Source organism: Poecilia mexicana, unplaced genomic scaffold (assembly GCF_051168715.1).
Source record: "Poecilia mexicana isolate PSO_F unplaced genomic scaffold, ASM5116871v1 scaffold_22, whole genome shotgun sequence".
Taxonomy (NCBI): domain Eukaryota; kingdom Metazoa; phylum Chordata; class Actinopteri; order Cyprinodontiformes; family Poeciliidae; genus Poecilia; species Poecilia mexicana.
The window spans coordinates 13,819,644-13,963,822 of NW_028263391.1; the positions used below are offsets into that span (position 1 = coordinate 13,819,644).

A 144,179-nucleotide genomic window follows, 5' to 3' on the forward strand; every position below is an offset into this window, starting at 1 on the left:
GAGGTCTTTAAGCGCCACCACCTCATTGTGTTCACACATTGGATCTTATAAAGTGTGCATTGTCAGCTGGTGGTACTTTTAGTGAGCCTTGAAAATGTTAGCTCTTATTCCGCTGAATTTGAAGCAGCGAATTGATGAACGAAATTCGTCCTCATTTTCTGGGAGAGTTACACCATTAGGAATTAGAGTTACAGTATGTCGTCTGTTCCGTGACATTTAGTCTGTTGTTGATGCAGTGTAGAGAGTTAAAGGTTGATGTTGCCAAGTAAAGCTTGACTTCCTGTCAGCACCATGTAGTTTTGCTTGGGATCAGGTCTGAGACAATATTTTTGCAAGCTTGGTGTAAGTTAGACTTTTGCCAGCTACTTTGAAATGAGCGTTCAAGTTTGAGGTCTGTTCATACCCAAACCCCTTGGAGAAAACAGGTGAAAATACTTTTTCATACTTTGAAACTTCCACAGAGATGTCAGCTGAAAATAAAAAGTGGAAAACAATAACTTAAGATTTCAACTTTGATTTGAGCTCTAAAATTTCTCACTTGACTTAGTCTGGCTTTCCGAGGCTCCGATTTCATTAACATTTTTTTGGCATGTAATCAGAAGTAGAAGCAGTTTTCTACATGAGCACCAATTCTGCGTAAAGCATAAAGTGTAAAACACGTTCTTCATAAAACAGATCTAAGGATTTTCCATTTATAGCAGGGGTCCCCAAACTACGGCCCGCGGGCCGGATCTGGCCCGCCACGTCATTTGGTCTGGCCCCCTGAACAATGCCGGATCCGGCCCGCCTGCTCATACCAGAGAGCATTCAGTGTTTTTTTTCATATATTGTATTTTCTGGTTTATATGTGGATTTTTCTTCAACCACCAGGGGGCTTGAGCAGATGTGAAACTAACATTCCCTCAATGGAATATATACTACTCAGTCCCAGTCACCGTTTCACTCACGGTTTTTTCCATTTGCATTCTGGGTAAAAATATATCTAATAGCGCGAATATGTGTCGTCGCGCTCCCCCCCCCCTGTAGCTCGACAGTTTCAAAGACAGAACAGCCCTTCTCACCCCCCCGTCGGCAAGAATTTTCTAAGGTTTCTTTCTCCAAAGACTAAGACCGGCCCCCGACCAGAGAAAGGAACAGCTATGTGGCCCTCGCAGGAAAAAGTTTGGGGACCCCTGATTTATAGGGTGCTTTGGACTAACTCCAAAATTGTCACTGCCCCCCGACATAGGTTCAAAATTAGAATAGTTTTGCGGAATGTCAGGCCATGATGGGAAAATAATTTACTTTTAAGCAGGAAAAAGTTAAATGATACCTTACTGGAAGACAACACTCTGTCAGTCAGTTTCTTCGGTAACTTACAGCAACAACTAAACTGCTTTATAAATACTAAAACAGTAAGAAAAACCCAGACCGGATAGAATTTGCAAAAATGATCTCTCGCTGAGCTCCCTTTTCAGCACGTAATCATGAATGACACTGTAGGTGCTGGAAATAATACCCAGCAATCAAGTCAAACCACCAAAGTTTTGAAAATCCATCATTAATTCACCATGGGTTGACTGTTCGTGGACCTCTGAGCTGTGGCGCTCTGGCTAAATTGGTTTTAATGGGTTGCGTGGGGCGCTGTTCGTGGGCTGTTGATTGACAAAGATTGACGTGTTCACCAGCGGCAGGTTAGTCTGCCGGTCAGAATTTACTACCATGAGCTCAATGGACCTTTTTCCACCAACTCTCAGAAACATGAGCGAAAGCACCTCAGAGCTTGAAAAAGACAAGTCACTAAAACTTTTATTTCTAAATAAATGTACTATGTGGAGCAATTTATAATATTAAGTAATGGGTAATGAAATTAAATAGTTACATTTTAAAATACCCTGCTTGTTTCTAAATTTCATCAGGCAGCTCCAGACAATTCTCTGAAAAGAGAGATTTCTAATTAGTATCCCGCTGTATGTACGGGTAAAGATCTGCTTATTGTTCGGTGGACATTTTTGAGTAAACCAAACATTTGCTGCCTCTGTAACAGATGAGGAGCAAACCAAAACTACATATATAGTATGTGTTAGGAAATTAATCCTTATAATGTATCAAATACAAAGGCACACACACACACACGCAGTGTGTTTTTCTATCTTTGCGAGGACTTTGCATTGACTTCCATTCATTTTTATAGCCTAACTCTGACCTTTATCTCAAGATGAACTATTACCAGTGCATACCTAAACTAAAACCAGACTTTCTTGCTATGGCGCCCGGACTTCGGGCCCCATAAGAAGCAGTCGGTCCCCACAATGTACTATGTGCTAGAAAAATGGTCTTTACATTGTCTCAAATACAACACACACACACATGGACACACACACACATACACACACATCCCTAAGGGGAATTTTAAGAGTATTCAATAAACCGATCAGTCAAGTTTTAAGACTGTGGGAGGAGGCCAGAGAAATCAGAGAGAACTCATGCATGCAAGCGCCATACACAAAGACCTCAGGGCGTATTTTGAACCCAGGACCTGCTTCCTTTTTGCTGCGAGGTGACAGTGCTACTCACTGCTCCTCCGTGCTCCCCCGGATCTGAGTTCAGAGTTTGCAAATTGCTGCTGTAAAGTAAGAAAAACTTTTATTTATCATATTTCACTGCACTTTTTTTTTTTTTTTTTTTGGTTAAGATTTATAATACAGTTTGACTTTCAGCTTAGGAGCTGCTGATTTGACTACAGAGACACAAACATCAAATTATATTGTAATCAAATCCATTGTTTTGAGACAAAAGTGCTGCTGAGAAACAAATTTCAAGCTTAAATGGCGTCTTCTTTCTTTGTCAGCAGATTAGTAAAAAGTATTCGCAGGAATAAAACCCCCTCTGGCGTTTTAGTAGTCTTAATTTCCAATCCCTTTATAGACTTGATCGTTTTCAGTCTGTGTTTCAGTTCTTCAGGTTTAATATTGGTGAGCTAAGGAATAGCGTGTATCTCCCCTGGATCAAAGTTGTGGGAGAGAACCACCTGAAAATTAAGTCACTCCCTAGTTTTCAGAGCTGAGAAGCAACCACCTCAATTCCTGCTCACTTGACAGGCTAATTCAGAGTGGAGATGTGTGTGTGTGTGTGTGTGTGTGTGTGTGTGCGTGTGTGTGTGTGTGTGTGTGTGTGTGTGTGTGTGCGTGTGTGTGTGTGTGTGTGTGTGTGTGTGTGTGTGCGTTGTGTTCAGGGGTTCACTAGGGCAATATCACGGCAAAGGTTCACTGCTTCTCCTTGTCACCTGGGCTCCTCTGTCCTCACCTGATGTCTTGTCAGCGACCCAAATGTCAAGTGCATCTGTGGCTGACCGTGTGTGTGTGTGTGTGTGCGTGCGTGCGTGTGTGTGTGTGTGTGTGTGGTCAGCTGGGCAAAGGAGGAGACAGATCTGGGTCAGGCAGCTCCCATGAGTGTGTCCGAGCGCGCTGCGCCAGATGACAAGTCTGATGTGAGCGAATGAGCAAGGAGGAGAGGGGTGAAGAATCAGCGGATGAGTGAGCGAGCAGCATGACAGAAGAACAGCGAGGGGTCAGGAGAGGACAGGAAAACTGCAGGGGAACACTCACATAGAAAGCAAAAAAAAACAAAAAAAACATACAAAACACAGGTAGTTTACAGATCACTCTCCTATACTCTGGTGACTATAAAAATCAATTCACTGCCATTGCAGATTATTCATTTTAAATCACAACATTAGCTACCGTGTGTGCAGAAGAAGACTGATATTGCACATTTTTATTTTCTTGCAGACACATTAATGTTTGGTAAAACAAACAAAAAAAAGTATAAGAAATCCTACAACAATGAGTTTTTCTGTAAGAAATAAATTTGTAATTTTTTGTCACCAATAAATTGTCCTCCATTCTCTGTGTAAATGTGAAGAGAAAGAAAAAAATTTTAGACACTTAATACTTGATATGCCTACTGTCATGATAAAACTGGTACTTTGTCTTTTGATATGACATAATTTGGGAATATATAAGTTCTCTGACCATATATCTCGTCAATAATTTTGATTTTTATGGACTGATCATTAATTACAGCACAGACATTGAAAAAGGAGTAAAACGTGCAACAAGCAGCTAAACAGAAAGACCATTCATCATCCAGATTCCCTTCCTTTTCTCAGCTACGTCTTCCAGAAAATATTCCCAGGCAAGCTGTGAAATACTTTTCTTTTTGGTTTCTTTTTTTTTTTTTTTGCATTCCTTAGAAAACTCTTAGCTCCCTTCACAGACAGGACCAGCCAGTTCCCCACTTTCCAGCTGCCAACTATGCCTACAGACTTGGAGACTGTAATTCTCACCTCGTCGGTTTCAGGATTCAAAACTTCAAACTGCTTCAGTGGCTGCTGGTGGCTTCCTTCAGCTAAGGCAACTCCGAACTCTTTAAACAGGAAGTTATTCGAGATTTCAGAGAGATTGCACAATGGCATTGTATCTGAAGTTCCTCAACAATGTTGGAACCAAAAAAATGTGGTGTTTCATTATTTCTCGCAGGTTTTAGACTTTCAGGCCAGACCTTATAGCCCCTCAGATTTCTGTAAACATTTGAAAGATGCCTATTTTCTTCTTTCCTCTCTTTCTCTCACATGCTCCAATCACTCTTTGTCTAATTGTCTAAGACAATTGTGCATTGTCATTTGTTTCTGATGTGATCATATGCTTGTCCAAGTGACTAAATATTAGATTGGTGTGTTAAATGTATGTTCAGAACACCTGGAATATATTAACCAACAATTATTGCTCTCCCAATAGTCCTCTGTGATATGAATAATGTATATTGTGATGATTATATATTTGTGATACTTTGTGCAACTCTTTTAAGGAAACACATTAAATACACTGTGTCTTTTAACTATATTATGGGAAAACATCTAAAGAGACATTTGGACAACTTTAACGTTTTAGACTAATAATAACATGTTTTGTTGCAGGAGGGACTGGTGGCACTTAACAGCATTGATGGCCTTATGATAAAATTAAATATTCATATGAACAGTAACCCTATTTTATAGAGTACATAATTATCTGGTTTTTAGTTTTTTGCCTTGGAAATCTCCATTATTAACAATCAACAAAGCTGCACTTCAACAAATAAGAAACATCAAAACTACACTAAAGAAACAAAATGAGTGTAAAGGGCACATATTTCCACAAAAATAAAAAATAAAAACTGCCTCCCACAGTGAACTCTTTTTACCATATAATACTTAATGACACCTCAAACTCTAAAAAAAAATTATATATATTCAGCCAAAAACTCAAAGCTCCAAAGTTTTGAAAACCATCATTAATTTCCCATGGATTGGAGAGGAGCTCCGAGCTGTGCAGTTCTTGCTAAATTGGTTTTAATGGATTTCATGGTGAGCCGTTCGCTGGCTGGTGATTGACAAAAAGGTTTGAGAGTCGCTACGGCCCCTGCTCCTGCTCTGTCCCCCAGCCACGCACCAATGATCAAACACGTACAGTCTGTCAGTCTGCATCGTTGGGACGCCGGTGACGGGCTCAGCGGTTATTTCAGTCTCTGGCCAATCGCATTCCAAAAGCCTGACACACAAACGCTGACTTTTTCTGCAAATCGGAATATTAGATCACTCGAAATCACACGATATGTTGATCAAGCAGTTCTAAATTAGTTCTTTAAACTTGTTGTTACGTACTGCATCCCAACGAACAATCTGATCCAAAATGTCTCAAAATCGGAACTGAGAGAGTAGGAGGGCAACTGGGTGGCGGGTGTCTAAGCTGGATGTGAGAAATGAGCACAATTATGGTTTTGGAGAGGTAATTATAAGTGTGTTGTGGTAGCAAAGGCTCATAAATAACACTGATAGACTCTGTGCTTGTTCCATAATTGAGGAATAATAAGGCCAGAGGAAGAAAATAGACACACCGTGATAGAGTCTTGTTCTCCGGACCTTCTTTTCTCACTCATTCAGCGGGAAGGGAAGGTTGATTTCAGATGAATGACATCGGCTATAAATATTGAAATTTATTGATCCCTTAAACACCTTAGAAATTCAAAGAGTTGTGAGGTTTTCAGGACCAATAAAGTTGTGGCCAAAGGCTGGGTAAGAAAAAAAGGATGTAAAAAATGAGAACAATGAAAATAAAATCCAAGTCTACGCAAAAATCTTTTTTCAATTTTTTATTTCTTATTTTTAAACTGCATGCCAAATGTGAAGCACAGGGTTGTTGACCTCAGGGCTTGGGTTTATTTGACTGCTGGGCATAGTCATTGTTTCACCATTATTACTTTTTTTTTTTTTGGAGGAATTTTTTTCTTGCCATTAATCTAAAAAAAGAAAAAAAAACACCATGGAAGGTAGAGTAGACAACACAGATCACACATCATTCCAGTAAATCTACAATGAGGAAGGTCAGTTCAACGAAAACTAAGGTATTTGGAAGGAATTGGCAACTTTAACCCAAAGTTTTAATCCGTTTATGATGATGTAGAAAACTTAAAACATGCAAAATAGATGGAAACAACCCTCTCATAGAGCGCAAACAGTTGGGACAGGTGTGTCCAAAGTCATAGCTGAAGAACGGCACAGATTTTGTTCCCCAGCTCAGAAGGTTGAGGCAGATTTTTAGGGCAAGGTTTCCACTGACAAAATAAAATCCTCACAAAAAAAGGGGAAAATGTCACATGCAACACAAAGTATTCATCTTTTATTAAATATAGTTGGTGCTTTCATTTTAATTTCGTAGTAAATTGTACCCCAAACATCCAGCACTCAAAAGTTGACCTGGATCCACAAACTCATTAGACTCCTGGCCAGCATTTTTCAAGGAAGAGTGGCCCATTTCCTGTTTCTAAAAAAGGACTCTAAAAGGTTTTATAGTCTAAGAAAAAAAAAAATAAAGTTGTGTGCTTCTTGTTAAAAACAAAACTTTGTGGTGAAATATCCAAGATGTGAGCCTACAGAAAAGTCAGACTACTTTGTTTTGGTTCATTTGAATATTGCATGTTTACAGGTGAAATAGAAGGTAAAATGTAAAGACACATTATTATTTTTTGTGTTTTTATGCATGCATGAATACATAAACTAATAAAAACAAACAAATGAATAAATACGCATTGTGGTGTCGTATTTGTCTCATCCCTGTATAAATTGTAGGCAGAAAAACTTGATGTGGCTTAAGAGACGTGGAAAGAACATTTCACAGCTTTGGCAAAAGGCCGTTCAATTCCCTTCGCAAACATAACCCCAAAAACAGGCAGAGGCTCCTCCTGTAACATCAGGGATGGCTTCATGTTCTCTCCCGTTCTAAAGTAGTTTATCTCCTCGGGTAGTAAATAAGTAGCTTACGGCGCACAGAAGATTCCCCCCCGCCCCCCCTCCTCCTCCTCGACTACAGGCTGCTTGTCAGTGTTAAGTAGTCATCCTTGCAAGCGCCAAGCCAACATCAAACGTGATGGGACTGTGTTTCATCCGGGCTTCCTCTGCTCCGGAGCTAAGAGCCTGAGAAACGCTCCTCGCTCTGCGGCTCGGGTGCAACTAGGTTAACAGCTAACTGATTTTATGCCAGGCCAATTCCCCTGTACGGTAAATTCCTGCCTGTTTCACACGCTTTGTTTACTTTTAGTTTCCGGTCCTGTAAAATCTTCACGTTTGGAGTCTCCTCCAGCTCTGAAATCACCCGTATTCTCATGAAAAACTCACAGACGCTTGAGAATGGACACAGAAAACGAGGGATTTGCATGAATCTGGAAGTCATTAACTCATCATTTACCCTGTCTCTTCTCTCCTTCACTCAATCCTCAACATACATTTGCAGTTCGTCTTCTCCCACGGGAGTCTTTCTCACCACCAGCCACTTTCTCTTCTTTGTCTTTCTCCTTCCTCTTTCTGCAGGGAGCGGCGTGTTTGTGAATAATTTTCATTTCAAGGGGGTCATATAAACTCCCCTCCATGCAAATGAGGCAAATTCTCAAAGGTAATAATCACCTGAAGCCCCCCCCCACCCTCCCACACAAACATACACACACCCCAGGTGGCTCCATATTGCTTAGCCGACATGAATAAATAATTAAATGAAATCTAATTTTTTTTCTATTTCATTTCCACAGCCGCTGAATCCAATTCCGCCTCCACCCTCTGAGAACAACACCCGGGTGACCCTCAGGTGCCATTACCTCCATTCAAGATGCTACGCAGAGACTCACTTCTTAGTGATATGATTCATACGGTGGGTGTCATGTCCCAGAGTCAGTAAAAATATTTACTGAAAGACACAATGAGCAGAAGTTATATATATATATCAGAAATAAAACACCAGTTTTATGTCAATATGGCCATTTTCTATATTTAGCCCAGAATGCATAAAGATACTTTTACTTTCATCAAAAAGTGTTTGTTTTTTTTGTTTTTTTTATGGAAGTGTGTGTACATGCTCATCATTAGAGTGGGTCAAAGAACAAAGACTGCAGGACGGTTGCCTGATTTTGCATTAACCCATTGCACACAGTAAATAGATATTCTCAAGTTTTTTGGGGGGTTCTGCATTCTAGATCAGTAGCTTAACAGATGAAAATCTGAACTTCATTGGTGAACACAAACACTCACTGATTTAAACAACGTCGTAGTTGTATGGGAAACTCTACGATGTTCTATTCGTAGAGTTTTCCTCTACGCGTAACGTTTTCCATGCAGAAAGGTCTATTTTAGCCACATCTGACCAGAGCAGCTTCTTCCATCTGTTCTGTTTAACCACCCTACTCTGCTTGTTCACCAATGTCCTCTCTGAGTCCATCAGCTGTATTTATAATAATCTTGACTTTGTTTACCGCTTTGGTGACTTAAGAAACTGATGGCACTGAATCTTATTTAAGGGCTGAAAACACATGCGCTCCATACTACTTTAAATTTGTAAAAAAAAAAAAAAAAAAATGTTGAAAAAAAACATGGCTTCCCTTTCACATTACACTTATGTGGTACTTTGTGTTGATGTGTTAAATTAAAACTTAATGAATGCACAGAAATGTATAATTGTAATGTGACAAACGACAGAAAGTCTAAAGGAATAGGGATACTTTGCCAAGGCATTTTACTGATTAAAATCCTCCAGTGACATTAGGAGACTAAGCAAAAATTTCGAAATGACTAATTTAAATCCCATATGTGGATGCCAAGCTTTGGTTTCCAGCTCTATTTGTGCCCTGGAAGAATATTTAAACTGCCTTCAATAAAGTACCCAAATCTCCCCATTGACAATCGATGCATCATAGTTAATGTAATTTGTCCCGGGAAAGGCTTTCAGGCATGCTAAAGAGATGCTCTCATTGATTCAAATGCAAAAACTCGGCTGTTATTAGTAGACGGATCGACGATCGGTCACAAAGCTGAGCTCATATCAGCTGCTGGAAGTTCCTTATGATGGAAAGCTCTGACTCTCCTTCGCGCGCACCGTTTATACATGTGCAGAAAGATTCACATGCTGTTCTCTGTCGGGTTTTTTCACACTCTGGTACAGATTAAAAACAACACGACATATTGCTGCGTTTCTACTCGGATCCCTGGCTGCAGGGTAATAGCAGCTCGCTGTGAGCAGGTCCTGTGGTCAGTCGGAGAAACAGAATCAGGATTCAGCCACAGACCTGATGATAATGAAGTGTCCATGCCCCTCCCTCCCCCCTTTCTCTTGTGTGTGAGAGCATGTGAAAGTGTGATCCCTGAAGTCAAGCTGCAATTAAGAGGCCTGTCGATGATGTCCGCTATCACAGAGGCTCGGACTGTCGCTATCGACCAGCCGCAGCACCTACAGACTCGGAGGAGGCGGGCATGTGAATGGCAGGAGGGAGATGAGTGAAAATGCAGCGAGATACAGATGGTGCAAAACAGACAGAATAATAACATACCATGTTCAATTCATGAAAAGACAGAAGAAAAAAAAAAAAACCCATGGCAAATCATTTCTATCACCTGTCTGTAAACGTGCATCGTAGCTCTGTTAAGTTTGAATTTACAGCAGCATTTAAGTCTGTATTGGACAGAAGCACTCCCAGTAAAATCAATAAAACTATTTGAAAGTTAATTCAAAAATCAATAGACACAAAATCAACAGCAATTTTGAGATCTGAGTAATGAATTAAGCTGCCTCTCCCTGAAGCCTTTTAGAGTTGTGTGGCTGCATTCATTATAAAATCAGGGCCGAGACACTGGTTGGCGGTACGGTGACGGCACACTCCACACCTAACGGCAGCAATGGTGAAGACGGGTAGAAAGCCTGTCATAAATTTGTCTCATATCAAAAATCAAACCTTTCATTTGAGTACAGTAATAACGTGGAGGAGAAACATTTTAAAAAATAAAGTTCTATTTGTACCTTCAGCAATTCTCATTAGATAAAATGAGAATTTATCTGACATTGACATTCTTGAAACTTGTGCTTCACTTCTTGGGTTTACTCAACTCCAAACTTGTTTAGGATTTACATTGTGATGGTAAAATGAGACTAAAATTGATCTTTGCAGCAACAAGCTACGAGGCTCTGGTGTAGAGCGGGTCTCAACAGTTTGCACGTAGCTGTCAAAATAAAAGGTTTTTCTTCCAAAATGTAAGCCTCTGATAAATCATTTCATCTTGTTTCTCAATATGTCAAATATAAACAAAAACAAACAGCTTTTTATGCAGCTTTAAAAAAACAAATTTCCAGAGTTAAAATGGACAAATGTCACTCTGTTAAAACCGAATATCTCCTAGTTTTGTATCTATGTAATATATTTTCACACTATAAACTAGTTCATCTAAAATCTGAGGGCCTCAGACTCATTACCAAAGGCTAGCATCAATGATTTTCGTTTTGTTTTCCCATCAACCAGAAAGAGTAATTTGTCTGCATCTGTTTTACACAAGCAAACTTTCTAAATTAAAAAAAAAGAAGAAAAAAAAAGAAAACAATAAACTTAATTTCAGTGAGTCAAGGGAATATTTTTAACTTTACAATCTGTGGGTTGACAACAAGAAGTCTTCATGAAATTAGAACATCAATTTGCTGAAAATCTACAAAAACAATCACGACGGGTAAGCATGAATTAAAGATCACAGCTTATAAAACACATTTAATCCTTATTTGCTCCAGGAAACTGACAGGTTACGAGTACGGCTCATTAGGTGAGGATGCAAGAGTGCAAAACTTGTTTAAAACTGAGTGCTGGTCCAGTTTAAGCTGAGAAAATACTTTAAATACATTTCCATTTATTTAACACAAAATTCTCACTGAATATTTATTATTTAACTCATTGTTTTGATTATGTGGGAGTGAGACTGTCAACTCTATGTGGTGGAGTGAGAAGGACACAAAAGATTATTATTATTTTTTTAAATTATGCTTCTTACACATAAACTTTAACATTGTTCCATTTAGTTTTCCTATTACAAAGTGATAATTGATTGGAAAAAAAAAAAAAAAAAAAAAAAAATATATATATATATATATATATATATATATATATATAAACTTTATTGCTTTGTAGTCACTTCTAATGCGTCGTAAACATAACAATCTGCTTCTATACGTGCAAAGAGAAAAAAATAGGAAACCAAGAAACCATAGCACAAAAAGTAACACATATATAGCAATAATAATAATGTAACTGAAAAGAACATTGTAATAATTAATATGAGATGTATAACAATAATAACTCATTAGCTGTTATAAACCAAATTGCACACAGCCAAATTCAATTCCTGATCGGGTAACAGGTTAATGTTCCTCATTTATTTTATTTTAGGTGAAAAACTGACAGAAAAAAAAAAAAAAAAAAAAAAAATATATATATATATATATATATAAGTGACATTGATCAGAGTTACTTCTTGCACATTTCCTGACATTTCCTTCATGTGTGTTAAGTCTGTTCTTCATGAATAAAGCGGTCCAAAACCAGATGAGTTTCTTCTCGTTTGTTTTTGCTTTATTGTATAATTAATGTTCTCTAATGGAGGGGTTGTAAATAATTTAGGCAAACATCTATTTAGTATTCTTGATCTGTTTGTATTTTTCTATGAGGATGAGATTACTTTTTTTTTTAACCAAATAAATGCATACAAATCTAAAAAATTCTGATTTGTTTCTATGTAAGCCCAGTATAAACCAATGTGAAACTAAGAGTACTTTAATTTGCCAGATCTTTCTCATATTTCAGTACAATGAAAAACATAATGTAAAAGTGTTCCTTTTACCCTCTCATGTTTATTGCAGACAATGGGTATGACAAAATTATAACCATTATGTTTTTCTGACGTTACGCAAGTTTGAATCAACCAAATGCATTGTGGTAATTTAAGACGAGTATCAGTAGTGCTTTATGAAGGTCGTCCTCTACCAGATGGAGAAATTAAGTCTATCCCTAAACAGTTTATGGTAACTGGTATTTCTACGGTAGACTTTGAGGAATTGCATAGTATTACTTTGTTTTCATTAAACTTCTCAGGTATCTAAAAACGTGACAATGAAATAAATCAAATCTGGCAACACTTTGTTCAAATGTTGGGTCCTGTTGGACATTTTGAATCAGTTGCATTGGAACAGAAATGCATGCAAGTCTGGAATCTGTTAGCACACAGATTTGGTCAGCAGATAAAACTTTAAGAGCTCAAAAATTAGGCACACTTTGATTCAAAGACTTTACTTCAATGGTAATTGGCAAGATATTTCCTTCTTTACAATGATACAACATCCGGACTTAGATATTTACAGAACAACAGACAAAGTATTAGTCACGCTTGTGGGGTAGCTCTCTTTCTCACAGCAGGATGCGGTATTTAAGAGCTCGGGGAACCCTGTTGATGACCAGGCGTCCATCATAGCTAAGCGATGCAAACAGCCATGGGTCGGCCGACGACCACTCTGCTGCGTACACGCTGTCCTCGTGCTCCTCGTAGGTGGACACCACGCTGTCTTTTAGGGGCTCCTTACTCCTGCAGCGCAAAAACACGTTACAGAAATATCTAAGACACTGAAGAGGAGTGCTTCACGATTTGCTTTCTGTCAAAAGCAGCATTCTGCAGATTGAGTTTGTGAAAATGTCTTGAGTATTAAATGGCATTCATAAAATCAAGTCTCAACAGCCCCATTAGCAAGGGGAAGAACAGCAGATTTACTATTTTATTTTATTCACTTTATTTCCACAAAACTTTCAGGAGTTAAATTGAACTATCAAACATTAAATTTGGGTATTAAATTATGAATAATATAAAAAAAACAAAACTGCCAACCAATAACATGGTCAGTGCTTACACATTTCTGCTAGCTGCTGCTACAATACCAAGGCAATAAATAACAATTCAAGAATATGATCCAGTATCACTGCCAGCTTAAATTCCCCTCAAACCCCCCAGGCTGTAAGTGTTCCTGAGGGGGAAAACAATGATTTAAACATTTGGATTTATTTTACACATTTACGTTTTTACTCTGACAGTAGCTGCTCCCTCTGGACGGCGGCCTAAAATAAAATCGCTCTTAAATGTGTCACTTGTATACATTTAGTGGGAAAGAACAGGAAGAGAGAGCACAAGTGGGAGCTCTTGAGTGATCCTAACAAATACTGGGCTTGGTCTCAGTTACACCAGGGATCGAGAGCTTTTAGGGATAATGTGACTGCACAGTTTAACCACCGACAGACTGCCATAGATCACACGGCTGGGGCCACATATTTAGGAATCTTTAAGTGAAAACTTGTGGTTGAAAATTAATTTTGAGGAGCCATATTAAAAAAAAAAACAAAAAAAAAAACAGTCTTGGGCTAGTATATAAAATCAAAGTTTTATAATTTAAAAGGAAGTTGTTTTTTTTATCCAATGAGGAGGACTTGCCTTGATAAAACTGATGAAAATGCTTATTTTTTTAAAGATAATTCCCTGCCTATGTCCTCTTTTTCTCTCTTTCTCCCTTGCCGTGGAACCAGAGTATAAACTTCTGGTTTTCAGACTTTTTATGACTTTTATATGAGATCAAATATCCAGAACAACTATAAATGAGCAACTCCCTTCAAGTAGATTTACCTAAAATTTGCAAGAAAAAAAAAAGATACGACACTTTCTAATTATAATTGATTGTGATGAAATCTTAAACTAGCTTATCTCATTGAATCCTACAAAAGCCTACACATTATTTTATTTTCTTTCCTTTAAAAAAAATCTTCATCCCAGATGTCCTGGCTGCAGGTGGAGGATTGAACGCTGTGTTAAGGTACTGCTGAGTAGGACATATGGACGGTAGGTCAACAACAGCCACAGAGAAAGGGTTAAAAGTAAAGCTGAGTGCTGGTAATTAGGAAGAAGAGTTGATAATTGTGGATGAGAGTTGGCCATTGAGTGTAAGAGCTGGTAGTTATGGCTGAGAGGGGGACCATAATGGATGTTGGACTGCAGCAGATTTGGACAGCAGTGAACAGTAACAATTACAGAGGATTTTCCTGACTTTTTCCAAATCAACTCTGTTAACTCTACAGAGATAGAAAAAGTCTCCCGAAGTGTTTTGACAGTAACACATTTTTAATATTTTCCTTTTTATCACTGAGAGTTTCAAAGTGTTGTGAGTCAGAGGGGTTCTGGCTGTCAGCTTTAATCTTAGGAGGAAAAAAGTTCAGATATACACTGCATATTTCCTTACAGTCTTGAGTATCTCAGTTTGTTTCATTAGACCCTTTACACAACTAAAGACAGAAAAGCAGAGAATTTTTTTTTCTTGATCCTGATGAAGACTTGTGTCTGTGCAATGACTCCCCTTCTAAGCCTTTGTGAAGGATTAGAGCAGATCTGACCCTAAAGGTGAAACCTCTCGATTGTCAGCCCCAAAATGTTCACTTGTTACCCCAATGGGTGTTAGCTTAAGACAAAAAAAAAAAAAAAAAAAAAAAAAACTGAGAAAGAAACTTAGTACACTGGATGATTCAGTGGCTTGTAAAAGAAGATCTGGCAGCAACAGACAGCAGTAATTACATTTCTTCTACATTGTAGAGGAAATTGTGGGTTTCCCCAAAGTTCCAGATCAGCATTTCGATCTAATTGAAACCTGGAGACTGACCAGAGCCTTGCAACATCTGTCATACTTCTACAGCTGTGGCTACAATCTACGAGATGATTCTGGATTACGTGAGTAAGCTTTCTAATAAAACGATTAACAGGAAGATACAGGAAGACCAATTGCCTCAGGCATCAAAGAAATAATGCCAGTCAGATCCAGAGCACAAACTGCAACATCCACTAGAATACGTAGATAGTTTAAGTGGTTCAAACTACAGATTTTGTCGTGAGTAGTCTGCTGGCACTCAAACACAAAGTGCATTTAAATCACTCTGCAGGGTGCTGGTTTAAGTCTCAAAGAAACTTATTTTCACTACTTTCCTCCTACCTGGATACAATATATTTTTTTATTTTTGTTTCATAAACTTGAATTAGAGCTGGAGACTTAACTATGATTATCTTTGTCTCGGGTAACATTGTGCTATACAGTGATGCACAAATATGGCATTATTAAAATAATCTCGTATTTTTGGTAGTATTCCTCCGCTCCTTTGTGTTCTCCCTCTTCCTTTCGTCCATTTTTTACACATTTCTTGGCCTTGGAAATTCATATTAATAAAGCCATTGCGAGCTACGAGACTCAATAGAACTGAAAAAGACATGTAAAAATGATGGTATTTGCTGACTGCTTAAATATAATTTGATTTCATCAGCTTTAAATCTGATAATGGAGCCCAGCACATCAACAAGTCTACCAATAAAGGACTGGTTACGGCTTCCTTCAAAAAGGCTCATTTGGGTGTCAGGTGTTATTAATTCGTTGATGTCACTCAACTTCTTTCATTTCTGTTACTCACGTTTACTTTAATAATCTTCTTATTAAAAATAAAATCCCATGTTCCTTCCTTCTAAAAACCCACCAACCACCAGCTTAAACCAGACTGCTCAGGCTAGGTGCCGCTGCTAATAAGTTGTTAAAACTCCCAGAGTTGTTCTTACTTGTCCTCCTGGTGGTTGTCCTCCCCCTCGCTGAGCTCCTCGTCGTCCACCAAGTGTCCGAATGGCTCCGAGGAGATGGACACCATATTGGAGAGGATGAGACGGCTGTCGCTGCTGGCTGTCAGCACCAGCTGGTCGTGGCTGTGGTTGTAGCGGACGCTCCACACCCTGGGACACACATTATTCATTCAGAGTTAGACGGCGCGGCAATGTGGGGAGCACTTTTTCGTTTTTACGTTTGTGCATATGATGAAAATGATTGTGAAGAAAGCCGTGTGTGGGTGAAGAGCCCTGCAGCAAGCTCTGGATGCTGAGATAGTTTGTTGACGGTATGTATGAGCAGACTGCTCATGCACACTCTCAGCCACCCACACGCATCATGCAGAAAACGCGGTGCTCTCACGCAGGCGTTAAAATAGCTCTGTTTGAGTATTTAGATGCCAGTAATAAGGATTTGGAAGCCTGCAGTCTATATTTGAGCTTAGTTCACATGTTCTGATGATCATAATGAAAAACTCCGTAATCCTTACTTTATTTCTTTCTCAATTTCCTCATCTCCCTTCCACAACTCTCTCCATTTTGTCCCTTCGTTCCCTTAGTTGCTTCTCTTTCTTTCTCCTTTTTTTTTTTCTTGTGCACTCGATCTTTGTGTGTTTGTGTGCCTTTGTGAGCCCGAGGCGCAGCTCAGAGTGCGGTCCCAGTTCCCTCACAGGGAGGGATTGAGGGATAACTGAGGCTGTTGACAGAAAAATCAGCCTCGGCCACGCCGTTCCCTGCGCTCTGCTAATCCGCTTCCCTGCTAAAAAATAGTCCCTAATACCCCCAGCAGCCCCGAGGCCATATCCTGGCTGCGCTCCGACAAATGAGCGCGCACGACAAACACCCACACATAAACGCAGCGAACAGAAGAAGATGGGTGCTCATAGAGGCGAATACAAATGAGAATGTGCTTTATAGAAATGTGGGGAAGGCACACAAACGCATGTGGCCACACAGATAAAAAGAGAGCTCTGCAAAAACACAGATTAGATGATAGTGAACACACACACACACACACACACACGTCACCTATCTCCCATCAGAAGACATCCCATCTGCTGCAATCTACAGTTATGGATATGTTTGCCGAGCCTGCCTCTCTTTCGGAGATAACGTCTGCTCCTGTGTGTGCACGTCGGCAAAGTGTGTGGCTGCTCCACTGTTTGCGTGTGTGGGTGTGTGTGCTGCAGCTGGATCCAAGTTTGGCTCATGCTGATCATCTATTCAGCTCACAGAAGAGACGGAGCGTGTCTCCTACACCGACACATCTGCAGTCGGCTGTTCAGCTCAGAGCGACGCCTGAAGCCTCAGCAGAAGACGACCCGGGGCTGGACTCACCTCCAGTCCTCCAGAACCAAAGGAGTGGCAGTGGATTTAATTAGTAATGAGTTTATTACTGCCTTTTATTACATCAAGAGAAGTCGGGGCATTTCATTAGTTATGAGATAAAGCAATTAATGAAACAGGAAACCAATCACAAGTCCAGCAAATGAGTTATCTTATTTATTGCTATTGTGGGTGTGCTTTGCCTGAGTATCCGTCCTCCACACTGTCGATCTTACTTCTGCTTCTTATGCAGGCATGCTTTTCCCCCAATTCAAAATGTTACATTTACCTGAAGATTAATCGCTATTTACTTTAGGAATGAACACAATTTTAAAGTGAATATTTTATAAACCTTATTAAAAAAAAAAAAAAAAAAAAAAAAAAAAAAGATGGCAGAGAACAACACATAAAAAAATACTCAAAAGTTGAGCACAGGATGACGGCAGCTGGTTTCTAGAAGCTACACCTGGTGATCTGTTTGGCTGTGATACCTTCCTGGAGGGCCGCGCCGGCTGAAATAATGCCACCAACTAAGCGTCCTCTCTATTTTGCTATTAACTTTTTGCTTTTTTAATACCATATGAAGTACTCCTAAATCAGTTCTCCTGCTTCTTTTTTGTGCATTCTGCTCTGTCTTCTCAAACTCCCAGTCGGTCGTGGCAGATGGACCGCTTGTACCGAGCCAGGTTATGCTGGAGGTTTCTTCTTATTAAGGGAGGGGGTTTAGTTTTGTCTCCACTGTCACTACATGTATTCTCAAACTGTGGGATTGTTGTAAACGACACAAGCAAGAGACTGTCTGTTTTCAGTACATGTCCATCCAGGTGGAGGAAATGCTGCAAGTCAATGACTCGATGCAATCTGCTGGCTTTCCTTAGATAGAAAACGTATTAAAATAATTTGAGTAATGAACTGAACTAAGTGCACCTTTTGATAACTAGGATCATGTGTGACAGAATTGAAATGACTTGTTCATTTTCTTTATGTTGGTGCTGCAGAAATAAAATGAGTTGAACTTCATTTCTTAGCGGTAAGTAGATTGCACCTAAACCATTGTTTATTTTTCTTCGTAGTAAGGCATTATTTTGAATTATAAAGATAAACGCTTATAAAAAATGCTCAGGTTTCACATAACATTTTAATGTGTATCATTTTTAATACTGACAGTACCATATCCATTTATTTTTGTTCCAATTCAGTATGGGTCAATTTACTCTTATAAAATATGATCCAATAGGACCCACGATCAAGCCAAAACAACTAAATGAGCTCCTGCTTGTAGATATTTATTGTAGTCATAACACCCAATTTCCTTAAAATGTATAGAAATAGCAATGAAAAACTGACCTGCACCCCACTTTAAGGAATGCAGCTGAAAGTGAAATACGCCACCATTAAGGATGCAATGTTTTTGCAAGACTCTGAATCTCTTGTCAAGAGAAGACAACGGAGATGAAATACATCCATAATGACTTGTATAAGAATGCCAAAGATCAGAGCATATACAGTTAAATCCCATCTCTTCTCTTAATTTAAAAAGGTAATGAATTTGCCTGTGTGCATAGTTGACTTACAAAGCAACTTTCAACCAATATGGGAATTAATTATCTCCCGTTCAAGGACCTCCAAGGATTTCCCCCTTGTGTTCTACCCACCAGTGTGAGTGCTCCTCCAAGGTTTTTACGGGCTCCTGGACATTACGGACGTCCCAGAACTTGACCTTGCAGTCGTCTCCGCAACTGGCCAGGTAGTACTGCCGGTTGGGATTGAAGTCCAGGTCACGCACCAGCTGACCGTGGGCATTCTCTATACAGTAGATCTGACTGGATGAAAGAAGATCAAAAAAAAGAAGTGATTAGAGATGAGGCAGGAGATGCAAGGCATGAAAAAAAAAGATGAAGAAGTGAAGCACAAAGCGGAACTGGCACAGAGAGAGAAGACGATATAAGCAAACAACAAACAAGTCAGAGCATTCCTAAGGTTAATCAAAGCTTTTCTGTGTCTGTCTGTGTTCAGTGAAGGCCAGACGCAAAAACGAAGCCGACGCTGGGCAGCGGTAAATGATGGAGGCAAGACTCATAAGTGAACAGCCTTGAGTTTCAGACAGAGTGACATGATAAAGGAAAAGATGTTCTGCTTAATGGGGTTCTATTTATCTCTCTGAGTCCTACTGTTATCTCCCTGTAAGTTTCTCAGATATTCTTTCTCTGAATATTCTACTATGTATTTGGCTCTCTTTTCACCTTCCGTTGCATCTCTACGTATATTGTTCGTTTCAAGAGCTGCAACAAGTGCATATGAACACTAATCTTAAAATCTGCACTGATAAGATTACTTTTTTTTTATGAGAATCACCTCCACTCTGTGATTTAACTTCTTAAAGTTTTTGCACAAAAGCTTGACTCTCATCGAGCTCATTCCCAGACTCGGCAGGGATTTGATTTCAGCAAACAAACGTACTGAAGGTTACACCATGTAACAGACTGCAAAGAGCAAGTGAAAAAAAAAAAAAAAACTGTCATGCTTCTAAACAAAGGGAGCCTCTGGATCAATAATCAAGAAGCTATTTTAACACATTTATACGTCCATTTGAGGATTTTGGACTGCTCAGTGCTGATTTTTCCCAATTAAATGTTTCTTAGCAAATGCGTTACTTTCCTAAAGTGTTAATACACTTTAAAATGTAAAATGGTAAAATGGTTACAAGCTTGTTACAGTTTCTAAAGGCTGAATAAAAAGCCTTTGTTGTGGTTTGTCACTGCTGTGATGAATATGTTGATTTGACTGCATTTTTTATGTAGATACACACAATTATAAGTTGGCTGCCATCTCAAATCGACTTTCTTGAAACAGTGACAACTGGGACTTCCTAACACCCTTTTAAATTTAAATAGGGAAATATTCATGCATATGCAGATCGTGCAAAAAGAAACTACACTCTCGTTCTCTCTTTTTTTTTTTTTTACTCAATTCTAAAATGATTATATTCCAACCTAAAGAGTGAAAATGGCAATAGATTCAATGCAAGTGATTATTAAGCAAATACAAAGCCGGATTGGAGAAGGTGCAAATAGAGAAGCTAAGTGCACCCTTTCTGTTGGTTTTTATAGAAGAGGAGTAAGTAGCAGCAATATGCTGCTGATCAGACACGTTAATTAGTAATCAGCAACATTGTGACTACCTCCATAAAAGAAATATTGTCCATTTGCTTCTCCGAAGAGAAATGTGGACAATGTCAGTGTGTGAAGGCATCAGCAGTGACCCTGCGAATCCACCTGAGAAGGCCTTAAAAGTATTAGTCAATTTGAAACCAATCATTTTTCGGTGAGAAAGAGTATCCAGAGGAAAAAGTGCCTTAAATCTAAATACAGACCTATTAACTCGAAGATCAGGGTGCAATTCTGAATGAAATTGGAATAAACGCAGAACTTCATATTAGACTCTTTAAGTATGATTCATTTGGAATAGCTTTCTAGTTGTTTCTCTGAAAATAATATATCAGCAATATGTATTAAAATCTGAAGCTAAATTAACCACAGGGCTACTGGAGAAAACAGAAGAGACCAAAAGCGATTCTAAAGCCCATTTGAATCATAGAATTCATTTTTTATACAGAAGGTTTACAATTTTGTTTTTATGTAATAAATAATGAGGCAAAATGGTAAGTTGGATTTACAATAAATTAAGTGGATCTAATGAGGCAAAACACAATCTCCCTTGAATTTAACTTTAATAAAACTGAAAGTAACTTGGACTGTGTATTACTTTGAATTTCCAAAAAGATCCAAACTTTTTATATAATGGGATTAGAAGTTTATAAGACCTAATCCGACGGAGATGAATGGCATTAAGACGGCTGGGATCTACTGACATAATTTGTAGATTTGTGCATAAAAATCTGTTTACACCCATTTCTTTATCAACCATGTCATTTTTATGATTTCATCTGTTAATTTTCTTCTCTTTGTGAAAAAAGTCACAACAGTGTTTCTGCAAAGATGTGTACGTCTGCAGAGCACCTCCTGTCTGCATAATTAAAATCATTGCGGCTTTATAAAATGCTCTAAAGTTTTGAAGTTAGGCGACAGTAAACGGAGGTTTGGCGCTCCGTAATGGATGGCAGCAAAGTGCCATCCATAAAAAGCTGCAGAGACAAACATGGGGGCTGCTGACGAGCCAGGAATAAACAGCTTTAAGGTGTTTTCAAGCTTTTAAATGTACTCTGGTATTAGAAGTCGTCTCTCTGCTTTGCTTTTGGCTTTTGGTGTATGTTTGACTACTACGCGGCTTGCCTCTGTTAACCTGAAGACTAATCTTCCTTCTTCTTGTTTTATTCCGATTTCATGGCATAGATGTTTTAACAGCTAAAAAGATAAAATTCAGACAATAAAAATTCATAAATAAGGCATAGTAAGTACACAATAATAATAAGATGCAACATTCTAAAAACGTTATTTGTAAATGTATAAATATATTTAGATTTTAGCTTCTTTTTTTTTGTCATTTTGGACGAGGCACTTTCTACACTTTATACCTCAAAAGCGAAACTTTATCACTTTCTTTTGTGAGGTTCAAAACTGAGAAAGTTTTTTTTTTTTTTTTTTCAAAATAAAAATAAATAAATAAATAATGAAAAAACAACAAGGCAATAAATGTAACCCCCACAAAAAAGGTGTAATTAACAGCAACCCTAATGACTTGTGTTCAGACACCAATGAAATACTAAGCAGCTCAGCCACACATTGTGTTCAGAAGCATTTCTATCAAAAGAAAGGAAAAAAAAACAACAACATAAAGCTCTTTTGTCAAATGCTTATCGGTATGAATCTGATGTACAGCCTTTTGAACAGCCTAAGTCCCAGACATGATCTCTCTCTGAGCCCAAAGAACAACGTGTGCTTCCAGTTGAGTTTTCCTCGTTATCTGACGTTTTCTATCTAACAGGCAAACAGCGAAGCAATGGTCCAGGAGCACAGCCAGCATGAACACACTCATATTTAAATACACACACAGTCCCTGAAAACCCCTGAGTCTTCCTGACCTAAATGAAGCCCAGCGGTCTGCCTCAGGTCATTCTCTTATACCTCCCTTATTTTAATGAGATTTTTAATTAGCATGTTAATTGCCTAACGCAAGCAGCGGGGTGACTAGCTTGCTGGCTAGCTACTGCTGGCACCCAACTGGGCCATAACACTGAGGCTTTCCACTCTGCTGAGCAAAAACCATGCAGAGCTTTGCTTTTCAAGGCTAGCCTGCAGAGGAAATGGTGTTAAAGAAAACAAGCAGCGATTTTTCTACACACTCGCGCTGCCTTTATGGTGAAGGCAGAGTTCCAGATCTAATTAACTAGCAGTTTGTTCTTTTCTCTGACCAACAGTTTTTGCTGTTCTTGCTTTCTTCTGCTGTTCTGAGCAGAGACAGCAAAGACCATGAACCAATGTACAACTAAAGTCCCATAAGAGTTACATTATGTACAGAGCCTTGACAAAGCATTTGGCCCTACATTATTATTTGGCTTTGGTTTTCAGTTCATCTATTTTCTTTTGGACCACTGATATGTTTTTGATTTTTTTTTTTTTTTAGAACTTTTTAAGGATTTAAAAGCTTCACATATGAAAAAAGGAATTGACTTCTAAATGTAAGAACAGATTGAGATGCTTTTTGCAGCTTGATCAACTTGATCAGTTTGTATCACATACAGCAAACAATTGTGTTACACACGCCGGCCGGTTTGCATATAAAATTAGTGACATTGAGTATGCTGACAGTAGAATCTAAAGACTTTCCCTCTACTTGTCTTGAGCAATATTTTCAGGGAAAAATATTGCTCAAATTGGGAGGTATGACCTTCATCTTTCAGGCACCTTTCTACTGTGAAACAACTTCTACTTCACAAATTCAAGACTGGCTAGAATAGTTTTGTTAAACTAGCTCCACCAACTTGCCAAATCATTGTCATTTGCCATTTCTCATTACTTTCCACAGTTACAGGCTGATTGCTGCCATCCTTAATCTGCTTTAATCTGATATTTTCTAACAAAATTGACCATATTCATTTATACATATATGATCTGATGTTAATTGTACTGGTTTGTCTTGTACCGATTTCCTACTTGCTTAGCTACAGAACAGGTACACTGCATTCCTTCTCAGTTAACAGCAGACAATTGCAAAAACTGTGTCCGATGTATTTGTAAAGGAATTATTTTTTTATACATAAAGTGCTTTAAAACTGAGTGCTTTTTCACAGATTTTAAATCTGCCGTGAATGAACCTTAAAGGGTCGTGTTGAACTGGACACAACCTGCTTGTAGACTATTCCTTGCTACGGTCCTGTTTTACTTGCATGGGTCTGTATCACAAAGGGACATCAGTGCTCTCAGAAAATGAAACTAAATAAATGAATAAATTAACAGCAGTGCTTGAGTTAAATCTTTACTTTCACCTCAAAAGTAAAAAAAAATAAATCTGCCCATCATTCTAAGATTTAGTATATCAAAACATTTTGGTATTACTAACTTAACTGCAGCAAATATATTACTTTACATGTCCTTAAGGATGGGATTCTCATTGATGAGAAAAAACACGGGACATATAAATATTTCAAAGTTGCTCCTATCAAATCGCAGCATTCTGATCTGAGTCGACTTGAAACTTTTAGTGAACTTCAGTTTCACTCAAAATAGCAATTTCGTGTGTAATTTTGAGCTGGGGCCCCATGATTTATTTAAACCGAGCCCCCAACCCCCACCCCCTACTCTCTGGCGTGTGGCTCAGAGGTAAAAGGCGTGACCTCGGGCTGTAGGGTGGCTGGTGTTCAGCCTGGCCCGCTGTGGAATGGGACGCAGCCGCCGCGTGAAAAGGAAATGGAGCAGGAAATTGGGTTAGTTTCGCTAGTTCCCCCTTCTTGTGTCTCTGAGCAATCCCCCTCCAAACATGCACGCTCACACACAGTCATTCTGAAACATGCATAAACTCCCTTGGCCCTGGCTAATAGTGGAGAGACCTGGGACCTTATATATGTGTGCAAGTGTGTGTGTTTACGTTTGTTTGAGTGCAGAGGATTAGAGTTGTGGTCGGCCTAAGCCACCAAACACTCAATCTAAAGTCATCCAGCCAGCTAGAGAGTGTGTGATGGGGGACTGATGAGGGGACAGGGGACCTATTACACACACTGTTGGGCGCAAGCAGATAAAAAAAAATATATATAAAATAGAAAATAGGGAAAACACACATCCTCACATACTGTTCCTGTGTGTAAATAGAGAAGATGATAAAGGTGTGCACACAGGAAACTACAAAGGGAGACAGGGAAGCACACATTTGGCCATCACACACAACCTCCTAACTTAGTCTGGGTGATAAATCTCTCCACTGAGGGAATCGACTGGAACACAGATGCTTGTGGTAGCACACAATATCTCTCACTCTCTTTCTCTCTCTCTCTCACACACACACACTCCTCTGTTTCTATGACAACAATTTGGAGGTGGAGGGGGGGCAGGGCATGAGAAAAGAAGAATTGAAAGAGGTGGGCAATCATTTCATCGCTGATCAAAATTAAAGCCTGGCTTTGAGATGGAGCCAGCAGTGAAAGATGGATGGAAACAAGAAAAGAAAGGTGGGCAAACAGGTTGAAGGAGGGAAGGCAAGATAGGCAGAGTCTGCCCATTAAAGAGAGATATCAATATATCAAACAGAATATGCTGTGAAAAAAAGTCTAAGATTGCTACTCATTTTATTAAATTTTATAAACAAGAATCAAAACGTGGTCATCATTGGCCATGTTCTTCATGACAGATCACACGGAAAATGAACTTTTTTGTAATGTGGCTGATTTTTCTCTCATTTTCAATTAAGGTCCTGTAACCTTACTATGCAGAGAGCAATGCCTTCATTGGCTTCTTCACCAAATCACTTAATATTTTGATTTCATGAGACAGACTTACACAAGCTACAGCTACACCTCCACCATTTTAGGAAACGTTTGCCCATACAGAGACACATATTTGCCCAGTTCTAGGCTCAGCCAAATTGGATGGAGAGCATAGTAAATGTTTAAGTATTGCCTCAAATTCTCAGTTTTAGTATTAGACGTGGACATTAACTCAGCCATGCTAATACATAAATTTACCTCAAATTAACCATTCCATCATAGCAATGGCTAAATGTTTAGGGTCAAGTCATGCATGGCATATTTTGGCAACAAGACAGTTCAAAGTGCTATTTTTGATCTCATTTAATCCAGTTGTTAGCTCAGTCCTGAAAATTAAGCTTTGTACGGCTTTATTTTTAAACAATGGCTTTGTTCTTGTCACTCTGTCATAAATGCAACATTTGTTGAGTATTTGACTGATAGCTTTTCCATTAATGGAGCAGTATAATGAGTTCTTCAGCTCTTAAGTGGTTTGTATAATAGGCTCAGTAGATACACCAGGTATTTGCTAATTGCTGCTGGCTAGTCAGAGCTGATTGAGAGAGTCAGAGGCAGGGAGCTGCTCTTGGATACAGACCTGTCTGCTGTTGCATGTGGTGTCCATGATTTCCGGAATACCCACAGAATCTGATCCACTTGAGAGAGTTACAAAAACAAAGTCTGGCTGCTTCAAAGACAAAAATAAATAAATCGGGGACAGCTCAAAATCTTTGGACAGTACCTTATAAGTACTCAGAGCAAGGTTTTCTGAAAAATTAATCACCGTAAATTTCCAAGACAATCTAAACCATCTTTGCCACCATGCATGATCTTTGATTTAGAGTATCTGTATGCAAAATGCTTAGTAGGCGGTGTTTCTTTAAGCCTTTTGGATTAAGTGTAAGGTTACCTGCCGCAATCGGCAAATCTTGTGTCTGGCTAATTATTTCACAGTACTGCAGGCGCTTGTTTTCCTTTCAAGGACAACAACAGACGATCATTAACTAGTTAGATAAAAGAGAAAAAGTACAAGCTCAGTTCTGCTTGTGATTTTATTTTACTTTTTAAATTTTTTATGAAGACTAACCAGTTTGAAACTGGAACAGAGGGATGCTTTGAGGTGTGCTGTGGGCGGCTCTGCCTCTCATGTAACTTTGCGGAATCAGTATGACACGTGGTAAGGTATCCATGGAAACAGTAATCACAGTGCACATGGACATATTGAGCTTTCAATCACTATGTTTCCCTCCGTTTACACCAGTAGGTTTGAATGAAATTGGCTATATTGGACTCAAAATGGATCCAAATCCAAATTCATCAAACCACAATGTGTTAATATTTATTATTGTGCGTGCCTGGTCATATATCTCATCACTTTCAAATCAGCCACCAATAAACAACAACCACCATTTAATTTTGAGTAAATTTCTTATTAGACAAACAAAATGATAGAGTATATAATAATATTGTATCCTCTAGTGGTTTGACATTCGGGCTGCAAGAAGACATGGTGACAAACATTCCCAGTCAAATAAACTATCCCACACGGAGCATTATGGCCACTTACTGGACTGGAGTTTATGAATGTTCACAGATTAGGCAAAACGGCAGTCTTATCTAATTTCCAGGCACATAGTGCCATTTTATAGCACAATCAAATAACTATGTTACATTTAGCTGTTATAAAAATTATGCAAGTACAAAACATAACTTAAAAGAAATTTGACTTTGTAATTTGACGCCTTGTCTGACTTAAAGAGACAGAAATTGGGCCGAAGGCAGAGTGCTTTTGCCGACACTGCCTTCAGCACATCATCGCAATAATATGTTTCCCTTAGATTGTTTACAATTGTTCTTAGGAGTGTTGGACTGAAAAATAGTTTGCATGAGAAGCTCAGTAGATCGGGTGATTGTTCATTGCTGCTGCCACTAGTCTGTAGGGAGCTAAGGGGGAGTTTAGTATGAAAAAGTGTTTAGGCACCATGGGAGATTCAAGGATTTCTCAAACATGCATGAAAGAATCCAGGCAATACTCCAAGTATGTTTCTGATGAGGGAATAACATTACAATATGAAATAAAGCTAAAAATAAAAAATACAACCGCATTTATCATTTAAAATGAAGGAAAATGTTGACACAGTTGGCCCAAAAACAGCATCAAGCATGTGCACATCTTCATAGTTCAATATGCACATGGTTACCTGAATCATGTGGAAGTCCTGCCTTTCTGGCACAAAATGACATATGGCCTCTTTAAAAGATGTTTTTTTTTTTTGTTTTTGTTCTTTAAAAAAGCAAGAAAAAAAAACTGCTGTGTTTACAAAACAAATAATCCCTATTTTTCTTTTAATCAAGAATCAACCATTTTAAAATTTTCCACTTAGCCATAACAGTAGGAAAATAAGAATAGAAAATACTGACAACACAACAATGTTGTGTTGATAAATCCAAAAGTATTTCCTGTAATTTAATTTACTTATTTTAAGACACTAAATGAAGTCTTGACCACACTGCTCCGAGAGACGCAGTATGGTGCCGTGTCTTCTGACAGGGAGCAGGGACATGAAAAGGTCACAGATGATCAGCTTGACACCAGCTGGGTTCAAAAGGTCGCCCTCAAATCAACAGTGGCATATGGAAATCTACTGTTCTAAACAAAACAGCTTGTGTCTTCAGCATAATGACCCGGTTTAAATTTTGACATATGAGATTTTTAAAAGGAAGGTTGGCTGAATAACGCAAAAGAAAGGAGACGACAGCGTTTTCTGTCTGGAGTTTTAACTCCGACTCCTCGTCTTTCCACCAATAGAAAGCTGGCGTTTAACCTGGGATGTGAGAGAACAAATAGCACATCCATCAATCATTTCAGCCTCTTTTTCGCTCAATAGGCTTACTGTCTCTCTTTACACACACAAATGCGCAGCAGAGGACAGGAGTAAAATCCATACTTCTCTGCAACATTGCTCTGCTATTCAGTATGCATCTGGCTGCAGTGCATGGCAAGGCTGCAGGCTTGACAGCCATTACACAGCTCAGTGTGTCTGTGCGACCGCTTCATCCCCTCACTGCAAACTTGGAGTCTAAAAGGGAACTCAGGAAAATGCGGTGAAATAGCACGCCAGCTACAAACTTCTCTGTCTGTTGCACAAGCACAGAAAGACAAAGGGATCTATTATTAATACTTTTTGGCTCAATTTATTTTCCAACCTTCTCTCCACTGAGACAATTTAAGTTTCTGAAAAAATAAGTAAGAGAGAAAGTAGAAATTGCCCCATTTGTGGATACCCTGAGGCCTGTAGGTTAGAGAGGAGGATCCTCATCAAATCAGACAAGAGTGAATTCTACAACTATACATTTATTTACCTTTAAAAATGTTAAATTAAAAAGCTGCTGTTTCAAGATCCAAAATGCAACACCTTTTGGTCAAAACTAAAAGGCCACTATATCCATGAACAGATGAAAGCACCACTTCAGGTATTATTATTATTTTATTTTTGATAAGAGAATAACATAATAGCATGATGGAAAAGTCAATTTTACATAACACTGTCCCTTTAGTTTCTGTGCACATTTAGGATAACAAAAATGTAGTGGCAGACAAAGTTTGGATGCAGAAAGAAATTTGAAATCAAAATTATTAATTTATCATGAAGTAACCTTCATAACATTTAGTTTAATGTAAAATTTCAGTCACAAGATGGGTAGATTTTCTACATCGATTTTTCGTTTTACTTTTTAATTATTTGTTTGGTTACAAAAAATATGTAACTTATGACAATATGAACATATCAAAGGAACATTTATTAATGAAATGCCACTATAACATCTAAAAACGGCATTGAAATAAAAAACAGAAAAAAAGTCTGAACTGCAGCTCTTTACAACTGGGAGCAGTCCCCTGAATAATGTAACAGCCAGAGTACACTGAGGCATCATGCAGAAGTGAAAATGTGTCACGGCTTTCTATTAAACACCACTTTCTGTCCCCAGTATTGGAGCGGAGTAGTTCATAATTTACATAATGTTGCATATTACATCAGTACAAAGTAGAACAGGATCTATATATGTTTTATAAGAAGTGTTATCTTTGTTTTTTTTGTGTGTGACTGGGAGACAGTCTGTTCCTCTCCAGGGTGTTAGATAACTTAGATAAGGCATCTCATACTCCTGGGCTGCACTCGCTGTGCCTGTTACTGAACATGGCAGCCAGATTTGGGCTGGCAAAGTCAGTGACAAGCCACAGGTCGGAGTGTGTCCAACTGCAGAGGTGTGTGTATGTGTGTGTGTGTGTGTGTGTGTGTGTGTGTGTGTGTGTGTCTCCTATATCTGCTTTTTTGTTGCATTTGCAGGTGTGAAGGAACACCTCAAAGGTCATCTGAGGAGGCATTGGAGCGTGCTGAGAGCCTGCCATCATACAGCTGCCACGCCAACTGGGCACCAAACACACACACAAAAACACACCGACTCCCACGCTGACAACCAGGTTGCTAAAACCAAACACACACAGAGATACAGGGAGGTACCTACAGCAAAGAGCAAACACTTGTCACAAGCAGGTCACTCACTCAGACAGGCAAACGCGTCTCGCTACTCATTCACACTTGCAAGCCTTACTCTTGCAACCACTTCACACTTGTGCGCCAGTGTGCATGCGTGAACATGCACACACACACACACACACACACACGTATAATATGGTGCCCTTGGTTGCAATCTGTGTTTGTCTAAAACCTTGGACTAAGAGAGTCAAACAGCGACAGAGATTTAATCAGTTAATCTTTCTCACAAACAAATGGCAAGGAAACCATAGAAACCACAGACCTTTTATTCAGAACCCAAACATCACCTAAAGCTACTCAAATATTTGGGGATTTCATGGTTTTAGCTTTTCAAAACTTTTTTTTTTTCTTTTAGGAAATTTTCAAATATTTTCCACCAATATCAGCTAGCTTGCTTAATTTCAGGATTCATTATGAAAGAAAGTTTAGATTTTTACATTTAAAAGACTATAGCTAAATTAGTTTTGACCGGTTTTTCGACTCGTTCATGATTACATCCACCGTGTGCTTATTACTGCCGTTTCTCAGTGACACCTGATGCATTTGTTTTACTTTTTCTCTAAATGCGCTGCTGGCTACACATTCATTTCTGTCTGATTAATGGTTCATTCAAATGTAAATTTCCAAATCTAAATCATGCTCTGTTTAGAGAGAAGAGGCCATCACCTTTCTGAAGACATCATCTGTAGTTTTGTCACAAGACCACTATTGGTTGGTCCTGGTAACGTCAAGATAATGAAAATAAGCTACATTAGACAGCATCTCCAGTCAAATGTTCTCTGCTTCATTTGACTGAGACACAGAGAAAAAAAAAATCTACAACTTAATGATAATACATCTATATTATCCAGTATATACAATTAGTTTAATATTTATGTATGTCCATATGTGTTTAAATTCAGATTTTTTCATGGATCCACTTTCTTCCAATAACTGTACTGTTAGAAAAAGGTGGAAGCAGATGTTACTCCCTCTACTGGTTGAAGATGTCCCATAGGAAAATATACGTTTTCATAGTCCTTTATAATCCCAAATATGAGTCTAGGGTCTAAGCGTTACACTTCACCTATTCCTTCCCTTTGTGAAAATGGTTAAATCAGCTGGAGAAAGCAGCATAAACAGAGTGTGCAGGAACTCTTTAATTTGTTATAGGGAGTGGAGTGAAATCAATGATTCAACTATCTTATCTAGCCCTGTGATACGCATCTTGTAAATACATTCTCACTTTCCCCCCCTCCCCCCCATACTCCCTCACGAAGCTCCCCTCTCAATCTCTTTGGCACTTTGCTGTTATCACGACGATCAATAGCGAGGTGATTATTATTCTTCTAGCACAGCCCACACGTACACACACGCTGACCTCCCTCATCAAGTAGCTAAGAAACTCAGAGCACACAAACAAAGCATACACTTGCAATGCAGACACACAACGAGGGGTTGTGAGGTGTGCTGCTGATAACCTGCAGTTACAAGGTTAATGTGTGGTACTACACATGCTCCATGTCAAGCAGGAACATTACGGTTACACCACTCCCACTTCATTTGTTGTCCAAAATGATGTGTTTATTTAGTGTAATTTAAAGTAGTTATTTACTACTTGTCTTCTCCTACTTTCCAAATCTCATCTGAACAAAAATGTTTAGAGGCTGTAAAATAATACAGACATATTTACATCATGCATGTTGAACGTGATGCTAAGAAGAACAGTGAAGTACATGGCAGAGATGAGCAAAGCTAAAACTGAATGTCTGAGCAAAATGCACAAATGTGGTCTAATCAGAGATGTTTCAGTCAATCAGGCATGAAAACAGTCAAGACAGGAAGACAGAAGAACCTTTTCAAGGCAACGTACTCAGATATTTGTCTCATTTGTCTTCCAAACTCATTGAGTAATGGTTTTAAATAATAATGATTTTGGGACAAAACAAAATAATTGTGAGCATTTTTTTTTTCCATTATCGAGCAGCCATAGATCACGTCATATTTTCACACCAGGGAAATTTAAAGTTCTTAACATTTAGAAAGGCTTTCTTCCCACAGTCAATAACACTGCTAAGCATTATAACACGCAGAAAGTAAACATTTCTTTAAAACTGCTGTTTTGGTCAACAGTACTGATTTCATTTCTACCTTAATGTGTCATTTTAAATAGATTTATCAACGTCTGTTAATTCTTTATTATGCATCTTTGATAGTTTTGTTATTTTTATTTGAATATTTTTATTGAATTTTCAGAAAAAAATAAATCCCCTACCAATACATTCAACTGTATGTTGTTTTTTTTTTTAACTGAGTTGTTGATTGTAATTTTAATACTGATTGTATTTTTGGACATTTTTTTGCAATTTTTCAATAGACTTCTGGCCAACCTAAACACAGTTTCATCCTTCATTTAGAAAATATGAAGTGACAATCAAAATACCTTGACTAAAACTGAACTAGTACATAGCAAAATTATTGAAGTACTTCTTAAGTTATTACTGATTGTTGGCTTAAACTGGGACAAAAATGTCAAACAAAGCATATAGATTTAAAATTAAGCACTTTTGTTTGCATAAGAAATTCTAATTATTTGAAAAGAAAGTTGTTCTAAAACATGCTCAGCATGACGAGTATAATTAAAAACACATTTCTGTGTGCAGCACTGAAACGTCTTGTAAAGCCATGTAAATACCTTCTGAAACCATTAAGCTCTGACAATTTAACTTACACGACACTTAAATGACTCATTTCTGTCAGATTTAAAAGTATCCGACTCAAACATCCAACTGGCTTTAAGTCAGGTGATAGCGGACGGCTCCTGTGTAAGAAATCATGGCTCAACACTGAGTGGCAAGGAATTAAGAGTGTTATGCTGCGAGATTTTCAACATCAAGGTCACTAAACCAAACTTTGATGTTTCATTTGCTAAATCGAGCAAATTCCATAAACTTTATAGTGAGACAGTTGATAGAAAGAAACCGTAAGAGTCACGTGGTGTTTGCAATAAAACATTGCAACTTGTCTTTCCCTAGACAATAAATAATTGAAGTATTTGAAATAAAGTCAAACAAATACGTGTAAGGCATAAGGCTTTATAGGAGTTTTACATTTTCAGACTCGCCTCCGGTAATGGAGCTCACCTCATAGTGCGAAGATCCCAGCCTCGGATGGTCGTGTCGTTTGCCGTGGCGAGCTGGCTGCAGTTGTGGTGGGGGCTCCATTTGCCAGAGGTGAACTTCAGCTGACCTTTACCCTCGAGGGTGGCAGTGCTGGAGACCTGCAGCACACCGGAAGACCTTTATTAACTTGTCAGAGCATCCATGGAAGTTTCACTTAAATACATGTGACAAGTTCAGCAGGAACAGTGCATTCAGTCAGAATAATAAGAAGCTTTTTCTCTCCGCCTTAATCAAGATTAAAATATATTCCTAAAGGAACCATTTTAAGGTTTACTTTTGGACGCTGTATTTCATTGTTCAGCCGATGCTAATAAAAGCAAAAGATTTGTTCATGTGGTTTCAATACTGCTTTAACTGTCACACCATTTTTAGTTTAAAACTTTTCAAATCACACGCCTTAGAAACAGAAGTTTTCTGTTCTGTTTCTAAGCAACTAAAATAAATGTTGCATTTCTATTTTAAATAAAATGAGTTAGATCATATGCATTTCTGTTGAAATGTTAGTATTAAAACATAATATTGTGGTACTTTTATTCACAGATTTCATATTGTCAAAATGTCATACCAGGAGAAGTTTATTCGCCGCCTTGGTCTTTTAAAAGTTACCAGTAATAAGAGGATTTAATTAAGAACTATAGAAACCGCGCACCTTCAGTGGGCAGCAGATTTGTGATCGGTGTACTTTATTTAACTCACATAATTCACCTAATTATAGCTTCCTTTTTTCTTTTTTTTCTTTTTTTTTCAAAAAGACGTCCGCCAGCATATGTTTACTGAGGAAAAATGCTCACTAACACATAAAGTTTATTGATTTTTCATATAAAAAAAGGACTTCTATTTGAAAGAAGAGAAACTTCAGCCTTCATGATCACTTTTTCTGTTACAGAATATGTATCTTTTTTTAACTATTTTACTTCATAACTATTTTACAACTAATTTAAAGCAGAACCTCTTCAATTCTGTTTTTGCTATGGCTTATCTTTCACTCATAGCTCATCTATAAAGCTCTTCAATTTTAATAAACTTGCGGGGGATTCCTCTTCACTTTTGTAGTTCTACAACCTTGACTTTGAATAACACACATTTTGTAGCATTGACCTTTTTTAGAAGACCTCCCCTTTGAAAGCTTCCACCTTCCAGGCAGAAAACTCAACTCTGATGAACTGAATACTTGAGGACATTCAGAAAGTTTTTTTTAGTGTTTTCTTAGTGCTTTTCTTCCAGGTTTTTTCAAGGTAAGCCTGTGGAGTTTGCGAAAAGCTCTTACTCAGGCTAGGTTTTTTTTTCTCTATTCTGTGAACTATACTCCAAATTCAAGACTCAAAAATACTTTGAAAGGTTTTTGCTACTTCATTGTGAGCTAGTATTGGTTTTGAAAGAGACAAAAAGTTTAATGTTAGTAGTGAAGAGACTGATTTTATTCCTCCTGGTTTAGTAATGATTTAGTTACCTTTTATCAAACCTGCAATGGATTCCCATTGGTCTTTCAAATAAATGATGTGTGGTAGGTGGAGACCAGCGCTGCAGGAAATTTTCATTAATCAATAGTTTCCTCTAAATTTGTGTGCGTTAACGAGATTGAGGTAGTTTTTTGCTTTGCTGGAGGTGATTTACACACAAGACCATTTATTTTGGAAAAGATCTGCTGAGCTCTGAGAACGCTTAAAACTGATTAGTGTGAAGAATTGAATCAAAGCTGTGTAGGTTGGTTGAGGATCACTGGAATGTATTATGTCATTTATTTTTCAAACGTGACTTGGTGTAGAAATTAAGTAGCGCAGTGAAGGCCGATTAAACTGGAGCATTTGAGGTTTCTCAAACAGGATGACATGCTTGTCCCTGGATATTTTTTCCAGATAGATTTCAAATAAAAACAATGATGGTGAATTTAATGAAAGCCAAAATGCTTCAAACCCTCTGATTTATAAAGTAAATTGCTTCGTAGGGCTTTTCTTGAAAAACAGAATCCAATTAATGCAGCAGACTGGCTTTGGATAATATCTTTCCCTAAAACTTGTGATGCATCTAACAATTCCAAAAAGCAGAACCACACGACTCCATTTTTCTTTGCTCCCTGACTGTCTGCAGGTTTTTATTCTCATCCTTCTCCCTCTCCCAGTTCTCCAGCCCTCCCTCTTTCTCTCCCATCCCTGGCTGCTGGAGCAAAGATCATCGATCGGTCCGTCACCACACTGTTCCCTGGTACATTCTCATTATTTCAGCTAGGGAGGACAGAGGGGGGAGATGGTGAGCGGCCCATGGAGAAGGAGAGAGGAGAAAAGGAAGGGAATAAAGCAAGAGGGATTAAAGGAAGAAGAATTGTACAGGTGCAGAAAACAGGAAATGGTAGACATTTGTCAGTTGTTAAGTTGGACTGCAAGGTTTCAAGATGGAACACTAAAATTGTACACTTTTCCAGACTCAAATGTTCTGGTTTCACTGTCAAGCATAAATATCTACGTTTACCAGGTATTTATAGTAGGACGCATCGATAAATCGGCCCCAATTTCCTTAAATTTGGGAGATCGGTGATAGGCCGATACTTGCATGTGAACCCGATCTTATGCACCGATCTTATCTACCTCAGAAAAGGTCTAAAAATCAACGACTGTCCTCTTTTTCTCTGCTTTGAGAGAGGTTTGACTGTCATGTCTGTACATTTGCAGTTACTAATAGTCACCCCGCTGTTGCCAATACAGCAACTTTCTTGTTACATTTAGTACCGTTTCAGACAAAAAAAAAAAAAAAAAAAAATCAGTGTCTGTCCATTCAGAGGTTTTGCACAGCTGAAAGACTCAAATATGTATAAATGAATCAAAGAATCACTCCAGGTATGTTTGTGATGAGGTACTAACATTTTAACATTATGTAAAGCTCAAAGAAGTTGATTGCAACCCTACCAACCCAAATTCCAAAAAATTTTAGGACATTTTATTTATTTCAGGGGTCTGTATTCAAAAAATGTCCTACAAATTTCAACCGATGTAGGAAAACACGGAGGTCTGCTAAAATGTCCGTAAAACCCACTCACCAGAGACAGAGAGATGCTTTCTAACCTAAACATAAAGTGAAATTTAATCTTTAGTGAGTCATCATTTCAAGACTACTTACACAGATTTGATTCAATACTCCCCTTCTTATTTAACTTTAATTAGATTTTTTGCAACTAAGCTGTTTTTGAAGATGTTTTAACCACTTAAAATGAGGGCAATAAATGCTGGACAGCTAGTCTAGTAATTACCAAAGGGTCCATTCAAAGGATAAACCAGATTAGGTTTATCATCTATAAATATGGTTTTAAGGTGCCAAAGGACACGTGCACACACATATCTAAATGTCTTTTCACGTAACTTAAGGAAAGACACAGCCTGTATTCGACAGAGAAGTAGGAGCTCCCCTCCCCTCCTTGGAGAACATGAGCATTCTTAAGCACCAGTAAGAAAGAAAACTTCTGCAGGAATCCTGCTCCACTAATGGTTCAACAGCAAAGCTGGAGCTTCGTGCATCCCAGCTTCCCAGCTTTATTAGTCCGCTAACCAAATTAGGGGCCCTAACAAGGCAGTACACACAACACTAGGGGACGCATTCATTTAGGAGGCAAGCAGCTCTAATGCAGAGCTTTCTATCAAATCACCATGCAGTCATGCTTTCTTCACACCCCGATGGTTCAGTGTGCGCACATTAGTTTGTGTGAGAGCAGATGTGCGGGACAAGGTGTGGAGGTGTCCTCAATTCCACCAGCGAATCCAACTGATGAGTGCTGCAAACACACATCATGGGCACAAAAACAATGCACACTGGCATGCTTAAACCCACAATCCTCTCTTATAAATGCATACACACTACCACATCCAACTCATAGAGCCACTAATCCAGGCCAGGCCTGAGAGAGAGAGAGAAAAAGAGAGAGGGTGAAGAAGAGGGACAAAGAGAGAAAGAGAGACACAGAGAGAAGGAGACAGAAATCAAGAAAGAGAAAAGAGAGAGCGAGAGATCCGTGCTGTGCTGGACATGACTAGAGATGAACACATCACACTCTGACAGACTGAAGAGGAGAGGAGAGTGGGATGAAAAAAAAAGGAAGCAGGGAGGGAGGTAAGAAGATTAGCATTCTCATCAGCAGAGGAGGAATTTGTCTTGGCTGCCTAGCTCTCCCTCCTTTTTTACATTCCCCTTCTCCTCATCAGCTCCACACTCTTTCCTTATCCCGGCTCAGTCTTCCTCCGTTCTTATATTTACTTTTGCAATCAGCAGGATCCTGTATCGACACGTTTTTCCTTCCTCCTCCCTCCTTCTCATCATATTTCTCCCATTCACATTCATGCCCATGTTTACCTCAAAGCATGAATATCAATTGTTCTGTTTGGTGTCTGTTTCACAGACATGGATCACCTCTGTGATCCACTCGTTTACGTGCTGGACTGACCTACACAGTTCTGTGCAAATGATTATAACTTCCCCACATTTTGTCACACTACAGCCACACTTGACGTATTTTAGTTGGATTTCATGTGCCAAAACAACTCAAGGTCACTAATTATTGTAGAATCGAAGGAAAAATAATACACAACCTCCACTGAAAAGTGCAGTGCGCATTCGTGCCTAGCTCCCTTGGGCCAGCCCCATGTTTAAACACACTTTGTTGCAATTACAGCTCTTCAATAGCTCAATATTTGGAAGTGTGGCCAACATGGACTGAATGGCTTTGTTCACTTCCTCTGTTTTGGGACACAAACTGAAGATGAGTAGGTGATGTAAAATATCAACCTTTTGTTTCCCCCTTTCCTTTTTAATAATAAAATGACCTAGAACTCAACATAAGTAACCCTGGCAAATATTCGGACAGAGTGAGAGGTCTTAGCCTTCCATTTATCTGAACACAACAAGAAAGAGCCTAACAGACTTTTAGACTCCAAGACTGACTTGTGCTTGCACGCGAGTTTGCTGCCCTTTATGTGAATCTACATAAACTAATGAGTCATACACTTCATATTTCTCATCACATCTGGCTTCTAATGGATCCCCCCCACACACACACACACACGCACACACACACATCCACAAAAGCCGGCTGACACATCACAACTCGATTAGTTCTTCCCCAAATGCATTCACACATGACACACGCCATTATTTTGTGGCTTTGAATACACATAATGGCCTTTCTAAGTGCAAAGCTGGCAAGTTGGAGACGGTGAATTTACAGTGAAGAGCCTCTTCACCTTGCATTACGAAGGACACAACCACAGGCAAATTGACCACAAGTATTTACACTTAATTTAGTTACATTGTTTTTTCTCTGTATTAAGAGTCATTAATATGTATTTCTGCCAGCAAGGGGCGACTCTGACAGGCAGCGTTGAGCAATATTTGGGGTTTGTCCCACTCTTATTTCAATCTCATAATACTTTCATAGAGAACTTTCGACAGCCCTCAATTTAGTATTTGGCCAACATCATTTTTTTTTCTGTTCACTTTTAGACAAAACACAGTCCATTGCAAATGTATTCCCATGGCTTATCTGTACATTTTGCTTCGATGGTAAAATAAATAAGTTTCTAAATATTTTATTTGGATGTTATGTTCTTACTGATACAAAAGGGGTTTAAACTGTGAAAAGGACCAGATGGTTTTGGACTATTTTTATAAATAGAAATATGATAAGTGTGGTGTGCAATTTGAAATAACTCCTAACTTTGATACCCCAAAATAAAAGTCAACTCAATGTCTTTAAATGTCACTCAATCAGGTATTATGCCCGCCCCACAAGTGGATTTTTTTTTTCTAAGTGGAAATACAGCTTTTCCATGAAGGGCTGAGACTTTTGTAAGAGGATATACCACAATAAACTGCATGATGAAGACCAATGAACACATCAGACAGGTGTGTCTGAAAAGGCATAAAGTTGTGGAGAAGTTTATAGCTGAAGTTCTAAAACAATATCTAAAGCTTTGGTCATGTCATGAAGCACCCGTTAGTCTTTCTAACAACTGGAGGAGCTAATTACCACCAACAGAAGCAGCCATAAGGGAGTAAAGGGACACTGTAAATCTAAAGGAGGAACAGAGAACGGCAGGAGAGTCTATCGACCGGTCAGCTACTAACTATGTTAGCTGCATCTGTCTTGCCTACATGGAAAACCTGAGAATGAGCTATAGGACCATTTGTTTGCAGTTTCATTAACTCATGAAGGGAACACACAGCTAACGTGGAATAATAGCTGTGTTTTGTGCTCAGATGACATCAAAATTAAGCATTTTGACTTAAAACATATTTTGGAACAAAACCTTTCAGAAGTTAACCATCCAGCATGTGAATAGCATGCAACTGAAGCTATGTTTTTTGTTTTTTTTGTTTTTTTTCTTTTGGAGGTGGGGGTGATGTTTTTATAAAGCATATTCATATGTTAAATGGCCCAGTTAAAGTCCAGATCTAAACATAAATGTATTGTTCGCAGATTCTCTCCTTCCTGTCTGATTAATTTGCAGCTATTTTTCAAAGATTGAATATTTTAGTTTCTAAACTGGCCAAGCACTTGCAAGGACTTGCAGCTTTCATTGTAGTAAAAGATATTTCAACAAAGCACTCTGTCAAAATTTTATAAAAATCCCAAAACCTCTGTGAGGTTCTAACATGTGAAACTAGAGTGACTTCAATTTAGAGATGCTGCGGTACACTCTGGCTTCAGGTCCATTAAGATTAGTTTCATTCATGAACACCCTTTTATCACCATACAATTTGAATTATGTTCTTTTCGTAAGGTTCTTTCTTCTCACACATTTTAAACACAACATGAATACAGCTGTGCACAGGGAGAGGCAAAGTTCATAACTCGTTTTGTTCAAGCCACATGACTGTGTCCTGCTCATCCCCATGTCTTACGAGGACAATTATTTCTGCTGCACAGCATGATTTCCCCACATTATATGCAAGTCCAGATCTTGCATATAAGATCTGGACTTATATGCAAGTCCAGATCTTGCATATCTGGACAGCACATAATTCTTATAAAAATATCACAAGAAGTTTCTGTATGTTTTAAATGAGAAATAAAACATTGTAGAATGAAACGAACCACGCTGCAGGCGAATAATGCAGAGATGGACTGATTTCTCAGTTCTGACACAAGAGTCTTACAATCAGCATGGGGCAGAAGTGAGGCTGTTACAGGAGCTCTAACGTAGATCTTTGCAAATACTTTATATGAACATGTGTGAATAGTGTAAGCAGCTGTTTTGTCAGTGAAAATATGTTTCAGTTAAAACGATGAAAAAAATAAAAATAAAAACTTGGTTCTCAAATAATAAGTGTGTGTGTGAATGTGATTTTCAGTGTGTGTGCGTCTCATACCGTGGCTTGTGTGGAGCTCTCCTGGAGGTCCCAGAGCAGCGCATGGTTATCAGCCAATGAAATCACACGCTTGCCATCGCCCATGGGCTCCCACAACACGCTGTAAATGCAGAAGGACACACATGCAGCTTATAAACACTCAGAAGACCTGAGTCATGGTCAATAAGAGCACAGAGTTTGGTTATATTTACATGTAATCCACACAGTGTAACAGAAAGATGTGATCTAGTACATTAAGGTAATGGCCCACTACCCACGCAGTGGTCTACTGAATGCACCTTATTATTAGCACTTCAGAAATTTCTAAATTACACAATAGAACCATTCAAAATAAACCATAAATAGTCTGCTTTTAATTAACATTTGCAACTGGAGGTCAACAGTTTTAGCACTAATGAAAACATAGCAACAGCATAAAAAAGGAGTTTTCAGTAAAGTTTGTCTCTTTTATTAGCTGTAAATTATGTTTCAGGTAGATCATGAAAAAACCCTTAAAATCCCAGTTGAGGTGCCTTATTTGTTACCTCAAATGGGTAACAAATGGGTAGTATCTCATCAGTTCACAGAAAATCTAAAAAAAAAAAGTGTAATGCAATGTCATTCAAAAATGGTACTAGGGCAACAGCCCGATGTGTTTTTGTGTAAAAAAAATAATAAAAGTTGACAAGAAATTTAAAAATAACAAAATAATTATATGATACTGGAAGACATTATTGAAAATACTTAAGCACTAACTATAGAAGAATAGAATAATTATATGTAAACATGAAGGGTCCGCATGCAAACTGACTTTAAACCATCACCGGTTGCTACGGTTACTTGATGTTATCTTGCCGTTTTAAGATTAGCTAGCATGTTGTCAGCAAACAACTGTTTACCACAGAGTGATCAAAGAAGTTATGCTAACAGACTCATTAGTGAATGGGATACAATGACCCCAAAGTGTTACAAGCATGTGAGGGAAATGATGAGAAAAATGCCCCAAATTTCAGAGGCCAGACTTTAATTACTTAGAATATTTCAAACAATTTTGTTATGGTGAGATCATCTCCTCCTGATGAAATGCGCTGAGTCTCTCTATTTAGACAAACTAATCCATTGTGGGCAAGGACGCTGGGGGTTTTCCTAAAACTGTAAATTTTCCTAGAAAAATGGAAGTCATGTTTATTGTGAAAGGGACAAATGACATAGGATAATTTCTACCTATTTTGGTCACAATTAGAGACCATTTTGACTGCATGCAATTGCATGCTATTCTAGTGAAATTTTTATGGACGGACAAAATAAAAATGGATTCTACTTCTGAAAGACCATTGCAGTGATTGGTCACCGTTAACGAAAAATCTTGTGAATTTTACAAATGTGAACACTATGTACCACATAAAAATGAACATGTAGCTGCAGCCATCAAGGCAGGTGCTGGACTAAGCCATCAGAAATCAAAAGTGTAGCAGGCTGAACGGGAGGCAGTGCCAAGTGCAGAACTTCTGACATCTGCAACAGATGCCACAAAGCTGTAGGGAGTTGCACCAGGCAGAGGTGATCCTTCAAAACCGTCCATCTTGAGTGAAAGATGATGTGCATAATCCATGGTGAGTTACAAAAATTCAGAGATGCATGACTAGCACACAAGTCTAGTCATGTGCAGGGGAATGGACGGCGCCCACACTCTCCCACGGTTAAATGCCACAATAGGTAGCTTTTATAAAAATGTATGTTTTATATATTTGTTGATATATTGCAGCACTATAATACGAAGGTATAATATGAGAAAAAAAATATTTCCCCTGCCTTCTTCCTGTGGTCTTACTGCCATGTGTACAAATATATACCACTTGGTCACAGAAACAACCAATTGGAGCCAGGAGGAGGGTCTTAGTGGTCTCAATCAAACCCATGTATGTGCTGCTTCCACCCTCCTCATTGTTCACTGCAGGGCTACGGTTTCTTTCCCACAGCAAAGCCTAAAATGGAAGTTCAAATTAGTGAAAGGGGAATGGGGCTGACTGACCTGGAGCCTATGTATATTTTACCCATGTTCCAAGTGTAACAGTCCAGATCAGATTTGTGTTGCTGGCTGTTATGCATCTCACCTGCTGCAGTCTTCTCTGATTATACTTTTGGAAGTAAATTAATTGCCAATAAAAGTGACAGCCTTGTATAAATGAGAGAGTACTCATTGGCAAATCCTGCAGCCCAATTCTGTCAATCTAATGCCACAAGAGTGGGACACATGGTTGCTTCACCGTCGCTAAAAAAATAGCTTTTACTGCATACTTTGCTTTGATCGCTCCCTGCATACAACCGTCTGCAGAGTATTGATTCTTTATTGCATGCCTCGTGGAGCTGCAAGTCCTCACTGTGCTCTACTTAAAGCATATATTATGAGCACAGGGCCACTTGCTGAGTTTTTCATTGCTCCCTTGTTGGATACCGGATCACATCTGTACTTTTCATCATTTCTCTTAGTTCACATAGCTAAATAAAGATGGAAACAGTGACAAGACAGAAGAACCCAACAGACAAAGCAGTTCTTTAACTCCCAGTCTTGCCATGCAAGATAAAGTCAGCGACCTTCAAACGAGCCAAATATAACTATGGTCATAAAAATGCTCCCATTTTCAGTGTTGATTAAATGTTATAATTTTTATCTTAAAAGATAATTATGTTTTAATCCGGACTGAATGCAGTGTAAATTTGGATTACTTGTAGGTTTGGTCGTCTAATTCTGACACAGCTATAAAACCAGAGTCGCAAGACGCTTAGTAAATGATGCCCATTATTTAGGAAGTTCATCAATTAGACACTTCATTTTCTTGAACTCATTTGTCAACCTGGAGAAGCCACAACAATGCTTATGTCTGAGAGACGATGAGAGTGTTTGAGAGAGATAAAACAAATGACCAAGTTAGAGTTTGCTGTTGGACTGAGTCCAAGTTTCAAATATAGATAGCGCCATTAGAAGAGGCGAAGCAGAGCGCTGGAGGGATTGGGAGAAGTAGAGGAGGGGCAACGGAGCTGTGTTTATTAGGGCTGTAAATCTAAGGCTGCTGAGGGACGGCTTTTACTGCCCTCCTGAGGAGCAAACAGTCATGGACTCTGGATGCAAAAACACAGACGTAAACACACCCAGCATGCAAACTTATTCGCCTTTAGGGCTGTATCACATTTACTTTAATTCATTTTCAGAAGACAAAGGAATATTTATGCCTAGAGTCAACCACAAAAATATTTTAGTAGCAAAAACCAGTGGTTAATATTAGTTTTAAAACTAGGATTTCAGGAGCCAGAACTTAACCTGAAGCAAACTGTTGGGGTCAGACCTGCCAATTTCAAAGAAGAGGTTTGTTTGGGAAACAGGCTGGATAAAAGATGGACACAGAGACTCATTGTTAAAATAAAGTCATTAATATAGTTGTTTTTTCATTATGTTTAAAGAACAAATCCATCTATACTGAGAATAAATTACTCACAGATAGATTTACAAGTTTCAGTGACACTCAGACTGTTTATGGTTTTATTTGAAAAAAAAAGAAAAAAAAAGAAAGAAAACTTGGTTTCTTTCCATTACACATTATAGTGGTGCACCACTTTGTGGACGTCTAAAAAAAATCCAAACAGGCAGATATGGGTTGTTTATATATATGACTGGAAATAAGTACATAGAAATTTATGAGGTTTGTAAAATGGGTTCTTACTATATAACTCACTGAAGGTGAACATTGGACCAAGAATAGCACAAACCCAACACCTACAGCCCCATCTTAAAAATTGAACAGCAGGTGCCAAACACGTGAGGAATGAGCCTAAGTGCAAACAACTGCTAACACAGAAACCTTAAAAAAAGACAACAGATTGCTACCTTCTCCCTGACACTGATGCAAAAACACACATTCATCAGGACACCATAGGGCCAATTAAAACATACTCACCACTTTGGGATTTGCACTTCACATTTTTCCCCAAAGTATCAATTATCTTATGCAACAGCAGAGAGTCGGAGACAGTTACTGAGCGGTGTCTAATATCGGCTTTCTTTCTTATTAAACACTGTAAGTTACATGCATTTGACCTTGAGTTTTGCAACAAGCTAGCATCTGAAGCAGTATGTAAATACTGTCAAGGAGAGCTGTGGGGGTTTCACAGCCCCATACATCTAAGTCGAGGGAAGGGATGCAGTTTTCTCTCTCTCTTTGTCTTTCTATACGTCTCTTGCTCTACAGATTGTTCTCCTGTTATGCTGTGCTTTGCATGTATACAAGTTAAATCCCAGTATGTACAAGATAAACACATCGGGTGTGGCCCTCCTCCTTCTGGACAGGATTTCACAGGCATACCAAGTAAAAAAGTGCCAAACTAAGTGACACCTTTTGCAAGTATGTAGATGAAATTCATGAAAACTACTATGTGTGACTCTTATTTTCTTAATTTGCCTTTCTCAAGATTTTGTGAATTAAGTTCCTGAAATATGAAATTGCATTATTGTAGCAGAGTTTGAAGGTTATCAGACAGAACATTTTCTATCTCATGAGAAGTGAGATGAGAAGGTTAAATCCAAACACAAAAACGAGCTCATTGTGTCAATGTAAAAGCCCATTCAGGAACACTGAAGGATGGAAATTTTAGCAGCACTATTGAGCTCTTTGTATGGTGGAAAAGTCAGAATTATTGCAAGAATTTTATACTTTATGAAATAAATTATTTAGCTTATTTAAACAGTTATGGCTCCTATTAACAGAGCTTGGATGATAATTTACTCAGAGACAATTCCAGTGTTGCCTAAGGAGGTCAACACCTTATATCAAGGTGTTCATAATTATTAAGCAGATTCTTTCCTTAAGGCAAAATAGGACTAAACAAAGGTTTAATCGAGTCTGAAAATAATTTTTTTTTAAATTTACCAAATGTCAGAAGAGCTATCAGGAACCCATAATAGTCCAATTCTGCCAACTACAACATATCTGCAGTACATATAACAAGAAGATGCTCTGAACTCAGAGAAATGGCAAAGGCAAGGAAAGCTGAAACCCGACCACCGCTAAGCAAGGCACACTGACACACACAAGAAATATGTGAAGACAGGTTTTTCACGGGTTTTGTGGATTGATGAGAGTAACTCTTGACGGACCAGGTGGATGGGCCCATCGCTGGATCAGTAGCACAAAGCTCCACTTCATGTCAGACGCCAGTAAGATGGGGCACTAGTACAGGATGGTATTATTCAAGATGAGATGGTTGGATCGTTCTGTGTTGGAGATGGGCTCAAAGTCAACTTCCACACCTACTGCCAGTTTTTAGAAGACACTTTCTTCAAGCAGTGGTGCAGGAAGAAGTCTGCATCTTTCTAAAGGAAAGTGATTCTTTTGCAGGACAATGCTCCATCACATCCATCCAAGTGGCTGCGTAGCCAGTGAATGCGTTAAAGATGGAAAAACATATGACATGGCCTCCTTCCTCATCTGACCTGAACCCAGTTGAGAAATTGAGGGCAGTTCTTAAATGGGAGATATGGTGGAGGAAAACAGTATACCTTTCTTAACAGTGTCTGGGAGGCTGTGGTTGCTGCTGCACAAAAAGCTGATCGTCAACAGATCAAGAAACTGGCAGAATCCATGAACAGACGGCTTATCACTGTTATTGAAAAGGAGGATGGATTTACTGGTCATTGATTTTGATCAGAAATATTTTTTGGAAAGGTTTGAGTTGTTTGTTTATAATTCTCACTTAAACAGATGAAAATATTGGAGTAAGATGCACAAGCGTGTGTTTTTCCATTTAGTTCTATAATGATTTTGCCCAATAATTGTGTGTCTATAGATATTCTCCAAAAAAAGCACAAACGTCACTTTTTACTTTCTTTACTTTACATTAATGTTTGAGGTTTATTAGCATTTTGGATTAACCAAGAACACTTTAGTTGGTGATTGATAAAAATAATCCTAAAAAAAAAACAAAAAAACAACAACAACAACAAAAAAAAAAACACTTGGCTAATAATTGTGCACTTAATGTATTTTCTATGCAAAACCAATGTTACAAATGAGGTAAACAAATTAATAGAGTTGGTGACTCTGAACTCTGGAACTTCAAGAGCGTGTGCAAAAGCAAAAAACACTCCACAACATGCTCATCATGGTGGACTGTAAAGTACAGACGATCCTTCCTCTACTCTACTGCAGTGAGAACAGATGCAGGAGATTATTTTTATCCAACAGAGTAGTCTCCTTACATGGAAAACACAATCAGTCTTTTTGTCTTTTTTTTTTTTTTTGTCTTATTAAAAAACTTCTCTTTGCAATAAAGTAAATTATCAAACAATGTTAGCTCTGAAAAAGATTCCCTTAAAAGTGTTATTCAAAAAATAATGGTCAGGAAACTATACTTTAAACCGATTTAAACTCTTTAAGAACTGGTGAAAAAATATATATTTCCACTTCAATGAACCCGACGTGGCCAGCTTTTGAACCTTGCAGCCAGATAAATTTATAGAGAAATTAAAAAAAGAAAATTCTTAAATTTACTCAATGAAAAAAAAAAAACAAACAAAAAAAACAACAACAACAAAAGTTTGGAGGCTTCTTAAAAGGCACACACAGACTTTGATTAAAACTGGACTGTTTCACCTGTGATATTTGGGACCTTCACCAGAGGGGACAAGGCTATATAATTTGCTAGTAAGGTTTAAAGAAAACACAATCTTTGTAAAATAAACAGAAGTCTCAAAAACGTATATTAAGCAATTGCACACTTAATATTATAGGGTTACAGGTGTATGTCTACTAAATCAGAGCAATCATCTACATGCAACACTTCTCCAACTGTACAAAACAAAACATTTTTCTGGCATCAAGTATAACAGGAAATCAAAAGATTGAGGAGTTAGTGAGTTTTGCCCTATTTTACATGAAAACTCATAATAAGGAGTCCAATAACCTCAACAGCCTCAGAATTCAGTAGTTTTAGCCTCATCTTTGTGAGTCATGTCATTAAAACGCATGCAAGATATGATTTTAGACTGCATTCTTTAAACATGCCTGGGTATTAATTATGGAAAAGATGTGGTCTTAAAAGCACCAAATACTAGGGCTGCACAATATATCGCAAAAGTGTCGTCATTGTCATAACAATGTGTGTTATATTCATATCGCAAAGAACTATTTAGACGGAAAAACTTGTTGGTCAATATATTCCGAGTGTGATAAACTTTAATTTTTCACGTTAATGTAATATTTAGACAATTGGACATAGTCTCAAGGTAGCAGATGCTGACACCATACACTGCTCTAAAACTTCAACTGGCTCTCAGAGCTTCTTACAAAACTATAAAGCTTAGTGGAAAAGTAAAATAGTATTTGTCCCAATTTAACTTTAGTCGTTTACAAAGTTCAAGATAAGTCAAAAAATAGTAGGATTTAAAAAAAAATGAAGACAAGATGAATATGTTGTAAATAACCTGGTTAAAACAACATGTTCTCTAAACAGCAGCACTAATTTGATATTGCTAAGAAAAATCTGGTTTTGTTAACACAATAATGCATCCTACTTTATGCAATACACTCTTTTGCATGACAAGGAATAAAAACAGACCAAAACTTGTGATCTTTTTGCAAAAAAAGTAAAAGAATTCCAAGACAGGTACTATTAAAGAGAAATAACTTTTGCTCAAAAACGAGAACATGTTTCTACGATCAAACACACAGTTGTACCATAGCCATCTTCTTCCATCTTTAGAATTTTTTTTTTTTTTTTTTTTGCGCTCTGCCATTCCCTCCTAGCGTGCCGATTGGCTCAAATGGCTCCACATGAATCAATTTGGTCAACTGGCAAGGCTCCCAATCGAAACTAAGTGCACAAGGAGGAATAAGAGGGCAAAAATCGCCATGGAGAACGCATAAACACACACACAAAAATTTTGCCTGCATTTTTATTCAGTGCACGCTTCACAACGGAGCACAGGCTCAAATGTTTGCCCGCCCAAACAATGAGGGGATTTTTTGAGGAAGGAGAAAGGGTTATTGTTAGCGGGAGTGAAGGGACAGCACGCGTGAGCTAAACAGGCAGACACGCTACAGTGGATGCAAGCACACATGGAGCAGGTGGACAAACACGCACGCAAAAATAAAGTAAAAACAAAAACCCCTAAAACACAAACTCTTTGTCTTTTCACACACACAAGCATGCACAGATTGGTGCAAGCTGCCAGTATTATCAGAACAAGAGAGGATGTGTGCATGTTGTAGAGAAATGGAGGAGGCGGGCGGCACACCAGAGCCATCCGTCTAGGGAAGCCAATAGTGCACAGCATAGGGTGCAGGCTTCACAGCATCCAATTCACAGCCCAACAAAACAGAAACACACACGTATAGACCGCATGTGCACAGTGTGATGCCCTTGTGAGGGTTATAGCTCTCAGGGCGCTGAGACAGTGGTGCCCACAACCATCAATCTTTACCCCCACAGCATCGTCTGACCTGGTCTCTCACACATATACACACAGATAATTAACTTTTTTGATCCCTAGCAAAAGTTAAATATTTGTAACTTTAATTTTAACCCTAAAAAAAACAAAAGTCTTTACCCTGAAATAGAACTTTAGAGGGAATGATAACGAAACAAGCTCAACAAAACAAGCAAAAAGCAAAAACATTTAACATCTCTGCATTTTTCTCTTGGCTTTTCCTCCCTCCCTCCCAATCTTTATCTCTACCTCACAGACACCTGCTACAGTACGCCAACTGATTGGCGCGTCTAAAAATGATAGCAATCATGAGGCAGACGATGAACGGCGGAGTAAAAAGCGGAATGACCATCGATTTTCATTCTCATAGGCAGTGAGTTATGGCGAACAGCTCTGACTGTAAGACAAAAAGATCGAGCCGTGACTAAAATCCAAGATGTGGGCCAGTCAATAGTCAGATCCAGAGAAAAATAATAACACGCGCGCACAAAAGCACCCGAGATGAAGACGAGATGCATTTCAGAGTATAACGGAGTATGTGGCTGGTTCACTTTCTGAGGAACTAAAGGCTTGTCAATCTGTCTTCTAAGTTCTTCTAAACTTAAAAGCCAAATGTCATATTTTAGAGCCTAAAAATCTAAAAGGTTTAAAACATAAATATGTCAAAATTGGCCTTTTCTTTGTTTATGTGGGTTTTTTTTATTTTAAAAAGACACCTTTCTTAAAGTCCCTCCTTCAGAATCAGACATGAACTTCCACATTGTATATGATGTAATAACAGCAGAAAAATACGTCCAGATGATTGCCAAATGGATTGATTTCTTGATAGAAGATAACTTTTTAGTGGTAAAATTTCAAATAGATGTGTAGAAAATTATTAGTGACAAAAAAGAAGTGGAGTGATCCATTTTGGAACAAAGATTAATTACGCTGCAAGCATGGGCCTACGAGCTCAAAGTGAACAAACTAAGAAAACATATTTATTCTAACATGAACTCAAACTGCAAAGAGACAATGTCTTTGTTGGAAACACCTTTGGCCTCTGGATTTTGAAACAAGTTTGATCTAGGACTTAAGAGTAATATAAAAAAAATATGTTAAAAAGCAAAAAATACACACTCAAATGATTTATGCTCAATAGTTTTGTCATTACTTGAGTCAAGGAATCATCTTTATGTCTAATATGTTTCTGCACTTGATGCAGTTAACCATCATTTTGCTCCTGCTCAGAAGCTCTGTTCCATCCAACGAACGGGGGTCAGCTGCTTCCTGCACATTAGTTATGATTAGAGCTCAGTGATGACTTTGCTTTGAGATTTATTCAATGAGGACAGCTCAACACATAACTGACACTCACAGAATAAGAGAAGATTGTGGTTAAAAATGGACTTGTGAACCATTCATGCCCAAACAGCAAATGAGAAAAATGTATTTAAGAATGTTGAATGTTTTCCTAATAAACCAATGAGCTTGTTTTACTGTGTGAGCCATCAGCCATAGAGGTTAAACATTGACCATTTCTTCCAGTACATTGGTGACACATCCATGCTGACTTTGATTAATAGGGACCAAATTTGGAAAGGTACACCCTTGACATTGGAAAAGTCACCCTTCCCTTGGAGGAAACTTTAGATCGAAGGCACAAAAATATCTGATGTGTACATGAATGTTGTGAAACAATTCTTTTTGCGACAGTGAAGAAGAGCATAACATCTGGCTCCTCAACATTCAGTGACACTTAACTTTGGTGCAGGACATCTCAAACCCGAATCTCAATGAAAACAAGGCTGTCTCGGTGTTTGCCTATTGGATAAGTCTATTTATATACTTTACAGATTGACATAGTTCGAAAATATCCTCCGGGATTGTGTTTCAACGAATAATACACGAGTTTCACTGCATCTGATAACAGCAGTACTGGATGTGTTGCACCATTGCTGCAGAGGGCTCTGCAATGCATTGTATATGTTTTATAGTGAGTGAGACAGTTGGAGCTTCGTTATAACAAACAAAAAGCTGGTTCAGAGTAATTTGACTTTTTTTTTTTTTTTCCACTGCAGTAAACTATTCGACCGATGGTATTGCGTTGAAATGAGCCAATTTCTCTTTATGAATCAGACTGTGGCAGACACAATGAGAACCAACCAATTCTGAAGTAGATGAAAAACAGACTAAATTTAACACTTATTTCTAATATTTATATTTACTTGCTAGTTAAAAAAAAACATATAGAGAAGGACCCAAAGCTTTTTCAATCTGACTCACTGTAGGCAGTGATCACATGTTTGAGGGGAAAGCTTTTTTAGTTTTATTTGTGGATTTTTGTTTTGCAAATTTTCCAATATGTCCATGACCCGTCATCCACAAGGGGGTGCTGCAACGCACTCAGCACTAATGCTTCATAATTTTACATGACTTTTGGTTGTAAATTGTATGTGCAATATATAAGAAAAAAAAAGACAAACCGTGTTGAAGAGAAGGAATGACTCTCTAACTACATAACTAAAAGAATAAATTAGCTCTGTTGACAGTAAAGAACAATAATTGACACCAATACTTTTTAGAAATGTACACTTTTTAGAAAGACTAAGGAATGTCTGCCAAATTGTGGTAGAAAAAAAAAAACCTTTAAAAAAACAGATAATCTTTACAATCAGTTTACATTTGACAATCTATATTTGTCCTATGATTTCAATACATTGATTTGTAATATTTATATATTTATTTCTATATAAAAAGGTTTAAGAAGGACATATTTGTGCTTGATAGGAAAAAGTCTATCTGTCTTCAGTGTTGGGCAAGCTACTTTAAAAAATAATTAGTTACAGTTATTAGTTACTTCACCAAAAACGCAAAGAATGAGTAAGATAGTCACTGTATTGTATAACTGCAAAGGAAAGTAGCTATTATGTTACTTAAAAACATGTTTAAATTGGTAAAAGCATTTTGGAAATCCTCTTTACGAAACTTTAAAATATATGTTCAAATGTTCATCATAAAGCTGAATATGTGATTATATAAATGGGCACTAGACAGACAGTTACAAAGAAAAAATGTTTAAGATGTTCTCTTTCAATATTCTGCTCATTTTGGATTGTTACCACAAAGTTTTTTTTAGGCGCAATAATAAAAACAAGTGATGTTAAGCACTGACTGAAGATCAACAAACTTCTTTAATTGAAAAACGTACAAAATAACATTATACTTACCAGACTGGCACATACTAAGACATACAGTATTTAAAAAAAAAAGCCATTAAGTAATGAATGAGAGCCTATATAGTTTACCTTTCAATCACAAGAATTTGATTTAAAGGACTTTCTCTGTTTCAAGGTGAGACCTACCAGGCAGCATTTCTATGGGCACTATCGTCCAGATGACAGAGCAGCTCCAGAGTTTGAGGGTTGTGGGCAGAGTCATCAGGTGACTCGTGGTTTCCCGAGTCCCAGTCGGAGGGCATCCGCCATACTGCAGCACAGGACACCACCCTGCTGTCACTGGCTATAGGAAGACAACACGGAGACACAGATCTGAACCCGATATAAAAGCTCATGTGACAAAAACACACCTGAATGAAAAGGTCAGAAAGGGAGACAGACTGCTGCTAATATGCTGTGATGTGGACATGTTTTCCTGCTAATCACACATCTGAAATGAGTTATTTTGGCACATCCTTGCCAGTGCTGGAGCTGCTAATTGGAAGCAGAAGAGTAAATGTAGAACTGGTGTAGTAATTGGAGTAAAAGTTTCAAGCTGGAGTGTAAAAACCAATCACAAGCACAGACAGAGAGCGAACCAGCCTAATTTCTTTTTGGTGTAGATATTGACAGTGTGTAGGCGGCTTCTGGGCTAAAAAACACTGGCATTAAGCCTATTTGTCAAATTAAAAAGAAACACGTGGCTGATGCTCTTGAGTGGTTTTAGACAACCTTGCTTTTGGAGTAATGGGCCAAGCAATCATTATAGAGAAAAGCCTGCTCACACGTTTTTGGTTGCCGCTGAAAGGCTGTATGGAAATGGTACAGTGACGCTCATGTGTATGCGCGCTCATGATTAAATAAATTTTATGTGAGTGGGTGGTGTGTGCAGCAGCGCGTGTTTGGCTGTCCAGAGCGGCTGTCACCCTGTGAGCTGAAGCGTGCCGAACTCGGCTGACACAGAGTGAAAGACGACTCTCCTTCCCAGAGGTACCCACCCCGTGTCCCACCTTCTTTTACCCCATGTCCCTGCTTGACATGGCTGTCGTCTTCAGTATGATGCTTGCACAGAGACTCTGTGTTTAGACTTGAAAAGGCAGTAATTGACATATTTATTTTCTGAATCTAAAAATATTAGCTAGGCATTACTCTTTAAAAAAAAAAAAAAAAGGATACATGTCATCATGATGTTTAAACTATAATTACTGATGATGGAAACTACATTTGTACCACTGTTCTGCTTGAATGAATTAAGTAAAAATTGCTTAAATAAGCTGTGAATTGACAGTCTTAAAACTCGTATTTAATTATGAACATTTACATTGTCCCCAGTCATTTTAAAAGCAATCTTAAGGTATAAACACAAGGAATAGTATCAGATATCCTTGGTCTGGGTCACTTTTAGATCCATGTTGTTTTCAAAATGCCACACATGGAAAGACAAGAAACATTGCAACAGCAGCTTTAAGAAAAAAGTTTAGGTTTACAGTCATGGAACATCTCCTGCTCTTGAACAGGCCCCGTTTATTGTAGAGTTGTTGCTAGCTCGACTCCTAACACAGCTGAAAGAGCAACTTGGCTACAACACACATGCACATTACAGATAACTGAGGTCATGCAATATAAGATTAACACAATACGAAGAGCATGGATGAAGCAAAAAGCAACAGATTGAAACTGTAGAACTCACTTTTGTTATAGCAGGTGGAAAGTACAGCCTTATCAGCAGGACTAGCAGCAATGTGCCATATCTCTCCAGCTTGGTGCAGGAGGACATTCTTATTGATGATGTTGTTCTCATCATCAAAGTCAATGATGTGGATCTGAAACAGAGGCAGAGGCAGAGGTGAGAGATGGGCTCAGAGTGACCAAAAAACATTGGCTTCACACACAACCCACTAAATGTCATTCACCTTCTATAATTCTAAAAAATGTCCTGTTTTATGCAATGGATGTCGCTTTATTAGTTTTCTTCCCCCTTATACATTTTAGAAAAGATTGAGACAGTAATATGCATGCTTTTGATGTTACAGAATCAAGGTGCACCAAAAAGAAATGTGCAAAAAAACTCATTAGTTGTTGGTTTTATTCCATAATATGTCATTTAAATGGGCTGTTATAATTCAAAACAACTTCCCTATGAGGTCTTTAAATGTACACTTGGATTAGGACATGTATTGTAATTAAACCTCAAGAGCAGATGATGATTTAGCTTTAATGGCACCATAATTTTATACGTCTAATTTGCTCCGTTTTGTACCAAAGCTTGTATTTATCTGGTCACTTATGTCATTAAGAAAACCATTTTATGGTTATTTCCTTTTATCATTTCAGACACAGAGCCCACACTCCCAACCTGACTCAGAAGCGCAAAGGCAGGCAACAACAAAACACGACTGTGCGTATTGTAGCCGGTTCAGGGTCTCCAAGAGGGCAGTTTCTAAACTGGCACCAGTGAAACACTGACAGCCACAGCATTCAGTTGAACAAATATAGATTAATTATTGGTTGAGTAAGTCATCTAATATCTTTTCATCTTTTGATTTACAAAAAGTGCAAATTTGAACTTGGTATTTTAAGGTGCTGTTTAATAAATGTAACGCTGCTTGGTAACACCATGAAAATATGATAAAATAAGATAATTTTGAAGTTTTGATATAAATGATCAAACATTTCACGTTTCTTGGAATGCAGTTCCCGCCTCCTAAACCATCTTCTTTATTGGGTGTGTGCAACTGTGGCATTGTATTTGTACTCATGCTGTTCTGCTAACATCAGAAAATCCAAATAGTAGTTTTTATATTAAAGCTCTTCATAAACTCTTCAATCGCATGAGTATCTCTGATTTAAAAGGATAAACTATTTTTTTAATGTCTCTGAAATCACCGTCTACTCCATCAATATAAGATAGCTTCTCCTTCAAAAGACCCTCCAAGTCAGTTAATGACATCACCAAAATTACGTTATTTTTTCTCACTTGACACAACTGCTGCAAATTAATCAAACTTGATAAATTTCTCAAAATGTATTGTTTCCCAATTTTTCTGCTTAACTACTGTCCTTAAAGGCAAGTGATATGATGATTTTTGGCTTCATGATTCACTGCAATGCCAAATTCTGTTCAATTCAGCATATTTACATATGGACAATTCACAACATCTCATCTTTATGCAACTAATTTCCAGCTATGCACAGAAACATGCTATAAGTCAAAATCATGTCAACATAATTAAACCACATAAGCAGGTTACATTCAATGAAACAGTGAAATTAAAATCTAAATATAAAATAATTGAATCCAGTTCATAATGCCTGTTGGACAGAAGTGACCAAGCTAACTGCACCAAACCACTGAGTTTGATATTGATATGAACTGTGTTTAAAGACCAACTTCTGTGTGATTTCACTAAAACCAAACGAGGACCAAATAGTTTATATAAAAGTTTGACCAAATATCTTTGGAGTCAATTTTTAAATCAGAAAGGATGTGTAACTATTACACATTTTAAAGGAATGCAAATATCTTCCAGTTAATTTGTTATCATTAAAAGACTACTTGCATTATTTAACAAATATGGCTAAGACAATGACAAGATATTTCTATAAAAAAGTGTTTCCTAAAATCCCACAGGTTTAGAGGGAGATCTGGGAGCGTATAACTTGTTGCTTCTCTATTGTCTTAATGTATTAACGTTTTAATAACTTGGTAACAATAATTTCTGGGTAGTTTGAGTTTGAGAACTTCTGTTTTTTTTCCCCCTTCTGACCATAACAACATATTTACATATATTTCCAAAACCTAAAGCAGACAAAATAATTAGAACATTTTACAAACTTCCTGTAAACATCCTAATTAAGAACTTCTGACCTCAGATCTCTCCTTGAAGAGAGAGAGATTAGAATGTTCCTTGTATAATTACCCTGGAGAAGCATCCTGAAACATCCCACAAAATCCTCTCCACCAAAGCTTTGACCAATATAAAACTCAGCTCCACTTCAGAGGGTTTAACAGATCAAGCCATTCTGAATGGGACACTTCACTCCATCTTTTATGAGCCCTGCAATGTTACTTGCATGGAAGAACTCCCATAAACTCATCCAGTCATGAGAAAAGCTAATGACTCAGTAGCTAGTAGAACAACCTTTGGCAGCAATAACTTTTAAGTAATCCTTTTCGGTGTGACTTTTTCAGTCTCCAACGTCATTGTAGAGGAAATTTTGGTCCACTTTTATGTACTGCGTTGCTTCAGTTCATTGAAGTTTGCAGAGATTTGTTCCTGTCAAAAATATCTTAAAGTCCCACAACATCATTTCAGTGTGGACTGCAAACTTTTCCAAGCCATGGCCCCCTCAATACAGAATTAGCTTTAGGCCGTGTACCTGTTTTGCAAACACAAAGACAATTCCACAAAATATTTAAAGAAAGACGAGTATCTCAATAAGTTATTTTAACTAGTAAAACACTGAAAAACATTACATTTTAAGATAAAAATTACAATACAATGTCCATACTACATCTCATTTTTAATTAATTCAAAAAAGTACAGCTGATGTGAAGGGTGAATAAAATCTCTCGAATAAATCGTCATCACAGTATCAGTGTTGGAATTTGTTTTTTAACCACAGTATAGAACAATTTGGAGTGAAACATTGTCAGCTAATATATGCCAAGTCTTATGAACTTTACTTTTCCATGCTAATCTAATATTTAGCCATTTGGACAGAGTTTCTTGGAAGCAGATATTCAGCCTGGACAGAAATTACATTGCCCATAACGCTAAAGGTCACAAAGTGTTGGAAGCACAGATGAGACAGAGAGGATAAAAGAAGATAGGAACATGTCTGCAACTGACATTGTCACTATTATGTTTACTAATAACATGCAAGAGTTTTCAATCTCATTCAGCCCTAGTTGATGTTGACAAAGACATGGAAAGTCTTAGTTTGGATGCATTTATTGAAAATATTGGAAAATATAAATTCAAATCTTTCAGCTTTGCCAATACGCAATCAAAGATGATCAAGGGGAAATACACTTCGCTGCGCTATTCTTTTCTTTTTCAGCCATTTTGTTGTAGATTTTGGCCTGGAAATACAGACGAGTTCATGTTCAACGCGGAGACGGCAAGCTGTGGCTACATATCAAGGACATGTCAGCAGCCCTTTGTCATCATGCTTAGCAGTCATATTGATTTTACACTGGGCTGTCCTAGACAAGCCATATTTGTTCAGTCTTTCTAATAACTGAGACTTATACAGTCTACGATCAAATTATTGGGTTTTGTTAAGAGTTTCTCTGACGATGCAATTAAACACACAACCAAAATACATCATACCACTCCTGGGTAACTGGCAGCTGTCTTAAATGCTTCGTGAATAACATCACTCTGTAGGATGGAGGACTTAAAAATATTCGAATGTGGTCTGGTAACCGTTCAGATGTTGATGAACAGCAAAAGCAGTTTCTTAGAGATCTTCATGAGCATTGCATCAAAGCAAGACCACTCAGTTTGATCACCACCAGCCTCTAACTGCAACTATGCCTCTTAAGAATCTAAGGAAGCACCAAGAGTATACTTAGATCAATGTTTTAATTTTGTTCTAATGATTGTAAAAAATGAGATTTTCCAAAGTTTTTGTTATAAATTCTCAACTTTTTTGATTCTACTGAAGTTCTACTCGTATTTAGTTGTGACATTGTGCTTTCTTCTTTTTGCCCATCTCGCTATCCTAGCAAGTTTTTTTTATTCTTATTATATAAATATGACTATTGTGGCTAGCATGCAGGACTACTTTAGTTCTAACACGCAATTTTTTTCAGCTTTAGTTTATATGCCTAAGTCACTCTAACTGTATATCAAAAAAATCAAAAAAGCAGTACTGGAAGAATTGCAAATTAATAATTTTCTACCTAATAATCCAAAACAGTATACATGAACTGAGGTCTCTCCTTGATCAAGAGTTTCCTTGACCTGAGGGGTTTAGCTGCACAAGCTCCACAAACTAAACTTTTATTCATAAGCAGTTAATGGGAACTCTTCTTTACTGAGCTGTTTTCATTAGATGCAAATCTATTCTGTGAGGTCCCTCAAGATTGTATACGGTTCAGGGCCCAAAATGCAGTAAAAACAGTGAGGGTCTCAAGGTTTGATCAGAGACTTAATGACAGTCTCGCCTATGAGAATGACACTTACAACACTTTGGGGGACCATTAATAGGGTTGCAGTGGACAATAACTCCTTGCAGGCACTTCCACTCCCCAATGTCTGCGCTACTTTTACGGGCTAAACAAGAGGAGGTAGATGGGGAGTAAGAGGGGAGGACAAGAGCACTGGAGCACCGGCATCCTTCAGCCTCCTCAAAGTCAGCTAGGCAGCTATTAACCTTGGATTGGACTGCATCAAGCAAGAAATTATTACGGCAAGTTATAATTTTATGGTGGTGGGGGAGAAGCACAAATAAATTCAGGCCGGTGGGACAGGGTAATTGGAGGGCCTGGTAATAGGGTCCCCCCCAAATGAACCTAGGTGTAAGAGGAGAGAAGTTCCAGTCCTCCTCCCCCAGGTGATTTATCCTTCATTCTTCCAAGCCTGGGGAGTGACTCATAGCCTTCAGCCACTTGGGCACTGAGCCCAGCACTTTTTAATTATGTGCCAGTGGTGGGAGGAATTAAAGCAAGGAGAAGGAGAGAAGGGAGATTTGTAAGAGGAGGGGGCAATGGAGGGATGAAGCCAAGTCGGCTTGTGGCTCCCACTTCACGGGCTTCACCACTAAAGCTCTTTAGCCGCACAGATGACAGTAAGCAGGACAGAGGAGTAGCGAGCGGGTGAGAGGTGCCAAGCTCGGCCGCTTTATCTCGTTAGCAGCCTTAAATGCCATGCCGAGGCGCCCTCCGATCTGTCATTTTCGACTATTGGTCTCTGAGGGATTTGAGAGGTGCTCAGCGAGTTAAGAGAGACATTTCCACCCTGCATTACGCTTAATGGGAGGTGGAGAGGCCAGCAGGCTTATGGATGCAGCAGAAGCTATCAGGGCTGAAATGCCAATTGAAAAAACATTTTTCATGCGAGTTCAAACTCACCTAAGTGAGCTAACCAGTGTTGGCCAGAAAACTTATGCAGAATGGAAAAGAAAATGAGCTTCATGAATAAAACAAGCCACACAGACTGGGCCCACGATTCAGCTGTAGGGTCATCTGAAAGAAGATGACCTCAAGGATGAATAATGATCCCCTTTAGCTTTTCAAGCTCAGGATGCCCTTTGACATCAGACACATTTAAATACATATTAACGACTGGTGGGTTTCTGCAAAACAACACGTTGTAGATGGGAGAAAATAGAGCATCAAGTAACTTCACTCTTTAAAATTCCTTCATTAGATTTAATGAAATGTTGACTGTTGTTTGCATGAGACTACCGGTGCCTTAGTTATAGCCGGTGGCAAATTTGAGGAATGTCACAGACTATATGTTGGCTTGTTAATATAACAAAGGAATCATGAATGTTAAAGTAAGGACATTACTGTACTCTACTTACTGTAGTCCAAAATAAGCAGGAACTTTAAGTTGTAACGCATTTAATGAAAATAAATATAATGTATATGCATGTTTTTAGGAACTAATCTAACAATCACTGCAGAGCAAACAAAAATAGTCAGAATGCTGCCTCTCTAGTCATTATTTATTTCTTAGAAGTCTTCTTAAAAGTAGTTCTCAGTTCCAAGACGTCTTCCCGTGACCAATGCTAACTCAAAACAGAGACAGATATTAACAGCTTTTATTTTCTCATTAATTCCTGTTCTTTACTATTGTTGCATGCTAATATGCTTTTGTTAATCAGTTAAATCCTTAGTTGTGTCACACTTGTTGAATAGTTTGCAGGATTTTGGCTAAGAAGAACAACTTACCGATTTAAGCTTAAAAGACACAGAGGAAATATATGAAGCTACCAACAATGTGAAACAGGAAATCACTCAGAGAGACTAGGACACATTGTCACCATTCCCGAAAGGCTCCGTATTAGCGTCGCTACACAGAACTTGGACTGAACCATGAAGGGATTCAGTGCCAGACTGTTTTCACACTGAAGTCGGCCAGAAAATAGGCTCCCTCTTTTTAAGGCACACATAACGCTTCTTCTTACTCAGAGAGCTAATTATTTCTTCTCCTGTTTAGAGCCAACTGTTACTGTCATCTGTCTCCGTAATGACCTCTGCAAGATGTGCATGTACGCACATGCAGCCTTTCATTCTGTTTCCTTTACACACTTTTAGACACACCAACGGGTTTACAGCCCCAACAATCAGACAGAAACAGAAAAAAAAAAACAGATGAATGAACACAAAGGATCCTTTAGATCGTCTTTTACTGTAGACAGCACATCTGAAAAAGTGGGTGCACATATGAAGACAAACTGAAATAAATGATTTAAATAAATGGCATCAATTTCAATCAGTACAGGAAAAATGTATTAATTAACTATGTAGATGGGCATCCATTTAAAATCAAATTGCTTCCCAAAAAGATCATCATAATTGTAGAAGTTCTAAATATTTGGTTTTCTTATCAGTTGTACTTTCCTTCTGTTTTGTTCCTGTACAGAAATTATTTATACACAGTTTGACATAAACTGGATTTCAACAATGTAATTTTGTGCTATTTTAAGAGTGAAATTAGGCTAAAAGTCACATCTGCTGTCTTAGTTTCTCCTTTTTAAGAAATGTTAAATTTCTTAAATTTAACATGAATCTTTGCAAATTATCATTTCAGGCTGTGCATCTACACCACAAAAAAAAAAAAAAAACACAGCTACAGTTCCACTGCAACAGAATTTCTTCCATTATACCCTTCCTACCCTTCCAAGCAGTCTGTTTTCACTGGCTGCTTGGAACACTGCGTCATGTAGCAATACCTGTCCCCTACATAGTGTTGCAAGCTGCTGGTCAGCTGCCTGACTGAAAACCTGCAAGCTGCCGGTCAGCTGCCTGTCTGAAAACCAGCATACAAGAAATATGTCTGTTTAGAAATACTCACTGTTGTGAAAAATGCAGAATATGGTAATGTGTAAACTACGAGAGTACCGCTTATTCTCATTCTACGTGGAAACGGGCCATTAAAGTGGTGCAGGACAGGTACGAGAACTCTGAGACACCAGTGAGGTGTGCTTTAGGAGTGACAGAGGTGGGACTTTATCAAGGACCTGCTCTATGTTCGTTCTTGTTTACTTATGTGATGGACAGACTAACAGATGTCTCGATGATTATTATGTTTACAGATGACATTGTGATCTACAAAAAAAGAGGACACATGTAGAAGAACAGATAGAAAAGTGATGGTATGTATTGGAAAAAAAGAGGAGTAAAGATTATATCTATATATAATTAATATCAAAATTAATAAAAGCTTCACAGATATATATTTTTTTAATTTAAACAAAACCATGCAACAACCCTGTCTTGTATGAATGGGCAAGGTTGACAGTGGCAGTTAATAGTGTGGAAAATATGCTTTTCTCATTGTTAGGGTTCCTTAGATGCTTACTGACTTACAAAGACAGGCCATTTTCTGATGGCCATGTTAACCAAAATAATGCCTCTTGACAGAGCTCAAACCATCTCAAACTGGTTTCTTGAACATGCTTCAATGGTCACTAGCTCTTAATCAAAAATCACCTTTGGATATGCAGCTGACAAATATGTAATAATGGGATACTCCGAGAAATGTTTCAAACATCTTGTTGACTTTCTCACAAAGAAGTAAAGCAGCGTTATGGGAGTAAGAATTAAAAGGAAATGAGTGTTCAACCTTTTAAAACAGGTGTATAAACTAGGACAATATCTCCGAGAAACAGACAGAAGAGAAAAATCATTCCATAAGTATAAGAACGATTTATGGGGCCAAACACAAGGAATACGACTCAACTTTAAAACCTAAGATGACACCAAATTATTTTTACTTTGTCCAAATTCATAAAGCAGTGTATAACTCTTATAACTGCTGCGTGTATCAGCAATACCTTTAGTTTCCAATGGAGAAAATTTACTTTATGCCAAGCTTTCCATAAAAATGTAAAATTATATTCTTACTTGATTGTCAAATTTTAGAGACTGTGTACCCACGAGGAAGCGAATAGCATCAGTCTCAGCTGTTTGGGCCGTAAGTGCACGAGCCTGCAAAACAATAATAATATGTCAGTGAATAGGCGACTAGTAGAATTAGGCGACAGAAATCAGGTACTACCTACCTGAAACTCGAGACCATATATAACAGGGGCGTCGTCTTCCATCTTTCACCTTGTCGCCAATCGTTTCTTATCCTTTGAAAACCGATTCAATGAATAATTACCTTAAAAATAACTGCATTTGAACCGTGCAGCTAAAAACAAACGACAGTAGCATCACTTCCGTGATTTAAGACAAGCGTATAGTTACATTTCGTAAAAACAGCCTGACAACGTTGCTCCGCGCTTTTCATTTTACGTATAACAATTTCAAGAATAGTACTGTGTCATCTATGACGATGCTTTTTTGCGCGGCACATGCGCATTACGTTTTCATCCGTCAGTTGCAGTGAGGTAAGAATATAGCAATGTGTTTTAGCTTTCGGTTTATTTTCTGTATTTTAGTCTTGTCGGACTACAAATGCAATTTGTTGCGTTTATTGAAAAAGCGTCGGCGGCCGTCAGCTAGGGACCAAATAGCGGTTAAGTGAGGGTAAAATATGGTGAATAGCCGGCTAATGTAGCATTAGCCCAATTGCTATGTCAAGAGAGAAACACTTTGAATCATACCCGCATAACAACATAAAACAACGTACACTAAATTTACTTCTTTATCTGTATGTCAGTGATAATTATATGTTTTGTAGCTATTAGAGTTTGTATTGACAGGAAGTCAAGGTTTTCAACTTCCTAAAAGGAAAATAGGGAACATAAGACAAGGGAGCTTTAGGTTTCCTACCCACATCATTAATAATCTAGAAACTAGGCATATAGAGTTCTATGTAAACGTACTTCTCGTTAAATTCAAAGATTGTCAGAAAGCATATTTACGTAAAATTGGAAAAACGCATATTGCATATGTTACATACAGAGCGATACATTTAATTTATTATTTTGTCCTTTTTATGATGATTGTCTTTGAAAGCAAATGAAAACTTCCAAGTTCCGTTTTTCAGAAAATTAGAACATTATAAGACCAATACAAAAAGGACGATTTTTATTAAGAAATGTCAACATACACAGCCATGGAAAAGACTGGTGACTATACAGTTGTGCAGTGGACAATCAATAGCAAGGCGGTTAGACCACAGTTGTTTCTAAAGAAACAAGTTTATCACCTTGTGCTTCCTCCATGATTATTAGATGAACAGCCATTTAAGATTTAGAGAAAGTCATCCTTATTGGTTTGTTTCTTACTATTATTCTCATGCCTTTAGAATCAATTGGATCAGGATTTCAAACTGGTTATGTGGTTCTTAAATTGTGCAGAATTAAAACTATTTTTTGTATTCTTTAATAAACTGAATAAAACCGTATTTTAACATAGATGTTGTGATGGACAAGCTAACTTTAAAATTGTAATAAGTTTGTGTTTCTTCAGGAGCATTAAGATGGACAAAGTGGAAGCTCATGCCCAGCGGCCCGTGTCTTTGGGCATCACGGTTGATGATGAAGCTGCAGTTTCAGAGCCCGCTGCAGAAGCCACCAGTCAGATTCCCTCCGAAGATAGCATCCTTCCCCAAGAAGACAGCATCGATCTGGGCGGCACAGACTTTGTCACACCCCAGGGAGACAGCAGCGCCACACCCACTGAGAGCTTGATGGACAGACTAAATGATCAGATGATGGAGAGCGTCATGATTTCCGACTCGCCTAACAACAGTGAGGAGGACGACGTGGCTCCTATCGACTCCTATCTGGTGGGAGTGTTGGATGGTGGGGAGCCGGAGAATGCATCCCCTGGAAACATAGAGGAGGACAATGAAATTGGACAGAACACGACAGAGATTAAAGTTTCAGTGGACCAGCTGGAACAGGAATGCTCCAAAGAGGAAACAAAAGAGGGGGAGGCCGCACAACAGCAAGTCCCAGCTTCTGTCTCACCCCAAGGCGATACTTTGAGTCCAGCTGCTAATTCTGATGATGTTCCAGTAAGAGGGATTAGTCCTAAAGATGAGCCTGTGCCAGTGTGCACCATATTCAGCCAGAGCACCCTGCCGAAGTCGTTGGTGCCCGACGGCTTCCAGCCTACCCTGATCAAGTCCCCTAGCTTTACCATGGGAAGTGCGGGTGGAAGTGATGAAGCTGTGACCCCCAGTAAGCTAACTGCTCCCCTAGTTTGTCAGCCCAGCCCTAGCCTCAGTAAGTTCTTTGCTGACAACGGACAAGCCAATCCAGCCTCTGACTTCTTTGATTCTTTTACTGTTCCATCATCCTTTATTTCTGTCTCTAACCCCAACGCTGACCTTTCTCCTGGGGCTGGCCCGCCACCCATGCCTCTTACCCCTGAGCGCCAGCTCTCTTCAGCCTCTTCCATCTCCACCCCAGGAGCGCTTTTAGACTCTGCATCTCCCACGCCGAGCCCAGTGTTTGGCCCTGCTCCCACTGAACCGAACAGCAACTCCCAACCGCTTCCACCCCAGAATCTCCCAGCTCCGAGTCCGGCCCCGGCCCCCATTTCAGCCACACAGGCACAGCCCTTCAACCAGCTCCAAGCTGTGTTCTCAGGGAGCGATGACCCGTTTGCGATTGCGCTGAGCTTGAGTGAGGTGGACAGGCGACATGATGCCTGGCTGCCTTGTGAGGAGACGAGGAAAGTCTTGATATCTGTTGCCACCCAGCAGTACAGCCCTGCATATGTAGAGAGCAACAAACTCACAATGCCTGGGCTGAAATTTGACAACCTGCAGGTAAAGCCATTTCAAACTTGTTTTCAATAATTGTACACATTAAATCAGAGTGACTTTTTATCTATAGATTCAGCAACTGTTTTCACATTGATTACTGCAAAAATTAGTAAAGGATCAGTCATTATTATTATTATTATTATTATTATTATTATTATTATTATCATTTATTATTATTATTATCAACAGTCTCATATTTAATGAAATTAGCATTCGTTAAAATTAAGCATTCATACCCCTTGATCAACTTTCTTCACATTACAGCTACTAACCTCAATATTTTGGGATTTTCTGCAGTAGAACTGTGAAATGTTTGTTGTCTCTTTCTTAAGATCTAAGGATGTACTCACCCTTCAGCAGTTCACACGCTATTTTTTTTACCTTCACCAAGTACCATTTTTGCCCCCTTTCCTACAATGATTTTGTACATGTAAACAAACCTTTTTCTTAACAATGAGATTTATTTGTTTTTCAGGTATTTTCACAAATTACGGCACTCCTGCATTTAATGTTACATAATTGTTTAATGTTTTCTAAGACCTTTTATTACACCAGTTTCATTCATTTTGGTTCTGATCCTTATTTTACCTGCTGACACCTAGAAAAGGACAGATTACATCCATGTATTGAACCAAAGTAGCTAACCATTCTACTGCTGGTAGTTTTTAATGCATTGGAAATACAAATAAGACAATTATTTTAATAACTGGTTGATTGATTCATCCATTGTAAAGTCAAAAACCTGATCAAGTAATAGAACCATGGTATTTTTTGTTTTTGCAAACAGTTGGATGGACTCTAGATGCTTTCAATGTCCACAGTTGATATTTTTAGTAGCTAAGATATTAATGCTCGGGGTTTTGTGGACATAATGTAACAGTAAAAATAAGACATTGTGGGTTAACTGTAATCAGTATTTGTTTTTTGTTGTTGTTGTTTTTTATGCAGGGAGATGCCGTGAAAGACCTCATGCTTCGTTTCTTGGGAGAGCAGGCAGCCATGAGGCGTCAGGTCCTCACCGCCAACTCTGTGGAGCAGTCCTTCATCGGCCTCAAGCAGCTCATTGTAAGTGGTTTACCATCTTTTTGTTTATGAACAATCTGTGAAGCGTCACTTCTAAAAAAGCTGAACATTGTAAAAAGGTTTCAAGTGAAAAAGTAGACTTGAAATAATTTAAATACAGTGCCTTGTGATAAAACAACACAAAGCAGTGTATAATAGTGAAGTGGAAAGACAAACTCTTCTGTCAAAAATCTTCTCATTTTTAAGATGTCTGCAAAGAGTTTCACAAAATAAAATGGTGCTGTTGGGGAAAAAAAACTTGTTTTATCACAAGTCACATAAGGGACAAACACAAGGAAGAAGGTGCCCTGGTTAACTAAAGTAAACTCCATTTAACTCTGAACAAACTTTTGCCATAATGCAGAATGGTGGTGGCAGCATCATGCTGTGGGGATGCTTTTTGTCAGTCAGGATAGACAATTGTGTCAGAGTTGATTGGACGTTGGGTGGCACTAAATACTTGAGACGGAAGCAGAGCAACTTCTTCTCAAAGTACAGCTAGAACAAGACGGAATGGTTTAGCTCAAAGTATATAAATATGGTGAAATGGCGCTGTCAAAGTCCTGACCCAAATTGAGATTCAGTGGCAAGACTGAAAAAATGACGTTCACAGATGCTCCTGTTTAATCTGGTCTCATTCTGTTTCGCAAAACTGTCTTGACTTAAGCCAGCTTAAGTCAATATTCTTTTCTACCCATTTCAGGATAATGAACTGCCTTGTGTTGGTTGATCATAAAAAAATTCAGATAAAAATAAAAAATGTTAATATTTTATCAACTCTCTATTCTGTAGGTACACCTGATGGTCTGGAAAATAAAAATATTTAGCATTTTATTCAGATCTAATTTCGAGGCTGAAGTCTAATTATTTTTAACAGACAATTACAATCTTATTGTCCTCCAAAATATTTATGTTCCAGAATGCAGGATGTTCTATAGGATCTCGTTTTTATTTGAAGGGCACCTTGAATTTTAATGACGTAATGAGCTGCCCACCTCATCCATCATATAATCTGTTAGCCAAAGAGACAAACCTAGATTGGACTTTGAAAAGTTTTGTTCCATGCTGCAGACTTCAGATGTTTGATTTGGAGAATATGCAAGTCTTACGTAAGGCTCCTCAATGAGCCCCGGTGCTAAACATCATTACTCAAGCACAGGCACTGTCATGGAGCTGCACTTCACTTTCTGGAGGTAAATGACAAAGCTGCAGTAAGTTACCACAGCTTGGCATTCTGTGGCATCTATAGACTGTCTGACCTTTGGACACTCAGCCTGTAAACGTCAGTGATCCTGCTGAAACTGCCACCAGGTTTGGTCTCAGCTGACTGAAAACAGTGAATCATTCACCTCCTTTCAGTTCAGATTATAGTTCTTCATCTGCTGAGCATAAAAATGCGTGACTTTCTGTGTGACCGTGCAGTCTCACCTCATTCCTTTTTCCTGCTGCCGTCTATCCATTTTCCCACCACCACCCCAGCCTTGATGCGTTCCCTCCATCACAATTCATGACCCACACATGACCCTGAGAGACAGTTGTTATTTAAGACATATGCACAGCAGCTTCAGCAGACAGTGTTATAGAGTGGGAAGGGAGGGGTGGAGCGAGGAGATGGAGAGGCAGAGATCCACTCGGCTCACAAGTTCTTTTCTCCTGCTGTGCCCATGTATTATGCATGGGACTGCTGTGCATATTTCAAGGGCCTTCTGGACTCGGTGTATATATAAACACACACAAGCTGGTACTTTCAGTTTCCCTTCCACTGCACTATATGGTGTAGGTGAGTGCATGTGTTTGAGTGTATGTGTGAGAGGATCATATGCCGTCTGCTGATTGGTGTGGGTGGCTCCCTGGAGCACCGGCTGAGCGAAAGGGGAGAACTGGGGAGCCGGTAAGGTAATGCAGCCCTACAGCAGAGATGGCAAAGAAGGAGAAAGAAAGTAGTGGTGTGTGTGAGTGAGATGTATAGAGACGGAGGAGGGCTTCACCTGGCCTTAAGCATAAACAAAGGTTGTACCCGACAATATATATGTAGGGCTTATTGGACACTTTGATGCTACTTTATCCTAAAAGAAACTCATGAAAGTTTGCGGTTTTAAAAAAAACTAGGGCAGCTGTTGGAACTGTAAGATATATCATTAGCAAAATGTCAATGTAGCAGGGGACTGCTTGAAACTCTGAGGCCTTTAAAAGACATGCAGGTGGACTTTATTTAGTATTTCTGAAGGTAATAGGTTGAGTTGCATTTTATGCTGGGCTGTCATCCTGAAGGTTCTGAATACAAATTGCATCATTCTCTTTCGGCTTAACAATTATGCACCACTTGGAAATAACCTATCACATGAAATCCAAATGTAATACATTGAAGTTTGTGGTTGTCAACGTGACAAAGTCATGTTGAAAGAAACATGAATACTTCTGCAAGACACTTCAAGTTGTCACAACTTGTTTTGTCAGGTGTAACATCTAATGTATGATTTCATGATACTTTGCAGCCTACACAGATGAAAAAAGTCGTGTTTTTTAATTGTTTATAAAAAACATCTCAACTACTTGATACTACTTGGTTTTTACATTGAATCCGTTGGTGATGGGCAACGGCATGGTATTAGCTATTAGCTAATAATTGACTCCTAGTTTGAAACGTTTCTTTCACAGTTTTAATCTTAACTTTACCTTTAAGTATCAAAGATAAATCATGTTGTGTTTTAGGCTACTAATTTGATTCGGCATTACTTTGTGGCAGGGTTATTACCCGCTAAGCTCGACCACATTAATAAAAAAAGCAGTATTCTGGAGACAATTGTGTTTTCTAAAAACAAGGGAATTCTATGTTTTCAGTAGAATTTTTATTATTAGTAAAAACCTCAGAAATAAAACTGAGAAAATGAGCTTGAAACTTTGAAAGTTTAAAGTTTGAAAGTTATTAAATTAATTATGAGTCAAACTGGTTGTTTGACCAGTTTCTATGGTTGATGAAAGTAGAATAAAAATAAAGTCCAGGTATTTGATGTTGCTTAAAATTGATATTGTTTTTAATAAGTCATTTTTGTGGCATTAGGATTATGCTAAGACATAAATCATATGGTAGGTGGTGAGGAGCTCCAGAGGAGTAAGAGCCTCCAGTCCAGATGATATCATGGGAGTGATAATTATTGCTGACTAAGCTACAACAAATTCAAGGCTGCCTATGAAATGTGTGTTTGCATATTTTTTTTTGTTGCTGAATTGTCAGGTTAGCAATAGTTTACTGTTTTTAAATTGTAAACTGTTGAATCTCAAAGAGTGTGCTTTTGTTGATCGTCACTGATTAGACTGTGTTCCTCACAGATGTTTCCTTTTTGGGCTTATTGCCTGATCTGCCTCTAATTGGCTTAAATGTTTTCTTGTCTCTCTCTATATGTATATTGATTGGTCTTGAATCTGTAACAAGCTGACTGTGGCATGTAGCCAAAATTTATCCATTTTGCCCAAATTAAAAAACTTAGAAACACCACCACGGAGTGCTGGTCTTCCAGGTTTTTTTTTTTTTTTTTTGCCTTTTTTTCTACCTTTTTTCACCCCAGAGTTGTGCATACTTTCCACTCTGACTGTTGAATGTAACTTGAAAGCCTTTGATTAACGTGGTTGTGTACAATTATTTATCTTCTCCATCTCTCCTGCTTCTCTCCCTCATTTTGTAACATGATCATGCACCCATAGCTTTAACTGATATATTTTTTGAAATGCACAGGAAAAGGGTCTGCATAAAACACATATACATAGTTTTGTTGTCGATCCTCTAATCAAGATCACTTTCACTGATGTATGGATCCGACAGCTTCTTCTCCGTTTCCTGCCTTCTCTTTTTGAATTCTACTGATTTACTTACTAATAAATTATGAAATTTCTAAACTTCTGAGATCAAACAAGCTCGTAGATCAAAGCTGCCGAAGGTGATGTATCTCAAAGAGCTGGGAGGGAAGGTTAAAAACGAGAATATGAGAGGACGTGCACAAGCAAGCAGAACATGCACCCACACACACCATTACTCATACGCAGACAGGGAAATGAACATGTCAGAATGCTGCTGGCCGTTAAAAGCAGATTATGGGTCAAGACATCCAATCAATCATATGGTGCGGAAACATGGGACAGCCCCTTCTTGTACCTTCTACCTGCTCTTCAGATGTCTGATTGGACAGCCACATTCCTGTGTCTGACCTGTATTTACTTCATGACATTATACATTATCTGATGTTTGCCGTCAGCCGCGATCCTCCTTAGTTTATGGCATTTTGCTCGGGTGACATTAGTGCTCCTTTAATAGGGCTGCGTTCATGTGCGTTTGTTGCAGAGCCCCGCTATGAGCTGGCAGAATGAGTCATGCTGCAGAGTCTTGGAGAGACTGCACCCTATGGCACCATCAGTGCTCCCTTTATTCATATATGCACTCACACGTTTACAGCACACACAAAGATGTCCTAAAAACAGCGAAATATATATATATATATATATATATATATATATATATATATATATAAACTGTAAAGAATAGTCAGTTTTCTCTTCTTTGGATACATCTAGAGATTTGATTTCATAGACACAATCAGTTTCCTTGCAGATAAAATGCACACTGGAGAACAACTTTACCACTACTTTACAGATCTGATGAGATGTCTTTGATGCACCTGCTTAAAGGAAAATAGCTGCCTTTGGACTAAAAAAAAGCTTAAAACTATCACTACTGTTTAACTCTGGAGATGTTTTAAAGAATTTATTTCTTACTTGCTTGCTTTTCTTTGCGACCCTTCTTCCATTCTTGTTTACTTCCTCCCTTTTACTTTCTCATGTCCTTCTTTCTTATATCCTACTCTCCTTCTTTGGGTCATAAACCCTCTCTGTCCTCCAGCCATTTCCCTGTTCTCACCCTTATTTCTTTCAGTTTTTTTCAGTTCCTCATTTCTTCCTTTCTCTGCTTTTTCCTTCCTTCATTGTACACCCTTCTTCTGTTTTTCTGTCCTTCCTTGTTTCCTTCCTTATTTCCTTGTGTCCTTCCTTCCATTTGTCCCACCTCCATTCCTAGTGTTCTTCTTTCCTAACATTTTTTCGTGTGTTCTACCTCCATTCTATATGCCTTCTTGCTATTGTTCTGTTTGCCTGTTTGTCTTTGCTTCCTTATTAAAAGGAAGCAAATATATGTATTTCTATCTTTCATTCCTTCTTTTTGTATTTCCCGATCTCCTTCCATACATCTTTCCTTGTGCCCTACCTATTTCCTTCTGACCTTCCTTGTGTCCTACAAACCCTTTTTGTACTTCTTCCTTTCAATCTTTTCCTTATTTTCTTTTACTTTGTCATTTCCTCTCTCTCCTTTGTTCTTTTTTCTTCCTCATGTCTTTGTTTCTTTTTTCTTCTCCACTTTTCCATCCTTTAATTCTATTTTTCTTCATTTATTGTGCCTGTACTTCTTCTCTGCCTTTATTAACCTTCCTTCTCTTCTTTCTTTCCTTTGTGCTGTCTCCATTTCTTCCTAGCTTCCCAGCATCTTTCTTTGTTTCATTCCTTCCTTCCATCTTCCATCCAATTGCACACTTTGCCCACTGTAGAAATATATATATATATATATATATATAGTCAGTGTTCTCGGTGGAGTCTGTAGTAAGGTTTAAAAAACTGAATCAGCAAACCTAAAACCTTTTACATGAAGCATGTATGTTGGAACCCTGTTATACATTTAGTCCTTAATTCAGATATTAGAAGAACTGTGAATACAAAACTATGCACTCAATTGTTCAATGTTTATAGGAAATAATTAAACAAAGCTTATATAAGCAAAATTATCCAACTGTCTGACCAGCAAGTGATTTAAAAAAAGAACTCTTAAGTGCATGTTTATTAGGTCCTTAAAGGATCTGTAGCTGTAGATGACACTGGATAATCTATGCACAGTTCGGGACTGCTTCTCTAGCCTTCTCTCTTTGTCTCCCAGTGACCTCAGTCTCCTCTCTTGTCCCGACTGTGGCGTGGTCAGCAGTGAGCTTGTCTCTGGCTCAGCACCACCCAGGGCTGGCCTCATCTGTCCCCTTCATTAGCAATCACCCACCTCCTCTCTTTCTCATCCCCTCTTTCTCCTACGTCTTTGTCTCTCTCCTTCTTTCCTCTTTGCTGCCCGCCAGAGAATCTAACCTCTCCTTCCTCCCACAGTTTGACGCCGTCTGGGCCGGAGGCCAGCGTGTATGTTTGTGTGTGTCATTTCGTGTGCAAGGAGAGAGAGAGAGAGAGAGAGAGACCCACCTCGGCTCGTTCAGACAGCCTCCTCATAATGACTCCAACGACCCAGCTGCTGCATTGCACTTTGATATCATTGCCCTAACCTTTACTTGTCATTATCATAACCTTTCTACATAGCTGTCATTTCCACCACTAGTTACTCTCACAGACTGGGGTCTGAGAAACGCACTGTCAGCTTTTGTTGCGCTGAAGGGCATGTTTAAACCTTAGCAGAAGCTGTTCTCACCTTGCTCTGTGTACAGTGGCTGTGGCCATATGATCCTTGTTGCAAAGTGCAGGTAACCTCCACCCTGTTGCTTACCAACAGTGCCTTCTGACATCTCAGGAGTGACACTGAAGGAAATGGTTTAGAAAATGTTGAAGTAGAATATGACACTTTATGGCGGTATGTCACTGCCAGTATGCCGGTGTATGAGACTTACAGCCAGTGCTTCACATTTAGTCCCCCTGGCACAGACTACTGCACAATAGTACATTGGTTGAAATGACTGACGGAGAAGTCTGCAGCCTCAATCATATGTTGCCAAATTTTAAGTCGGCCTGCCGCTGGATTTTAACATCTTCCTCACATTTATTTCAATATGGTGATAAATGGCCCGTTTTACTAGAATAAAGAACAATGATAGTTATTTATTGCTATGATGCGTTTGCATCATACCACCACAAATCACATGTTTTTTATGTACAGTAGCTGTAATTTGTGGAAGTGCCCTTACTTTTTAGGTAGTGTATGATCAAACCAACAACTCTAATTTAATGATTAGATTTTGTTTCAAGTTGTACAGCATTCTTAACATTCTTATGGTTTATACCATATAATATTTAGATCATTTTATCAAGTAGGCTTTGTGCACAACTTAAAATTACATGTTACAAAATGTTGACAGAAATCATCAAATTCAGGGAATTCTAGTATAAATAATTTTTTTTTTTTGCTCATTTTGAAGGAGACTTAAAGTAGGTTCATGGACTTTCTAATGAAGCACCTCATAGAAAATTAACATATTTTTTTAATTATTAAGTGTACATTTAAATAATGAAATTCCTGCACATTCTGCTATTTATAACAACTCAAGCTTTGCCAGATTGGATTGAGTTCATTTGTAAATATCCATTTGCAAAGGTAAAAAAAAAAAAAAAAAAAGAATACATAGTTATCTTCACAAAGGGACCAAGGCTTGCATGTACTCCAACGGGTTCATGAACAGCAGCTTGTTTAATTTATGTATGCTTTTTCAGGGTTTTATTGGTGATTTTTCAGTGGAGAGTAAATGACTGTGTTTTGGTTGATTATGTAGAATACTTTGAAATTCATTGAAGTCTGAAGCCTTAATGTGATAATAATGTAAAAAAAAAAAAAAAAAAAGTTCAACAGTTATAAATAACTTTCTCTCAGTAGATTTTCAGTTTTAGTTTCCATGTCAACTAGCATCTTCACCTCTGTGTTGTGCGCTACGGATAAAGACTTGCCTACTTCGGGAGCCGTTGATTGCAGATCAGGGTGCGCACACAGCTCTGAAAGCTGTCCTCCGTAGCACTCTCTGAGGGGAATAAGAAATGCCGTTACTGTTGACAAGCAAGCCATCAGGCACTATCCAGTTGCCCACAACTCAATCAGTGGCTGATGTTACCCAGAGGAACCTCACAACATGAAGCAGTGTTGAGCCAACTTGGGGAGTATTATTGGGAGTTTTCTTGCAAGCTATGTGCAAGTACAGTGAATTAACGTGGTGTTTTATGTTGCCTTGTGTCTCACCATCTCTCTGTGATACTGTTTGAAGAGTCAGAGTGATTGCCTGTGGGAGACAAAACGACTGCTTTGTGAACTGCATATCAGCACAGTAGCCATCCCTCAGCTGGGGGGCAATATCTGTCCCCTGGTTCAAGTGTCCGCAGGCCAACAACAGAGGCATCAAAGTGGAGCTAGCCAATGACTGGCATACACTTTTAGGATATTACTATATTTTCCTACAGCCTCAGTGTAATCCAAAATGCAGAAGCTTAATTGAAGTAGCACTGGAGCTCCCTGTGTTAACTGGGGCTGGTGTGAGGAAGCCCTTTTAAGTTTGATTCGCCTGGAGGCCCCTGGTCTTGTGAGAGAGAGCAAGTGGGCGTTCGTTTGTTCATCAGGCTTTGTTATGCAGAGGGTTGTTTTTTTTTTCAAACTCACCAAAGGATAGACACACTGAACTTCCGATCTTCAACACAATTAAGAAGCATCACCCCTTTTAACTGGCAAAGAAACTAATTATGTGTGTTTGTGTGTCTGAGGGAGTGAAGGAGGACATTATCTGTGCACATTTTTATTGCACATGTTTGCATGGGTGTGTGTCAGAGTTTGGATGAACCATTTTTAGTCAGACTTGTTAATTACTAATTGGCTTTTTTATGTAGCTTTAAACATACTGAAAGCATTTACTCTGCAAGATATTATTTTAAGTAGCTATGCTACTTTTCAATTCCTTAATAGCCTTTCTTCATGTCCTTCATCTTTGTAGTGTTTTAAGCTAATGCAAACTTATACCAGCCATTAAAACAAGATGAAAAATGCCACTTTCCTGCACTGTCTGAGACATGACAAAAAGAATCCCAACACACATATTGAGCTTCTTATTTGATAAGACTCGCAATAAATCACCATGGTAATGCCTCCTTATTTCTTTTGGGGTGGAGCTGATTATGAATTATTGCTAAGTCATTTAAGCTGTGCGAAATTATTAATCACCATCAGTCTATTGCTTAGATTTTTTTTATTCCACCGCTGATTTTGTGTTAATTGAAATTATTCAAGCCTTTGATTCACAAAGGTCAAAATAAAGAGGGAAGTGATGGGACAAGGAAATCTTTCTTCTGTTGTTTTTTTTTTTTTTTTTGCTTTTTTTTGCCAAATGAAATTTAGTCAACAGGCGGTCATGTCTGCTTCTGAGATTCCTTAAACTATCCTACAGGGTTTTTTGAGATTTTCACTTCAAAGGTAAATGTATATTACCAGTGCACCATAAGTATTACAATGTATATTTTGCCTATAAGGATCAAAACCTATAAGTTTAACATCTGTCAGGATGGTATTTTTATATGCTATACTACTCTATTCAGATGGCAGAACACTTTGTATCAGTCTATATTTCTGCTTGGGACACTGTTGGAGTTTTGTTTACATCTTTTTGCCTGACATCTGACAGTATTGTGAATGGAAGGATATCACATTCTGGATTTGTTCAGCTGAAGCTGGATCATTTTCTATTGCTGTATTATTTACCCTTGTAGGGGTGTTCCTTAGGGCTCAATCCTTGGCCCAACATTATTTTCTATACATATGAATAATATTGGTTACATTTCTGAGACAAAATTACTGATTATGAGAACTTCTATACCTCTACAGATGGTTCTCTGTTCTTTTTACATAAAAAAATGTTTGAACCATCTTTTTGACACTAAAGGCAGTTTTTGTGATATTTTTTGTCCACCTTCATTCACTCCTCTAGTATTCAATGCAGTCTTTCTGTGTATGATGTTATCAGTCATCTGCCACTCTCTAGTTACAGTGTGCTATAAATACCCCATGCATAAACATGGAGTAACACAATGTGCTTCTAATTCTTGTTTGCTGCTCATCATTGCATTTTTGCATTTAACCTTACCTGACTTCCAGCTTGTTTGTGTTGCCTGTTGACAGCTGCAACTTTATTGCTGCTAATAATATTTTGTTGATGATTATTACCTGAAGGAATTTTGCTTAAATTACCTTACAAACTGCATTTTGCTCAGTTTGTGAGGTCATTTAAAGCTGTAGCTGGATTCATTTAAAAATGTACAAATTCACCTGGACAGTAGCTCATATTTTTTCCCCACTCATATTCATAGCGCTGCACAGCATCAGAAAATCCTGTGATAGCGACAGTATTGGTAAACATTGTGATGATATCTGATACGATATGTACCTTTTATTCTCCTTTTCATTCTTTCTCATCTTTGCATCCTTTAAGTTTTGACCTTTAGCGTTTTGGGTAATCTCGTCTGTCTCCAGGGTGAGCATCGGTTGCCATGAAACTGTAACTGGCTAAGCATTACATTAGCATGTAAAATATATGTTCATAATACTTGGAAGGTTTCAGGCAACAGTTATTGCACTCCTAACAGAGTTTTTGCAATATGAATGTTTCGCATACTCATGTTGTCAATGTATTTGTAATATATTGGCCTGCCTGACTTATTCAGATTGCATGAGAGCAGTGGGGGATGTCTTAAGTGTTTCTGAAATATATGCTACTGTTTGTAAAGACACAATGGTTTATTTTTCTTCAGTTGGCTAAACAAAGATTAAATTGGAAATAAAAAGAAAATACTGCAGCTTGGAACTGCTCCTCATAAGGCCTGCAGCAGAAGATTCACAGACTAATGGACCTCATTCATCCTTTAGTCGGCAGCAAAAACAAAAAGATGCACAATCTCAGGAAGTAAAAGTTCTCTCTATATATATTTTTTTCTTCATAACTCTATCTAGATTTGTTCTTTTAATTTTATTCGTAGTGTTGCACAAATGATTTTTCAGATTGGACGATTTTCTATAATCAATAAAGACAAATTGTGTTCTAATAGAGAAAGTCAGTGTGGCTTATACCCTGCTCTCTGGCCGAGTTTCAGTAAGTCTGACCTGAAAGATAAAGCGGGCTATGTCAGGCAGGTAGAATAAGGCTATCCGACCAAATTGGCCTTGAGAAATTGAAAAGATAAAACATGTTATATCTGACATTGCAATGAGCACTGGCAGCAGGAGCAAAGACCCTTTATGTTCTAAATGTTAGATTAGCATCTGGATTCAGTCCCGCCTGTGATTGTTCGTATAGTTTCTTTTCATCAGTGAGGTCAGACCTCGGTCTGCTCAAATTTAAATCACAGCGAGCCTCAGATGTCTGTTATTATCTCACTCGAAGGGCGCTCACATTACATCTTCAGCGGAGTCCTGACCCTGTCACCTTGCCACTCGAACAATGCAGGCCGTTAGCTCGCTTCTCAAATCACCACCTCCTTTTTCAGCTCTAATGTTTGGTTTGGTTCAAGACCTAAAATTACAGGGTGGTGTAAGATAATATCAGAGCACTGAGTTATGCAAGGCTGTGATGCTGCATCGTTGCATAAGGACTGAGCTGAAGTTCATTTATTGAGGTTTTGGCACTTTTTACTTTTTTTTTTTTTGGACTATCCGCTTTGCATAAACTGTCTCCTTCTCCTCCACATTTTGCTGTCTGCTCCGCTGGCTACTGTCTCTAGACTCTGAGATCCTGTTTTAGTTTTTATAGTTTTGCTTGCTTCCCCCCCGCCCCTTGTAGCCAGCTTTAAAGCCTTTATTGTTCCTCTTTTAATGTCGGCCACATCCCGTTCATGCGCCTCTGAACCACGTTATCCCTTTCTGTCCCGTCTCCACTGTGTGTCTGTGTGTGTATGTTGACGAATGCAGCTATCGCACAACAATCAGCCTAAATCCCAGCCTCACGAAGACACTTAGAGACAAACGCTTGCACACCTGTCTTGGTTTTATGCCCTGTGGCAGGGCAGCGGTGTACTGTAGCAGGATGTGCTTGTGTGTGAGTGAGTGCAGCTGCTTTTGGCCATCCACGCTGCCTCCTCGTTTTCAGCTTCATTTCCCCCCCTAATGAAGATTCAGAGGCAGTGCAGCTACTGGCGCAGGGCAGGAGAACTGAGCGGAGGAGGGCGGGACGAGGAAAGAGCAAAGCATGAGGAAATGACAGCAGGAGGATGAGGGAGGGAAAAATTAGACCGCGATGAAAGGGAGAGGAAGTGGGAAGATGGAGGGAAAACAAATGTGGGAGAAGCATGGAAAAAGAAAGGAAGAAAGGATGAAGTGGGAAGAGAGCATCTACAACAGAGAGGGACAAAGAGAACGCTGATGAGTTTTGCGATAAAGATGACTAGAAAGAAAGTTACCCCCTCTCTTTCGCTGTCTCCTTAATTAGCTCTCTGGCTGTGATGAATGGCGCGGCACTTAGGACCCAATCGGCAAGCCGACCTTGTCATGTGTGCTGATGGGGTGGGGTGACTCTCACACCTCCGCCTCCTCTTTCCCCTTCTCTCTATTGTACCACCTCCTGTGGAAGCAGATGCTGCTAATATCTGGGTCCGTGTGTGTTTGTATGCATATTCACTCCTTCTCTGGGTTTTAGTGCTCTCGTATGGCTTGTACATCAGCATACATGAAAACGCGGCCGTTGTTTAATTTGCTGTGTTTTCTATACTTCAGGCTTAGATGTAGTGATATATTATCATTGACGTTAGCATATAGCTACACAAGTACTTCCTCAAACATCAGCGAATCCCCGTAAGTTTCAGAAATAAGTCTATTCCTATCAGCACAAGTGGTTATTGTGATGATCTGCTCTTGATGCAAAAAAATAAATAAAAACAAGAAATTTATACGGGGATGAATACTGTTGCGCTCCTCTATAGCTTGCTGCATCTGTTCCACAAAAAATACATAGAACTTTGAATATTATTTTGATGTTAATTTTTCAGTTTGCCTTATTTAGTCATTCTTGGTGTGGAATAATGAAATTAAAATTACAGACCAAGTGTCTGAAAGTAACCCAGGTACTTTGGGTTATCTTTGGAAATGACTGGATAAAGAAGCGTAAATAAAATTAGGAAGAGGAAGTGGGAAGATGGTACATTTTTATTAGTACCATGATTACCATCTTCATCACAGGATACAATTTAGGATATTTTAAGCTTTATAATTAATTATAACCTTATATTACCTAGACACAAAGAGACAGCAGTTTTTAGCTGTAATGACATCACCAAATAAACTTATATGAGAATATAAATAGACCAGAACTCCAAGTTCATAAAGTTATAGTAATATTTTTTGAGAAACAAAAATATTAGGACAAGTGTGGGGGGATAAAAAGAGCACTTTTGAAAAAAAGTTGGCTATCCAGTGAATGTTTATCCCTCTTGCTTTCTTTCTTCCTTCAGTGTTTCCTTTTTTATTTCTGAATATTTGATTTAGACGCCTTTTCTTAAAACCACCATATGATAAATATATTTTTGACTATTGACTAGACCAAAGGGGTAAAACATTAAGCCGAATCCATTTTCAAGACAAAAAAAAAACAACTAAGAATTGAGCTCCACTATTTTCTTGTTTTAGATTCAAATTGGATTCAGCATGCTGTTTGTGCTCTTTCTTTAATACGATCAACATGATTTTCTTTATTCATACAGACACAAACCCACACATTGTAATAAACCTCCAACTGTCAGGTGTATAATTAGCTTTAGCTAAAACACTGCAGGATGACTCTAAGCTAAAATTCCAGTTTGTTTCCCATCTCTAGTGTATTGCCACTCCTTCCATAGGAGATGTTTTCCTCTATTTGTCTAATATTTCAACATCTAAAAGCTCTGGAGCTCCTGCTGGTCTGTTTTTCCAAAACAAATAAGCAGTAGAAACAAGGATTGAAGTTTGGTTTTCCGTTCCGGATTCATATTTCTAGAACTTTGCAAATGCATGTGTGAATGAGAGAAAGAGCCTGAACAAAAGATCAGTTTGCAATGCAGAATTATTGATCTACAGAGCTGTCATTGGAGGAAAGCAGAGATGTTGCTTCAGACAAAATGCATGATTCATAACAGAGTCAGTCAATCAGTGTGGCGCCGTCCCCTGACATGTTGCGACTCTTCTCCCCCGCAGAGCACTAAGAACTGGCGGGCTGCCGTGGATCTGACGGGACGGTTGTTGACAGCTCATGGTCAGGGATACGGAAAGGCCGGCCAGCCAACCTCTCACACCACTGACTCACTGCAGGTAGTGACTTCTCCTCATTCATCCATTCCTCTGTTTGTACCCATCGATCGCAGTTTCTGTTGGTAGCAGAAATGATAGGAAAAGTCTTCTAAGTCGCTGCAATCGAATTAGTCTTTAGCCGCAAATAAAACTCATTTAGTATTTAGCATTAGTACTGTTAATGTTCCATTTCTTCTTCTGATGTACATCTGCAAATGTTGAATTGCATTTTATTACAGATAATGTTTAAGTGGCACTGCTCAGAATGATTGACCTCAACTTAAAAGATAAAAACATTGCTTTAGATTTGATGAAAAGAGTTATTTTATCTATTAAATCACATTCGTTTGATAAATGAGTTTGTTTCATGTGTGTGTTTCCAGCTCTGGTTTGTGCGGCTGTCTCTTCTCACCAAGTTGAACCTTTTCCAAAATGCTGAACTGGAGATTGAACCCTTTGGCAACCTCGACCAACCAGATCTGTACTATGAGTACTATCCAACTGTTTACCCTGGGAGGAGAGGTACGAACATATTCACCACATTATTTTCTGGCATTAACGTTCTACACTGAAAGCACTTTTGGTTTTGACCACACAGGTCAGACGCTCAAAGTTAAGTACTCCTCAGCCGAACAACCGTGATTTATTTATTTATTTTATTTTTTTTTTTCAAAATGACTTTTCTATTTTATTCGTCCAAAAACCTTTCAATGAAAATTGCTTACAGAGAACTTGAAGTTTAATAGTATTTTTAATAAGAGCTCTGAAAAACTGAAAGCATGCTCTCAAACAAGATTCTGCATTTTAACCAAGTTCTTTGGAAACGCAAGCACACCACCACTGTCCTATTAAATATTCAAAGAAAAGTTCTGCCACAAGCTTGATATTAGACTGTATCATTGAGAAGCTCCAACAGCTCTACTTGTCTCCAGCAGTTCTTTGGTTTTGTTTTTCCTCTTTTTGCCTCTGCATGAATTGCTCTCTAATGTATTCCCATTACTTTGGATCTGCTTCGCCCCTCGGGCTACCACAGTGAAGGCAGCAGCAGAGACACAGCTGCACATACACAACATTTGAAGATACACTGCGCAGCCTTCTAAAGAGAGCACCGATTGACTTTCCATTGCTCAATATTAAACGCTTTATGCCCTACTAGGTGTTCAGAGACAAACTGGCGTGAGTTGTTGCCTGGCATCAGAATTCGAACATGTCTTTACTCCGGCTCTTGCATCGAATATCTATTACCCGCGATCACTTTCCGTGTATGCCTTGAGACATGACTGCCCCATGTATCTCTCTTCTAAAGGATTGAGATCGACCAACACTCAAATAAAAAAAAAAGGTCGATGTTTGTTTGTTATTATTTTGTTTATAAAGTGAAAACTTGGAGGCAGTGGTAACTTCACTCTTTCAGTGGAAGCGCTTAGGTAGGGGTGGGCAATGAAACAATAACGATATCTGTCGCAATAGTCTTGTGATCAATATTAATAGAAAATATGTCCAATAGAATGTAGAATTTCACTAAACTCTGATCCAGAACCACATTGCATTTTGGGAGACGTAGGCAGAGAAAAGGCCTTAGTCAGTCAAATACTGACTAAGATGACTGATGTGATCAACAATCACTCTTAAATAAACTAGCAAAAGCCTAATGTGTAACATTCGCAGTAGCAGTTTCATGTTGTTCCCAACATACTCAGACATTCTTTACTCCTCAAAGTTCTGCGCCCTTGGTTTACTCAAAGCCCTTATGCTTTTATCACAAATAAAAAAAAATCTTAGTTCTTTGAAATAGGTAATCTTTACCATTCATTTTGACTCACCCAAATGGATTTTGTCTACAATGTTTGTTTTTTGTTTTTTTTGCTTTTTTCAGATATGTTAAAACCAGCAAGCTGAGACAAAATTACCGTTGCCCTGCTAAAGTTTCTAAAAAGAAGCTTTTTTTGTGCCTTGGTGTTGTGTTTTTGTTAACACAGAAATTGAATGAACAGAATTTTAACTGATGATGACACTGCAAGGTGGCACTAAAACAAATATTATCCAAAACTTCACATCATCGTTCTATTGCTTTCCTGCTGTCTTTCTGCCTTTCACATGCTGTGGACAACATCTTCTGGTTCCTCTCTCACATCTTTAACGCATGTAAAAAGAAAAAAAATTGGAAGAAACTGAATCAAATTTTAGACCATCCAGCAATGACAATTGGACTACAGTACTTACTACTATATTTATTAATCATCAGTTACAAGGCGGTTTACACGTGGAAACGATCCGTGATTACCCTCAGTCAATATAATGAGGTCATTTTTAGCATGGGAATCACATTTCTACACTGCTAGATGACATTATGTTGATGCCTCAGCATACAAATGTCTTTGTTTACTGTCAGTAATCGGTACAGAACCGTTTGCAGGAACTTTTATGCATTTTTATAGTAGCAGTCAAACATTGTTGTTGGTAGAAATAAACATATTTTGGTTTACACATGCCAGTGCTCACTAACTACAGAAAAAAAAAATCAACATTGATAAAAGCAAAGCTGCTAATCTTAAAGCAGGATACAGTGGTCCGCCAACATTTTTCTTTGGTTAGGAAAAACAACCACCGTTTAGTACCATAGAAAGTTAGGAACAAATCATAATTTAGATGGGGAATTGTTTGGTTGGTTGGCATAAAATTTTTCATGTTCTTTTCTCAGCCTAGAATGAGAAGACTCCAAAAGTACAAAATCCTGAAGAATCTAAAGGACCAAAATTATTTTTTATAGAAAAGTTTGTAACCTGTTGCCTTTCTGTCAACCTAACCACCAGAATCAGACTCTATTGCTATTGTACAGAATCGCAACAAAAATGTTTCTGACTCTGAGTATCTTGGCTCCATAGAAAGCTGTGTGACTGAGAGTAAAACTAGAACTTTTTCCACCGCAATAATGTGGTTTCAGTAAGGAAGGTTGATGGGAGAGTCTGCCAACCTGTTTCTTTAGTGGTGCAAAGAGCCGGCAAGCACATAATAAGCAACAACCACAGTGAGCTGCTCGTAAGTGTTGAAAAGACAGGACCCCTGGTGTTATGAGGGCTACAGAGTTAAGACGTGTTCCAGTTACAGCAGCTGTTCATTCACAAAAGAAGCGTGCCTTGATCCTTTTATTTTAATGAAATAACTGTCCATACAGCCAAAGAAACCTTCAAAAACCACCAAATTCTAACTAACAAAAGTTCTGGCCGCGAAGTAAAAATGAAATTTTAATCTGATTCCAACTACTAAAGCCCAAAAAGGCTGAGTAATGAATCACTTCAGAAGATAAAACTGTGTAAAGCAGGACAGAATCGCAGACTGTATGTGTTATGGGGAAAAACAAGAGTGTATCATGCCCTCCATTTTTAGATGGCGAACACCAGCGGATAGAGAATATAGATAGAAATTGAGATACACACTGGCAGAAGCAGCAGCCAAAGATGGAGTAGCTCGCAGAGTTTCAGATCAGATGACGGTATCAAAGAGACCCTGATCAAAGCCTGGGGACTCACCTGAACACAGGCTTTTGCTCAGGGGTGTGTGTGTCTGTCTGACTGCCTATCTGTGTGCGTGTGTGTGTGTGTGTAAGAGTGTGAATGATGTAGAGGCAGGCAGAGGGATGAGGCAGGGAGATGAGTGATGGAGCTGTGCGGCACACAGAGATGGAGAGATGAGAGGCTTTAATAAGCAGCCATACGTAGCTCGGTGCCATCTGTAGGTTCCTGCCTCCAGGGCTGTGTACAGTCTGTGTGTGGGTGGATGGCTTTATATTCTCATCTTTCTGTCTTCACTCTCCTGCTTCGTTCCCAACCCACCCCGTTCCATATTGTCCCTTCTTCCTTGCGCATTTTCTCCCTCTCGTTCCTGTCTTCCCTCCACCCGTCTCCACCCTTTTTTTTTTGTGTGTGTGTTGTTTTTCATCCAGGCTCAATGGTGCCTTTCTCCATGCGGCTGCTGCACGCCGAGCTTCCCCAGTACCTGTCCAAACCCCAGGAGGCTCTGGACCGCCTGCACAACCTCAAAACTGTCTGCCTTGCTGTTAGTGCGCACACACACACACACACACACACACACGCTCACAGCCTCAAGATGACGGTTTTTAGTCTCCTAACAATTTTTGAAGTCACTAAACTTCCCTAAAATGTTGATATTTTTAAATTAATCTGGAATGCACGCTTTGTCTTGAAAAATAAGTTATAGGTCTGAACAAGTACAGAAATAAGAAACATCATGTACATAAAAACTTTTTTTTTTCCTTCTTCTTGCAAAAGCAAAAAAGATTAATTTCTGCAAAAAAAAAAAAAAGTATCTGACAATCTCATTTATGGATTTCAAGTTGCTATTTTGCTTATTGACATTCATTCAAACATGTATAAATTAGCTTAGTTGCATAGCATTTCAGAGTGATTAAATAAGCCTCTGAGCTGTTGGAAAATCTAAAATGAAAATTTGATTATCTTAAAGATTTTAAGATTGTGACATTTTCTCAAAGATTGTGTTTAACAATAGCAGACTCAATATTTTAATAAGGAAGTTTCAAGTTAGTATTATATTAATGAGCATTAAATACTATTTAACACTGGATTTTGAAAATAATAATAAAATATAATTGTGCCTTAAAGAAGCTACGTCCTAAATCTGGCTACATAAATGTTCTGACAGAGTAGGATTTGGACAGAAAAGATAGATGTTTACTTTAATTATTTAACTTTTGGAAGATGAAAATTGAAATTATGATTATTGTTGAGAATAAAATTTAAACAGTGATGGTGTTAAAAAGTATTTTGTTTTAATTTGCTGAGACTTGCAGAAACATTGATTTAAAAAAAAAAAAAAACAGAAGAAAAGCCTAAATATAATCTGAGAACTCATTTTATTTGTTAACATGCTTGTGCTATTTAAAATGCAGGCTCTGATTTAAATTCCCTGCCTGCACAGATACTGGAAAACCTGGAGAAAGGCTTGGCAGAGGATGGCAGCATGATCACCCTAGCACAGGAGAACAGGCAAGGTAAGCAAACACACCGCAGAGAATCCGACCTGGCTGCGTTCCCAGACTGCATCGCATCGTGGGAGGAAAGTCAGGTCACGGGCCTGAACAGTTAATCCAGATGCACACCTGGCGCAGGACTGCAGCATACCTCAGCCACACATACAACCCACCCAGTCTCAAGCACACACCTATGCAGTAAAAGTGTTTAGCCCCTCACAACTCCGCTGCTCTCACTGAATGTTAAATGTTCTCTACAGCTCCTCACGCCATTCGGATCAATACGGATCAATCCTGCCAATCCACTCACATCTGCGCTGGAGTGTGCGAGGGAAATTTACCCAGATCCGCCTCCACGCAACTTGAATCAGACCTAGAATCGGGGCCATGTAGCTTCTAAATACTTCTTCGGCATGTGTTTATCAGTTCGAAAATGTGCCCACCGATAGCTTCAGCTGAGCTAAATACTGGAAAATTAGCTGGGTGACGCATGTATGACTGTATCCGTGAGGGCGCCTCGGTTCAGCCGGTTTCTCCTAACAAAAGCAGCGTAATGGCTGTGTCCTCTTTCTCTCCTACCCACACAGACAGTCGATAACGCAGGGCCTTGCCTTCACACATCAGAACCCCACTGAGTGATTAGCTCTTCCCTCAGCTCCGTCTCCCACAAACACAGTGATGAATAGTAACAGGCTCTTCCCACAGCAGACAAAGAGGAAATGTGCCGCAGTGTCTTCCTCAGCACCTCGCCTTAAAATAACCCAGGTGTTACAGCTGGTTGTAATGAGAGGGACGGAGGAGCGAAGAGTGCGGCGGCTTTTCAGAAAACTAGGATATCTCAGGAATACCCAAAAAGCGATGGGGGTGAAAATAGAAAGTCATTGAACCCCTCCCTTTTTCACCGTCTCTCTTTCCTGTTTATAGCATCCCTAAAGCTGTGGAGGTCTCGTCTCAGTCGGGTCATGTACTCCATGGCCAACTGCCTGCTGCTGATGAAGGTGGGTGCGTGTGTTTGTGTGTCACTGTGGGTGTGAGTCTCAGAGATCTCTGATGCCAGGCTGGTGGTGGATTCACAGTGAAATCCCCACAGACTGACCACTAATTGGATTCTTGGTCAGAGAAAGAACGAGCGGAGAGCAAAGAGGGGGGGAGGTGATGGCGGCGTGGGTTCACATCAGGCCGTAGACAGAAACACAGTGCCATCTACTGCTGAGACATGAGATTACAGTCAGCGCAGTTTCATTCCGGGCGTGGATTCTGATCCACAGCATCCCGGTTTTGCATTTTAGGATTGTGTTTAATACTTCTCCTTCAAAAGATGACAAAGACCCACACAAAAATCAGCTTTTTTTTTTTTTTTTACAATTTAAGATTCATACGAGGGTTTTTTTTTTTTTAATGTTGCTCTGTAAGTGTTTAGTTTCCTCTTATTTTTTCTTTTCTTCACAACAGTTGGAGTCCTTCTAGGTTTTCCTGATGATCAGTTCCCCAGATTTCCTGAAGATGAAGACAATAATTATAATAAAAGTAAAAGTAATGATAACGTAGAAGTAGTTTTTTTAAACAAATGACGAACATCCAGTAATTTCAACAGAATTTTTTTTATAAAATGTATTTTTTTTACTACTTTGCCATGTGTTGATATTATATGGAGTTATCCCTTGAGTTTAGAATGCTTTTTATGCAAGACCCATAGCTCAGAGATGGGTGAAACATACAAAAAAAAAAGAAAAATTGTACAAAGAAATGTTAAGAAAATGTGTGAAAAATAGCCAAAATATGCAAATAGCATTTAAAGGACCTTTCAGAAACCTGAAGAATTTTAGATCAAGAACCTCGTAAAGTAAATTCTGCATTTTTTTTTTGAATCAAAATGTAAAGAAATGAAGGTCCTGTCCACATTAAACTCAATTTAAAGGTAAAGTCAAAAGTTTGAGTGTATTCATATGCACATGCATGTTCAGTACACGCCTCCTGTACTGAAGGAGGAGGACTCGGTACACACCGAGTCCACACACACCCCTCTCTGACCTCTCTGCGGCGTGTCGCTCAGCTTTCAAGTCGCCAAGTGAGCGATGCGTCGCAGCACATCGTCGGCGTGGGTGGAGGGTCACGGTGTCCTGCTAATACTCCAACTGTTTGACTTCGCTCCCTCCAAACTCTGCCCTGTTTACCTCTCTCCAACCTTGTCTTTTGTTTCACTCCTTCTCCACTCATTGTTCCCACTCACCGAATGCAATCTTGGAACCTATTTGTCCTCAGGACTACGTTCTGGCAGTGGAGACCTATCACTCCATCATCCAGTATGAACCCCAGCAGAGAGTGCAGCTGCTCAGCGGAATCGGACGCATCTTCTTGCAGGTCTGTGCATCACCAGATGGACGAATGGACTGTAAGACTCCCTGGACACAGAATTAATTATCCTAGCTTTGCACAGTATGCCTTATGCTCCAATAGACCAAAAATAAACCCCCCTTTTATTTTCTGTTAAAGAGGCTCTGATTAATGTTGTGCAAATGCAAAAACCAGCAGTTCATATTTGGTCTTTTTAAAGGCAGGGATGGTTTGACGTATTTTGTTATGTTAGAGGATTATTTTTCTTTTGGCATGCAATAAATATATTTTTTTAAAGTGTTGGTGTCTTTCAGCTTTGGGTTCATGCTAAACAAAAGCCCCTGAAATCAAGAGGTCTATGCAGCTCTTTCTCAGCAACAAGTTTTTATTGAAAAACGTTGATCCTGCAGTTTTTGGCAGTCACGCAACTGAGTTGTACTTGCTTAATGACTTGACCATAATGCCACCTTTTTAATGTTTGTGCTGCATTAAACAAGTGCCGCCACATATATCACAGGCATATAGAGAGCTTGAATGCATGGTACTTGAAAAATTAGCAAACACTTATTGCAGTCCAGGCTGAGTGGTATTGTGATTACCATAAATTTGTGAGAGTAAAGTTACAAAGAGCATTTTGTTCCAGATGCAACTTTCATTTGTCTTTTATATAACAGATGTTTTATGCACATATAAAACACCCCTAAACGTTTATATGTTGCAGCTACTCTAGCAAAAATGCTCTTTTGGATTTTTATATAATATTATGGTTTGTTGTAAATACCAGTCATTACTTCCATGTGTGTTAGGAGAGGAAGTCACAGATGTAAGAACTTGCTGCTGGAAGCCGATTGAGAATGGATGGGTTTCTATTCCGAAACAGTGTTTAGATCTTGTTAGATTTTTTTTTTTCTGCAAGGATTTTTCTTCCTTTCCTGTTCTTTTTTTTTTCTGCTCTAAGAATTTAGGGGTGTTCTCAGGCAAAGACGTAGGTCAGCAGTTAATGTAATGTAGTTAATGTGCTTTGTTATTTCCCAGATCGGAGACGTGAAAACTGCAGAAAGATACTTCCAGGACGTGGAGAAAGCCTACGAGATGAAAGGGAGTAACCTCAGTCACGCTACATGCGTCCTCATGAACAGGTACATGCAGATCAAGTGTTTTGCACCTATGAGGTAAAATTTGTGCTCATCTGGGAACAGAATACACACATTTGTGCCTGATTTTCTAAACAGAAGGTAGCATCTCTGCTCTCTGGCCTGAGGTGGTGGAGCGTATTAAATAACACCGGCATGTGTTAATGATTACTTCAGTAAAAGGTCTGAACTTTGGATGATTGCGACAGCTTAATGTTTTTTCCCCTTTTTTTGGTGTTCTGTTGTGGATTTGCTGCTATTTTTTTGAGTTAATTGGGAGGAAGGTTCATATCATCAGAGGCAAACTACAGAGATAATCTGAAGCAATGTTTTTAAAATATTAAAGTAAAAATTAAAAATACTAATTCATTCTCTGTATTACAGTGAGAAAAAAAAAACTAGTCTGTGCAATGTGACCAGCAGGTGGCAGTGTGGATTACGTTGCAAATTAAACAGAATTGATCGTTTTTAGACATATTTAACAAAAAAAAAACTATACAGATAACATGATTTAAGTGCCTTCATGTTAAATGAATGAATCAAGTTCTGTTGTGTTAGCTAGCTATCGCTTCCCTGAAGCATAATTGTAAAGCAGCACTACCTGTAAAAGAGAGATAGATGGCACTGTCTTTAGTTTGTCTTTAGCCAGCTGATCTGCAGTGTGCAGCAACAAAGTGGACATGGGCAGTGGATGAATAAAACGATTGACTTTCCTGTTTCTAAATTTGTGAGAATAATATCTGAGTGTAACATATTTCTACCTGTTTTTCAGGGCCTTCGTCTACCTCAGTCAGAATAATTACGCTGACGCACACGCAACTTTCCTTGAAGTTTTGAAAATTGACCCAAAAAATCCAGTTGTAAGTATAACTATATAAGTATTAGTCTACACATGAGAAGCTTTAATTAGTGTGGTTGGATTTTCTGTCTTTTTACCCAGGGGAAAATGCAACAATTATGTCAAATATCTTTGAAATGTCCAACTAATTTCTATGGAACGACCTTTTGTTTTTTTGTTTTTTTGTTTTTTTTGTTTGTTTTTACAGGCAAATAACAACGCTGCAGTGTGTCTCCTCTACTTGGGCCGGCTAAAGGAGTCCTTGGGCCAGCTAGAGGGCCTGGTTCAGCAGGACCCCACCCAGTACCTCCATGAGAGCGTCCTCTTCAACCTGACCACCATGTATGAACTGGAGTCGTCGCGCAGCACGCAGAAGAAGCAGGCGCTGCTGGACGCCGTGGCCTGCCGGGAGGGAGACAGCTTCAATGCGCAGTGCCTCAAACTGGTCTGAAAAGAAGAAGGACAACTGGGAGAGAACTGTGCTGCTGCTGCTGCTGCCCCGCGTTAACGACGGGTACTACAGCTCTGTGTTCAGAGAGGAACTAAGCCGTACTCCTGTGGGACAGTAAAACCAACGCTTGCTGTTCAGTTTCAGAGATGTTAAAAGGAGACGTTTGAGATCGGCTTTTATCGCATTAAAGTGATCCAGCACTCCTGCCATGTGAGCAGCGACCCAGAAACAGTCCTCACACTTACAGCATTTTGAGACTGAAAGAATTTGTGGTGAATGTCCTTATTTGTTGTGTTGTTTTTTTTTTTTTTGCTGCAGCTCTGCATAAATACTGAGGGAGTGGATGTCTGGCTCCAAGGCTAAAAAAAAATAATCCAACTATGTGATACATAAGCTTTTTTAAACCACTTTGAAATCTGGAGGACAAAAACATTACATGAGGGTCATGAGAGGGCACAGCTGCATGTTTCACTGACAGACAAGATGACTTGACTTTTAAACCAGCGTTTCTTTTTTGTCACTACATACTTTTCTCTTATGCAAACAGGGTTCCTACACATATTTCCAGACTTTATGCAGACCCAAAATAATCCGAATCCTCAGTTCTTTTGAAGACGGGTTTTAAAAGTATAAATAGCAAAAACTTATGTTTCTAAATTGGTCTGGACTTAAGGGAGAAGTTTAAACAGAAGACAGAAACAAATGATGGACGGACAAAAATGCAAGAAAGATGAAACACACTGAAAGAGGGATGGAAATGAATAATAGAGAGATGACTGGGCCGACATACTGGCAAAAAGATGGAAGAATGAATGTGTGGCTGAACAAATGAATAGATGGAAGGAAAAGACTTTTAGTGAACGGGATAAGGAGCGAGTCTGGTAATATTAATGTTCTTTCCTCACCCAAACCTAAAAAGCCTCTTAAATAAAATTCAGCAGTTTTCCAGACTGCTTAGGAACTGAGTGCAAGAAGTTTTTCTACACCCAGACACTGATCAGACAGAACCCTCAGTTTTATCTACTAAAAGTTGTTTCTTTGGTGGTTCATTCTTACCTGGATGAACTAATGTTAGGTTTTCTTTAGCTCTGCTCCAACCATCAGGTTGCGTGTGCAACACGACTCAAAATATTCTGGATGGATCTGCGTTAAAATTTTAACTAAATCTGGGATAATGCTTGATCCACATCAGTGATTTTTCTCTCACTCTCTTTTTGCCCAGCTGAAATGTGGTTCTTTTTAGGCCCGTCTCTTTAAGCCGTCACATGACCCTCTGCTCAAAGACTATTGCAGCAAGACCAGCCATGAAAACAGCCCTGTCTTCTGTAGTCAATTCAAAAAGACACGGTAGGCTGCTCTCTAAAATCAATAAATACGTTTCCAAAACATTCCTCTCAGTAAGTGTACTTTAACTGAGACATTCAAAATTCCAAAATAAATAATGATGTATATGAGCAGTTACACTACAGGAGCTGCTGGCTCACAGTGAGACCAGGCCTGGGCATTATCCTGAGCTTCAGACTCCTTAAACTTTTTTAATGCAGCTTCTACACGATTACCACTAGATTTCATCACTCCTGCAGTGAAAATTAACAAGCCCCTCAGATTGCATCGGTTTCATTCCCACTGAACAGAACTGTAAAAATATTCAAAATCCAAAGTTGTACATATCTGAAGCGTTGTCTTGATTATCTTTTTGATTTTTTTTCGCTTTTTCTTCTGCTGTTATCTTTATGTTTATCATATTTATGTATACAAAGAGCCATTTTATCCTGAATAAAATAATTGTGTCGCAGTAACATGCTGGAATTAATAAAAATGGAATAAAAGACAAATTATTAGCAGCAGATTTATTTCTAGTGTAATAAAAATGTACATTGATCTGTCATGAACACCATTTTGTTTATTTCCTGAGCTTGGAATTAGAAATTAGACTCATGCTTTATTTATTTATTACAAATGAAGGCACTCGTGTTTTGTTGCTGGCAAAGAAGTCACCTTTTAGTGAAATGACTTCAGACTTCTTCACCCCAAACCCAGGTAAAATATAAAAAGCATGAGTATCTAAAGAAACTAATAAGTGAGCTCCTAAAAAGCACCAAGTAACCTTTTAAACAGTACAGCACAAATTAGTAATCTGATGCCTTCCACCTCAAGATCTCTTTCATCACAAATTATCAGTGTACGTCTTTCCTCATCAGTCTTCTTATGAACCTGCTGAGGTCAAACTGAAGGAGGTGATTTTAGTGTATTAGTTGGGAGGGAGTCTGCAGCCGTTCAGGATCCCTGCAGCGAGGCCACATATTTCTGCCGGATGTCAGAGTCGTCTGCCGGCCGGTTGTAGGCCTTCCACACCGGCTCCCCGACAAACAGCCGCATGGCTTTGGTGTAGTTCTGCAGGAAGTAAAAAAAAAAAAAAGAGAAAACATTCTCAGAAAAACCTGACCGACATCCCAGTTCATCGTCTACATAAACAAAACTCAACAACCTGTCCAGTTCACACACATTAACTAGGTTCTGTGCAATGATTAAGGGAAATCATCAAAAACATGCTTCTGTTGGCTCTGGCTTCAAGGCGCCTCCTTCAAGTGTCGTTTTGGCTCATTCTTCAAATCCTGACGGTTTTGGAGACCTCCTCTATAAACTGCAAGCTTTAGTTCTTTCAGTAAATTTCTGACTTATTTAATGCTTTTACCCGCTTTGCATAATTGCTAAATTAGTGAACTATCAGGTGTGTTAAATCTTCGATGTACCGTCTCATCCAGGGTGAAGCGGTGGTAGATGCCGGCCGGCAGGGTGATCAAGTCTCCCTTTTTCATGGCGATTCGGATCCATCGGTCCTCCTTGTCCCGGACATCAAAGTAGGCCTGCCCGTCCAGGATGTAGCGGATCTCATCATCCAAATGTAAATGCTCCTCATAGAACATCTTCAGCTGAAGTATAAGGTATGGTAGTAGAATTAGTATCTGAGACAATAGTAGAGATGCTAATGATGCCTATATCAGTAAGAATTGCCGTATGTGTAATGGACCTGAGGGTTTGTCACCCATCCAAACTCATTACTAAAGAACATAGGAAACCTGCAAGCTTTAAAATAAGCTGTTTCAGTATGTGAGTTTGTCTTTGTGCTCCTTAGTAATACTGCCGAATTTCTTTACAGCTTCTATCGATTTCTTTTTTTGTTGTTGTTGTTTGGCGGGTTTGGGATTATTAAAAAAGTCGAGATTATGGATTGATGAGACAGGAGCATGAAGAAATATTAAGCTAAGAACGATGATCACTTGTTCTCCCATTAATGAATAATATTAGAAAGACATTAAATATGTGGTCAATTTAATATTCTAATTTTTTTTCTGAATATAATGTATATTTATTCCTTTATTTTGTTTTTCATTTAACAGAAGCAAATACAGTAAATACTACTTAAAATATATAAACCATATAGATAGGTGTAAAGCATTGAGGTTTTGAGCCAAATAATATTTAAACCCCGATCTCTGGTTAGGCTTTTAAGGATTTTAACATTAAATGTTTGTAACATACTTATTTTAACAACTTATGTTGTCCACTCATGCTTAAAAAGAACATTTCAATTTGTTTGTATCCGTAAAGATGAATTAAACATTGAAAAATAAATCTGGAATGCATTAAGAGAGCATAAATAAATATGACATTAAAAAATACAATTAACTGCAGTTTACTGGTGTAGTTAAGTATGATTGATAAGTTGTTGATTTCTTGTGTTTGCAGAACTTCGACTGCAATTTTTTTTTATCAATATCTATGTCCTTATTACAACAAATCCTGCTAAATATCAATACATCTCCATATTGCCCATCCTGATGGAGAACTCAAAAGTTGTACTCAAGAAATTGCACAACTTTCAAAAATATTTTTAGACAAGTGGAAGTAAAAGAGTTACCTTTTCCTCATAGTTGGGTAGTTCGTCCCTTGCAATTGTAATAATGTCCATGTAGGAGTATCCTTGCTCTTTGCGGATCTTTTTCAGCTCTGGATCCGTTTCATGAGCATCAGCATTCAGCTGCAGGGACACAGTAAGCAAAAGCAGAGCTGCTCAGAACGGTTTGGTTTGCGTCATTAAGACGCTGTGAGAGTTAAAGTGGTTGCATTACTATGAGGAATATACTTCTGCCAAATGGTATCGAGCAGCAGCTGAGGAATGTGTGTATTTACTTTCCAGTAGAAAACTCCGAGCTTCCTCAACTCGTCCAGGGAGACGGACTGATTCGGGTTCAGTCTATGGGGCTTCCTCTGGTCCTCGTCTGAGCCGTCCATGTACCAGGCTTCTAAACCCATACTAAACACGTCCGGCTCGGTTTTCACTCGCAAACAATTAAAAACGAAAGAAATCTGCGATAAATCCTTGACAAATGCGCTTTTCGGACCAAAACTGATGTGACTGACGCAGTACGTGTTTTGTTGTCACGGATTAAACCAATCACACTGAGATGTCCCGCCCCGTTGTCTTTGAGCGATCCAATCACAGCGCGAACAAATGCTGCGTTCAATTATATCGGAAAAGTCAATATTGCATAACTCTGATAAGGAGCAATATAACTGAATTTATCTTCAGACGTGAACATGTACTATTTCCATATTCACTACATAATTAACATTTAGTATTTCAGACATTTGGTCAATTTAATCTTAATTTTACTCAAAACGTTACTTCTAAGCGTAGAAGCGTATGTTTAAGGGGCGGAACATAAAGCAGCATGCTAAATCAGTGTGCCAGGGTTCAAAATAAAAGTCCCACAAACTAAGGGCATTCATATCAGTATATGTAAACCTCTGACCTCAATTGCATTCATGAACTTAGTCTGATTAAGATGTTACAAGTACAACCACATGGTATACAAAATAAAAACAAGGTATACTTTCTCAGTTATGAATTAACAACACAGGAAAAAAATGGCCTGTTTTAAAGGCCTTTGAAACAAACACAAATACAAATATTTATGTAAAAAGAAATCACCAATACTACACAACTGTAGTTTAATGCTCTGAGTGGTTTATTAATCGAGTAATATATTTGTGCCCGTCTTAGTTAATGGCACTGGAAATGATGAATCAATGTCCAGCTTCCATCTCCTCCTCCTCCTCTGCCTCCTCTTCTTCGTCTTCTCCCTCCTCCTCATCCTCCAGCAGAGCATCACGAGAGACCATGTAATCGGCCATGTTGGGGAGTCCGGATATCACGCAGCAGCTAAGGGCGCTACGGAAGATTTCCATGTCGCAGACCTCAGTCCACATATCTGTTAAGTTGTTGTAACACTCAACGTTGTAGCAAGTGGTATAGCCGTTGAAGCCCCCAACAACAAAGAGCCTATCTTCAACCACCTCAATGCCAAAGTTGCTGCGGGTCGTAATCATGGAGCCCACGTTCGTCCAGAGATTAGTGTCAGGGTTGTAGGCCTCAGCAGTGCGCAGACGCCTGTTGCCATCAAAGCCACCGACCTGTTGGAGAGAAGGAAAGTGTGCTGGTTCAGGTGTTCAAGCAAGTTAGAACCTCATTCAACACCAGGACACACAAGGAACAGCATTTAAAAAAAAAAAAAAAAAGAAGAAGCAACAACTAAGACCAAAAATATACACAATCTAAAGTTCTAAATTTAGTAGGTTTTGATTTTAAGATGAGCAACTCAACCCAAATAATTACCTTGCCATGGTCATTGGCTTAGGTCTGGATTGCGTCGATAAATTCAACGACATATCTTTAAAAGGATTCATCATCATTTAGCAAGGAAAAAAGAACAAAATAACATTGGGAGATTGGACAGAGTTTTATTCTTTGTCAAGAAAAACATTTGTCTGAAAAACTGTGATGTTTCCAAGATTACTGGGACCGTAGAGTAGCCAGTAAGTCCCAGATCAGAATTATGATCTGGGACTTTTGTCCTTCAATGGAGCTTCAGTTTGTGTACGGTCGTCACACCACGGATAACACAGACAATGCAGGTAATACAGAAATCGTCCCTCTTGACTGAGGGTCCCAGTGTTTTCTGTGTTCACTATTTTAACAGGGCAGCAAGGCACGTTACCACACCCATCAGAAAAGTTACTTGTTCCAGGAGAATACCCTCTTTTTTCAACCATTCTACATGTTCTCCTGATCCAAATCCCACTAAAAGCATTTTTTCCTGCTGGTCCTTAACATTTTAATGAGGAGCATATATCATTTTTATATGAAGGCTTGTTAAAACTTTTTACAAGGTTGCCATGGTGTTTTATTAGCAAAGGACACAACTAATGTCAGAAAAACAAACACCTAAAAAAAAGTCCAGGCAATGCACAACATAGGCAAGAAATATTTTAGTTATTTTCTTTTTTTTTTTCAGATTTTAGTTACAGCTGGAAAAAAATTATTACATTGTATATTATATTAACATAATTTTATAATTACCTTTTGTCTAATAGATTAAAAGGTTTTTGCATATACATGCACAATTTAATTGACATAGACTTGAAGAATCTAAAATGGAAGTTCAAATTTTACCCCTTACGTTTTTGCACACAGCATGTTAAACATGATAAAGCAACACTACAAAATTAATTTCTCTCCTGTTGTTCACTTCAGATACTTCCTGACACACTTTTGTAGTGTTACGTAAATTTTAAATTGTGAACTTAATGACATAATATTTCACCCAAACATTAGATCCAGAAGACAGCGTCTCATGCATGTGGTAAGTACCAAATGTTACCACAACACCACTAGTTAATTAAAGTACTAGCAGTTGTTCAAATTTACTTTGTGTATTTTTCTATTCTGTTTTGTTGATTTTTGTCTTGAAAAGCACTGTATAAGTAAAGTTTTACTTACTTACTTACCCTCCCTGCGTCGGATCAGATTAGAAACAAACATTGATGGAAGCCTCCACACATTATAAGTGAGGTTTCAACATCTAACCTGTGCTTCAGCACAGTTTCCTGTACTTACTGCAAAAACATGACCTGCATAAGCAATGACTCCTATTCCACTGCGCCGGCTGTTCATGGGGGTAATCAGTGTCCACTGGTTGTTCTCTGGGGTGTAAAATTCAGCTGTCTGCAGGCACTCTGTTCCATTGAATCCCCCACAAATATAAATCTAAAAAAAAAATAGTCCTAAATGATTTAACTGTTTATATCAAGGACATCATGCAAGTTTGTAGTGAAATTTCTTTAAAAAATAAATAAATAAAAAAGTCACGAGTTGGGCTTTTGCTTTTTACTTCTTTTTTTTTTAATGACAGGATAGTAATTGATTATAACTTTTTGGACATAAGGATACTTGGTCAGATAGCAATGACATGAATGCCAGGAGTTTTGTCTCGCTTTCCTTCAGCTCTTACACGTCTTTACAAACCAGCTGCAAGCGCGTCATTGTCAGCAGAACAATCAAATCATCTTTTGAAGGGAACTCTTGTAGGAGGCAAGTGAAACATTGCAGCTTTCAACTAAAGAAAATACGTTAACTCCATCTTTACAGCATAAAAAACGGTGCCCCCTTTATAGTGCCTTTGCCAAAGTACAAGTATGTAAAATATTCAGCAATTTTTCCCCAAAAGGGGATTTTTTTTTTTTTTTTTCAAATTTGCTTTGTTCTCAGGGAATAGATGACAAATAGCTAAGCTATATTAACCAGTTGAACAATTCAATTTGAATTCTGACATTTCCTTGACAGTTTGGTTCCGTTTATGTTTGCAGGCCTTTAATTACACACAGCAGTTTAAAAAGCAGCACAAAACTCAGTTGACCCACCTTGCTGTTAAGAGTGGTGCAGCTTGCATCGCTCCTTTGCTCGTGCATGGGAGCAATCAAATTCCACTGGTTTGTCTCCGGCTTATAGAACTCTGCTGTGTTCAGTCGCCCGTGTCCATTATAACCTCCCATGGCGTAAATACACCCATTCAGCACAGTCACACTCACGTAGCAGCGCCGGTGGTGCATGGGAGCCACCTCATGCCAGGTGTATGCAACGGGGTCAAACTTGCGAACGCTGTTGAAATGCTCCACCCTGTTGAAACCTCCGATGCAATAGACGTAGCCGTTGAGGAAGGCGGCACCATGATAGGCACAAGGCCGCTCAAGGTTGTTGCCAACATTGGTCCAGCGGTCATAACGAACATCGTATGCCTCAATGGCATTGGTTGGATCTCCACCACTCCACCCACCGATGGCTAGTAGGATAGTGTTAGGCCGACGAGGGCGATTGAAGTTGCTGGTCAAATGGGTTCTAAATAATAAAACTTGACTCATGGTTCCCATCGCTTCAGACAGGAGGCCCACACAGTGTTTTTTCACCAGCACATTTGGCAGCAGCTTGTCTTTGAAATAGTCTATATTGAACAAGGCCAGTCGGATCTAGACAGAGATGACAGGAGAAAATGTATTTCTCTGCATTTTTATTTCATTTTTGAATCTCATAAACGGTTGCAACATGTTCGCCAAAGGTTTTTCAGTACTGTGTTTTGCTTTTTACAGTGTGTGAAAAAACTACAGATCCTTTACAAAAATAAATCCTCAAAAGGAAGTGTATACATATACTTAAATTTGCATGCATAAATTTTAGGCATAGTTAAATGGCATCCTTATAACAAAAATGTATTATGCTAATTGAACTATTTTCTGCAGTTGCACGTGAAAAAGTGTTTGATTCTGTCTTTCAAATGGACTTCAAGTTCTGTGAATCCACATTGTTAAATAGATTAGCACACTCGAATGCAAAGAGTAGTTCTTGTCTAAGGGAAGCGTGCTTCACAAAGTGCCATCAAGTTGCTTGCTAATTTGACTTTCGTCGCACATTTATGCTGTACTTACGAAGTAAAAATAAATTGCCCATGTGCAGGACTGCTGCTTGGTGATGCTGTTAAAGAAATTTGTTACCATTGCATTCGTTTTATGTTGTCTGCTTTTGATTTATTTGTATTCTTAATGTAGACTATGTTTAAATATAGAAAATGTATTATTTTAAACTCTTAATGTCTTACTATGAAATATCAGAGATTTACTTCAAAACCAGTATGAAGAAAATAATACTAATTGTTAAGAGGTTAATTTTTAAAGTTTCAACTGAAACAGGTACAAGTAACAAACATCATGGGAATCCAACAAAACATTTATTTTTTAACTAAAATTTACTTTTTTACTGATTTAGATATATAATAAAAATAATACACGGTACTTTTTTCCCCAACAAGTTTCCTGCAAATTCTTTATGGTAAAAGTGTGATTCATGGTTTTTGATCGTTATGCAAGTTAATTGTTGATTTTTAAAATATCTAAAGATTATTATCTTCAAATAATGTTTGATTTAGTTAAATTATTATATTTCCTGTCATTAGGGTGTTGTTGTTTTATTTTTTGCTGACATTATTTTTTTTCTTTTGCAGTATCAAAACAAGCTGTTTATCTTGAAGAGCTTTATTCAAACTTCGCCTTCCCACATTGGGGGAGGTTATGTACACACTTTGAGTTAAAATTATTTACTTAAGCTTGCTATAGTCAATTTCTGTGGAAAAAAAAAAGCAATGTACTGTTAAATGTACTCCAGTAAACTCAGCCAACTTCCTAATTAATCAGCCTAAATAATATTGGCAAAGAAATAATGAAATGATGAACGTGTGAGTATTTAAATTCAATCTAATGACTACACCTTAGTCATGAGAAGTTGGAAGTATGACTCTCGCTCTGGAAGATCATGAGAAGTCCACCTCAAAAGGGCCTCATACACCTTATTTTCCTTTGTCACATTCAGGTTATCTTTTTCTATGATCTCAGCTAGCTCGTTTGCAGAGAGCTGCAGGAACTCATCACACAAAGCAATCTCCTCAAAGTGTTGCAGGATGTAGGCGAAGGCATTCCAACGCAGCTCAGGGTGCACACAGATTGTCGCGTACCTCCAGATGCCGATGCAGTTGTCTGGCCTCATGAGACGCTCGAGGAACATGCAGCAGACACGCACCACCTCATGTACGTTCAGCTGATCTGCTGCTTGAAGAAGCTCTTGCACATTAGCCTCAGTGACGGTGAGAGAGTTTGTGTATGCATAGTCGAGGATGAGCCGCATCATTGCAGATGATATTCCTGGTATGTGAAACACCTTTTGGTCTTCGTTGGACCATCGTGTGAAGAGAGCACTGAGGAGGAAGCACATTGTGGATTTTCATTAAGACACAACCATGTTTTATTTAATATGTGTTTCACTCCATAACTTGTGTAAAAAGTGTTAGAAACTGATTAGAGTTTACCTACTTCTTACTTACTGTAATGTCTGTAGTGAAAACATAAAATGGAGCTATTGAGATGATTGTAATTATCTTCTCTTAAGTACAATATAGTAATCTATCGATGAAACTAATTGTTTATATATATGATAAAGTCTTAAAATTTGTTTTGCTTTTAGATACTGGGTTATTTTTTGATGTCTCTTCAGACATACCTGCCATGTTTCGACGTTTTACTTCTGTCTTAGTCAGAGCAGGTGTCACAGGTTTTGTTGAAGACGGAAGTAGAACGTCAAAACGTGTTAGGTATGTCTGAAGAGACATAAAAAATAAAGAAAGAAACTTTAAGACTTTGGGAACAACCTAGCTCTGTTTAACTGCAAGACCACTTGTATTAAAAAGGTATGGAGAAAAAGGTTTGATAAACCAAGTTTATGACAGGGAATAGATCTGAAACGGGGTGAGCATAATGGAGCCATTCAGCTCCTGAACGGTTCCATTATAGATATATACATTAAGTTATATAAGATACATAATGTCACGATCATCCTTGAACTTTTTCAGAGGCTAGACTGAGTGTCTAACTGAAATGTATCACCATTTCTTTTTATCTGCACAAAAACAAACAACTCTCAGATGTACTGCTAGTAGAAAAAAAACATATTGGAACATAAATGAACTATGCATATGAAATGCTGACATAAGTACAGTTGCTTTAAAAATATTAACTCCCTTTTTGTAATTTTGTAACTGTTACAACCCCGCCCCACTTTCAAAGTGAATAATGATTTCTACAAAATAATGACAAGTTGAAAGTAACATAAAATGTTATTGTATAAATATTAATTCAGTTTAAAATGACCAACCTAATTCAAAAGATGTCCAGCCATTTGATGCTATTTGTCTCACAGTGAGTGGAATGGAAAACACCTGAGTGCTGTGACTGTGTTCCAGGTGATCATAGCATAAACACACTTGTTTCTGGACGTTTGTTTAATGATTAATCAATAACCATGGCCTCCATTAAAGCATGAAGACAAAACTGAACTCCAAGCTAATCACAGAAAAGGTTATTGAATATAAGTCAGTTTAGTTCCATCATAAAGAAATGGAAGCAATATGGTACGTCCATATTGGGCCATCCTCTCAAAATCTGAGGGACTGTGCAAGAAGGAAACTGGTGAGAAGGGCCAGTAAGACACATCTAACACTTAAGGAGTCTATCAGCTGAGATGGAAGAGACTCTGCTTATAGCTGTTGAATGAAAAAGCCACTGTTGAAGAAAACTCATATCAAGGCTCGTATCATAAAATTTGCCCAAAGGCATAAAGGAGACTCAATGGCCAAGTCAAAGAAAGTCTTTTGTTCTGACCAGATCAAAATGGAGCTTTTTGGCCATCAGACAAGATGCTGTGTTTGGAGGACACCAAAAAACCACACATCACCTCCACTGTGAAACATGGTAGTGGCAGAATTATGTTGTGGGGATGCTTCTCTACAGAAAACCCTGGGAAGCTCTCAAAGGTTTAAGGTAAAAAAGAGCCATCTGGAGGATTAAACACCAAATGTTCAGTACTTGTATAACACTTTATGAAGTACTACATACTTCAGTCATTCACCCATCCACTCAGTTACTCACAATTAATGGTTGTTAGCTCCCATCAATTGGTATCTAATGACCAATTGATGTCATTAGCTACCAACTGATGATAGCTAATTATCAATTGATGTCATTAGCTACTTGATGGTAGCTAACTACCAGCTGATGGTAGCTAACAACCACATGTCATTAGCTACCAACTGATAGTAGCTAACAACCAACTGATGATAGCTAACTACCAATTGATGTCATTAGCTACTAATTGATGGTAGCTAACTACCAACTGATGGTAGCTAACAACCAAATGTCATTAGCTACCAATTGATGGTACCTAACTACCAACTGATGATAGCTAACTACCAGTTGATGTCATTAGCTACCAATTGATGGTAGCTAACCACCAATTAATGTCATTAGCTATCAACTGATGGTAGCTAACTACCAACTGATGGTAGCTAACAGCCAATTTATGTCATTAGCTACCAATTGATGGTAGTTAACTACTAATTGATGATAGCTATCAACTAATCGATGTTGTTAGCTACCAATTAATGGTAGCTACCAGTTGATGGTAACTAATGACCAATTGATACCGTTAGCTACCAACTGATGGTAGCTAACCATCAACCGGTAGCTAATGACAATCAATTTGGTCGTTGGCTAACAGTGAGGCTGCCATACATCTGCGCCACTGGACCATTTGACCCTCACCAGAGAGCTGAATACTTTTTATAGGCACTGTACAACACAGGACTTTACAGGACTTCTTGAAAATGCTGTGTACCAAACCTCTTGTTTCTCTCCGATGATACCATTGTCTTCCTCTCTCTCCAATGCCAGCATCCTGCCACTAATATCAAATTGTTCAAATCAAGCATCACAGAAATATGTTCAGTCAAGTGAGGCATTATCAGCCTGACTTGAATGAAATGCTTCATGTGCTGTTAAATTAGTGCCACTTTCACTTAACACTATTAAATACTAGACTTGTGGTTTTAATGTGTTTTTAGAGCTTCAGTCAATGGTTACTAGTTAATGTGAATGTGAGTAAAGCATTTGAGGTCAAAACGAGTTTATGAACTAATATCCAGAGGAAATAGCATTATGGTGATTGTATTTAGTTATGAAAAACATTAATGCTAAACAGGAGATAGTCGCAAAACTCTAATACTTGTTTTAAAATTAAATTATGTGATTTTCCCACTGGGATTAATAAAGTACATTAGCTCATTCACTCATTCATACAAAACTGCCCTTTTGTTCACTTTGTTTCGCCTTTCACACATGCCTCAACAATACCTTTCAGTTTACTCATTATGACTACTGATTATCAACTTAAATTCTCAACTGAAAACAAAATATAGTACCTTTACCTGCTTATAAAAACACAGGAAGTAATCCAGTTTGACCAACTCACCAAAAATACGGGGTGCAGTTACAGAGGATGACCTTGTGAACTGGAAACTCCACTCCCTCAGCTATGATTACGGCGTCAGTTAATTTCCCCTCCAGGCGGAGTTGGTCACTCAAGCTGCGTGGCTTCTCTGCAGTCTGGACTTGTTCATTCATTTTAACTTTGAAAAAAAAAAAATTATTTGTTTGCTCTGACTGTTTTTGCTTCCACTCACTCAGCTTAGGTAGAGTGGAATTCTGGACATATTGCTTTGTTATCACGGACTCTTTAGAACGGTAGTAGCTCCATACATCACAATGACTCAGAAACTGCTGATTCCACTGTTTACTTTTAAAACTTATTTAGCTTGTAGTAGGCGCTTGCTAAAACTGTGCTAATTTCATTACATCGAATTTGATTACATTTCAGGACACAGCAGGGCTCCGGAGCGTTGTCAACATGAAAGTCTCCAACAACACAGAAAAAAAGTCTCAAGTTGAGTGTTTTGATAAAACATTGCTAAAAAGTTTATAAGTAAGCAACAGTGATTATTTCTTCCTGACCAGAGCCCCACTTACCCCCATACTAGATGAGAGGAGTGTCTCTTGGCGCCGCCTGCTTTGCTGGAATATTAAAAAAAAAAAAAAAAATCAGGATTGGGGTTATGCTTTTACAGGGGGGTGAAACATAACCTCCATCTGCTTGGAGCCCTCCACACCAACAAGGGCCACACAAGAGCGACTTAAATGTCACAGTTCAGAGTTACATATGTGTGGTTTTGGTACAAGTGATACCACAGAAGAAAAACTGGTTGTTAGGCCAAGTAAGCATTACTAATTAGTGACAGTCAGTTTTGAAACAGAACTGAGATTATTCTTGATCCAACAAATCATATTGACAAGTATTCTTAAAACTATTTATCTACTGATGAAACATAAACTATGCTGAGTATTTTAGATAAAATGTAACATTTTCCTGAGGGAAGTTTCTGTCTATCTAAAATGTCAAACAAACCGAATTGTGCAATAAGGTGCTAGCATCACACCAAAAACAAACATTGTTATGCTAACACTGAACAATCATTCATTTCAAGTGCTGTAATAAATAAAGACCAAAGTTATATGTCCCCCTGGAATAAATAGGTTTTAAGTGTAATGTTTAATTCAACCAGGATGTTTTATTTTTATAATGTCCTAACTGTGCTGGCATTACAGTGTGGTGTAACTTTGCTACAGCGAGAACTGTTGTTTTTGTTATGCTGGGTAAAGTTTTGAAGCTAAAAAGTGGTGGATCGAAATGAGATTTTACTTTGTCATAATCACAAAGAGACCAAGCATCCAATCAAATAAAGTGGGCAAATATCATCAAGTTGAGTTGTGGAATGCTGAGAGACTCTTACAATTCAGACTGATAAATGGTAGTCTGTATCTTTTTCCCCCGTGTTATGTAGCAAATAGCTTTCATGGGTTTAGACTGAATGATTTGCGTTTCTGAACTTTACTCTGCATTTCTTTGAGAGAAAGGGTAAGCAGTACAGCGCCTCCTAGAGTGAGTAATAATGCAGGACAGTTGCCAGTCAAGGAATACTCCCTTTTTAATTTATCTTAGCCATAAGAAACATTAAAAATATTATGGCTAAGATTTTTAATTTATGGTTTAATTTAACCATAAATTAAAAATGGTCAAAAATTGTCACTTTTAACCATGATAATAAAATCATATGGAGGGTCATTTTCCTCTTATATTTTTTACCCCAAAAAAGAAAAAGCTTTTGTATCATAAAATGAAGATTGAATTCTCTTTTTAAACTTTTTTGATGAAAAGGTTTAATTACTAAAACAAGCACACAAAGATTGCAAAGCCGCCACCATTTTGAATTTTTGGAACTAATTTTGTCTATGCCATCTAATACTGGTGTGACCGAGGAAGCTAACTCTGAACCAAGGTATTTTCCAGAGTAGTAAATTGTTTACCACGATCACGTGTTAGGAGTTTGATGAGAAACGCATAACGTTATTCAAATAATCTAGAAAACGTTTCGACGAGGATGGGATTCGAACCCACGCGTGCAGAGCACAATGGATTAGCAGTCCATCGCCTTAACCACTCCACCTAAAATGGGGCAAAAGGGACTGCTAGAAGTGGGGGAAAAGGGAAAGGAGGGGGAAAGAAGGGAGGGGGAAAAAGGGAGGAAAAATCTGAAGCTTCTACACAAGTACACGTTTCAACAACATTCATGTCATTGTAGTGATACCTGTTTTATGCTCCTCTATGCATTTTTACACTAATTTCAAGTTCAATATAGAATAACATCCCATCCAAATACTGTTATTTTTGAATTACTGAATTACTAGACTGTTGATAATATCACTTTTGAGAGGGCCAACAAAATTATAAAAGACACAAATAAATGATCAGTGATATTTATTCACTTTTACACAACATTCACAGAGGGCTAACAATATACCTCGACATGTAAAGCAGCACCTACAGGCTGACTAAAAACATACAAATATCAGAGAGAACTTCAGATCACACATTTTTTAATCTGTCAGCCATAAACTCAGCATATACAAGTGCAAACCGAAATGATAAAGTGTCAAATTCTTCCATTAATTTTCTTTTGTATTAGGTTTTTGCAGTGTTTATTATTAATCTACTTCAAAACTGTTCTCCCTCATAATATATTATAGATACAGAATATAAAACTATCAGTGAGCAAGGCAAGAACATCCTTCAAAATTCTTAGTGCAACCTCATATTGCACTGATAAAAATAGCTGGGAAAAATAAATCCAACTGCTTGGATTTCTATCCGCTAAAAACTGAAAACTAAAAAGAAAATCTTTCAAACAGTCATTGCTTCCCAAGAGACTCTTTCCATTCCAAAATAGTTTGTCCAGAGGCTGGACAGTACCATTTTCCCTTAATCTGCGTATGGCCAGTGCTTTTGTTTTTTGCCTGACCACAAACTGAACACTGATAATGGTAGTCCTGCTTCCATTGGCGCTTTTTGGGAGGCTCCCCTCTTGCCAGCCGTTCCTGGTCTTCTAATTCTGCCCTATTCTGTCTCCACTTCCTGTAGCGATTCATGTTGGCTGGAGCCTGATCTGATGGTGATGATGATGCTGAACCAGCAGCAGCTGCAGGAGTTGATGAGTGAAGTGGTGGTGTATAGTACCTATAAAATGGAGCCATAGGAGATGGCAGGGGTGGGAACTGTCCTTGTCCAAATGAGGTCAAAACTGGAGCTGGTGGACCGTAGCAGAAACCCAAAGAACCGGATGGCGCTTGTGGCACCTGGTTCTGCTCACAGTAGGACCAAGCAGATGATGGTGGCTGATCAGTCTGTGGATACAGGAAGCTGGCAGGAACGGGGGCCTGTGAAAAGTGTCCTGGCTGGTATGATGGAGGATAATGCTGTGTGAAGCCAGCTTTACCACCAACCCGTTGACGGATCAGTGCCTCGCCTTCTCTGTTTTCAGGTTCCTTAAACTCCATGCTTTTATGTCCGTGTTCCACAGGAATGGAGGGGAGCTGTCTCGCTTCTGGGAAGGAGGCGTCAGCCACGGACACCTTCGGAGGAAGCTTCACACCTTGGAGAAGAGTGTCCCTGTCTGTTCTCTTCTGCCGCTCATGTAGCCTGAAAGAAGAAAAACATAAATTGTTTTCTTTCAAAGTCAAGCCATCTTTAAAGTGCAATATCTGTTGAAAATAAAGGACTTCTTACCAAGCACACACAGTGGTATTGTTGATGGTGACTAACAACAAATTGGTCTTGTCCTGTATGGGCTGGGAGTCCTCAAGCAGTTGTTTAATGTGGCAGTATGTTTGAACAATAGACTGCGGGATGGGTAAAATCTTCCCCTTGCTGTCTTTTGGCCGGTTTCTTGCTTGCTGATATTCTTTCAACAGCTTGAGGCAAATGCACTCAGACACTCTGTTTGAGTCAGGTCTCTGAGCAGCCTGGCCATGGGTCATGAAGAGTCTGTGTGACAAACGGGTCATTCAAATAGTAGAAAAACACAAGTTTATTAACACTGATTTGATTGGAGCAGTAATGAAGTGCAGTAGAAAAGTTCTTCTCATTTTGATGAGCTCAGCAAACCCATATTAATCTCCTAAGCTTAAAACTTTACAATGCAGAGAAAAATTTTTTATTTGCAACACATGACTTGGCTTCCATCAGTGAATATGCAAACAAGTTATCCATTGTGTCAAATATTAGACAGGTTACCTTTCAGCTGCTTGTTGACCAGGTGCAGAGCCACTTCGTTTCCGGGAAGCTCTCCATGGTCCTGGTAATGTGCTCTTCTTGTTTTTTAAGGTGTATTTGGGGGGCTGCTTGTCCATAGCTTGCAGGTTAGAATACAGCTGCAAGACATTTTCTACCTCTGTTGTTGACAATGCAGTTATTGTTCTGTTGAGGCTCAAAAGGTACTCTGCCAAGCTGTCAACTGCCTCCCATCCAGGAAAACCTCTGTAGTCACACCGGGTCTCCTTAAAAAAAAAAAAAACGGAACATAGGTACAGATATACACACAGTCATTTCTTTGTCATCTCAAACAATTTCCTGGAACTGCTGGTTGATCGGACTGTATAATCCATATTTGTACTAAAGGAAAAGGCCAACATGCCACAGAAGAAAAAGAGAGAAATAAAGTAGTCTAAACCAGTGGTTCCCAACAAGTGCTGCAGAAGCCTTTTAATCATTTAAGTAAGCTGTTTGCAAGCAGGACACTTAAAACATGCAGTAGAGGGGTACATGAGAACCAGACTAGGGAACTACTGGTTTAAATAAAGTAGATTAAAATATAAAATCAAGTACTGTTTCAGATTTATTAATTTAAAAAATGTTTAGATGCTGAGAAAGATGGAAAAGCGCCTGTAAATAAAGCTAAGCCAAAGCCTAATCTGGAAATATGATTTTATAACAACTACATCCCAAAATTGTCTATAGAACATAATCCAGCAACCAAACAAAGTGTGCCATGCTGTAATGAAACAAAATGAACCCACATAGGTCTCACTTTACCTGGGATAAACCGCTACTTGGTCCGCTAAAGGAGAGGTCATCAGTAAGCTGACCTCTGACTGGAGCAGCAGCATGAGTGGGAGAGGTAGGGCTTGAGTCGATACTGGTTTCCTGTAAACACACAGAAGCGACAGCAAATGTTCCTTATTGCCAAAAAAACAACATTTTTCCTGCATTCAAGATGGCAAGGGTATTTTAAAGTTTGAAATGTTTTGTTTTTTTTTTTGCTCTTGTTCATCTTATTTACTTGATCATCACCAAACTATTCAATAACAGTCATCCTCAGTGCCTGATGATAATCTCATAAATTATAACAATAGATTGGAGATGCCAATGTAGAAGCATGGAACACATGAGGGTAATTGGCTCTGTTAAGAGAAATTTCTCAATAAATATAAGTGTAATTAAGACATTACCTGAGATGACATGGGAGAAGACTCTGCCTGGGGAAAAAGAATGTCAGGGGATGTCATTTCCAACTGGCTTTCACACTGTAGCATGTCGTGGGGGCTCTCTGAAAGAATGTCAGTGACATCACTGATGGTGACATCAGGACTGTCCTCCTCCTGAACATTAGCTTGCATCTCTGGCAAAATAACTCCCAGTTCGCTGTCCTGTTGAGGACCCAAGAGGTCTCCTCTGTCTGACTGAGCAAGAAGATACTCCACAGCAATCCGCTCACCTTCAAGGATAATAAAGGACATTCAACAATTGTATTGAAAGTGACAAATTTGCTGTACAAAAATGAGCATTTTTGTGGAATTTGTTAGGTAAATTAAATTATTGTTAGGTCCAATACCTGTGGGACAGCCTGGGGGAACAAACTCTGGCAAGAGGGCATGACCCAGTACTTTGCTGCTCAGAGTGTTGAGATTGGACATCAGACGAACGTCATAGAGTTTGGTGTGTGATCTGCGACTCGTGTCCAAAGCTTCTTGGGCTCTTTTCATGTTCCATCTGGATCCACCCTCAAGCATATACATTTGAGTATGCATGGCATTGCTTCTCCATCCTTAAAAAACAGAGTTGCAAAGATTGGCAGCAGTTATGAAATAACTTATTTGCATTTCTTTTCAGAAATTCTGCTGATTAACATTTTTAGATGTACGGTTAAAATTCTGACAGGTGTTACAAAAATTAATGACATCAAATATACCAATTCACAGTTTACCTGGTATGAAGGAGCACTGGTGTCGATGAAAGCTTTCAACTGAAGACGAGCCCCTGCCACATCTGAAGGTTGGAACTTCTTTGTCTCCCTTTTGTGTTGAGCGAAGCTTGGTGTACAGTTCAACACCAGGTGGATCTTGGATACATGGCAGATGCTTCTGCTGCACTTGCCACACATGAGACATGCTCTCAGGGTTGATCAGGCGGAGACCTGAGGTGTCAGTCAGTTCCCACATGGAGTCTAATAATTCCTGGATGAGGTTCCGGGTTTCTTCTACCCCTCTTGTCCTTCTTCTGCAATGTTTTGCAAGCTCACTGGAGCTAATGTTGGCCAAAACTTGGGCGTCTGTGGGAGGATGACCAGCATATTTTTTCTTGAGCTCTGACCTCTTTGCTTCTTTAAGGCAGTTGACATCATCTTGATCCCATTCAAAAATGCAGCAGGACAACTTGGAGCAGAAAGTTCCATAAAGAGGATGATGTTCTGTGGTGAGCCCGCTTGTGAATCGTCTCATGTAGTGAAAGATGTCAAGCCTCACTTTAGTGTTCCATGGTCGAAACCACTCGAGCACCGGAGGCACACCTGTTTAAGCAAAAATAAATATATAAATAAAACACAAATTAATAAATTCTACAGCATTTATCTGATGACTCACAGCTGATGGTATTAATGTTGCCACATGAAACATAACTGCTACACAGATCAAAATCTCTTGTTCAAAATACATTTCTTTTACATTGGGTTTTCAATAATTAAAGTGATCATGAAATATTTTAAACTGGACTTTAAACAAATGTTATAATGAATTACAACAAAGTCTGAAAATCACAAACCTGATTCACTACAGCAGTCTCTGTCGACATAGAGGATATGTGGCTCTGGTTCCCTAGCATTCTGGAAGCGCTTCACAATCCCCTGGCACAGTTCCTCCAACCCTGCTCCTTCACCTGTGGTCAGCACACAGTTCAGGACCTGCCCATACTCATTGGTGATGTTGGTCATCCAGGTTGCAGTCTCAGAAATTCCACCAGCTAGTTTCTTGGTGATCTGTTTGGTAAAAAAAAAAAGAAAGAAAAATAGACCATTATAATCTGATTAGAATTTGGAGTGCAAATTCTAATCAGAATTGAGAAATTTTTTAGAGGTGTTTTACTATACCTTTTTGGTGGAGTCGAGCTTTAGAATCCTTCCATATGTCGAGGTTATGACACCCTTCATCTCGGACAAGTGGCAGAGTATTTCATTTGCATGCACAGTCTCAAACCACTGTGCAAGAGGAAGGGGAATAAACTCTGGTGGATTCTGGTAGACCACTTCTTGGCTCTGAGTTAGGGCGCTCTTCTTCTTGTGAAGCTCACAGTCAGAGAGATATTCGATGGTGCGTTTTGCCCACTCCTCACTGTGCAGCTCTTCTAGTGCTTGCTGTATATAACTGGAGCTGTTTCCGACAGTCCGTGGCTTCAGCAGAGTCACACACCTTTTGTCAAGAGCCAATTGTGTGGTGAGAATGGCTGGAAACTTGTTTCTATGGGCAGGATCTAACTGATTTAGCACCTCAGTGCTCCATGGACAAACGGGTACCATGCATTTACTGCACCGGGGATAGTCTCCCCCAATCAAATAATACCTTGAGTCCAGGTCGATAACTTCTCTGATCTTTGTGTATATTCCAGAGTGATGCATTTTGGTTTTGCACTGATGACACTTTAAAGGAATTCCCCACATCCGCATCGGTGCCCATAAAAACATCCTCTGCCTGAAGTAGGTTGTTGGATCTGGAGGTGCAGTAATTATCTTTGGTAGACTGGGTGGATAAAACCAGTTTTGGGAGAATTGTTGCTTAAGCTGTCCGGTAGGGTGGTAAAGGGACTGAGCAATCCACTCCTGGTCTGCTGGCTTGATGACACGAACAAACTGTTTTGGAAGAAAGGTGACCCAATTCACCTGTGGAGGCCTAAGATGGGGAATAGGTGAAGAAGCCACTGAAGGAGTTGGCTGGGGGTGTTGCACAGGTTCAACACACTGTTGTGGCTGAGGTCCTTGTTTCCGGAGAGGTGTTGCTGGTTTAAGGGGTGAAGTTGCTGGTATCCCATGTTGCGGTTTGAAAGCTGGAAATTGGACTGGCAAAGATGTTGATGTTTGGTGTAGTGGAACATGGCCTTCTTCAATGTGATGAAGTAACCCAACTGCACCCTGGACCTTTTTCCCACAATGTTCACAACATTGCTCTGCATGAAAGTCAGACAAATGTTCAGAAAAAAGTTCCACGTCGATGTCTTCACTACACAATGCACACTTTATCTGATTTGGAGTTTGACTGACTGACATGGCTGGAAGTTTGCAGCTCCCTGAACTTGAACTCCTCTGTGCTGTCTCTTCAGCTGGAACTGTGCCTAGACTTGGACTGTTCTGTGTGGCTGTATCTTCTGCAGCTTCGACTATGCTTGAGCTCCTGTGCAAGCCAGGATTAACTGTGTTTAAAGCTGAACTGCTCTGTAGACTTGGATCTGCAGTAGCCCTAGATACACCTGTGCTGCTCCCTGCACCTGGCATGCTTTCAGCTGACTGTGGAAAACAGCATTGAATAAACTTGTGATAAATCATTAAATTCTGTCTAGTGTTCTATAACCATTTCAAATTATTGTCTGCTTTTGTCTTACAAATCAAGATAGGTAACAAAATAATAATAATAATAAAAAACTTACGTGAAACACTTAAAAATGTCAACAGTCACTGGTATGAAACAGCCTTTTGATCATCTATTGTAAAAGAAATTCACTTACCGTATGATAGCCGCAGTTGCAGGGGATTTTTTTCCCAAATATGTCGATCGTCCGGACTTTTTGGTTGAAGGCAGGAGTCAATGGACATGCGTCTATCCGCTGGATCACAGACTTCCACCTTCTTGCTCCAGGTCTCTTCCCTGTGGTGAACTTAAACTTGCCCTGAGCATAGAGCTGCATGACACCAGCCCAGTAAGAGTCCGGTTTTCCTGTCTTCGTCATCTTTAAAAACTGTACAAGTTAGAGCACATGTTAGAATAATAATTCAAGCAACAGTATCTCTTTATGGTGGACAGTAACTAGTCAATACTAATTTTACCTCGGTTAAACAGGTGTCAAACAGTAGGAGACGGAGGAGCAACAACAACATTCGTTTTTTCCGCGTACTTCACTGCGCATGACATACGTGATGACGTAGCACGCAAAATACTAGGACTGTGTTAGGATTGGTTACGACTTTGTTAGGAATTGTTAGGACTTTGTTAGGAACTTGTTAGGAACTTGTTAGGACTTTTAGGAATTTGTTAGGATTGTTAGAAATTCGTTAGGAACTAGATTGACGGCCAGTCGGCAGCGGGTGCCACCTAAAATGGGGCAAAAGGGACTGCTAGAAGTGGGGGAAAAGGGAAAGGAGGGGGAAAGAAGGGAGGGGGAAAAAGGGAGGAAAAATCTGAAGCTTCTACACAAGTACACGTTTCAACAACATTCATGTCATTGTAGTGATACCTGTTTTATGCTCCTCTATGCATTTTTACACTAATTTCAAGTTCAATATAGAATAACATCCCATCCAAATACTGTTATTTTTGAATTACTGAATTACTAGACTGTTGATAATATCACTTTTGAGAGGGCCAACAAAATTATAAAAGACACAAATAAATGATCAGTGATATTTATTCACTTTTACACAACATTCACAGAGGGCTAACAATATACCTCGACATGTAAAGCAGCACCTACAGGCTGACTAAAAACATACAAATATCAGAGAGAACTTCAGATCACACATTTTTTAATCTGTCAGCCATAAACTCAGCATATACAAGTGCAAACCGAAATGATAAAGTGTCAAATTCTTCCATTAATTTTCTTTTGTATTAGGTTTTTGCAGTGTTTATTATTAATCTACTTCAAAACTGTTCTCCCTCATAATATATTATAGATACAGAATATAAAACTATCAGTGAGCAAGGCAAGAACATCCTTCAAAATTCTTAGTGCAACCTCATATTGCACTGATAAAAATAGCTGGGAAAAATAAATCCAACTGCTTGGATTTCTATCCGCTAAAAACTGAAAACTAAAAAGAAAATCTTTCAAACAGTCATTGCTTCCCAAGAGACTCTTTCCATTCCAAAATAGTTTGTCCAGAGGCTGGACAGTACCATTTTCCCTTAATCTGCGTATGGCCAGTGCTTTTGTTTTTTGCCTGACCACAAACTGAACACTGATAATGGTAGTCCTGCTTCCATTGGCGCTTTTTGGGAGGCTCCCCTCTTGCCAGCCGTTCCTGGTCTTCTAATTCTGCCCTATTCTGTCTCCACTTCCTGTAGCGATTCATGTTGGCTGGAGCCTGATCTGATGGTGATGATGATGCTGAACCAGCAGCAGCTGCAGGAGTTGATGAGTGAAGTGGTGGTGTATAGTACCTATAAAATGGAGCCATAGGAGATGGCAGGGGTGGGAACTGTCCTTGTCCAAATGAGGTCAAAACTGGAGCTGGTGGACCGTAGCAGAAACCCAAAGAACCGGATGGCGCTTGTGGCACCTGGTTCTGCTCACAGTAGGACCAAGCAGATGATGGTGGCTGATCAGTCTGTGGATACAGGAAGCTGGCAGGAACGGGGGCCTGTGAAAAGTGTCCTGGCTGGTATGATGGAGGATAATGCTGTGTGAAGCCAGCTTTACCACCAACCCGTTGACGGATCAGTGCCTCGCCTTCTCTGTTTTCAGGTTCCTTAAACTCCATGCTTTTATGTCCGTGTTCCACAGGAATGGAGGGGAGCTGTCTCGCTTCTGGGAAGGAGGCGTCAGCCACGGACACCTTCGGAGGAAGCTTCACACCTTGGAGAAGAGTGTCCCTGTCTGTTCTCTTCTGCCGCTCATGTAGCCTGAAAGAAGAAAAACATAAATTGTTTTCTTTCAAAGTCAAGCCATCTTTAAAGTGCAATATCTGTTGAAAATAAAGGACTTCTTACCAAGCACACACAGTGGTATTGTTGATGGTGACTAACAACAAATTGGTCTTGTCCTGTATGGGCTGGGAGTCCTCAAGCAGTTGTTTAATGTGGCAGTATGTTTGAACAATAGACTGCGGGATGGGTAAAATCTTCCCCTTGCTGTCTTTTGGCCGGTTTCTTGCTTGCTGATATTCTTTCAACAGCTTGAGGCAAATGCACTCAGACACTCTGTTTGAGTCAGGTCTCTGAGCAGCCTGGCCATGGGTCATGAAGAGTCTGTGTGACAAACGGGTCATTCAAATAGTAGAAAAACACAAGTTTATTAACACTGATTTGATTGGAGCAGTAATGAAGTGCAGTAGAAAAGTTCTTCTCATTTTGATGAGCTCAGCAAACCCATATTAATCTCCTAAGCTTAAAACTTTACAATGCAGAGAAAAATTTTTTATTTGCAACACATGACTTGGCTTCCATCAGTGAATATGCAAACAAGTTATCCATTGTGTCAAATATTAGACAGGTTACCTTTCAGCTGCTTGTTGACCAGGTGCAGAGCCACTTCGTTTCCGGGAAGCTCTCCATGGTCCTGGTAATGTGCTCTTCTTGTTTTTTAAGGTGTATTTGGGGGGCTGCTTGTCCATAGCTTGCAGGTTAGAATACAGCTGCAAGACATTTTCTACCTCTGTTGTTGACAATGCAGTTATTGTTCTGTTGAGGCTCAAAAGGTACTCTGCCAAGCTGTCAACTGCCTCCCATCCAGGAAAACCTCTGTAGTCACACCGGGTCTCCTTAAAAAAAAAAAAAACGGAACATAGGTACAGATATACACACAGTCATTTCTTTGTCATCTCAAACAATTTCCTGGAACTGCTGGTTGATCGGACTGTATAATCCATATTTGTACTAAAGGAAAAGGCCAACATGCCACAGAAGAAAAAGAGAGAAATAAAGTAGTCTAAACCAGTGGTTCCCAACAAGTGCTGCAGAAGCCTTTTAATCATTTAAGTAAGCTGTTTGCAAGCAGGACACTTAAAACATGCAGTAGAGGGGTACATGAGAACCAGACTAGGGAACTACTGGTTTAAATAAAGTAGATTAAAATATAAAATCAAGTACTGTTTCAGATTTATTAATTTAAAAAATGTTTAGATGCTGAGAAAGATGGAAAAGCGCCTGTAAATAAAGCTAAGCCAAAGCCTAATCTGGAAATATGATTTTATAACAACTACATCCCAAAATTGTCTATAGAACATAATCCAGCAACCAAACAAAGTGTGCCATGCTGTAATGAAACAAAATGAACCCACATAGGTCTCACTTTACCTGGGATAAACCGCTACTTGGTCCGCTAAAGGAGAGGTCATCAGTAAGCTGACCTCTGACTGGAGCAGCAGCATGAGTGGGAGAGGTAGGGCTTGAGTCGATACTGGTTTCCTGTAAACACACAGAAGCGACAGCAAATGTTCCTTATTGCCAAAAAAACAACATTTTTCCTGCATTCAAGATGGCAAGGGTATTTTAAAGTTTGAAATGTTTTGTTTTTTTTTTTGCTCTTGTTCATCTTATTTACTTGATCATCACCAAACTATTCAATAACAGTCATCCTCAGTGCCTGATGATAATCTCATAAATTATAACAATAGATTGGAGATGCCAATGTAGAAGCATGGAACACATGAGGGTAATTGGCTCTGTTAAGAGAAATTTCTCAATAAATATAAGTGTAATTAAGACATTACCTGAGATGACATGGGAGAAGACTCTGCCTGGGGAAAAAGAATGTCAGGGGATGTCATTTCCAACTGGCTTTCACACTGTAGCATGTCGTGGGGGCTCTCTGAAAGAATGTCAGTGACATCACTGATGGTGACATCAGGACTGTCCTCCTCCTGAACATTAGCTTGCATCTCTGGCAAAATAACTCCCAGTTCGCTGTCCTGTTGAGGACCCAAGAGGTCTCCTCTGTCTGACTGAGCAAGAAGATACTCCACAGCAATCCGCTCACCTTCAAGGATAATAAAGGACATTCAACAATTGTATTGAAAGTGACAAATTTGCTGTACAAAAATGAGCATTTTTGTGGAATTTGTTAGGTAAATTAAATTATTGTTAGGTCCAATACCTGTGGGACAGCCTGGGGGAACAAACTCTGGCAAGAGGGCATGACCCAGTACTTTGCTGCTCAGAGTGTTGAGATTGGACATCAGACGAACGTCATAGAGTTTGGTGTGTGATCTGCGACTCGTGTCCAAAGCTTCTTGGGCTCTTTTCATGTTCCATCTGGATCCACCCTCAAGCATATACATTTGAGTATGCATGGCATTGCTTCTCCATCCTTAAAAAACAGAGTTGCAAAGATTGGCAGCAGTTATGAAATAACTTATTTGCATTTCTTTTCAGAAATTCTGCTGATTAACATTTTTAGATGTACGGTTAAAATTCTGACAGGTGTTACAAAAATTAATGACATCAAATATACCAATTCACAGTTTACCTGGTATGAAGGAGCACTGGTGTCGATGAAAGCTTTCAACTGAAGACGAGCCCCTGCCACATCTGAAGGTTGGAACTTCTTTGTCTCCCTTTTGTGTTGAGCGAAGCTTGGTGTACAGTTCAACACCAGGTGGATCTTGGATACATGGCAGATGCTTCTGCTGCACTTGCCACACATGAGACATGCTCTCAGGGTTGATCAGGCGGAGACCTGAGGTGTCAGTCAGTTCCCACATGGAGTCTAATAATTCCTGGATGAGGTTCCGGGTTTCTTCTACCCCTCTTGTCCTTCTTCTGCAATGTTTTGCAAGCTCACTGGAGCTAATGTTGGCCAAAACTTGGGCGTCTGTGGGAGGATGACCAGCATATTTTTTCTTGAGCTCTGACCTCTTTGCTTCTTTAAGGCAGTTGACATCATCTTGATCCCATTCAAAAATGCAGCAGGACAACTTGGAGCAGAAAGTTCCATAAAGAGGATGATGTTCTGTGGTGAGCCCGCTTGTGAATCGTCTCATGTAGTGAAAGATGTCAAGCCTCACTTTAGTGTTCCATGGTCGAAACCACTCGAGCACCGGAGGCACACCTGTTTAAGCAAAAATAAATATATAAATAAAACACAAATTAATAAATTCTACAGCATTTATCTGATGACTCACAGCTGATGGTATTAATGTTGCCACATGAAACATAACTGCTACACAGATCAAAATCTCTTGTTCAAAATACATTTCTTTTACATTGGGTTTTCAATAATTAAAGTGATCATGAAATATTTTAAACTGGACTTTAAACAAATGTTATAATGAATTACAACAAAGTCTGAAAATCACAAACCTGATTCACTACAGCAGTCTCTGTCGACATAGAGGATATGTGGCTCTGGTTCCCTAGCATTCTGGAAGCGCTTCACAATCCCCTGGCACAGTTCCTCCAACCCTGCTCCTTCACCTGTGGTCAGCACACAGTTCAGGACCTGCCCATACTCATTGGTGATGTTGGTCATCCAGGTTGCAGTCTCAGAAATTCCACCAGCTAGTTTCTTGGTGATCTGTTTGGTAAAAAAAAAAAGAAAGAAAAATAGACCATTATAATCTGATTAGAATTTGGAGTGCAAATTCTAATCAGAATTGAGAAATTTTTTAGAGGTGTTTTACTATACCTTTTTGGTGGAGTCGAGCTTTAGAATCCTTCCATATGTCGAGGTTATGACACCCTTCATCTCGGACAAGTGGCAGAGTATTTCATTTGCATGCACAGTCTCAAACCACTGTGCAAGAGGAAGGGGAATAAACTCTGGTGGATTCTGGTAGACCACTTCTTGGCTCTGAGTTAGGGCGCTCTTCTTCTTGTGAAGCTCACAGTCAGAGAGATATTCGATGGTGCGTTTTGCCCACTCCTCACTGTGCAGCTCTTCTAGTGCTTGCTGTATATAACTGGAGCTGTTTCCGACAGTCCGTGGCTTCAGCAGAGTCACACACCTTTTGTCAAGAGCCAATTGTGTGGTGAGAATGGCTGGAAACTTGTTTCTATGGGCAGGATCTAACTGATTTAGCACCTCAGTGCTCCATGGACAAACGGGTACCATGCATTTACTGCACCGGGGATAGTCTCCCCCAATCAAATAATACCTTGAGTCCAGGTCGATAACTTCTCTGATCTTTGTGTATATTCCAGAGTGATGCATTTTGGTTTTGCACTGATGACACTTTAAAGGAATTCCCCACATCCGCATCGGTGCCCATAAAAACATCCTCTGCCTGAAGTAGGTTGTTGGATCTGGAGGTGCAGTAATTATCTTTGGTAGACTGGGTGGATAAAACCAGTTTTGGGAGAATTGTTGCTTAAGCTGTCCGGTAGGGTGGTAAAGGGACTGAGCAATCCACTCCTGGTCTGCTGGCTTGATGACACGAACAAACTGTTTTGGAAGAAAGGTGACCCAATTCACCTGTGGAGGCCTAAGATGGGGAATAGGTGAAGAAGCCACTGAAGGAGTTGGCTGGGGGTGTTGCACAGGTTCAACACACTGTTGTGGCTGAGGTCCTTGTTTCCGGAGAGGTGTTGCTGGTTTAAGGGGTGAAGTTGCTGGTATCCCATGTTGCGGTTTGAAAGCTGGAAATTGGACTGGCAAAGATGTTGATGTTTGGTGTAGTGGAACATGGCCTTCTTCAATGTGATGAAGTAACCCAACTGCACCCTGGACCTTTTTCCCACAATGTTCACAACATTGCTCTGCATGAAAGTCAGACAAATGTTCAGAAAAAAGTTCCACGTCGATGTCTTCACTACACAATGCACACTTTATCTGATTTGGAGTTTGACTGACTGACATGGCTGGAAGTTTGCAGCTCCCTGAACTTGAACTCCTCTGTGCTGTCTCTTCAGCTGGAACTGTGCCTAGACTTGGACTGTTCTGTGTGGCTGTATCTTCTGCAGCTTCGACTATGCTTGAGCTCCTGTGCAAGCCAGGATTAACTGTGTTTAAAGCTGAACTGCTCTGTAGACTTGGATCTGCAGTAGCCCTAGATACACCTGTGCTGCTCCCTGCACCTGGCATGCTTTCAGCTGACTGTGGAAAACAGCATTGAATAAACTTGTGATAAATCATTAAATTCTGTCTAGTGTTCTATAACCATTTCAAATTATTGTCTGCTTTTGTCTTACAAATCAAGATAGGTAACAAAATAATAATAATAATAAAAAACTTACGTGAAACACTTAAAAATGTCAACAGTCACTGGTATGAAACAGCCTTTTGATCATCTATTGTAAAAGAAATTCACTTACCGTATGATAGCCGCAGTTGCAGGGGATTTTTTTCCCAAATATGTCGATCGTCCGGACTTTTTGGTTGAAGGCAGGAGTCAATGGACATGCGTCTATCCGCTGGATCACAGACTTCCACCTTCTTGCTCCAGGTCTCTTCCCTGTGGTGAACTTAAACTTGCCCTGAGCATAGAGCTGCATGACACCAGCCCAGTAAGAGTCCGGTTTTCCTGTCTTCGTCATCTTTAAAAACTGTACAAGTTAGAGCACATGTTAGAATAATAATTCAAGCAACAGTATCTCTTTATGGTGGACAGTAACTAGTCAATACTAATTTTACCTCGGTTAAACAGGTGTCAAACAGTAGGAGACGGAGGAGCAACAACAACATTCGTTTTTTCCGCGTACTTCACTGCGCATGACATACGTGATGACGTAGCACGCAAAATACTAGGACTGTGTTAGGATTGGTTACGACTTTGTTAGGAATTGTTAGGACTTTGTTAGGAACTTGTTAGGAACTTGTTAGGACTTTTAGGAATTTGTTAGGATTGTTAGAAATTCGTTAGGAACTAGATTGACGGCCAGTCGGCAGCGGGTGCCACCTCGTCTGATGAAAACGCATCTGTAACGTATCCGAATTTTTTTCAGACCACGAAAGTGTTATATTAATAGTACTTAGTTGTGCATTTAATGGCTTGATTAAACACGTGAGGTGTTTTGCACCGCTCTGTGCCATTCGGGGGAAATTGCAAAATAAAGTGGACGTTACCTTGCAGCTCTTGGTTTTCTCCACCAGGTGGAGCCAAAGACTGATTCTTTTGCGCGCATCAGCGATGTTTGCACATGACTTGTTAATTTATTCCAGTTAGTCAGTTTAAAAAGCAAAACTAATCAACTCAGTCCAGCTCTATTCTCAAAGATATTTACATTAGAACTGACTAGCTTCATCTACAGGAATTAGTGCGTGTTGCTTCAAGCCTTTCTTTCTTTCTTTCTTCCTATTTTTTTTTTATATAAAAATGCTCATACATAATGAAAACCCAAAATTCTGTTTTTTACGCTCTCCTTTAACATGAATTACTGTATTAATGCAGCTTGGGAAAGAGTTGGTCCACCTCTGACTGATGCATTAAGGAAACCCGTTTCTTTGCAGCCGTCATCTGCGTTGCTGGATCTTCTGTCTCATCTTCCTCTTGACAATGTTCCATAGATTCTCTGTGGTTTCAAGGCCAGGAGACTTTTCTGGCCCCTCACTAATGCCGTGGTCATTAAACCAAGTGTTGATATTTTGACAGTCTATGCAGCCTCCAAGACACACGGTTACGTCAGAGAGACAAGGATGTGGTGCTGTAAGGTCCTCATAAACCACAAAGGAAAACAAGCAGATGGCGTGGTTCCTCAAACTAATATGACTCTGGAAACTTCACAACCTCAAGCAACTTGGACTGTGTACATCTCCACTTTATCTCCATCCTCTGAAAGTCTGTTTTGCAAAAATAATGGAAAAACTACATTCATCTGGAAACTGGGACAGTGGGCCACAGAGCAACACTGCCCTCCCAATTTTCTCCTTGGCTCCAGTAAAACATTTGTTATTCTCTCTGGTTCAGAAATGGCTTCGCACAAGTAATCTGAGAGTACAGGTCTGTGTGATAGTGCTCTTGGAGACTTCTGGTCCACGCATTTTGAACCCATCGCTCAAACTTATGAATGGGCTTTACCTCACAATCCTCTTAAAGATTGAGAGGTAGTCCTGGAGAGGCTGCTATTATCGCTTTAGATTATTTTATACCACTTTTCTCTTCCACACAACTTTCCATCAATATGTTTTTAGACCACACTCTGAACAACCGTCTTCTTCAACAATGTCTTTTTGTGGCTTACCCTCTTCTTTCAGGGTGTTAGAAAAGCGTCAAGTCAGCAGTCTTGCCTACACTTGAAATGTATCATCTTATGAGTATAAATTTTGTTGAATTAGCACTTTTTTGTGCTTCTATTCACTCATGAGATTCATCTTTAGACTGTATTGTGCAACATACTCCAGAATATCTCTTTATATCCTGCAAAGCTTTTTTGCAACCTTTTCCAACCAGTGTATGTGTGTGTTTAGAGGGTTAAATCACAAGGCAGAACTCAGAGAGAGGGGATTGAACATTTATTTTTTTTTTACCCTTATTAAAAGTTACAATAAAACCATTAACATCTTCAAACAATAGCAAAATAAAGAGAACCAAGAATGTTGGCCAAAACATATTTACAGAGACAGTTTGCAGATAAAAAGCTCACATTTGTACACAACCCTAACACCCCCCCACCCCCCTGCATTATAAACTCTGAAATGTGAACACTGCAATGCTCGAGAAGCTTGAACGTGGTTTTAGCCAAATAAAAAAAAAAAAAAAAATGCACGAACAAAGACATAGCTCGTTTCCAATCTCCCCTCCTGGATTATCACTTTTCTATACATGACAAAATACTTGGAATTCAGAGGGAGGGGGTAAAGCATAGGAATGTAAAATCTAAAAATTAATAAGATCATTTGAAAGATTTATGTGTCCATATAACAGTCTTTCAGAGTGAGAGAGATGGTCTGCTCCAGCTCTGCAAACAGTGGAAAATTTTGTTGTTGTTTTTTTAGATCCCAAAAGAAAGAAAGAAAGAAATTGATGTTATAGGGTAGCCACGCTATTAAAAAAAAAAAAAGATGTTCTTTTGTTTTGTTTTTTTTCCATGAATTGGGAAAAATAAGTCAGTATTCCTGATTCGCTCTGCGTCCAAGCCGTTACCGTTGCCACACGCCAGTCCCTGTGTGTACCATGAGGGGGAGGGTGGAGAGACGCAAGCCGACGCGTTCATCATGAGAGGGCCCGGTGAGATTCCGTCTGTCGAAGAACTAATAAAAGGCAGTGAACTGGTGGTTGAATCAGCAAACGTGATATATCCTTTGTCGTCTTCTTTTGTAGTTTTGTTTATAACTTTGAGAACGTGGCACAAGTCTCTCATATATATATTTATATACTTTAAATCTTGGAAAATCAGTTCTGGTGCAGTCACTCTGCTTTGGCCTCGCCCTCAGAGGCTGCAGGTGTTGTGCCCTCGGCAGGGGCAGCTGCCTCCTCGGCAGGGGCAGCCTCTGTTGGTGGGGCCTCTTCTGCAGCCTTGGTTGCCTCGCCCTCAGCTGCAGGGGCAGCGGCGGCAGCGGCCTCGCCCTCTTTGGCCTCTTCAGCCGGCGTCTCCTCTTTGGTCTCCTTGGCCGTGTGGCCGTTCTCCTCTGGCTTGTCCTCGGTTGTGGGAGAGGTGGCCTCCTCCTTGCCCTCCTCACTGCCCTTCTTGTTCTTCTTCAGCGAGATGCCCTTGAACTTGAAGGAATTCTTCAGAGAGAACTTCTTCTTCTTCTTGGCATCCTTGCTGGCCTCACCCTCCGCCTTGGAGGCCTCGCCCTCGGTGGCTGGAGCGGCCTCGATGGCGTCCCCTGCGCCGGCCTCACCCTCCTTGGCTGGCTCGGCAGTTCCATTTCCATCGGCAGTGGCCACTTCACCATCGGGTTTGGCAGAAACATCGCCGTTGGTCTTCACGTGGCCGTTCTCCTGCAGAGGGACAAAAACCAAATTGCATGAGTCATGAAATTGTTGAGCTCGAAACAGATGAATGGCTGAGAATATTTCTTGACCAGCTGATAAAAATATGCAGCGCTAAGCGTTACGCTGCAAATAGAGAGAGACGGCCTGTCACGTCGGTGATGGAGGGCTTTGCTGCTGCATGCAAGACTCTGAACGGACACAGGGGGGCAGCAGTGCGTCATAAAAACGTCACCACGGAGCGTAAGTTTGGGAACAAAGGAATTCCCACCAAGCTGGTTGCTGCTCTCATCCAAGAGCTGAATCGACACCGTGAGCTCCTAGCGCAGATAGTTGCAGCAGATAAAACCTTTTATTAAGCAATATATTTAAATATATAAAACTAGAGAGTGTGCCACAGCATACCACAACCGGGAAATGATTTTAAAATGTATAATCTGTTGCTGAATCTTGTCATTTTAATCGTAACTGAACAGTTGGTTTCAATAAAGTTTTCAAATGAAGCTATACAAACTACGGGTTTGAGACGTACTTGAAAGTATGCGGCTTTGGGGGTACGGGGGTTTGATCTGGCGCCTCTTCGCGCTTTGTTTGCAAGTCCGCAAAATGCGCCTCCAGCAGAGCGCATTTGCATCCTTTGCACCGCTGCGCCTCGCATCCTTTGTTCGACGCTAAAAGCCGCAGTCTGACCCAAAACCACCGACTCATGAGAGAGAACACGCAGCAAACGCCAATTTCGACAAGAATCGATGACATTTAAAGTCAGTTTGCTGGTGTAAAGCCCCCCTCCCCACACACACACAGACCCGCAGACGGAATTAACAAAGACTTGAGCAGGGTGCGCACTCAAGCGGGGACGCGCGGGACTTACTCGACAGTTTATCTGTTGCGACTAATTTCAATTTCGGTATCATTTGTTTCCCCAAACAGAAATCTGAGTGGAGGTTGAGTTTGAGGGGGACACGGGGCGCAGGAGTGGCTCTGAGCCCCACGGTGGCACCCATGCTGCCAGTGGGCGTTGGGTTGCCATGTGGCTCCCCGCTGACGCGCCTCCATCTGGGCCTCTTTCACTCACCTGGCCGTTGGCTTTGGCAGCAGCGGGGTCGGCGGCGGCCTTCCCCTCCACCTCCACTCCACCCTTGGACAACTGGGCTCCCATTGTCTTTTTCCTTCGCAACGAAACTGAAAAGAAAAACTCGAAAAAGAAAAAAACCCGAGGAGGCTTTTAGAGATAAAAGAAAATCCAACTCCGGGATGGGTAAAAAAAAAAGGTCAGGCCCCGGGGTGGTGTAAAAAAATCCTATCGGATCTCCTTTTTTTTCCCCCCCTCAGAAGATGCAGAAACGAGAAGACCCCCCTCTCTGTGTGCTTGAGTGCGAAGCCCACGGCGGCTGAGCTCAAATTAAAGGATGGCAGGCAGGCAGCCTGTGTGTACTTCAACCGCGCCTCAAAAATCGACCGGAGTCTCCTCCTCCGGGCGTGGCAGCCGAGCGCTGTCCAATCTGCAGCGAGAGGTCGGGCCTGATAACAGCTGCTCCACCAGAGGACCTGCAAGACTTTGTTTTGGACTGATGCAGACGTTCGCAAACTTATAAATCTTTGGTGCCAAAGACGTTTAAAAAATAAAATAAAAATCAGTAGACCCATTGAGAAACTGAGAGTTAATAACACAAATCTAAATTCTACAATTTCACTAGGGATCCTTGCTTTTCCTTCCTACTTTAAATAAAATACACTTATTCCTGCTTAGTATCTATTTCTAGCACTTTCATTGGAAAAGCTATCTACACATATAGACTACCATTTAAAGAAAAAAGAATTCTAATCAAAAGTTGATTGATTTCACACTGTTGTATTTTCATTCAGTTAATTTAGATTATTATGTTTTACATCTAATGAAACTCACAATCAATTTCTATGAAAATATTAATATTATATAAGACCAATATGTAACATTGATGGTTTTTATGCAGTGCAGAGACTTTTCAGTTGGCAGACAAACCGTGTAAAATAAATGTTTTTAATAGTCATATCCATATTTTTATTTGTATTTTTTTTATTTTCTGAGAAAGAATGTAAAGATTTTGTTTTATGAGCTTAAAGCCATACTAATGCAAATACACAAAGTGATTTAGGTATATTACTGTGTAATCAATAATGTATTATAATGCCTTTTTAATTTCATTCCAAACATAGATTAACCTTTTACTAATAGCTAATACTACATCAATTTCCGTTACACTGTAGCAAAAGAATACTCATATATTCCACGAGAAAGAAGCATTTTAATGGCCTTCACCAGATTTTAAGTGACAGGATCGGCTTTCTGACAGTAAACCTGTTACATAACATCAAGCACTTGGTGGAGATGGCAGTGAAGCTCCTTTTGTCACTGACACAGACGGGGAGACAGACTGTCAGACAGTCACAACGTCTTCTCAGCCAAGCAAATACCAGAACAGTAGATTGTGTTTGCCTGTTTTTTGGGGTGCCCACATTTCGATGTAGTCTCCCTTGTCACACCGCGCTTCAAGCTTAAAGAGCTTGTCATTCTCCACTTTGCTCTTTATCCAACAAGAATCAAATTTATCCCACAAATAAAGCCCTACGGGAATGTTGCATATTCTTGCGAGACCTACTCATTTCCCCTTTCTTCCGAGTCATATTTTTTGCACATCCATCTCTCTCCATCTCTTGTGCCTTCGTCCCTGACAGCATACACATCTCCCCACCACATGCTCACATCAGCATGTCACAGCCATGGTATGTGAGGCATGCAAAGCCACCCAGAGAACAGTCTCCAGCCCATTCGGTGGTTGAATGTACCCCGAGGGCTTTAAATGTGACGCCCCCACTACTGTCACTACATGCATTCCCCCTGAACTGAGTCAGTAAAAAGAATCACACCAAACATTTTGGAAGCCCCACTTTCACCGTCTCAAGCTTCGTTTGATATTCTTTGAGGGTCTCAGATGAGGACTCCTGGGTTGACTCTGGGGATGTCTGTATGCTTAGGTGCTCTAGTTTCAAAGGATTCAACCCAAACTGATCAGAGTTAAGTTCAACAAGTCTGTGCTGTTCAGGCTGTGGGGATGCTACTATATCAATCAATCAATCAATCAATCAATCAATCAATCAATCAATCAAGCAAGCACATTTCAGCCTCAAGGCAGGTTAAAGTCATGAAAACATCATAAACACATCATACTGTCAAAAATTGTGAAAACCCGCAACAGACATTGTTGCATTTTCTTAAGTGCCATTGCTAAAATCATCAAAGCACATCAAATATGTTGGTCCATTTATTATGGTTTAAAAGCAACTCCAGGCGTATGGGTTTAAAGAACCTCAGTGTTTCAGAGGTGTTGAGGTTTTCTGGAAGTTTAAACCAGATTTGAGGTGCATAGAAGTTGAATTCTCCTTCTCCAGAGAACCATGTTTGGTTCTGGAAGAGCAGACCAGAACCAGAAGACCTTAGAGGTTTGGAAGATTGATTCACACACACAAGGATCTTTAACCCTTGTGTGTGTGAGGACTGAGGCAAACGTAGAGGACTGTGGCAATTGATACAAGTTTTACGTGTGTGGGGTCTCTTGGACCCCATTTCTAAACACAAGGGTTAATGTATTTTGGTACTAAGTCATTTACGTTATTTTTAAACTAACCAAAGTGTTTTAAAGTCTTGTTCTCTGAGCTACAGGGACTCATTGTAAGGATTTTAGAACCATCTAAAATTTGGAACTAACTGTCATCCTGGTTTTGGTGAGAACGTGAGCGGCAGGGTTTGGGGTCAGCTGCAACTGTCTGATTGATTTTTTTTTTTTTAGGCAGACTTATTTCAGTAATAAATTCAGCTGAACATAAATGCACATATAAGTTTATTACAATATCATGATAACAGAACTTTGGATGACTAGCGTAACATGTTTAATTCAGAGCAATTATTACAATCCAATAACATGCCTGAAAGGCTGTCAGGAGATATCAAGGGAAAAACGTGATTATAGGAAAACAAACTAAGAGAAAATATGTTACTGTAAATTCATATCAGTGCACCATACAACTGTGATGTCCAACTTGTGCAAATGAAAAAGACTTATACCTTTTCAATTTGAAGCATTTAACATGCCAACAGTAACATTCCTTTGATCAAGAATCATCTTACATCATTCACAAAGTGGGTTGTCATGGTCGGCAGGTAAACAGTACACAACAAACCTCAATGACTATTTCAGGCCTGTTTAAATAAAGCCAGTGTTCTTATAAAGAGAGTACAACAATGTTGTACATTTATAGCATTGAAGACATAAAATATTTCACGAAGGGGATCTCCTGTCTTCAAATGTACTTGTAAAGGAAATATTTCTAAAAAGAGAACAAGTTGCGTTCTGTGAAAAGACATGCTTTGCAAAGCTGACACCTTCCCAACTGCATAGCATGGGAGTGGCAGCATCATGCTATGTGCGTGTTTTTGCTGTACAAGAACAGACTTTATTGTGGTTTTCTGTAACAAACCTCTAAGGTCTCCAAAGAAGAGCAACTTTGTACATAGAATGAATAATACACAGGTTGACTTTATTTAATAAACAATTTCTGATAGATACAAATACATGCAAAAAAGTTCAGTTTTTAAGTTGTAAATAATTAGCAAAACCATACATAATTTTCTCATTACTTCACAACTATGTTCCACTTTACCATTTTAAATCACAAGAAAATTACAGTGAAATGTATTTGTAAATTTAAAGGGTTTGACTAATGCATATATACTTTTACAAACAAGTCTATCTAATATAGTATTTTTTTTGTTATTACGTACTTTTTTGGCAGAAACATCATGGATATTTCAAGTGCAGAATAGCGTAAGAAATAACTCAAATACTTGCTGTGGAACTTCCTGCGTCCTCTTGCTCGTTAATTTCTTTCATACTGAACATGATGCTGCTTCTCCTCTTCACACTCTTCTTTCCCCTTCCCTCTGAGCAACTCAATGCACCCATTTGTGCAGTTGCCCATTTTTCATGCTCTTACACAGGATGAGCCCTCAAACCCTCAGTAAAAAGCCTCCATTGTCCAAGTCTCAAGGAGCCCACTGATGAGCATCCCAAGTAGGAGAGAAGTAGGAGGGCTAAGAGCAAAGAGAAGTGCAATGAGGGAATCAGAAACATGTCTTCGAGGTTTCTTTTGACACAGCAAGGACAAATGTTCAGACAGTCACCTTGAGCAGATTGCGAACGTGCACCAATGTGATGGTAAATGTTAATTTCCCAAGTTTTCACAGTTTGGAAGCAGATCACTAAAAAAAGTGCAAGATGTTTCCTGTGTGCTTTTAAATGACACTCTCAAAAAGCTGTACATTTGTTTTACAGCTTAGTGGAAGAAAAAAACAAACATAAAATCCTGAGGCATGTCAGTATTACACCACAAGTTACACCAATAACACTAGTTGTTTTTTTTTGTTTTTTTTTTAACAAATTTTTCTTCAAGCTCCTTCTGGTCGACATATGTGCAACACCTCAGTCAACACCTCCACACAATAATTCAGCACATGAGTGACAACTTTTTTTCATCGCAGATGCAACATGTGTCTCTGTACAGCTAGCTTTGCTAGCATCAAGTCCACAGAGCCTACCTTTCTTTAAGCTTTCCTTCGAAGTGACGGTAAAAGTTGGACTAAATCCCCACCGTCTGTGAAAGCGAAGCGCTGCTGATTTTACATATCGCCATGTCTTATGATTTATGCAGCGCTATTATATTACTGACGATCAGGCAGACGTCGTCTCCCGCTCAGAGGAAACTACTGCGCATGTCTGGAGCTCCTCGTGCGAGTAAAGGTGGAGGCGATGGGTGACAACAGACACTAAGTCACGTTATTGCTTGGATTTTACGGCGCCACCTTAAGACCCTGAACTTCACATTTTAACGGACAAAAAGCGCAACGCGACTTGGATGTAACGAGTAACGCGACAGTTTTGTAGAAATGTAGTGAAGTAGAAAGTATCCATTATTAAATCTACTTAAGTAAAGTACAGATACACGAAAATTGTACTTAAGTACAGTAACAAAGTACTTGTACTTCATTACTTCCCACCACTGCTCTTGCGTAAACGGAAAAATAATGCCTCCATAAAATATAGTCAAAACATGATCATTTTAACATGGAACTTATCTTGTTATAATAAGCTCCAGACAAGACGCCATATTGCTGCCTCCGCTCCACAGGCAAACATGTGACGCAGTAGCGGAACAAGACGGCGTCGGCCGGAGGGCGGGGCTAATGCCCGCAACAACGGAGCTAACAAGTTTCATCACCAGAGAGAGCGACTATGTCATTTTGAAGTCCATCTGACATGAAGTACAACAAACCAAGAGAAGAACAGAAACATCAGGCTACTGGTCACTAATGATGAAACAACACAAATTCAAAACATGTTAACGTAATCCGTAGAAATGCTCTAGCTAGTTTGCCATTTGTTGCCAAGTGACTGATGATGACGTTGGTGACAAGCTTTACTCAGAATGCACCTGGAAACAATAAGGACGATTCATTTGTCGTTTTGTGTGTCATAAAGTTAAATATAAGAATGAAAATAAAGCCAGTCATGTATCACAACATTTTATTCAATATTTTACACTCACTATGTCACTAAAATCAGTCAGTCTGGTAAGGTTTTTAGCAATCATGAGTCAACAATGGAGCACCCTACCATATAACCTACTGGGGTATCATACACAGTTTTGAACTGGAGAAGGCTCTTCTTTACAGTTCTTGTCAGATGTTATAAAGAAAATTTGGATCCCTGAAGGTATGTTCTATCTCCAAAGTGGGCCCCCTGTAGGTCCAGGCTGGGGGCCTGCTGCAACCCCTATTCTATCTGTTTCTCATTCCCTGCTGATGTTGTAAATATGTTACGATTGTGGGAGGAACTGTCTGATGTTGATTTCTAAATCAACAAGAGACTGAGTGTTGATTTAGACTGTTGGAGTTAATTTAGAAATCAACACTGGACTGGATTGCTTTTTGTTTAACTCTTTGGAACTCTTCAGTGGGTGTTAGGGAAACTAACACTCATGTTGTTGAATTAACACTGTATTTTTAACATACAACACTTGCACTGGAAATCTGACACTTCTGAATTTGCTGTGTATCCTCTGAGTGGGACGAGCCTAGAAAACCTTAAATCAAGAGCTTTTCATTTGGGCTTTTGGGCTTAGGACATTATTGCAGACAATGATGTAATACATCCACCCATTTCCCCTTTCATCCTACCGTCACTTATCAACAAAATGCTGTCCAAAGGGAGAAATCTTTTTTTTTTTTTTTCCAGTTGAGATCCAGTCAAAAGTCTGACGTGGAGAAGCCAGAGTTCACAGCATACTCTGCTGTGAACCAAAAAGCAAAGAGGAGACCCCGAGGTTCCTAAACCAGCCACCTTTCTTTCTACAGCTATTCTTAGACATCTTCTCTGGCCTCGTAAACAGGATACGTGTATAAGCAGGAAATGCAAATAATGCTCTTGCTTTCGATATTAAAGAACCAGATAGCCCTAAAAACCGACCCAGGCACCCAACCCCACTGGAACATCCCTCATATTATACATTTTAAGAGACGTGGCTACAGGTCTTCTCCACATCTACAAACACCCTCTGGAATTCCCTGAAGGTAAAGATGTGAAACATTGTCTTCACAGTTCTTTGTAAAGCTAGAAATCCCCTCCAATACCCTAAACATTCCTAGGAATCCTGACAAGGGTGATTCCTCAATAGTTGTAAATCCTTTCTTTAAAATTTGGACCTATCTCTAGTCCCTATTCCACAGGACTATACTCCATAGTTCTCCATGCTGCATTAAACCATTATCATTTTTTTTTACTTGAGCCTAGTCTACAAGCTATATACACTAAAACATTAATTATTGATCAAAAATGGTAAATAAGTTTAAAAACCAATAGATGTCCATTTCAAGTATTTTAAACAACCTTAAAATAAGCTTCTGTGGTTTTTTCTTTTTCTTGTTGTTTGGGTCAGCAAAACTTGAAAGCAGCTCTATTTGCACTTCAAAATGTAAATTTGATTGTATGTATCTGATCTAGTTAGGCCTAAGCACAACATTTGCATTGCCAAGCACCTAATTACAAGAAGAATCAGGTGCAGACTCCTCTTCACTACCATGAACCGGGGAGTGTGGACTTAAAAGAAAGCCTTTTGTAATGCTAATTAATTCGATCAACTGCCTTATTGACTGCAAAAAGGCCCTCACCAGCAGGCGACCACAAAGCTGCACACAGCAGACATCTTGGCTGGGAGGGCAGACGTATCTCTCTGTCGGGATCTGGCAGCAGCTCTCAAAGGTAGACGATGGAGGATGCAAACTCACACGTCTGTGACTTAAGCTGGCCTGCATATTTAGACTCACCCCGTTGATAAAAGTGATCACTCACATCACAGAAGAGCTCAGGGAAATGGAGGGAAAACAACAGCAATCATCCAAAATGCACAGACTCGCTCCTCTTGACGTGTCTCCTCAGGTGGCAGACATGTCGCGACAACTGTCCCCCCCTCCCACCGACATCAGACATTTCTGTGAGCATGCAGACATGCTACAGAGCCAGTTACCATAGCAACTGCCTCATCTCTCAACTTGTATAAGGGTGATGGGTACGGAGAGACCATGGTTTTATTGGGATACCAGTTACTAGCAGGAAAAAAGAGGGTTTGACTCATCTTGTTTATGTGAAATGAATATACGTATTTTGCAGTTTCATTGGGAATTGTAAAGTTTTTTCTTTTTTTTCTTGCTCATTTTTAGTGAAGTGCCTGACCATATGGCAGAGTAATGTCCTTTTTGCTTGTTTTTTTTTTATGCACAAGTCCAAACCTATAAATCATCTAGGCCGAAACATTTTTGCAGCAATAAGGAGATTTCTCAAAGAGCTACTATGAAAATGTCTCATGTAGTAAATGATCAACTGAGGGATTAACGATCTCTCTTGCATTGTTGGAGCTTTGCTGAACTCTTACTGTTTCATAAATTCATAGCTTTTCTTTCTGGGCATTATGCTGCCATGTTCAAGTAATCACTGGACTGGAACCAAAGCTCAAAGAAAAACCATAGAAGACTCCAAGAAAGCTTGCAGAATTGCTTCACATCTTGCTGGTTTGGAAGGAAAATATGACGAAATTTGATTCTGGTTTAAAACTTTTGGGAAACCTCTTTGCCTATCTTTTCATCAGGTCTTGTGCAAGCAGCGACATTGTTTCTCTCTGTTGTCATAACATGCAGATCAGGTATGAAGGCAGCAAGAGATTAGAGGCGACACATATGAGGAAAAGGTGAGCAGGTTAAGGAGGAGAGGGAGGAAGAGTAAAGTCAAAAGAAGCAGCGCAGGATATATGCCATGCATGTGTGTATGTGTGTGTATGTTTCAGACAGAGGTGTATAGTAGTAGGCCAGCTCAGCCCCACTGGCAACAGCACTGCAGCGTTAGTGGGTCAGTGTGCCATCATCTCACTCATCATTACCATAGTCTACTCTCCCTCTCCGTCTCTATCGCTCACACTCATTGCAGCACTATACCGAACATTAACACACACACACATACTTGACAACAGATGTGTCAAATAATATCATCTTATAAATAAAACCAAAGTAGGATTTCAAGAGACTGAAGAAAAAACTATTTATGCCAATGTTTTAAACTGACTGGGCTTGAGTTTATTCCAAACTTAGTGCTTGATTAAGACTAAGAACACTGAGTCACTGAGTCCAGTTTTTAGAGGTGGCCTGCTTTCTTAATTGATCTGAGTTTTTTTTTTTTTTTTTTTTTTCCTTTTTAAATGCAAAGCCCTTCAATCGATTTGTGCAATGCATTTTCCCTTGTTACTGAAGTCTGTAGCTTTGGGAGTTTCTACCTGGTATTGCAGAATTGGATGGATGGGGGAGGAGAAGCTCCGTTACTTTATGCTCCACACAGGTGGAAAAAGCTTTGATCACTCCAGCCTTTTCTATTATGTCCCATTAATGGACTTTAAATTGTCGAAATGAGTTGATAAAACTTTTCAATTTATCGTTTAATTTTGGCAACCAATGTTCATGGCAATTTGTCCATTTGACACTTTGTACCAGCTATCTGTTACCACCAGCAGCAACATTCCTATTTCACCATTCCTTACAGCTATTTAATACTTATACAGAAACCATTGTGTACTTAGGCTCTTAAACCACAATGCACACATTGATTTGTCCTTGCTGCTAACAATTTCCTTAAATTATATGTTCATAAAGGTATTCAAATGTCACGTATAATTGAATTCAATTGGATATTATTAGCTATCTGAAAGCTTTGTTTTGCACTCTATTACCATTTATTTTTTATTCCTGTTCTGACCAGTGGACAAAATATGGTAAATCATGACCTCAGATCAAACTGAATTACTTCCGAATGGTAGATGTTCCTATTAGGAGTCCAATAAATCAATTTATTTTTACAGAAAATCTTAATCAGAAAACAGACAATTGTCAACTGACAAATCAGATATGAAAAGTTCCCCAGGATGCATGTTTGGTGTGAAACATCCTGTAGTAGACGGGACCATACTGTGTCCAAAACAAGAAGTAAACCTAAGAGGGTCCAAATAGAGAAAGAGGAAACTTAACAGCAGTTATTGTAAAACATAAATAATAATAAAAAAAATACTTTGGATAGTCTGTAGTTACATATTGTTTTTTCAATAAAGTTTATTTCTATTACTAATTCAGACAAATAAATAGTGACTACCCTCGTGCAAGCACATGCAAATGAACCTTATGGTTATATTTTGTGGGCCAGTCTGTGAAATCATCACTCTCTCTAAGCCCGCTTCATTTTTTTTAATTTTTTTGCTTTCTACTGGCTCCTTGAATCGCTCAGCCTCCTGCACCTCCTCCCTAATCATCATTGTAATGCAGATTTAGAGATCGGATGGGGGATGGGAGCTGGGGGGGTGAGAGGGATGGGGAGTGAGTTGGTTTGTAGAAAGGCTGTGGTTGGTGTTGAGTATGACCCGGCTGGCCTGCTGCATCGCAGCAGGCGGTCCGGCGTAGACAGAGGTGGGGGGAGGGGAGCCTGAGTGAAAGAGAGGGCTTTCAGGGTTATCCTTGAGCCTGTTTACATGACTCAGACATCAGATATCACCATCATGTCAGTCTCATTTTGACAAAAGATGGCAGACCCTGCCCTCCACCCCCAGACCCCCCTCTGGGTCCTCATACAGCAGTAATCTCACCCAGGGTTGGAAGGCAGGAAAAATAAGTTGTTCTATGGTGTTTTGTGCTGTCTAGACATAATGAGCTTAATGTCATTCAGGTCATGTTGCTGTTCTCCCGTTTATAGACTAATACTACATCCAGCAAACTGGGCAAGCATCACTTACAAAAGGCCTCATTCTCTCTAATGAATTATTTGGATCTCAGTAATATGTCCTCAGAAACTCTTGATACGTTGTGTATCATGAATTATTGCTGGATATTTATTTATTAAACGTCCCGGGCGTGTGTCGCCTCAGTCTGAATATATGCTTTTGGGGTGTTAGCTGTTTTTTTTTTTTTTTTTTTTTTTCCTGTAGCTTAGACTGCATTCTCCTTGCCGTAGCATTTTCATTCAAAGGCAACAAGTCAAACCTGTACTCGCCTGCATGCCTCAAACCCAACAGGCTCACAAGTACACAAACACACCGAAATGCAGGACAGAGAAAAGGCCTGCAACAACAAAAATAAAATATCTAAGATACACTACTGTGTATTAATGTTCTGCGTGTGGGCTTTGCATCTCTTATTCTTAGTTGTTGGATCCTTACTCGGTGTTTGATTTATGCTGGCAACAGACAAGCACAATGCAGTCCAATTAGAACTGTGAATGTGCAGGCAGAGATGTCATAAATGCAAAAATTAACCAATAACGTGCAGCGTCATGTGCAAGTGTAAAGAGATTAGAAATCCCTTCGTCTGGAGGTTTGTTCAACTTGCGCTGCTTTGGCGAGGTTTTATTATTGGGTTGTCATTTTGCTCTACTTTTCCAATTCATCCATCTGCCTCTGCAGATGGGTTGTCATGGAGCATCACTGGAGTTTGACCTATTTATAACCCATTCCCTCCTATCTACTGCCCCCAATTCCCTCTTTGGTCCTTCTCAGGTTTATCACAACACAGTTACATAAAAGAGGCTGAATTATTCACAAGGTGAGGTTATGCGTTTGCATCTGTATTATTTAACTTCCACTCCAGAGTGATATTTTTAGCTCTGGAGTGGCATGAAAGGAATCTAGGTTTATTTAAGTTTCAAACTTTTTGCATTTCTTTCCATACAACCGTCTGGCAAACTAAAATTGTAAGTGATTTTTTTTTTTTTTTTTTTTTTTTTTACTAACATTGATTTAACCTGTACCATCTGCTTCACTCTCCATCTAGCTTGGATCCAGTTTAGCATGCCTGGCTGCAGTCTGACCGTGATTGGAAGTGATTGATTAGGAATTGATTGGTCGAAACAGGGAGATGGGGAGGGAGGTGTCGTGGAGTTAGAGTGTGGTGACTGGGGGCAGTTATTTACATCTGTGTCTCATTGGGAAATGAGCACAGTCAGGTTTGGCAAAGATGAACATTTACTGCCTGTTTTTATTTCCCCATGCATTCACTCCATGTCAAAGACAAAGACAACAAGCACCAGGAAAAGACATCAAAACCAAAGGAGATATATATTGTTTCATGACAAGGATAGTATGGAAGACATCTGCTCAGACGGGAGCAGAGAGAATAAAAAAAAAAAAAAACACACTTTAATGGGTCCAAAGGGAAACTGACTCTTTGTATTTGTCTTCCTCTTGGGACTAACTAACATCATGGGTGATGTGATGGAACTGGTAATGAATGGAAAGCCATTTAAAAAAACAAAAAAAAAAAACTATATTCAAAAAATGTTTGGACAGAGTGATTCTTACTTATACTTTAGGTTTTATTTCAGAGGTTATAAAACCCCACAGTGAGCAGGAAAATACAAAATGCAGGTTGTACAAATCTATTCTCTCAGTTTAGGAATGATTGAACGCAGATTCATACAATCTTGACATCATAACATTTTGTGATTTAACAGTACATCCACCTCATAGCAACACAGTACACATCCCCAATTTTTGTTGTCAGAAACAGAAAGAAAAAAAGGTTTCACAAATTGCATTTGTGAGGTTTGATAAATTTAGATATTTGTTTATTTCTCTAGTGATTTCAATAATTAAGAGGTCAAAAAAATGCTGAGATGTTTCATTCTTGTGCTCTCGCAATTAATTTTTGACACATTTTAAACTGTTTTAAAAAATATATATTTGTGTGGAGTTATCAAAGTCAGGTTTAATCAGTTTAGGTCATTACATTTTTCAGAGTTGAACTAGTGTATATATATATATATATATATATATATATATATATATATATATATATATATATATATATATACTTTTACCATTTAAAATGACATAAATGCCACAAAATATGCATTTGAACATTGTTTTATAAACGCTTAAGCCTTAATATTTTTTCAGAAGACGATGACAATTTACATTGAAAAGAGATAGAAGACAACATGCCACCAGTGATCTGTGTGAATCGGGGTGAGAACAGACCATATGAAGCATTTGCAGTCAGAGAATCTGATGCAAAAGCAGTAATGTGCAGTTGAAGTGAATACAATTTTATTGAATTTTTCTAATACCTTAAATTTGTATTCTATAGTTACCTTGACTGTAAATGTGTTATGTGTTCTCTTCTCAGTCTATGTTTCACACATGGTGATCACCATATGGTGGTTCATTTGTCAAGAAAATAATAATCAGTTTCTCAGTAAATAAACAACAATGTAAACACAAGTTCAGACATTGGTGTGAGAGGTTTTTATTTTTAACAGGGTAAAAGTGCACTGCAGAAGGGGCTTCTCTCAGAGTGACAGCTAGCTTCATCATCCCAGATTACCTATAAGCTAGATTCATAATAAATGAAGGCACCAAGACTGTTATCTACTATGGGTTAATATTAATTTCGCTTATAGATTTTTATCGTCCAAGTTTATGATAAACTCACTTCAAAAGCCCATAAGCAGAACATTAAATATGGTCGTTCTCTTCAAATGTCCCCCCATTCAGACGCATCCTCTTAGCTCCACATAAATGACTGTGGTATTATAAATTGGTTTCCTAATATAGAATGAATCGTTTCAACTCCTATTTTTGTTTCTCCTCTTGGCCTTCATCGTTCTCTGCATTAAGCGTCACAAGCAAGACATTTTAGTGTCGTCAGGTCTGTGTAATGTGTGTGAAATATAGTGTCCTCTTCCCCCCTCCAAAAATATTGTAATTGCAGCCTTATTCTTTTTTAGACTTGCATTTTTCACACACTAATAATTTCCTGATGTGGGAGATACTGATGAGGATCCCTTGTATGTGTCAGAAAGATACTCCACCATTATTATGTGGTTGCAGAGTTGGTATTTGGGAAATGGATGGAGTAGTTCTCAGAAGGTTGTTCACCATATGATCAGGTGCTCCAGCGTGACATCCTCAAATACCCGACATGTAAGCCGATCAGGCACCATTCAGGTCTATGTGGGAGATAATCTGCTTGAAATCAAGAATAATGGTTTAGATACATAGATGAAAGCCCATCATTTGATGAGATTGTCAGCTGTTTATTAATGTTAGAGTGGGATTTAAGAGTATAGATGTGCGTCATGCGCATGCAGCACTCAGTGACGGAGATGACCAAATTGATGCACACTGGTCACGGTCGCCATGTTTCAGGTTTGGGGGCATTTTCTGCTTTCTGAAGTTCCTGAAGTCATAAAAAGGGTCTGGATCCTTGTCTATTGAGGAACCACTCCCTGCTAACATTTGCCCATGATGTAATGCATCAGTTCAACGCTACAAAGCTAGCCGGACATTTCCCTCACTGCGAAGAGAGAAGTACTGAGCCTAATGAGACGGCAACACAGACAGCAGCTTTGTTCACTTCCACCTCTGCATTTGCTGAAACTACAGATTACTCTACAACAGCATAGAAATTGGACAACATTGTTCAAAACTCCTGTTTGTCGACTGGTTGAAATTCTACCAGAGAAATCAAGCTCAATGAGAGAAATCCAAGATGGAGCACAGAAAGGAGATGAAAATCGAGCAGAATTGTATAGGAAGGCAATGGCTCAGCTAATATTTTACAAAAAACAACAACAAAAAAAGCAGCTGTTTCGGGAAGTGGATGGAAAATTAAGATGGTCTCAGAAGTTCCAGTCCCACTAAACATTAGCTGTTTGGATGCTATCTGCAAGTTTTCAGCTGATCTTTGAGGGAGATTTATGGGGACGTCATGGGAAAGTTGTCTGGCTGGATTGAGGTTATTCCTCCTAATTGGTTGTGTGACCCCAGCTGGCCCCCTCTCAAGGTTACAATGATTTGAGTAATTAACGAGCAGCAGCGAAGTGCTTTGACCGGCTTCTTTATCATGGCCTCGGTGCTATCATTAAGGCACTTAAACCTTCAGATAGTCTGGCACTGTTCTGAGTCAACATAACAGCGGACTACACACCTGTGCATGCACCAGCCACACAACCCCCAGAGTCAAGGTTGTCCTCAGTTTGATCGATGGGCATGTCACATGTGTGAATGTTCCCAAAGTTGCTGTGTCATGGACTAACAGAAGTCTTTCGGACAAGTAATGGCTTGGCTGTGTGCAGAAGCAAAGCCTAATGAGGAGAATGTAGAGCCACTCAGACCTGAACACAAACAGGAACTTCATATGTCCTATACTATACGCTCATCTATTTCTGCTCTCATCCAACCAGAGACTGAACTACCTAATAAGGTCTGAGAGCCTCACACAGTTCTGAGTTAAGGTAGCATGTGTTTGTCCTGATGTATGGCCTCGTTATTCCAAATACAGGGGAAGGAAACGGCCGATTATTGATATCTGCTAAGCGTCCTGGAAGAGTAATGCGGCTGTCAGAGCGAGCGGCTGTTCACCAAGCTTTTGGCAGGTGGAGAAAATCAATAGCAAGACGCACCTTTCGGATGAGGATAACGTATGAGAGGAGGGCACTGTAATGGAAAGATACCTGTCTTTGCTTTGGCCCAGGCCTCCACTCCAATTACAAGGACGACAATGTGACAACAGTGATGAAGGCCAGCACAGCCGCTGTTGGAGTTCAAACGTTATGTGTTTAAAGCGGCCGTCTCAGTGATGCTGCTGAGGATTGTGACCAGACTAAGAGCTGTCGCAGAATCATCTCGTTCACCCGTTTGTTTTTTCCTCGTCCAGCGAGTGCAGAAGCACCCTTGTATAGAGTAAGACATCTCTCATCTTCAACGGTGTACACCCTGCAGCGACAACACTCATTCCCTCCCTGAAAGCCTCCTTTCACTTTTTATCAGCTCGTATCATTAAATGTCACACATCATCCCAGGAGGCTCTGCCAGTTTTTACAGAAGAAGAAAGAGACATGGTGGGCTAATTGTCCTGTTAATTTATTGTGTAATATACAGTGTCCTCTTATTGTTTTCTTTTTATCTCACATGATGATTTCAGATCAAGCAACTTTTAAAATCAAACAAAGAGAAACTCAATAGATACAAATGATGTTTTCCCTTATTAACAGAAAACGAGCTTTCCAAACCCATCTTCCTCTAAAGAAAAGGATTTTTAATGGCTACGAAACTCCAGCTAACAGCCGTGTTTTCTACAAATGGAGAAAACATTGGACAGTGGAGATGCTTTCCAGAATCAGCATCCAGTACTGATCTAAATGCACTGCAATGAATCCTCACTGAAACCAACGAAACGATCTAAGTTACTAGAGCTAAGGTTGGTGTTCATAATTCAAGAACAAGAAAGAGACTGTGTAAAGTTTGTGCCTATTGGTTAGTTGACCAGACAACTGAGCAATAGACAAAAGACATTGCTGGTCAAAAAAAATATTTATATCTGATGTAAAATTAACAGCATTTAAGAAAGAGAACTAGCTTGATGGATCCATGACTTCAGGACTTTAACATAAAATCCCAAAGAAGGATGTCATGCTATGCGCTTGTAACTGTTAGCTCAAGCACACCTTGATCAGCACAACAATTGTTTAATTTTCTGAAGTACATTTAAACAAGTCCAACCCTGAAAGACAAAAGAAGGAAAATAAATATTCAAAAGTAATTCATGTAGTGCCAGGTTGGTTTGTGTATTTCTGTCCCTTGAATTAAGTCACAACTTGAAAGCTGCTTTTCCTACTTACCCATGCTACTTCTGTCTGAAATTAAAGTTTCTCTATGATCTGAAGAATAAATCTAACAAAAAAAGGCAAAAAAACAAAACATCTGCAACAGGCTAAACATTTTTTTAACATTCCAGGTGCTCTTGCTTGGCTTTAGGTGTTAAATCTTTATTTCTCTTGTTGGTCCCTCTGGCTGCTCCTTTCTTGCCTGGCCTGTTGTGCAAATGCATTAGTCTTGTAGCTCAGAGTCTGAGGGGAGGTTAAAGTGGTGTGCTTGGATCATGGCGCGGTGAAATATGCATGTGTGTTTGTGTACCCGGATTTGACAGAGGCCAGGCGGATGAAAGTGGGGAAAATAAAAGAAAAAGAGAAGTGGGTGTATGACGATGCGAGGAGTATAAACCATAAACGTGACTTTCTGACGAAGAAATATGCTTCATTTTTAATGTGTTTACCACACTGTCTCTTGACAAAACTAAAAAGAAGAGTCAAGCTTTCATGTCGTCAGCCTCTGATCAAATCTGTGATTGGAATATCTTCTGGCCTTTCAGGCAAATGTTGCCTGCAAAGAGCCCCGAAATAGAGTCAGATCCATTAATTAACCATGTACCTGCTGTGTGCCCCAGCTTTTTCCTCAATATTCCTGCAGGATAGACACAGACGAGGTTATTTACAGCCATATGAATGAGGAAAACAATTTATTGGTGATATTTAGTGAAGCATTTCCTCCAAAGCATTTTTGACTTTTGATTTTCTTTGTTTGACCTCTCCCTACCATGTTTTAATGTTCAACTTCACTCTCGCTATCCCTGCTGATTATGCAGCTGCATTGTTAGGACAAAATTAGTGACAAAATTCTTCTGTGATAATAAAATTATTCCGTGATAATATGTTATAAATTGATATAAATTCAGAGGTTTGAATAAATACACTAAAATTCATAAGTTTTTAAATATTTTAAGAAAATTTGGAGGATGGAACCATGGCTTTTTAAACTTTTAAAATGTTAATTCACAAAGGAAGCGAGTGATTATCATAATCTTTGTTTTTGTTTTTCAAATTCATTTCCTATTACTTCCCTAAGCTTAAGATTCCTCTAGTGTGTGTGTGTGGAAGTCTTTGTTTAAAATTCTTGGCATAGCATGATTTATTTTGAGAACTTGTTTTTTATTCTTTGCTTGTTCCCTGCTGCTTCTGTGTTCTCTTGTCACCTTTTGGGACTGAATCGCGATCATTTCTCCAGTTGGGTTGTCACATTTCCGTCTGATTTTGTTACATTTCTGTTTCCTTGTTTCCCATGTTTCATGTGTCTGCTGTCAGCCATTTCTCCTATTTCCTCAGTTCAACATCATTTATTTGCCTTCTCTTAAAGAAACAATAAAAAGTTGTCTAAGGAGAAAAATCCTTACTATAAGTTTTTTTCTTTACAAACTAAACAAGAGCAAAAGTGGCTCCACATTTGATTGCTAGTTTGTATAATTTCTAGGAAAAAGCTGTGGCAGGGAAAAGTTTTTAAAATCTCCTCACTCTTCTGGAGCCATTCTTCTGGAGCCTCCTGTGGATAAACAATCATTGGGAGGTCAGAGTGGGCGGGAACAGCAATATCACATTGGATCCATCATGGCTGCCGCAGGCCCCAGCTGCTACCAGCTGTTGTACATTAAGCAAAGTGCAGCAGGCGGATTTGGCTGAGCCAGTTATGGGATAACTCAATAACATTACCGTGTTAGAGGCGGCTTTGAGCTCTTTATTTCATAACGTGCTGTGGCTTTTACTGCCAGGAGTTTTTGCTAACTTCTGCACTGATTATGCTTCTTTTGTGGTAATTTGGGGATTACTACCGGCCTATGCTCATTTGTCAAGTCCTACTGCTCTATTCAGTCTTCTTCATAAGAGAAAACCATGCTTTCAAGTATTTTGTAAAACCAAAATCATTTCTTTGCATCTGAGAAAAGTCTAGAGAAGTATGGAATTGAAGTTTAGCATTTTTCATGTCAAGGTAAGCATGAAAAAAAAAATGGATTGGGATACATTTTTTATTTTACTCCTTAGTCCAGTACTTACAAATAAAATAAAAATTTGTCAAAGCATTTGATTTTATGTTCATCTATTTTGAGGTGAGTTACTTTCACTTGTATTTGCCACGTCAGAAATTTAATTTTGTTCAACCTTAACCCATTTCAAGTTTTTTTTTTTACTTTTTTCCCCCTGGCATCTAGCCTCTCTTAGTACCTGAAGTTCTTAAGGGTTAGGTTAGGGTTGCTAGATGTGTGGAAATTAAAATCCCAAAATAGTTAGATTTTTCTGTTCAAATGTCTGTAAATGTTGTTTTTCATTTTGAGAGAGGAAAAGTATCTTTTTAATGTAAACTTTTTATGAACTCTTGTCTTAAAAGCCAGATGTAGGCTTTTAATTTTAAACAGTGGAGGTGATTTATTTTATTTTATTTATTTATTAAGTTTATTTAATAGGGACAAACACATAATAACATAGACAAACTGAATAATACATGGTGCTTATAGTGTGAGCTAATTTGCTGCACTTGTCCCTGGATGGACTTTTATAAACAATATATCTAAGATACTGCTGGTAAAAAACAAACAAACAAAAAAACAATAAAATAATTACGTTAAATGATGATTAGTTCTTCACACTTTCTGTATCTCCTTCAATGTTTTGGAACTTTGGATTATGTTACAGTCTACTTATTAGGTACCAGATTAAAAATGGAGCAAAATGTGAAAAAATAATATCATGGAAGCTTAGGGAGCTACTGGTTAAATCTGCAAAAGAAATTGCAGACTGTTTGGAAGGAAAATATTTGGAAGTGAGAAATGATCCAAGACTTTTACACAATACTACGTGACCATAGGAGCTTGACTCAAGTGACCAGTTATTTGACCATCTATTTTTTTGGCCCTTGGCTCACACAGTTGCCATGAGTAGGCTTTAATGCTTTTCTGGAAGTAGGTTAAGTGCTTCATGCCAGCATGTTGCCACACAGCAATCTGGTGTTAATGGAGCCCACCACAAGTGCCACACAAGAGCTCCTCTGTGAATCGCTGAAGTTCTCCGAAACTCTCTTCGACAACGGAGAGAAAAGGAGTTTTTAAAAGTCAGCAGTTTCTAAAAAAAAAAAAAAAAAGAGAGGAAAAAAAGGGTGGTTGTTTCTAAGAAACAGCTACATCTTTCAGTCCCTCTTGGATTTGCTGTGTGTTTAATCTGTGTGCATGTGCAGGGGCAGAGAAAAGAGAGTGTAATATGTAGCAGGGCAGTTTGACAGTAATTGTCTGGGATGGAGGTGGCAGCTGTGGGAGAGCTGCAGGGCAGAAAGGTGATCCCTTCCTCCCCCCAATACCCTTTGCCCCGTCTCAAAGCTTGGCCACAACCATATCACTCTGAGAGACATATTTGAAACAGCATCTTTTTCTCCTTGATTTGGCCTCCATCCATAATAAAACTGACAACTTTTCTCAAAACTCTCTTTAGTGAAGGAACTCAGTTTGAATTGAACAGAAATCAAAATAAACCTTTTTAAATAATATTCCATTGAATGAATGTGTAGCAGCTAAAAGTTGTATTTTTAATAAAGGTTATCATTCCTTGAAAATTTTTGGTCCACCTATAGAATCCACTGCTTGACCAGAAATATCTAAAAAAAAAAACAAAAAAAAAAAACAAAAAAAATTAACAAGTTAAATATGCATGTTTTTAATCTCATATATCATAGAAATAATTTATGGCCTGTCCTTGAAAGGAAGTTGAGGTGGACTTAGAGAAGAGGCAAAACAGCTGGTTTCTAAGAAACAGCTCCTTTCATATTTAACATCAGCTGACAGAGCCGAAGCTCTGGGTCTGTTTCTACA

General features: G+C 39.1%; 7 protein-coding genes across 7 annotated transcripts; 1 reads left to right on the top strand and 6 right to left on the bottom strand.

Moving 5' to 3' along the window:
• Positions 1-12,644: 12,644 nt before the first annotated feature.
• On the bottom strand, positions 12,645-62,410 carry eipr1 (EARP complex and GARP complex interacting protein 1). Its single transcript, XM_014987437.2, has 9 exons — positions 62,245-62,410; positions 62,087-62,170; positions 53,693-53,825; positions 52,150-52,306; positions 40,348-40,447; positions 32,959-33,095; positions 19,018-19,185; positions 15,998-16,165; positions 12,645-12,952 (listed from the first exon to the last, which is right to left on the bottom strand). Exons 1-9 carry the CDS (start codon positions 62,284-62,286, stop codon positions 12,778-12,780), a joined length of 1,164 nt encoding a protein of 387 aa, XP_014842923.1. The 5' UTR covers positions 62,287-62,410; the 3' UTR covers positions 12,645-12,777.
• A 96-nt stretch (positions 62,411-62,506) lies between these two features.
• trappc12 (trafficking protein particle complex subunit 12) lies at positions 62,507-91,645 on the top strand. The gene is made up of 12 exons (XM_014987434.2): positions 62,507-62,574; positions 63,602-64,910; positions 65,856-65,972; positions 79,954-80,067; positions 80,430-80,568; positions 83,990-84,102; positions 85,003-85,075; positions 85,979-86,052; positions 87,317-87,415; positions 88,424-88,527; positions 89,294-89,381; positions 89,568-91,645. Exons 2-12 carry the CDS (start codon positions 63,612-63,614, stop codon positions 89,808-89,810), a joined length of 2,463 nt encoding a protein of 820 aa, XP_014842920.2. The 5' UTR covers positions 62,507-62,574; positions 63,602-63,611; the 3' UTR covers positions 89,811-91,645.
• adi1 (acireductone dioxygenase 1) lies at positions 91,646-94,258 on the bottom strand. The gene is made up of 4 exons (XM_014987438.2): positions 94,005-94,258; positions 93,733-93,852; positions 92,564-92,743; positions 91,646-92,204 (listed from the first exon to the last, which is right to left on the bottom strand). The coding sequence occupies exons 1-4, from the start codon at positions 94,125-94,127 to the stop codon at positions 92,088-92,090; spliced, it is 540 nt and encodes a 179-aa protein (XP_014842924.1). The 5' UTR covers positions 94,128-94,258; the 3' UTR covers positions 91,646-92,087.
• A 562-nt stretch (positions 94,259-94,820) lies between these two features.
• LOC106918022 (kelch-like protein 10) lies at positions 94,821-103,837 on the bottom strand. The gene is made up of 5 exons (XM_014987435.2): positions 103,057-103,837; positions 99,469-99,952; positions 97,575-98,177; positions 96,772-96,921; positions 94,821-95,288 (listed from the first exon to the last, which is right to left on the bottom strand). Exons 1-5 carry the CDS (start codon positions 103,206-103,208, stop codon positions 94,902-94,904), a joined length of 1,776 nt encoding a protein of 591 aa, XP_014842921.1. The 5' UTR covers positions 103,209-103,837; the 3' UTR covers positions 94,821-94,901.
• Positions 103,838-105,439: 1,602 nt separating this feature from the next.
• LOC148152814 (uncharacterized) lies at positions 105,440-110,986 on the bottom strand. The gene is made up of 9 exons (XM_088002727.1): positions 110,396-110,986; positions 110,071-110,284; positions 109,238-109,819; positions 108,866-109,078; positions 108,483-108,748; positions 108,067-108,177; positions 107,269-107,531; positions 106,762-107,019; positions 105,440-106,674 (listed from the first exon to the last, which is right to left on the bottom strand). The coding sequence occupies exons 1-9, from the start codon at positions 110,984-110,986 to the stop codon at positions 105,888-105,890; spliced, it is 3,285 nt and encodes a 1,094-aa protein (XP_087858853.1). The 3' UTR covers positions 105,440-105,887.
• Positions 110,987-112,899: 1,913 nt separating this feature from the next.
• LOC148152815 (uncharacterized) lies at positions 112,900-118,916 on the bottom strand. Its single transcript, XM_088002737.1, has 9 exons — positions 117,856-118,916; positions 117,531-117,744; positions 116,698-117,279; positions 116,326-116,538; positions 115,943-116,208; positions 115,527-115,637; positions 114,729-114,991; positions 114,222-114,479; positions 112,900-114,134 (listed from the first exon to the last, which is right to left on the bottom strand). Exons 1-9 carry the CDS (start codon positions 118,444-118,446, stop codon positions 113,348-113,350), a joined length of 3,285 nt encoding a protein of 1,094 aa, XP_087858863.1. The 5' UTR covers positions 118,447-118,916; the 3' UTR covers positions 112,900-113,347.
• Positions 118,917-121,595: 2,679 nt separating this feature from the next.
• On the bottom strand, positions 121,596-124,454 carry marcksl1a (MARCKS-like 1a). The gene is made up of 2 exons (XM_014987433.2): positions 124,116-124,454; positions 121,596-123,049 (listed from the first exon to the last, which is right to left on the bottom strand). Exons 1-2 carry the CDS (start codon positions 124,197-124,199, stop codon positions 122,513-122,515), a joined length of 621 nt encoding a protein of 206 aa, XP_014842919.1. The 5' UTR covers positions 124,200-124,454; the 3' UTR covers positions 121,596-122,512.
• Positions 124,455-144,179: the final 19,725 nt, after the last annotated feature.

What these genes read in the sequence shown, in the direction of transcription:
- eipr1 (XM_014987437.2), bottom strand. Translation starts at nt 62,286, where the DNA reads ATGGAAGACGACGCCCCTGTTATATATGGTCTCGAGTTTCAG. An exon ending in AGAGCTCCACACAAGCCACG is followed by an intron (nt 33,096 to 40,347) that starts GTATGAGACGCA and finishes GGTGTGCTGCAG; the next exon opens with GTCTCCAGCACTGCCACCCT. An exon ending in GACAACCACCAGGAGGACAA is followed by an intron (nt 12,953 to 15,997) that starts GTAAGAACAACT and finishes TTTGCGCTGCAG; the next exon opens with GAGTAAGGAGCCCCTAAAAG.
- trappc12 (XM_014987434.2), top strand. Translation starts at nt 63,612, where the DNA reads ATGGACAAAGTGGAAGCTCATGCCCAGCGGCCCGTGTCTTTGGGCATC. An exon ending in ACACCACTGACTCACTGCAG is followed by an intron (nt 80,068 to 80,429) that starts GTAGTGACTTCT and finishes GTGTGTTTCCAG; the next exon opens with CTCTGGTTTGTGCGGCTGTC. An exon ending in TTGACCCAAAAAATCCAGTT is followed by an intron (nt 89,382 to 89,567) that starts GTAAGTATAACT and finishes TTGTTTTTACAG; the next exon opens with GCAAATAACAACGCTGCAGT.
- adi1 (XM_014987438.2), bottom strand. Translation starts at nt 94,127, where the DNA reads ATGGGTTTAGAAGCCTGGTACATGGACGGCTCAGACGAGGACCAGAGG. An exon ending in TCGGAGTTTTCTACTGGAAA is followed by an intron (nt 93,853 to 94,004) that starts GTAAATACACAC and finishes GTGTCCCTGCAG; the next exon opens with CTGAATGCTGATGCTCATGA. An exon ending in GCTTCACCCTGGATGAGACG is followed by an intron (nt 92,205 to 92,563) that starts GTACATCGAAGA and finishes TACTTCCTGCAG; the next exon opens with AACTACACCAAAGCCATGCG.
- LOC106918022 (XM_014987435.2), bottom strand. Translation starts at nt 103,208, where the DNA reads ATGAATGAACAAGTCCAGACTGCAGAGAAGCCACGCAGCTTGAGTGAC. An exon ending in AACTGCACCCCGTATTTTTG is followed by an intron (nt 99,953 to 103,056) that starts GTGAGTTGGTCA and finishes CTTCCTCCTCAG; the next exon opens with TGCTCTCTTCACACGATGGT. An exon ending in ATGCAGGTCATGTTTTTGCA is followed by an intron (nt 95,289 to 96,771) that starts GTAAGTACAGGA and finishes TCTCTCCAACAG; the next exon opens with GTCGGTGGCTTTGATGGCAA.
- LOC148152814 (XM_088002727.1), bottom strand. Translation starts at nt 110,986, where the DNA reads ATGTTTTTATGGGCACCGATGCGGATGTGGGGAATTCCTTTAAAGTGT. An exon ending in CCAGTGCTCCTTCATACCAG is followed by an intron (nt 109,079 to 109,237) that starts GTAAACTGTGAA and finishes CTGTTTTTTAAG; the next exon opens with GATGGAGAAGCAATGCCATG. An exon ending in AATACCACTGTGTGTGCTTG is followed by an intron (nt 106,675 to 106,761) that starts GTAAGAAGTCCT and finishes TTCTTCTTTCAG; the next exon opens with GCTACATGAGCGGCAGAAGA.
- LOC148152815 (XM_088002737.1), bottom strand. Translation starts at nt 118,446, where the DNA reads ATGTTTTTATGGGCACCGATGCGGATGTGGGGAATTCCTTTAAAGTGT. An exon ending in CCAGTGCTCCTTCATACCAG is followed by an intron (nt 116,539 to 116,697) that starts GTAAACTGTGAA and finishes CTGTTTTTTAAG; the next exon opens with GATGGAGAAGCAATGCCATG. An exon ending in CAAGTAGCGGTTTATCCCAG is followed by an intron (nt 114,992 to 115,526) that starts GTAAAGTGAGAC and finishes TTTTTTTTTAAG; the next exon opens with GAGACCCGGTGTGACTACAG.
- marcksl1a (XM_014987433.2), bottom strand. Translation starts at nt 124,199, where the DNA reads ATGGGAGCCCAGTTGTCCAAGGGTGGAGTGGAGGTGGAGGGGAAGGCC. An exon ending in CTGCCAAAGCCAACGGCCAG is followed by an intron (nt 123,050 to 124,115) that starts GTGAGTGAAAGA and finishes GTCCCTCTGCAG; the next exon opens with GAGAACGGCCACGTGAAGAC.